This window comes from Trichomycterus rosablanca, chromosome 1, assembly GCF_030014385.1.
Source record: "Trichomycterus rosablanca isolate fTriRos1 chromosome 1, fTriRos1.hap1, whole genome shotgun sequence".
Taxonomy (NCBI): domain Eukaryota; kingdom Metazoa; phylum Chordata; class Actinopteri; order Siluriformes; family Trichomycteridae; genus Trichomycterus; species Trichomycterus rosablanca.
Window position 1 is genome coordinate 40,961,487 of NC_085988.1, and position 144,179 is coordinate 41,105,665.

General features: G+C 40.3%; 1 protein-coding gene across 1 annotated transcript; it reads right to left on the reverse strand.

Annotated features, from left to right (window-relative positions):
- Positions 1-6,533: 6,533 nt before the first annotated feature.
- pdzrn4 (PDZ domain containing ring finger 4) lies at positions 6,534-97,632 on the reverse strand. The gene is made up of 8 exons (XM_063002937.1): positions 97,493-97,632; positions 40,534-40,787; positions 34,963-35,065; positions 24,159-24,257; positions 19,114-19,176; positions 14,331-14,432; positions 13,354-13,479; positions 6,534-8,080 (listed from the first exon to the last, which is right to left on the reverse strand). The coding sequence occupies exons 1-8, from the start codon at positions 97,559-97,561 to the stop codon at positions 6,668-6,670; spliced, it is 2,229 nt and encodes a 742-aa protein (XP_062859007.1). The 5' UTR covers positions 97,562-97,632; the 3' UTR covers positions 6,534-6,667.
- Positions 97,633-144,179: the final 46,547 nt, after the last annotated feature.

A 144,179-nucleotide genomic window follows, 5' to 3' on the forward strand; every position in this document is an offset into this window, starting at 1 on the left:
ATCCAGCAAAATAAGGTCAAGCATTCAAAACAAGTCAAGAGGTCTACTCACAGAAAAGATCTGAAGACTGATACAATCTCAAAGTCACCAGGTATGCAAACAAGTGTATTTATTAGAATGTTACTGTAAGCCTATCACTTGACTACATTGTAATAGTCAATGTTCATGGATCAATCACATCCACAATGTCATAAAATTAGTTGCAAAAAAAAAGCAAAAATGCCTGTGGTCTGCTGAGACTAATGAAAGTCTTTTCTTTTTTCAATTCTAAGCAATATGTGTGGTACATCAGCCAGGTAACAACATTACGATTGTAAAATGGGGTGGTGGTAGCATTGTTATTAAGATGCTTTTCAACAGCAAGGACAAGCAAACACTGATTGACAGCTGCCAGAAAGCTTAAGTAAAAAGGATGTTTGTGTTTTACTTTAACATTTTGTTTACTCTAAGCATTGTACGCACTGGTCCTAACTCCAGCACACATCTGCGGCAGTATCTCAGCAACTGCTGGCAAAACTTAAATTTGTAAAAAAGGGACAAAATAGGACTACTAAAAGAAAAACCAAGCTTTTCTTCCTGTCTTTACAGACCTTGTTTTCTGCACAGATGAAACAGGAAAGGGCCTCCCCTAAAATAATGCTGCAAAGTTGGTAGAATATAATTTCCTTTATTAAATTTCTTATTCAAACTGGTGTGAAGAAAGGCTTAGGGGCTGAATACTGTTTAAAGGCACTGTAAATCTGTGGTCAATAGAAAATTATGTAAATTGTGTAGAAAGGGTTTTTACCAAACCATTCCTTTAACATTACAAATGAAACCATTATAACCTTGCAGTTCTCCTTTAAGTCCCCAATTAATAATATCTGAACATATTGTCTGTTATTAACATTAATGATTTGCTTTTGAAATTCTCTTTGCTTAGTGATACCAGTACAGAATCAGTTCTCATTCAAATGTTTTTCATAAGAAATATCTTGGCAAATTTCATCAGTAGCCTTTTGGCATAGTTTAGTTTTAAATATAATCTTTAATTTCAGAAAAGTTGGGAAAGTATGATTATAAAAAGCTTTTGCCTTGTATTGAATTCAAACAGTACACAACACCACATATTAGTTTTATCTCATTAACTTTATTTAGATTTTTTGGGGTAAATATACAATTTTGTTACCTGCAACATGTTCCAGAAAGGTTGGGACAGGTGTATGGGTAGCAATGTTACATTCCTATTCCTGTTAACAACAATTTATTGATTGTGGACTAAATATTCCAGCTTAACAATTTTTACACACAAGCCTGATGTATAATGTTCCACATTTCAATGTAAGTCTGATGTATAATGTTCCAAATAGTTTTAATAAGAAATAGTTCTTAACTGCAAGCAGGGCTGTCTAGCACCCTCTTACATGTTATTTGCTTGTGATCATGTAAGTCTGATGTATAATGTTCCAAATAGTTTTAATAAGAAATAGTTCTTAACTGCAAGCAGGGCTGTCTAGCACCCTCTTACATGTTATTTGCTTGTGATCATGTTAGTTTTTCCTGTGACCCAGTTAGACAGTGGACCACAATGACTAATGTTGAGAAACCTTATAAAATTGATTTGAACAGGAAAAGCATTCATTTACTAGCTTGAGAAAAATCGCTACTGCTTCCAATCAGAGGCTAAAAAAAATTCTGGTTGCACTGAAAATTTTGTCCTCAGCCAATCAAGAATTTAATGGCAATTTCTGTAGTTATGTTTACAAATACAGTAGGAACATGGGTGGACATACATTTCCCTGTAGGTGTGTATGGTTGTATAGACACACTATGTTTGCATAAAAGTAACACTGACTAAAAAATAAACCTAGATCTAGTCTTGTTTTGTGTTTCTATCATTTTGTTTTGCTGTCTTAACCAAACCCAGTCAGTGTGAATTATGTATTTAATTGTAAATACTTGGTGTGATTCTTAATCCAGTCTGCACAGTCCTTACCCTCTTCTATTCTTCTATTACCTAAAAACATATGCAAATCTTTCTCCTCCTAGACCCCAAGTGGGGAGCATAACTCACACTTTCTGATTATGCAGCCATGCTGTGGTGCAAACCATAGCTTGGCATTGGTATGTTACAAATGACATTGTCTGGAGTGCATATGTTGCTTCAATACATGTAAATATCTTTCAGTGCTAATGGTGGCCAGGAAAATGTGCAAGTTACCCATTCCATGGGCACTAATACCCCCATACCATGACAAACCCTGGTTTTTAAATGATAATGCTTGCATCAACATGGTTTGTCATTGGCCAACACATTGTCAATTTTTTTCCATGTATTATCTAAAAGGTCGACTAGTTTTAACTGTGCATTATCTGTATTAGATGATCTTCAGCCCAGCATTTTGGAAAACTAACTGACATGATATTAACAAACCATTGTTAATAGACCAGTGCATTTGTTGATGCTGCTGTTTAATAACAGTGGTTTGTGGAAGTATACCTGAGTCTATATAGAGATTAGTAGTGTTTTGGGGGCTTCACACATCCATGCTTATAAACAGACCTTTCTTGGATGATCCTTTATACCCAAGCATAATTAAATGATCTGTTTGAAACATTTTTGGAACATGTTGCAGGAGAAAACTTAATGAGGCAAAATATCTTGTCTTTCTATTGTTTTTATTTGTAAACAAAAGCCAGGGTAGATTTACAAATGTCAACTTGCTGTTTTATTTGCATATTACATACTGTCCCAACTTTAATGGAATGGAGGTTTGTATAAGAAAAAAAATACACATTCTTAAATGAGGTTGTCCAGGACAGCTACACATAGTTTGTCTGCTGGTATAGGTCTGTTGCTGGTGGTTGTGTTTGAACTTGTGTAATCGGACTATTAGTGTCTTACCATGTATTCACACCAGCAGTAACACAAAAGAGCTGCTGGAAACCATTAATAATACTTGAAGGCTGGAGATATAAAACAATAGGAGCCAACCTGAGTTCAACCTGATGCAGATAAGGAAATAACCAAATGCAGCTTCATTTCAGCTCTTTTCAGTTTCCATCAGGTGTTTGTTTGGAGGAGAAGCGGTTTACTTAAATTAAAAAATGCCTGAGAAATAAAATTGTATGTCAGGTAAGATTAATTACCACATGGACAGCCAGTAATGCTGTAGTTCTCTTAAATCACCATGGCTTTGCTGTGCACCACTAATGGTACATAAATATAGTACTGTATGTAATGTGGTTCTGCATGGTTTAATACAAGCTGTATTTATCATAGGGTTGTAAATAATAAATACATATTTGTCACATCTATTCATAAGACCCTGCATAAGCTGAACTTTACTTGTAAATGAGGTTGCCAGGTCTGCCGGTTTTAACCAGCTTAATCTGGGTTTATAATTGAGACGCCATGAAGATCAAATTTTAATTGTGCTGCTTCATTCATGTGAAACCATGACTATGATCCAGTGAGGACTGTATGTGACTAAAGTAAATGTGATCATTATTATCTAAAAATTCTGACAGTCGAAACTAAGGAAAGTAAAGGCATACTGTATGTATGACTCACTAGGATTATTAAAAGCGAACTCTTTTGTTTCTTACCTTCGCAGAATAACTGGTGTTGCTAGGGTTCTGCTTTGATATTTTAAGACTTACTAAACTTTTTCCCATATTAAAATGTATTATAATGTCTCACAGCCAACAGGGGTCCAGGAAGAGTCTAAACCAGGGGTGTCAAACTCATTTTCACTGAGGGCCACATCTGCATTATGGTGGCCCTCAAAGGGCCGATTAGAACGTATCCTGTTGTGATTGCAGTCTGCCTTTTTAGTCTTAGACAATTTGTTGTTTTTCTTGGAGGCTAAATTCTGTGTTGCCAAATGGCACATTTATACTGCATATTTATAATGTACAGTGGGGTCAAAAAGTATTTAGTCAGCCACTGATTGTGCAGGTTCTCCTACTTAGAAAGATGAGAGAGGTCTGTAATTTTCATCATAGGTACACTTCAACTATGAGAGACAAAATGAGAAAAAAAATCCAGAAAATCACATTGTAGGATTTTTAAAGAATTTATTTGTAAATTATGGTGGAAAATAAGTATTTGGTCAATAACAAAAGTTCAACTCAATACTTTGTAACATAACCTTTGTTGGCAATGACAGAGGTGAAACGTTTCCTGTAAGTCTTCACCAGGTTTGCACACACTGTAGCTGGTATTTTGGCCCATTCCTCCATGCAGATCTCCTCTAGAGCAGTGATGTTTTGGGGCTGTTGCTGGGCAACACGGACTCCACAAATTTTCTATGGGGTTGAGGTCTGGAGACTGGCTAGGCCACTCCAGGACCTTGAAATGCTTTTTACGGAGCCACTCTTTTGTTGCTCGAGCGGTGTGTTTGGGATCATTGTCATGCTGGAAGACCCAGCCACGTTCCATCTTCAATGCTCTCACTGATGGAAGGAGGTTTTTGCTTAAAATCTCACGATACATGGCCCCGTTTATTCTTCCCTCAACACGGATCAGTCGTCCTGTCCCCTTTGCAGAAAAACAGCCCCAAAGCATGATGTTTCCACCCCCATGCTTCACAGTAGTTATGGTGTGCAACTCAGCATTCTTCTTCCTCCAAACACGACGAGTTGAGTTTTTACCAAAAAGTTCCATTTTGGTTTCATCTGACCACATGATATTCTCCCAATCCTCTTCTGGATCATCCATATGCTCTCTGGCAAACTTCAGATGGGCCTGGACATGTACTGGCTTAAGCAGGGGGACACGCCTGGCACTGCAGGATTTGAGTCCCTCTCGGCGTAGTGTGTTACTGATGGTAGCCTTTGTTACTTTGGTCCCAGCTCTCTGCAGGTCATTCATCAGGTCCCTCCGTGTAGTTCTGGGATTTTTGCTCACCGTTCTCGTGATCATTTTGACCTTACGGGATCGAGGGAGATTATCAATGGTCTTGTATGTCTTCCATTTTCTTACAATTGCTCCCACAGTTGATTTATTCACACCAACCTGCTTGCCTATTGTAGATTCACTCTTCCAAGCCTGGTGCAGGTCGACAGTTTTCTTCCTGGTGTCCTTCAACAGCTCTTTGGTCTTGGCCATGGTTGACTGTTTGAGGCTGTGGACAGGTGTCTTTTATACAGATAACGAGGTCAAACAGGTGCCATTAATACAGGTAACGAGTGGAGGACAGAAGAGCTTCTTAAAGAAGAAGTTACAGGTCTGTGAGAGCCAGAAATCTTGCTTGTTTGTTATTGACCAAATACTTATTTTCCACCATAATTTACAAATAAATTCTTAAAAAATCCTAGAATGTGATTTCCTGGTTTTCTTTTTCTCATTTTGTCTCTCATAGTTGAAGTGTACCTATGATGAAAATTACAGACCTCTCTCATCTTTCTAAGTAGGAGAACCTGCACAATCAGTGGCTGACTAAATACTTTTTGGCCCCACTGTATATCTACATTTATATTGTACTCCTTTACCACAGACACAAGAGACGTACCGGTTTTTCTTCTTGTAACTTGTGCAACTTGTATTCACCTTCCCATCTTTCATTAAATTACCCCATCAGCATTATTCCTCAGCCCTGTGCAGGCGCCATCAGTAAGCCAGCAGGGGCCGCAGTTGCACCAGTTATGAGGACCTATGATCCGACTTTTTTACCCTCTATCCCTATGAACAACAGCCAATCGTTGTTCATGCAGCCCGCCCAGCCCAGTCGGAAGGCAGAGCTGAGATTCGATACAATGTATTCGAAACCCCAACTCTGGTGCACTAGCGTACTTTACCGCTGCGCCACCTGAGCGGCATCAGTTTTCTCTTCTTGTACATTTTGGGATTATTTGTAAATTTTTCTCAACATCACTTGTTGGAAAACACACCCCAGTTAAACGCTGATGTGGAAACACTGACATCTAGTGGCGGGATGTGGTCACTTTGCGGGTCACAAAATTGGCATGCATTGTGGGAGATTCAGTTTATACAATTTAACAGTGTATTTTAAGACAGTAATACGTCTTTTAATATGACGTGGCGGGTCGGATTTGGCCCGCAGGCCTTGAGTTTGACACGTGGTCTAAACACTTCACTAATTTGTATGTGTTTTCAAAAGACTTGAGAATTAATTGACCTCCAGTCAAGTCCCATTCTGCAACAGCTGAAATCTAGTAACCCCACACATGTAGCCAAGTAACTTCGGTCTGGGTGTGAACATAGGGTAAGACTGATGAAAGTTTTTTTTAAGAGAAATGCTGTAGTGAATCTTGACATAATATATAAAATTACATTTCCACAAGTCCCAACTGAAAAACTGAAGCAGATAATTGGATGGGTGTTTATATTTTACCTTAGAGAAATAAGAACATAAAGAAAATACATAACTGAGAAGCAGCAAAGAACCGAAACACTCAAGAAAGCAGCTTTTAACATAAATTAGCACTTAGGAATTTTTGCACCAAAGAGTTTCTCAATGCAGGTGTAATGAAAAACTGTAGGAAAAAAATCATTCCAGTAACATGTGATGAAACTGTTGATAAACTGCTTACAAAATGTTTCATATTAAACAAAGTGAGAAAAATACTCTTTTCTTTGTGTTCCTCTCATAAAAATTGCCACATTGAACGAGGCAAAAGTAGATTATACCACATGGGGTAGACTCTGAGTCCAAACGGCTCACTATACAGTTGTGACTGAAAGGAAGGCATTGTGAACTTTGGCCCCTTCGGGTTCTTTCGCTCCATGCGTCATTAGCTCCTGAATGGTCATCCAGTTGTCCAGTATCTTCTTGTTGCGCTTTTTCATCATCTTCCGCTGGCTGAGCTCGATGATGCTCAGCTCCTTACGGCCCTCCCCTCCGCTCTGCGGGCACTCTTTTAAACTTTCAAGCCGGCAGCGCTGCATGAATTCGCGTCTCCGCCGCTGCTCCTTGGCCCTCAAAAGCTGTTGCTTGCGCTCCTCCTTGCTCCAGTATCGTCCCATCTTCATCTCGCTCATTGCATCGTCGTCCGTGGTCATCCCACCACTGCGCTCCTCCTTGATCTTAAGCGCACGCTCGCGGAGCAGCCGGTCCCGGACTGGCCGCTTGGTAATGTAGCGAGTACCGTCGCTGCGAATCTTGACCTTCCACTCGAGTTTGGGCTCGGAGGGTTGTGCAGGAAGGCTAAGCTGACACTGTGCATACTCTACAGCTGACCGCTGCTGAATCAGCTGCATGTAGCTCTGGTAGTGTGTTGCATGGGCAGGAATGTCTGCCGGCTGGTGGCAGGGGGAGAGGTAGGGAATGCGTGAGGTAAGAGTCTTTGCTTTTTCCGGTGACATTTCTTCCTCTGCAGGGGGTGTCTGCTCTGATTCAGAGGAGTTGCTGTGGTCTGGGCTGCCGCTAGGAGCCCTCCTCACAGGAGGAAACTGAGAACCTCGTCCTGCAAGAATACTGGTCCTAAGGTTTTTCTGATTGGTCAGGGTGACCATTCTATGCACAGAATGTTCAGGTGAGCGGTCCATGGCTAGCGGCGTGCTTCTTGAGCTCTCTGCCGTGTTGTAAGCGCTCGAGCTGTCCTTGTCCGACTTCTCCGGTCGCTCATTGATATTGGCGAGCTTGCCTCGATGCGGACTTTGCTTCCCTAGTTCTTTGGAAGACAACACCTGCTGCTGCTCCCTTTTCCGGAGTTGCTGTGCCTGCATGATGCTCTGGCACTCCAGCTCGATGCTGCGCAGCTCCTCGTTGAGGAGGCGCAGCTCACGCTCCATGCCACTGCTTCCAGCCTCTTCGGTCAGGCTGCACTCGATAGTGCTGCTCCGGCTGTAGAAAAGGTCGTACTCGCCCTTGTTACGGATCTGGCACTTTAACTGTAGCAGCTGCTGGTAGTGTTCACCTTCAGAACGGTCATCCTCCAGGTCTTCCTTGGGTGAGTCTTGGCCTTCCTTTCGCTGCCTCAGACACCTGGACAGTCTTTTCTGGAGTTGGGCCAGGACACTTTGCTCAGAGCTCTCTGACCCATGACGTGTGGATCCGGCAGTGAAGCTCCTCTCCTGACTAAAGGAGCAGCCAGCACTGCTGCCCATCATGTCCTCCTGCTCTCCTGTTCTCACCTGAAGAGAAAGAGATATTTTGAATGTGAGAAAAATACTAATAAAAATGATTTGGGTTTGAAAGGCACAAAAATATTTGCAGCCTGCAAGTGAGAGTGGATATAACAGGGATAGCACAGAACTGAGAAATGGATGTCACAGTATGACAGGCTGCTCCGGCCATCTGGGAAGATAGGGAACCCTAAATACAAGCCGGGGGCTGAGAAACATGAGCGGTAAGCCCACACTATTAACTGGCACAGCCTTCGCTCAGTGTGGTTTCAGTATGTAGGGACCACTCCGGAAAAGGGGTCGTCACACCTCTCTAGGGTAGCTCATCCAGGACAGTTCCAAATGTTACACCAAACCTCTTAGTTCCTCGAAAACAAATAAAGGATACTGGCATCTCATTCGTTTGGGGAAAGACTTCCCAAGTTCTGGGTGTGTAGTTAGAGCTTGGCTTCATACTCAGGTCCTAGTCCTGAGCCTCAATCTTATTTCCTAATCCTGATCCAGTCTCTTTTTTTGGACCTAATAAATATCCTTCTGTGTCTCTGTTTGTTCCTATCACTTAGTCCCAGGCCCTCCTTCTTCTGACTTAGTTCCAGACTCTGACCTCAGTTACTGGCACTGATCCCAACTCTGTGTCTGGTCACATTTCAGTCCCTCTTGTGCCAGACTCTGCTCATATTTTAGTCCCTCTTGCGCCAGTCTCTCCTACTATCCCCTACCTCCTGCTCCTTGTTAGTCTTGGCACCTGTCCTTGTGTGTTTTTGCCCTGTATTAATCTAAAGGCCAATTCACACTGGCCATATTTCTCAACAATTTTATGGCTGTTTTCAAACTTGGCCTGAATACCTGAGTCAAAATGACATGTATATGAAGTATATATAGTCTCTGCAATTTATTCAGTGTCCAATTCCTTACTTTTATAGAACAGAATACAAGATAAAATGCAGCAACTTTAGCTAATCACATCAATCCATGTACTTATGCACTCATGGCCTTAGAAGAGAATAGGATTTTATATGTGGTATGATTTAACGAAACCCCAGATCCCCTGCGATTAAAGAAAGATCAAAGGCTGGTGCAGTAAATCGTACATGAATCTATGAAATGACATAAGTTTGGGGGGAAAAGACATGAAACTTTTACCACATCATAATTGTATATACACCGATCAGCCATAACATTAACACCACCTCCTTGTTTCTACACTTCTTTTCCATTTTATCAGCTCCACTTAGCATATAGAAGCACTTTGTAGTTCTACAATTACAGACTGTAGTCCACCTGATTCTCTGCATGCTTTGTTAGCTCTCTTTCATGCTGTTCTTTAATGTAGGACTCTCCCAGGACCACCACAGAGTAGGTATTATTTGGGTGGTGGATCATTCTCAGCACTGCAGTGATACTGACATGGTGGTGGTGTGTTAGTGTGTGTTGTGCTGGTATGAGTAGATAAGAAAAAGCAGCGCTGATGGAGTTTTTAAACACCTCACTGTCACTGCTGGACTGAGAATAGTCCACCAACCTAATATATCCAGCCAACAGCGCCCCGTGGGCAGTGTCCTGTGACCACTGATGAAGGTCTAGAAGATGACCAACTCAAACTGCAGCAATAGACGAGCAATCGTTTCTGACTTTACATCTAAAAGGTGAACCAATTAGATAGGAGTGTCTAATAGAGTGGTCAATGAGTGGACACGGTATTTAAAAACTCCAGCAGCGCTGCTGTGTCTGATCCACACATACCAGCACAACACACACTAACACACCACCACCATGTCAGTGTCATTGCAGTGCTGAGAATCATCCACCACCTAAACAATACCTGCTCTGTGGTGGTCCTGTGGGGGTCCTGACCATTGAAGAACAAGGTGAAAGCAGGCTAAAAAGGTATGTAGAGAAATAGATGGACTACAGTCAGTAATTGTAGAACTACAAAGTGCTTCTATATGGTAAGTGGAGCTGATAAACTGGACAGTGAGTGTAGAAACAAGAAGGTGGTTTTAATGTTATGGCTGATCAGTGTATATTTACTCATTATTCCATGTTCTCTGTGATCAAACTAGCAAAACTAGCAAACCACACATTCCAATCTTGTGTTGGTCATCGTAAGCATAACACTGATTCAAGTGATGCTATAACCAGCTAATCTCCAACTACCAAGCCAAAGAACGACAAGGACCAACAGCTAGAGCCAAAGATTCTCAGCACTCCTATTGATGCCTTTATTGGTGCTTTAGCTCAAAATGTTACCTTTGTGTAAACAGGTAGTATTAATCTAACTAGAGCTTTTAAAAACTAAGAAGAGTCCACCCTGAACTCCCGCACAATATGCTCAGTTCCCTTCCCTATCTCCATTCTTATAATCATTCAGTCCAATCATCATAGTTAAAGGTGTGGCCTGCACTCTTAAACCAGGCTTAAAACTTCTTTTACACACGTCTAAACAAATGCAACTCAGAGTCCAAACAAATGTGTGTCTGGAACAACAGCTGCAGCTGTGAAAACACCTTTAAATATGCATCTTACCTGCATTTTAATGAACACCTATGTTCATGTTTGCTTCAACATTAAAATCCACAAAAGCTCTATGAGTCAATATGCAACACTATCGATCCTGTTGCAGTTTTATGTGTTGTATAGTACAGATGGATAATCAAAATCATACAAACCTATTTAATACAATAAACATGTGCCAGTGTCCAGATGTTCTGTGTGAATTTTAATGGCACCAACTGATTTAGCTCCAGTTTATACTGTGTTAGTCATCAAACCCAATCATGTCTGTCTTTATATACTAGTTCCATCAACTCATACTCATTATAACAGAACCATGAAACTGTTTATTAAGTTGCAGTACCACTGCCTGTGCTCCTCTGTGTTCCAATCTGCCCTCTAGTCACCCCCCTGCTAGGCTAGCCATTAAGCAAGCAGTTTGTCATAGAAACCTCCTGCTGTTTAGTCTGTCCTGATCATTGTTCGCACCTGTTCCTAGTTGTTAGTTTTATTATGCATCATTACCCTGTATTCCACTACCTGTGTTCTTATCTTGCTGATGTAAGAGCAAATCTTGTTCTTTGAGTAGTAGAGACTGCTTCATTTTGTCTACCTGCACAGAGGCTTTCAAACATGTGCCAAGTGAAAACTGTTTTAGAGGCCAAGTGTAAGGCTAACTGATCACTGGTCTATGATCTAAATGAAAACATTAAAATTTTCGGCATTTAGCAGACACCTTTATCCAAAGCAACCTACATTACAGTTACAGTATGGGCAATTGAGGATTAAGGGCCTTGCTCAAGGGCCCGACGGCAACAACCTGGCAGTGGTGGGGCTTGAACCAGCGACCTTCTAAATACTAGTGCAGAAGTCTAGTTGTAATGTAATAAATGCATTTTTCACATCTGCTCTTTAGTTCAACAAGGTCGTAGAAAACTTCCATCCCTCGGTTAAGAAATGTTTGTGTTGCAAAATTTTGCTCAACTCTACAACAAAGTAGTGGAACAGCAAGTAGTGCAGATGCAATCCCTCTGGAATACCTCTGGTCAAGTCGGTAAGGAGTCATGTTCTCCATGTGCAACAATGTGTTTTTTGTGTTCTGCTTAAACAGTGGTAGCTTAGTGGTTAAGGTACTGTATTAGAATTTGAAAGGTTGCTGGTTCTAGCCCCACCACTGTGATGTTGCTACTGTTGTGCTCTTGAGCAAGGCCCTTAACCCTCAATTGCTTGAATTGTTACAACTGTAAGTTGCTTTGAACAACAGCGTCTGCTAAAAGCCGCAAATAGATAAATTTATTAAATAAATTTATTTTATTATACATATACAGGTGTACAGTACAGCAAAATTCTTTCTTTGCATATCCCAGCTCGTTTAAAAGTTGAGGTCAGATCGCAGGGTCAGCCATCGTATGGCACCTCTGGAGCAGACAGGGTTAAGGGCTTTGCTCAAGGGCCCAACAGTGGCTGCATGGCAGAGCTGAGATTTGAACTTTCAACCTTTTAATTGATAGATCAAAGCTCTGCCCTCTATTCTACCACTGTTCCAAATAAAATCAGGTGGACATGCTTCTCTAAATTGCCTCTACTCTAAATAGTTGATACAGTAATGGACCAGTAGCCTGTCCAGGGCGTATTCCTGCCTTCAATGTATTACAAGATAAATAATTAAGTGACTGGAATAATGGTGCATAAAGAAATAAGGACAATAAAACATGACCGATTACAACCCTTATAAATGCATTACAAATTCTTTATGATATAAAAGCCAACAACATTTACTCAGATTTACCACAGCCATTAAGATGTCTTCAGTAAAAGCAAATAAAATACATGAAGTGAGGGACTGCTTTTCTCTAACAAGGCTTAGACTATAACTCCCTCTCACCAATGAGTCCAAACTGGATCTTGGGTATGGACCCAGTATTTAGGTCAAGTGTCACAATTCTCCTAATCCTGGAATTTAAGCTGGGCTAGTCTGTTTTGAATACAGTGGTACCTTGTAACTCAGCGTCACCTAAACTCAAAATCTTTGAAACTCAACGCCCTTCGCCCAGAAATTTGTACCCTCAAACTCAAGGTTTCCCTTAAACTCAACGTGTTCTGTTAATTTCAAATTGTGGTAATTTCAATGGTGCAGTAAAACGTCATCAAAGTGCGAATACGAGACGAATGTGCATTTGTGTGCAATAATCGTCAAATTCACCTTGAAAGCTCCACATGTATCTGTGTTTAGCTGGATTTTTCAACTGTTTCACTTTTAAACTTGTGTTATAGCTTGGGGTTCTAAGAAATTGTAAGAATTGATTTTTTGTCTTTAAAACGCTTATCGTTAAAAAGCAGCGCAAAAGTGATTGTGCCGCTACTCATGTGAATGCTTTACTGAATGAAATGTGGTATTCCAAGATCAAGCATCTCCACGATTAAGAAGTAAAGGTAAAGAGCAGGTTTTATTGTACTGTATTTTTTATTGATTTTAACTGTTTTTATTTTAGTGTTTTTATATTATATTTGTGTTATTTTCAGTGTATAAGTGTCAAAAACAACCCCATCATTTTACATTAGCCTAAAATATATGCAGTTCCACGGGACCATGGAACACATTAATAGGTTTCCCATACATCCTTATGGGGAAAAAATACCTTGAAACTCAATGCCACTCCCAGAACCAATTGACATCGAGTTTCAAGGTACCGCTGTATAAATATAAATCCTCTCTGACACTGTCAGAGTAATCTATACAATGTACAGTTATTCCAAGCTTTGTGCTCCAGTATTACTCTACCACCAACCTGTTCTTCATCTTCTCTGGCTGCTCTGTCCATCTCCTCCTCCTCTCTCCTTTGTTCCTCCAGCATCTCCATTTTAAGTTCTTCCAAGAACTCTGTGTGCTCGTCATCCAGCCAGGCCTCCTCCAGCTTCAGAAAAGAGAGCGAAACATTTACTAGACTGCAGAAACGGTGTACAAACAGCAATAAAAACAAAGCCAAACAAGCAAACACATTTGAACTCTGAGAAAGATTGGGAATTGTTTTTAGTGCTCTATTGGATTGTAATGAACAGATCAAGGGCATGTACTTAATTACAAGCCTGCTCAAGTTATCAAATATTGCAATGCCTATATCAGATGGACCCTCAGCAGGATAATAAACGTTTGCATGGCATTTAATGAACCTGGCTTTTATATGAGACAGTCAATATGCAGCATGCTAGTCTTCTGACCCTCTTAGTTAATTTCTAACATCAGCTCTCTGCCTGGTGCTCGCCATAAAGTATAATCCATATTTATGGATTCAAATTTATTATCCGAGATGTATTTAATTACAGAGAGAGAGAAGGTGGTCCATTAATGGTGAGACAAGCTCAGCTGCCTTGGCCTCTTACGGCCATTCAGCCCGGTTTGAGATTTGAACTCATCCAGTATTAGCATGCTATTAGTTTTTTTATGGGTGATGGCTGGAAGTCAATTACACCAAGAAAAAAAAAACATAAAACACAACCGGTGTATGTGTTGGTCCTCAGCATGAGAAGAGAATAGGGCACATCCTCGTCTCCTGGCATGTTTACGGGGAGAAATTAAAATGAAATGCCATGTCTTTTTATGTTCTGTTAAGTGCTGGAGGGAAACACCTTTATAAGTCCTAAAGTGCTTCAAGGGTTGCCATTATAGAATCAAATTCTGTGTAATTTGAAGGTTGACCAGTAATAATGTCCTACTGGTGTGGAGAGATTTAAATGTGTGTGTGCGTGTGTTTATTAATTTTCTCACCTGCATTTCTGGTCTCGCTACCAGCAGTACAATGTTCCTGATGTCTTCACAGGAGAGCAGAGCCACTGCTTCCTCGCGGTCCTGCACATCCTGACCATTTATCTATGAAAAACACAGTCAGAAAATGTTAGTCTGACCTGACACTAGAGTAAACTGATGTCAGACTCATAAATATATCTTTAATAAAGACTTAAAAAACATGCCATTAAAAATACAGCCTTTTAATTTTTCTAGCTATGATTGGTTGAGCTTGCTCAAATTTGTAATAGCTCTACTATCTTTAAAAATTAGCTTTCAACCAAATTCATTTAGTCTATCACAGGACAAACACACACACACACACACACACACTTAACAAGTTTTAGCAGCTTTAATCAGCTTGCCTGCATGTTTTTGTACAGTGCCTTGCAAAAGTATTCAGCCCCCTTTAACTTTTCAACCTTTTGCCACATTTCAGGCTTCAAACATAACGATATGAAATTGTAATTTTTTGTGAAGAATCAACAACAAGTGGGACACAATCGTGAAGTGGAACGAAATTTATTGGATATTTTAAACTTTTTTTAGAAATAAAAAACTAAAAAGTGGGGCGTGCAATATTATTCAGCCCCTTTACTTTCAGTGCAGCAAACTCACTCCAGAAGTTCAGTGAGGATCTCTGAATGATCCAATGTTGACCTAAATGACTGATGGTGATAAATAGAATCCACCTGTGTGTAATCAAGTCTCCGTATAAATGCACCTGCTCTGTGACAGTCTCAGAGTTCTGTTTAAAGCGCAGAGAGCATCATGAAGACCAAGGAACACACCAGGCAGGTCCGAGATACTGTAGTGGAGAAGTTTAAAGCCGGATTTGGATACAAAAAGATTTCCCAAGCTTTAAACATCTCAAGGAGCACTGTGCAAGCGATCATATTGAAATGGAAGGAGTATCAGACCACTGCAAATCTACCAAGACCCGGCCGTCCCTCTAAACTTTCAGCTCAAACAAGGAGAAGACTGATCAGAGATGCAGCCAAGAGGCCCATGATCACTCTGAATGAACTGCAGAGATCTACAGCTGAGGTGGGAGACTCTGTCCATAGGACACAATCAGTCGTACACTGCACAAATCTGGCCTTTATAGAAGAGTGGCAAGAAGAAAGCCATTTCTCAAAGATATCTATAAAAAGTCACCTGGGAGACACACCAAACATGTGGAAGAAGGTGCTCTGGTCAGATGAAACCAAAATCGAACTTTTTGGCCACAATGCAAAACGTTATGTTTGGCGTAAAAGCAACACAGCTCATCACCCTGAACACACCATCCCCACTGTCAAACATGGTGGTGGCAGCATCATGGTTTGGGCCTGCTTTTCTTCAGCAGGGACAGGGAAGATGGTTAAAATTGATGGGAAGATGGATGGAGCCAAATACAGGACCATTCTGGAAGAAAACCTGTTGCAGTCTGCAAAAGACCTGAGACTGGGACGGAGATTTATCTTCCAACAAGACAATGATCCAAAACATAAAGCAAAATCTACAATGGAATGGTTCACAAATAAACGTATCCAGGTGTTAGAATGGCCAAGTCAAAGTCCAGACCTGAATCCCATCGAGAATCTGTGGAAAGAGCTGAAAACTGCTGTTCACAAACGCTCTCCATCCAACCTCACTGAGCTCGAGCTGTTTTGCAAGGAAGAATGGGCAAAAATTTCTGTCTCTCGATGTGCAAAACTGATAGAGACATACCCCAAGCGACTTGCAGCTATAATCGCAGCAAAAGGTGGCACTACAAAGTATTAACGCAAGGGGGCTGAATAATATTGCACGCCCCACTTTTCAGTTTTTTATTTCTAAAAAAAGTTTAAAATATCCAATAAATTTCGTTCCACTTCACGATTGTGTCCCACTTGTTGTTGATTCTTCACAAAAAATTACAATTTCATATCGTTATGTTTGAAGCCTGAAATGTGGCAAAAGGTTGAAAACTTCAAGGGGGCTGAATACTTTTGCAAGGCACTGTACATGGGAGAAAACCAGAGCACCCATAGGAACCCCACACAGTTACAGGAATAACACACAAACTCTACACAGAAAATACCCTGGCTTATCAAACCCAGGCTCTTCTTGCTGTGAGGTGAAAGTGTTATCCACTGAGCCACTGTGGAGTCTCCGAGAGAGCCGTTTGGCCTGTGGAGAGCACTAAGCATTCAGCAAACTGTTCACCACTGGTGTTGGTGCCTGGACCAGAAAGCAGTGGACTCAACCGCACAGCAGCAGTGAAATCCTTTTTTAACCTCCCCTCCACAGACACAGCCACATTAGACTATTGTGCCACCTAAGCTTCTGTGAAGCATAGAGATAATTATGTATTGTTGGGGTCATTTTGGAGATGTAATTTGGGAACTTTTCTGTAAAGTACAGTATGTGTATTTCCCTGTGAGTGAACTTCCATCTTTCTCTTCGATTATGCTGTATATATGTTTTGAAAGTGTTCAGTTTTTGGGACTGATGAACTAGCAGTTTAGACACTCACTTGACCTGATTCGTGTCTGACATTTTAAATGAACAATATAACAAAGTAACTTAAAGTTAATCGTTGAAGCTCTTATAACAAATGAAGTTACAATCGTTGAAGCTCTTTTATAGCTAACACGATGCTTATTGTCAGTCGGTTTAATAAAATTTATGTGTAGCTGTGTTGGTAATTGCAATTTAGTTACATTAATTACATTTCTTTTTTTCTGTTATTTTGTCCAACCACTATTTTTCCCCTGCCATCAGCCCCAGAATATTCACTTCATGCTCTTCCCTTTGGCTGTGGACATATTATATTTAATAATTTAACTGTAATTCAGCATACCAATTTGTATTAACAGAATGTTTGTCATCCACTTGATAGTCTTGACCTGAGAATAATTTAATTTAAAATTTAAGAGGGTTAAGAGGGATATGCATGAATAATGACACCCAGTTCTTGATGTATTAATGCTTTGCTCCCTGATTTGTTTTCATGAATAGAGAAGAAGAAATAATGATCTGTTGAGTACTACTTTACTACAGTAAGAAGCCCTATGTATAAAGAGGCTGGAGCAGAGGCTGCTACATGTCCTAATAACCTACGCAGGATGTTCCCTTAGCATAAATAAAGTAGCAAGCTCATGTAAAAGAGATTTGGTGTTTGTAAGTGCTTCCTGCTCTATCCACCCCACCACACAATTAAGCAGCCTGTGACAGCAGGGTGAATCTATTCAGAGATGAATGATGAGCGCAGTAATGGCAGGAATAACAGTTTCGACCCTGCAAACCTGCACCACACTCACAAAAAACAAAACCTGATAGGAATTCACAGAACCTTTAGAAGTATGTGCATCCACACACACACACACACACACACACACTTGCACACACAGCTGCAGTTAAAAGCCTACCTACACTTATAAGTTACATCCACCATATACAGCTGCAGTTTTAAGTACATGATATTATGTAATGTCAACTATAATTGACTTATGCACCTAGTTAAAAAGATTGCTTGACTGCGAACAAGGTTACCCATGCTCCAGCAGCATAGAATTCATGACAGACCTGTTTTTGGCAGTTCCTGGGGTACATCTTACAAATGAAGTTAAATGTATTCTCACATAAGGTGACAGCTTGGGTTCCTTACCAACCTTGGCACAAATTCGCTGTTCCATATACTGGGTGGGTTTACATCCAGCATTCAAATTCAAAACAAAAGTCCAAGATTTATACTTTTCGAAAATCATAAGTACATTTATGCAAAAGATAAATTAATTCAGTAATACCCATGTACATTCTTTCAAAACGAGTAGTGGAATGGCAGAGCAGTGGTTTGAGTATATGCAATTTTATACACCTGTGTAAAATGCTCCAAACATATTTTTACTCTCATTTTACCATGTATTTGTTTTGATGTCTACTGGTTCCCCTTCCCAAACACACTTGCCAATAACACAGATGAATACGATGACTTTCTAAAATTTCGTTTACATGTATTGTGAATTTAATACTTTTTGTGTATCGCAACAGACAATGTATTTAGAATTGAATACACGAAAGAAATGCATGTAATTATTATACAAACTTTACTTCATCCAGTTCTACACAATGTAATGGCACATAACAGTTAAAATACTGTTTATCATCACTTAGTTTAAATGAAACAGGTGCATCTTAAATAGCCAATAACCACCCACAGTTCCCTGTATCAGCAAAAACATGATTAAAGAACAGCTTTACGAAAGGTGTGGTGTGTGAAAACGGCTGAGTGCGAAATACAATTCCTCCTGAGAGCCTGTAATAACCCACTCCAAAATGCTCCACAGGGATAGATTCGCACTTCATGTGACCAGCACAGCAACACTGCCCCTGGCTAATGATGTCAAGAAAACCCCATCCTGGCCATGTACATCCCAACACCACACACACACATACACACAGATGCACCATGTATAACCCCAGCTTGGAGCCCAGGTAATGATTCTGTAGAGATTCTATAGTTTCCTTTGGAGATCCATCAGAGGCTAAATTACACTCCCTTACTGTCTCTCTCTTCCCGCCTCATAGTCTTCCTTGCAAGCCTCACTAAAGTAGGATGTAAAAACGTGTGCTCCCCCAGTGAGTTGCCTCTGCTGACTCCTACACTGAGGGGGTTACACACAAGCTTAATGTGCAGCCATTAAAAATAGAAGAGCCTTCTAACAGTGAGACAGTGGCTGCGCTACTGGCATAAAGTGCTCCTCATGGGTGTATAATAAGGATTGAGAAGCAACGTTACCTGTAAAATGCGGTCCCCTTCCCGGATACGACCGTCTCGGGCTGCAATGCTATTTGGTCCAATCTAAGGAGAAAGGGAAAAACACATAATTGAGATTTCTGGACTGTGACTGGACAGTTTGTAAAGTTTTGGCCTGTATTTAAATGCATTATCTGCTGCTTTTTAAGACAAACATCACATATATTTGTATTTAATAGTATGTACAGATCACTGATAGTCCATCATGTTAGAATATGAATGTGTCGGTTTCTTCCATGGTATAAGGTGAGAGTTTGTTCCATGTAGTTTGCAATGGTTGCAGTCAAACTTGCACTATGTATATGGCCACCAGCTGATATCATGGGTACATTTAAAGATTGAGTCAGAATGTAAAGACTGTGTTAAAAATCATGTTGGTGATGATATGTATGGCTGCAACTTGTCTTTATTGATAAACTGTCTGCATGTGTCAGCAACAAAATTAATTCTAAAATTAAATTATAGCAGATCAATGGCTGGAGAAATATTATAACTACAGTTTTTTGTACTTAAAAAAATGAAAAATTATCACCTTATCAAAAACCTCACTAAGCATGCATTTCATTAACTGAAAGCAGCTTTACAGGGATCCAGCTAAAAACTCCCTAAGAGATTATAATGGCAAGAAATACTACAAGAGAAAAAAACACTTGTTAAGAACCAGCCTCAATAATCCAACCATTCACCTCTGGTCAACAGATAATAAAGCTCAATAAAGCTCAACTTACAGCAACAACAGGCCTGAACATGGCTCTATTGCAGAATCAGAATCACAAAAAGGATACTTAGTGTTGGTGAAGGGCTGCTGACTTCAGGTAGTACAGCCCATTAATACCAATTTAAACTTCAATGAAAAGGCTTGGTTGGTTCCCCAGATTAGCCATCCCATAGATCCTCCATGACTAATGATACTAAGTGAAGGGGCAGGCCCATCCTTCAATAGCTAATCAATTCCTGCCTCAGGTCATTTGTTTCACTCCAATCCTTGCACATCTCCAGAAATGACTGTCAGTTAGGGTGTTCCATCTTCATAAAACTCCAGACCTTCTCAGAGTACCTGTACTTTAGAATGATGACTTGCCCATGTTCATCCTGACAGAACAAGTTCACCTTTAAGAGGTAGACCTGATATGTTGTGTTGATCTGTAACAGCAGTGTCTCAATCAGAATACTCAATTGAGTGCAGGGCATACCTTCAACCATACTGAATAAAGAGTGATTTTGAGACTGTAAGTATGTGTGTGACTGGAAAAGGGAATGAAAGCAATTAATCTGAATGTGGGAGTGTGATGTGTCTTTTCCCCCAAATTTAAATGATTTCATAACTCCATTATGTACACTGACCTTAAATTGTCCGGCCAATCTTGTTTAAAATTTTTAACATATTTCAGTAGCCTATTTTCTGTGTGTTATTTTGCTAAATGGATGACCATTTAAATAGCATAATCAGGAGTAAGAGGCAAGTTTTTGGAGCAGAGATTTTCAGATTCTGCATTCTATCTTGCATGGCAGCCTCTAAGCCTATGGTAAAAATAAAGCCTGCTTGACAGTGTGCAGTGTCAGCTGTGCTTTAACAGCTTGCAATTTAGTTTAGAGCTGTTCTTGTGGTTCTTGGATTTGACCATCTGGACAAATTTGCTCCTAGCAAAAGGCAATAGTATGGGCTTTATTTCCCAATCTAGGTGAAAATCCAGTGTTCCATGTAGTTTGTACTAATGCTTCGACCTTGAGTGCTTGTGAAAATCTATAATCTGCAGTCTGAGATCTGTGCAGAGCCCCACAGACTTACCTACTGCGGTACTAGCCATATTAATAGGGTCACAGAACTGTGAATCTGACTGCATAGTCAATCATAAGCACTAATCTGCAATTAGGATTTAATTTACTTACAAAAAACAACAACTGGAGAGATCAGATTGAAATCCCAGGTGTTCCATGTCATACATGTTCCTTACAAGTGTATAATCTCAAAAATTATTAGATAGGATCCATGTAATTATGCATGTTTACTCAAAGTACTTGAATTGTATTACTTGTATTACTATAGACACTTGTTACTGGTCTGCTGTTACAATATTTCCTGTGTGTTCTAATCATCATTGCTTTTTTGTTATTACTTTTACAATCATTAATTTTGTTACTTCTGCTTTTGCTACTTACAACACAAGTAGCCTTTCCTCATAAAATGTATAAAATGCAGTTACTATGAAACTGCTTTTTAATTTTACAACCTTGAGAGCAAAAGCATTACATCAAGAGCTACAGATAATACGGCACAGGCCACGGATCTGTAGTCTTCAATTATATGGAGTGAAGATTTTAATAAGCCTATAACCACCACCGGTGAAGCTTTATTTATATTCAGGAGCAGTCTCTGCTGTGAACACCTTGTGGCTTCAAGGCAACTTAAACAAATCAAATAGCAAAAATAGAGTGCCTTTGGTTACTACAAGTGGAAGACAAAAATCAACCTCAAACAATTCCAGCATAAACACACCATAAGCTCCCAACCCATTTTTTTTACAGATATGACAGTAAATCGATATGTGTATGTCTAAAAACCTTTTAATGTTTGCTCACTCAGAAGCCATCTTTGCTAGTTTACTGGACAGCCCTACAAACAAGCTTCATATTATGTTGAATAAAAAGAAAAATATGTTTAACACCAAAACTGTAAGCCAAACAACAGGTTTATAATAACTGTTACAAAAATGTAATGCAACTTAAATACACTGTTGTTGTTTTGGCTGCTATATGGAACAGGTTTATGGTTATTATTATGGTAGTGACTGCTTTAGTAGACCCAATCTTAAAGGCTTATTATTGTCAACATTCATTTACCAGTACAACCTTCTTTAAACTGTTGCTACAACATTGGTACTGGTCTAGTGCTACTTGGTACTGGGCTAGCCCCTACTTTATACTGGCAATAAAAGGTTTTATTTTTCAGACCCTAAATAAAAACATTGAATTCCATTTAATCATCTGGACAAATTTGCTCTTAGCAAAAGGCAATGGTATGGGCTTTATTTCCCAATCTAGGCAAAGTTGGTGGCACAGCGGTAATTTACACTAGCCCACTAATGCCTGGATTCAGGGTTTGAATCCCCAGCAGTCCTATCAGCCGGTTAGGCATCTACATACAGATGTGATTTGCTATGTCTGAAGGGTGGCCAATTGGCATCCTCTCTAGTGTTTGTTACTGCATTGCTGGACTTTCTCCAAATAAAAAAAATGTTCTTGGGTGTTCACTTTAAAGATAATTAATAATTAGAAAATATAATTAAATTGCAGTTCTATTTGTTATCTGTGTAGTTTATGTTGTCCTACTGATTATTTTATTGTGACACATTGCTGACAGTCAGATTGATTGTTGCCTCTTCTTTAGATATGACCACTAGTCAATTCTACACTGTTTGTTATATCTAAGAACAACTACACAGCTGTCTTACTGAATTGCTTTTCTAAAACAGCTATTTTATTATTAAAAAGGACTAAAATACCTACATGGTTTCCAAAACAGAAGTGTCAACATTCTTGTATTGAGCTGTTATTCTATGGAAAGCTTTTAATTGGACTAACACACAGAGCTAAAAAAACTAAATCTATTTCACTGTCCCATTATGTACTGTATGGTCAGGACTGCACCATCTCATCAAACATTTGTCTGCTGTTTTTACACAGTGTGCCCTTACTAATAAAGCAGCCACTTAATCAAAGTTAGACACTTTTATCATAGTTCATTCATATTATTCTGCTACTGCGCTGAAAATTATACTGCATATTTAGAATACACCATTAAACCACACTTATTAGTCTAAGCACACAGTGGAGGATTCACAAGAGAATCAAATTCAAATACATTTCTGATGAAGTCATGTTTGCACTAGAATCTTTTCCCTCATTTACATTCTACACAAATAAGTGTTTTTTTTCTTACAGATCATGCCTTTCTCTAAGAATAGCAAACATAATCATTGATTTAATATTCTTTATCAACATCTTTGAAGTCTTCAAAGAGCAGGAAAACATGGTCTCTGGAAAGACGTGATATGCATCAGATTTCATGCATTTTTCATGAACTGCATTATTATTGAAATTTAAAAAGCAACAATGTTGTTTTGAGCTTTGTTGCTGAGGATATGCTATCAATCACAGCTCAATGCTGGTAAAGTACAGTAAACTGGTATGGAACTCCAAAAAAAGTTGACTGATCTTGAATTGTATAACCTGATCAGTAAGCAAACTGTGCCGCATTAAGTTCTATAAGCAGGATTTTAGTGTAGTTCAAATATTCTAATACATAATATTTTTTTAAAATAATGTGGCAATTGAGGGTGACATTTCATGTGGCAATTCAGGGTGTCAATTCAGGGTGACACGGTGGCTCGGTGGGTAGCACTGTCGCCTCACAGCAAGAAGGTCCTGGGTCCGGTTTCCTCCCACAGTCCAAAGCAGTAAGGTTAATTGGAGACACTGAATTGTCCTATAGGTGAATTGATGTGTGTGTATGTCTCTGCCCTGCGATGGCACCCCTTCCAGGGTGTTACTGTGTGCCTTGCGCCTATTGAAAAGCTGGGACAGGCTCCAGCACACCCCCCCCCCCCCCCCCCGACCCTAATTGGATAAGCGGTTAAGAAAGTGAGTGAGTGAGACATTTCATGCACTGAGACGTTTGTTTGTTTGTTTGTTTATTAGGATTTTAACGTCATGTTTTACACTTTGGTTACATTCATGACAGAAACAGTAGTTACTCATTACACAAGATTCATCAGTTCACAAGGTTATATCAAAAACAGTCCTGGACAATGTTGTATCTCCAATTCACCTCACTTGCATGTCTTTGGACTGTTGGAGGAAACCGGAGCTCCAGGGCAGACACGGGGAAAACATGCAAACTCCACACAGAAAGGACCCGGACCGCCCACCTGGGGATCGAACCCAGGACCTTCTTGCTGTGATGTGACAGTGCTACCTACTGAGCCACCGTGCCGCCCACTAAGACGTTAGTAGATAAAGACACTTACTTCTGACACATAGATGGCTAAGTCATCCTCATCATCGGTCCTGTAGCACAGAGTCAAGCCAAGCTTCTCCTGACTGTTCAGACGACACAGCTCCACCTCCTGAAAGATCAAAACAATTATAGAACTATTAACCATGAGTATTTTTATAGGTCCTGTCTGCTTTAGGGGATAAGACAAGGATTAAGATTTGTACAGTTATAAATGGGATTTTTTCTATATAATAATGTAAAAATACACAAAGTTCCCTAAAATACAGGCTGTTTGATAAGTGCCACGTTTTACTAACAATAAAAGCTATTGTACAAGATTACCAAACATTAAACATTGTATCTCATACTTATTCATATTTGAAGCCTACAAGACATAGACCATATGTTATGACTTTAGTAACTCAAAATCAAATTATTCCATTTAAATTTTGGCCAGCTTATAGTAAACATCCCACTCCCAGTGCACTGCACATCTTCCTACTTCTAATCACATTTTAAGCAACATACTAAAATGTCTGGGGAAATTTTTTTTGTGCTTAATAGTGTTTACTGGACCTTTAAAAAAAGTGACACATTAAGTATGCAGTTTCACATCCAATATTAATGTTTATTTTGTAAACAGGCTACAGTTATACTAATGAGCATTAATTTATTCGGTTGGTGATGGCTGCGCCGATGAAAAATTCATCAGCCGCTGTACTGTGGTGGTAGTGTGAGAGCTACAATTAAGGCCTTGCAAACAAGTATCTAACTATAACTTTGGTTTTTAATAAACAAAATGTCAAACATTCAGATTAGACAATGTTTACCTGCAACAAACCATACAACCACAAGTATGCAGCCACTTCTTTATTTAGTGATTGGCTACTACTGCTACACATGTTGCTAACAGTTTCCTAATATTGAGCATGACACCATGTAGCCAATTAGTGACTTGTAATATGGAATTCCACCTTGCCTCCAAGTCCCGTTGTCAAAGATAACATGGAAACATCCAAGAATAACAACAACTTTTTTGGAGTTCCATGGCTGGGAGGTCATGCATGAGTATACACTGATCAGCCATAACATTAAAACCACCTCCTTGTTTCTACACTCACTGTCCATTTTATCAGCTCCACTTACCATATAGAAGCACTTTGTAGTTCTAGAATTACTGACTGTAGTCCATCTGTTTCTCTACATACTTTTTTTTTAACCTGCTTTCACCCTGTTCTTCAATGGTCAGGACCCCCACATGACCACTACAAAGTAGGTATTATTTAGGTGGTGAATGATTCTCAGCACTGCAGTGACACTGACATGGTGGTGGTGTGTTAGTGTGTGTTGTGCTTGTATGAGTGGATCAGACACAGCAGTGCTGCTGGAGTTTTTAAATACTGTGTCTACTCACTATCCATTCTATTAGACACTCCTATCTAGTTGGTCCACCTTGTAGATGTAAAGTCAGAGACGATTGCTCATCTATTGCTGCTGTTTGAGTTGGTCATCTTCTAGACCTTCATCGGTGGACACAGGACGCTGTCCACGGGGCGCTGTTGGCTGGATGTTTTTGGTTGGTGGACTATTCTCAGTCCAGCAGTGACAGTGAGGTGTTTAAAAACTTCAGCAGCGCTGCTGTGTCCACTCAGCACCGCACACACTAACACACAACTACCATGTCAGTGTCACTGCAGTGCTGAGAATGACCCACCACCCAAATAATACCTACTCTGTGGTGGTCCTGGGAGAGTCCTGACTATTGAAGAACAGCATGAAAGGGGGCTAACAAAGCATGCAGAGAAACAGATGGACTACAGTCAGTAATTGTAGAACTACAAAGACAGTGGACAGTGAGTGTAGAAACAAGGAGGTGGTTTTAATATTATGGCTGATCGGTGTATGATGCCTATCATGCCTGCCTTTGGACTCTGGAGTAGCAGAAAAACAATCTCTGGAGTAATAAATCACTCTATAGGCAGTCTAATACTCAGTTCTAGGTTGGTGGATGCCATCAAGAATGCTGCTGTTGGCTGTCACTGTGCTTACTTTAAAGAAGAGAGAAGAGAGTAATGATCTTCAGATATTCATGGTTTTCTTTCTGTAAAGAAAAATCCTACCTTGTGGCAAGTTTAGGGAAGGTCCTTGCACAAATTAAGGTCCTAAGTTTACTTCAGTCCCATATGCCCAAGGTTTTCCACAAACTATATTGAAATAGCTGAGCTTTATGTGGCATTTGGTCTACTAGACTATATACAATATACAGTATTTACATACACTGTATGAACAAAAGTATTGGGACACCCTTCTAATTTTTGAATCAATATGTTTTAGCTACAACAATTACTAACAGGTGTAACAAATCATTGTATAAAGGACATTATATTCTTCCAACATTGCAGCAACAGTTTAAGAAAGGCCATTTTCAGTTCCAACATGACAATAAAAACATGAAGAAAATCTAAGTTTAAAGAAACTCCAGTGGTCTGCACAGAGCCCTGACCTCAGCCCACTGAACAGCTTTGAAATGAACTGGAACATAAATTGGGGCTTTCTTGACCAGCATACGTGCCCAGACATAAAAATGCTCTTTTGACTAAATGGGCTCAAATTCCAACAGACACAATTCAAAGTTTTGTGAGAAGCCTTCTCATAGAAGTGGTGGTTGTTATAACTGGAAAGATCACATAGAGGTCACTCTGTTTTAATATTGTTTGTTTTTAAAATAGGATGTTTAAAAAGGTCATGGTCAGGTGTCCAAATACTTTTGGTCATATAGTGTATAAACACTGTTGAGCTTTATAGTGCAGTAATGATTTATTTAGGTAAATGGAAGTTAAAACAAAATGTGTCAACGCAAAAAACAAATCTGTGAAAACCCAGCTGCCTTGACAATTACAGTGTCAGTTATCCTGCTATAGATTACACACTTGTTTATCATTTATTATTCTGCATTATGCAACCTATGATTAACACTTTTAATACTGTCTGTGCTGTGATGAATACTAAACAGATCTACGCTCAGGTATCCCAGTGGCAACTTAATTGTCGCAGTTCAGGTATCTCAGTGGCAACTTAATTGTCACAGTTGTGAAAAAATGTACATTTTGCATGGACAACTGATGTTTATTTTCATTTTAAACAAATAAAGACAAGAACATTAACTACTTTGTTGCCCTAACATTTTTGACCTGGACATTTGTATTTTTTTGTATTAGCCCATATCACTAATGTAAATTGGCTTCTTACGATTGCTGATCAAGGGACACTAACTCCATTGAGCAATATTTGTACTGGTATAGCTCCATATGGAAAATGTACCTATATCCCAAAAGAAACAAAGGGGATAAATGAAGCTAGTAGGGTAAGCCATCTGCTGCATGTACTGCCAGAGGTCACATAGACTTCCTGTTTTCATCAGACAGTGGTAGTCCATCATAAGTCCACTAGTCCAGGGGCCTGCACAGTTAATTACTCCCCAAAGCAGTAAGAGAGCCGGGAGGAGAACAGGACTGAAGAGAAGAGCACAAAGGGAAGGACAACTATATTGTCAGTTTTTTGGGGGCTAATTTTTCTGACACACACCAGCAGACACACTCTCAGATCTTTAATTGGAAGCTTCACAGAGTACCAGATTACTGAAGAAAATGAGGCGCAGCAAATGATCCTATGAAAGCCAACGAGAGAAAAATGCCATGGGGGTTGTGCAGCAAGACTGCTGACAGATCAGATAATACAGGAAAACTTTTAAATGTGCATAAAAACTTGATGGTAAAGCCAAAACTCTGAAAACACCCTCACTCACTCACTTAACCGCTTACTCCAATCTAGGGTCGCAGGGGGCTACTGGAGCCTATCTCAGCTTCTCAATGGGTGCAAGGCATACAGCAACACCCTGGATGGGGCGCCAGTCCATCGCAGGGCAGACACACATACACACACACACCCATTCACCTATAGGACAATTCAGTGTCTCCAATTAACCTGACTGTATGTTTTTGGACTGTGGGAGGAAACCGGAGCTCCCGGAGGAAACCCACGCAGACATGGGGAGAACATGCAAACTCCACACAGAAAGGACCCGGACCGCCCCACCTGGGGATCAAACCCAGAACCTGCTTGCTGTGAGGCGACCCACTTGAAAACACCCAAATATTTAAAAGAATGACTCAATATTAATTCAGAAATCCAAAACCCAAATTATTTTTAGTAGCTGATAGCACCACTGTTACCTAAATTTGACTTTTACCACTCGCATGTACACACAACATGTACATAATGGTGCTACACTACACTACTCAACCACTAGCTTATATAATGGCACCATACTGTACTTATCAACACCGGCCTGCACCATGAGATATCCAGTTATTGACACCCTTGTTAAAGGTGATGGATGATGGTGATGGAAAATAATTATATTATAATAATTCTGCCCCACATAGGGCAGTGGTAGCTCAGTGGTTAAAGTACAGAAGGGCTGTTAAGCCCTTAACCCTCAATTGCTTGCAATGTATACAGTTTCAATTGTAAGTTGCTCTGGATAAAGATGTCTGCTAAATGCTGAAAATGTAAATGTAAAATGTAAACACCTAGAGAATCATATAGATAAATAAACCTAAATAAATGTAACCAAGGTTATTTAAGTTCATAAGAACTTACAAATGTGTGTCATTTATTACAGAGGAAAGACTGGAAAATGCCCAAATAATTTAACATTTATAAATTAAGCAATGGCTATAAATAGACTCTCAAAACTGCCCATCATCAACAACTCAAGCTATAATAAACCATCCTGGCACAAGTGTAGAGAGGATGGTAAAAAGGTAAAACACAGGGAAGTGGTAGCTCATCGGTTATAGTACAGGACTAGCAACTGGAAGGTCACTGGTTAAAGCCCCACATATGCCAGGTTGCCACTGTTGGGCCATTGAGGTCTTAATTGTAAGTCGCTTTGGATAAAGGCATCTGCTAAATGCTGAAATTTTAAATGTAAAAAAAATCTCAAGATAGTACAAATTTGGTGTTGGCAAGTCTTTAAATCTACAGACACCACCTTCATGGCAACAAATTACTTGCAATGTGTACCAAATGTATGATGCTCTGTGTTCCTTTATCAAACCCTAATCATGAGAGCCATATGTTTGCTGAATAAGAGACTGAAACAGAGTTCTGTTGTCAGGTGTGACAAAAAATAGTGCTCTTTGGCAACAAACATTTCAAGTGGGGTTGGTATAAAAATAAGACAGGTTAAACAAAAAGTGATCCACAAAATGGTTCAGACTTTTCTTTAGGTATAATGAGGTAGAGGAATGCATAGAGCATGGCATGTTCCTCTTTGTAAAAAAGATGGCTGGTGAAAAGATGTGACACCACACTTTTGAAGTAGTCGTGTTCTAGCCTGCAGTCCTCTTCAGTCAGCATCAAGGGTTACCAGTTGGAAACATTTTCAAGTTGGAACAAGGAAGTCACCAGTAATTTTGAAGCTGAGCGCATTTAGTATCAAACCTTTATTATTACATGAGATCAACCTGAGCAGTATTTTTAGACTAAATACCCTACCTAATTAGTGTCCCATAGAAACAAATATTTTCTACCACATGATTTTGTTGTTGAAATGAAAAGCATCTCTGTGTATTTCAGGTCATAAGAGAAAGCTCTTAAAACCTTAAAGCGTTAAACAGCCATGACAGCCATTCTATCAGCCCCAAACACCTGCTGTTAAGCCCTCAAATGAAATTCCTCCTACTGCGTGTTTCCTTTTTCAGATGTTACAACACCAAGACGAATTGTATTCAGTAACTGAAATCTAAAAGCACCGTCTGATCTTCCTTACAATTTTCATTTTTAAGAATGCACCTGTGCTCCTTTCACCTTCCTCTCCCCATCTCTTTCTGATTCTGTTTTTCAGATGAGCTCTGAGGCTTAGAAAGATAAGAACATTGAGGAACGGCAGTGAATTAATGTGTTTGATGGAGTGATTAGACATGATGACTGCCCACCGCCAGACTGTGCAGGATGCTGTCAAAATAATGGCATTTGAGCAGACGGAGAAAAAAGAAGAGAGGAATTTTTGCTTGTCATTATATAACAATCTCTTAAAGCTGCACAGATAAATGACAAAATAAAGATTCACCATGAACAAATGAAATGAAGTTGAGCAGATAAAACATGAAATATCTCAGGTTCAAACTGTATGAAATCAAATAAAAGTCAAAGTAAATGTAAGGAACGCTGCATTTTTATTTTACCTGCATTTTCCATACTGTCCCAACTTTATCTGATTTGGGGTTGTACGTATTAGTCATGTATTCCTTTATATGTGTGTGTTTTTTGAATGATAAATATAGGGGTATTTACATTTACATTTTTGGCATTTACAGTTCTGTGAGAGTATATTGTCTAAGAAATTTAGGGCTAGGGGCCTTGCTCAAGGGCCCACCAGTGGCAGAAGTGGGGCTTGAACCAGCAACCTTTTGATTGCTCGTCCAGTACCTTAACCACTAGGCTACAACTGCCCTTAAGCATTGGGTATTTGCAATTGGGTAAACTGGGTATTTCCAATTTAAACACACAAAAACCCACCTTCAACATCCATGTTAGTACAATTGGTTTAACACCCACGTGAAATTATAAACTGTCCCTAAACAAGTGCACAAGATTTTATCATGCACTGAAGAGCCTACAGTCACTCATAAAGAACTGCAAAAACACCAGTTACACAACAAACAATAAGCAATAAGCAATGAACTGTACCACAATTGTCTTTACTCCTCCAGGCCAAGCAAAACACTGCTAAAAGAAGCAGAGTGCTGCATTTCTCAAGTCTGCTAATGAAAGAAAAATGGGCCATTAAAGAGAAGACTTTAATCTTATCAGCCAAGAAACTGAAGAAGAAATCTGGATGTTTTGAGACAGAAACAAGACACATGCTTTCATGGCCAAGCCAATTTGGTAACATTAGTTTCACTGAAAATTCATGGAGATTCTGATTGTGATTTGTCAAGAGAATATATGCACTACAAGTATAATGAATAACTAAAAAAAATGTGAAATACTTGTTTTCCTCACTGTATGCCAGTTATGAATCAACTGGTTGAGCAACAAGTATAACATCAGTATCCATAATTGTAGCTTCTGGGTATACAGAACACTTATCAAGCTCTACTATGGCAACCCCTGAACATGGGAGCAGCCAAAAGAAGGAAAAATATAAATAAAATATTACTGGATGCATGGAGTATGCTTTAATGCAGTTCAAAGGTTTAAAGCTTGGTTTCTTCATTCCTTTAATTGTTTTTGTCTTTTCAGTCTGCACAAAATGATTCCACTCCAGCCTAAGTAGGCAACTCTCAGTGCAGAGATATTCCTTTTCACATGTGGTTAATGGAAAAACATTAGAATACAATTTACCTGTTAAAGCATGAAATAAAGGGCACACACAATGTAATAAAATTAGTTAACAGAGCTGTGTAGATCAGTGCTTAATGTATTTATGCTGCTGTAATGTAAGCAGTGGGAGACACAGGTGGATACATAAATCTTTAAAGAGAAGTAAGAGCTCATGCTTGATGGGTTAAAGCTCTCCAACTAATTAAAATGAAATAACACAGCTAAGATTATCATATACCACTTAAAGCTCTGGAGCATGACATCTTCTCTAAAATGGCATGGAAATAGAATAGCTCTTGAAATAAAGAGGTCTTTATGGTATTTGGATCAAACAAGCATGTTAAAAAACACAGTGAGGCCGCTCAGGTGCCGCAGCAATAAAAACACACGCTGGAACCAGAGCTGGGATCTCGAATACATCGTATCGAGTCTCGGCTCTGCCTGCCAACTAGGCTGAGTGGCCACATGAACAACGATTGGCCTGTTGTTCAGATATGGGTGGGACTAAGCCGGATGGGGTCTCTCTCTCATGACTGGTCTGATTGATGGCGCCTGCACAGAGATATGAAAAGAGTGCTCTCAGGGTGTGTCTCTCCGTACACAACGCTGAGCTGCACTGCACTCGTCAAAGTGTAGGTGATAAGATGCATACGGCTTTCTGCCCATGTGTCGGAGGAGGCGTGGGTTAGCTTTGTTCTCCTCAATCAGAGCAGGGATCGGCATTGGTGGAGAGGAAGCATGATGCAATCGGGCAATTGGTCACGCTAAAAAGGAAGAAAAAGGGGAGAAAATGCATAAACTTATTAAAAAAAGAGACTGGCAGGGCGGGCACCTATAATAATTGGCTCATCCGTTGGGTTGGATGAAGGAGAGGATTTGTCATAAGTGATGCAATTTTGGCCTTTGCTGGCTGATTGATGGCACCTGTACATTGAGACAAGGGATAATGGAGAGCGGTGCGTGACTCTCCGTACGCTATACTGAGCGACATATGAACCCGCCTCGTTTATGTAAAAAGATGTAATCGGCTACTGAACACGTGTCAGGAGGGGGTGTGTGTTAGTCTCGGCTCTCCTCAGTCAGGACTGGTAAAGAGGAAGCGTAATGCAATCAGATAATTGGATACAACTAGATTGGGGAAAAATGGGGGAATTGCAAAATGCACATCTAAATAAGCATGTTAAAAATACAGAGAGACCAGCAGAACAGGACCAATTGCCAGATGGAATTGAATGTTGCAATTACATACTCTGCAAGTTGATCAGGGGTGTCTGCACAATGAAACAGGGTAATGGAATGTGACTCTCCGTATACAATACAGATCCCCATATGAACCTTCCTCACATGGGTGAAAGGAGGCGGTCGGGCCCGCACACATGTTGAAGGGTGAGTGCGGTGGTTGTGGCTCTCCTAAGATTAGAAGTAGGGAATTGCAGCAGAGGCCAAAATATGAATCAGGGTGACCGGATACGACTAGATTGGGAGAAAATTGGAAAGCACCAGATAGATTTACGTTTGGGGGAAGCCTAAGGACACTTTCAACCAACAATTTCTCCCACAATTTGTTAAGTACAGTCATTGGCCATATTTCAGGGAAATATTTCCTCGTACACTCTGTACAAATGATTTATTTTCCATGGCTTGCCAAAACCATCATTAAACCTTTAGAGAAGGTTCTGGATTATATCTTCATCACCGTCATCGCTGTTTCTTATGAATACTCCAGCTTTACAGCTTCAGCACTACAAATCATTCTGAACTTGTATGAGAGCAGTCCATAAAAAATTAAACTGTTCCTGTGGCCTGTTAATACTACCATGAGTGAGGGATTTTCATTATTTTCATTAAATTGTGTCCAACTGGACAATGGGCATCTTGCTGTGTAGCCTGCAGCCATCCTGCTGGGCAAAATTCTCTTTGCCGTATTTAAGCAGTCCAGTTTTGCACACTTTAACTATTTGGCCAAAAAACTATATAGGTAAGTTTGTGGCCACCAATTACTTTACATTACACATTTTAGCTGCTATTACAGCCTCCGTTATTTTGAAATATTATTATTCCACTCGATTTTTAACACAACTTTGTGAATTACTTTTCATTCAGCCACCGAAGCTTTAAATAGATATGGTTCTGGTGTGGGCGGCACGGTGGCTAAGTCGCCTCACAGCAAGAAGGTCCTGGGTTCGATCCCCAGGCGGGGCGGTCCGGGTCCTTTCTGTGTGGAGTTTGCATGCTCCTCCGGGAGCTCCGGTTTCCTCCCACAGTCCAAAAACAGTCAGACACTGAATTGGCCTATAGGTGAATGGGTGTGTGTCTGCCCTGCGATGGACTGGCGCCCCGTCAGTCTGGACACCCTGGATGCCTTGCGCCCACTGAAAATAGCTGGGATAGGCTTCAGCACCCCCCCATGACCCTGATTGGATAAGCGGTTAAGAAAGTGAGTGAGTGGTTCTGATGATAGATCAGACCTATTTGCAACTAGTATTCCAATTCATTGCAAAGATGGTGGTTGAGTTTGAGGTCAGGGGTCTGGGCAAGTTCTTCCACACTAAATATAGCAAACCATTCTACTTTGGGCCAAGTTTGGGGTTGTCTTCTTCCTTTTTAAGACAATACCTCTCTGCACAAAGTTGATATCACACAATTTTATACTGTACAATCACATTGTAAGCTGTAACATTTGACTATACTGAAACAAAAACCATCAGAAATGCCCCCAGATTTCTATTCCTAGCAAGTGTAGAGTTCCCTGGCAAACATTACTTATCCCTTCAGAGAATTCATTTAGACTGCTCCAGAGTTCAAATTATGTGTGCTTTACACCACGTAAACTGATTCTTCAAACTGCACATTGTGGCAATGACAACCCCATCCCAAACAGTTCATTTGATTAATTTCTTAAAACTGGTAGCAATGGTTCAAATGTCTAATATCACTAGTAAGAATGAATGTTAACATACCTTTATGGTCCTGTGTAGATTTCTATGTATAATTGGGTCAACATGCTTAGCAACAATCAATGGGCTTTTGAAATTTGTCCCATATGCATGTGCTATTTCATCATAATATTCGCAAACCAATTTAAACCGAATTTAAAAATGACCACAAGATCTGCGTATCTTCAAAACCGGGCTGGTGGTCACAGGACAGCTATAATTGTGCTGATATGGCAAATGAATCTATTCAAAATGCAACAATGGTTTAAGCTGCCAAGGGCAACAATAAGCTACCACCCCCTCCATTTATATACCACGCTGTGATCATGGGTCCTAGGTCATGACTTTGTCCTATCATCTGTCAGTGCAGACCCACAGGGACAACCTTGGGCAGTCTATTACCAGCAGGGCTTCTTATGATCTGGAAAGGTCGATCATAGAGACTCATGCTGAGTGGATATCAGATGTTATTAATAAAAGTGACAGGTTAAAAAAAAGCCATCTTACCTCGTACTCTAACTCATCAGTCCTCTCGGCCTCAGCCGGCATGTTGGAAAGGTACTCGTTCCCCTCGTAGAACTCCTGGCCCACGGTGTGAAGCGAGTGGCAGCTTGGGGCAAAACAGACAGTGACAAGACTGGGTAAGGCAAGGAGGTAAAAAGACAAGATGAAGCAAATGCTGAAATGAAAGTGAGAGTGAGTGATGGACAATAGAGGTTTGAAGTAGGGAAGCGGACTTCTCAACAGGGTGTTTAGGGTACAGAGGGAGTCCAAATGAAAGAGTGAATAAAACCTGCAGGGGAAAGCTAAGGTAAAGAGAGGAGGCTGAGGCAGATGGAGTGAGACAAAGCAGGTAGAACAGAGAGGAAGCCAGAGGGTACGTGTAGATTGAATATGACGACTAGGTGTCAGTGGATAAAGAAAAGCTCTTAATCACACGCTTTTACTCACTCACAGTGGCTTTGTCCTCTCCTCTCTGACAGCAATGACAGGTGAATATAAAGAATCTGTCATACATTCTCAGTGATGATGTCATGAAAGGGGGGTTAAGGAGACGTGGTGAGACATTCTCTCTAATTAATCACTATAAACCCTGCAGTCTATAATGATACCTTCAATTTCCAGACCCCTTGTCCTTGGGGAAAACTGGCACAGTCTCAGATTTCATAACACAGTGTATTTCAGACATCAAAAGGAAAATATGCTTTTCCATATGCTCTTCCATGTGGAAACATGCAAATCATTGTTCACAATGTGTACAGAAATAGCAATGTATTAAGTGTTAAATGTATAGATAATAGAGGTAAATATCACGTAGGGCAATGCTGCATGTTACGACCAACTGCTGCACAAAATTACAAAATGATCAGCAAACACAAATGCTAAACAAGCTAGAGAAATGACATTAAAAACGTTCTTTGATGGTAAATTCATTTGAAAGAAGCTTAGGAATTGTTGTTAGAGTCAAGAAACAGAGAAAAGCAAGAGGCTGCTGTAAGGCCGGGTTTAATCCCAAATTATAATGGCTGGAATAATTTAATCTATATTAATCTAATCTAAATTTAAAAAATGAATAGCAGCACAATGTACCTCACAGCAAGAAGGGTCTGGGTTCTATGCCCCGGCCTGGCGACCAGGGTTCTGTGTGGAGTCTGCATATAGCTGCATAAGCTATAAAAAACTGTGGTAAGTGTGAGTCTGTGATTGTGTGTGTGTGTGTGTGTGCGCACTATGAAAGAATGAAGTATACAAAACCGATTTTCTAAAAAGTTGGGACATTTTATGAAACACAATGACAAGAAGAATCTGTGATTTGTTCCCCCCCCCAAAAAAAGCTGAACTGTGGACTAATTTTCATTTTAGGCTTTGGGCCATCTGAGATGAGCTTAATGAACTTTGAGGTGTTTATGCATAGACTCAACATATGGCTTTCTCTTTGTGTAAAAATGTTTCAGGTTGCATTTCCTGATGCAGTGGTTGACTGTTTTAAGTGATAATGGTAATCTGAAGTACTCCTGAGACCATATGGCTATATTTATCACAGGAGAATGACGGTTTTTCATGCAATGCCAGCTGAGAGCTCTCATTCAGAAGTGGTTTCTGGCTTTTTCCCTACACGGTTTAAGATCGCTGAATCTTTTCACAATATTAAAACAGTATATGGTGAATTATTTACACTCTTGAACTGAGAAAAGTTCTTTTTTGAATCACTTTGTGTGATTCTCTTACAATGTCTAGCAAAGTTGTGATTACAGACTCATTGTAAAGACTGATCTTTTGGTGGATCCTCCTTTAATACCCATCATGATTCCCTCACCTGTTTATCTGCTTATTGTGGAACACTATAACTTAAATATTCTATGAACTGTTCACTTTTATTTAGCCTCTGTCCCAATTCTAAATGTGTTTATTTACAAAGTCTGTTGATCAGTAAAAACATTGAAAATCTTCTCCTTCTACTGTTATCAGTTAAATAAAGATTCAAGAGAATGAACAAAACATAAGTTCTTCTTTTTATTAAATGGGGTGTGTAGTAAAGATTTTAATGTTTAATTGACAATACAAACTTAAAAAGAATAAAATAAAAAACTTAGACAACTGGTAATCCAAACCAAAGGTTAAAACATGTATTGGCTAATTTCTTTTTTTGAGTTGTTACATCATTTTTTGTGTTAGACCTTGTTTCTGGTTGTGGGGTTTTGTTTGTTTGTTGTATAGCTTGCTGTGTATTTAAAATGTCACAATGGTTTATCTTTTCGTATCTGCCATGTGGTATGTTGCATTGAGCATGTGGATAAGGCACAATTACCAATTTTTATGATCTCTTGCTGTGTGATACAGTGGGGAACAAACACATTTGTTGGATCTATAAAATCTCTACTCAGTCTGGGGCACCTTATGGTAGATGAGAAACCAACAGGAGTGTTAGTTTTATAGGTTGGGTTGATTATATTGGGACGCTGCTGCAGGCTTTGGGTAAGGATTTTAGCTTAATGTTGGATACCGTGGTCGTTCGTTTTATGGACCCATTAACTGTTAATTACCTTGTGAACTCTGTGCTATTCAAGAGTAATATACCAATAATTTATGCTAATGCAAGGCAATTATCATTAATAATGTCTGCACTTCTGTAAAAACTGAACTGTTTATGTAACTGCAAACTCGGACATCTTAAATAAAAGTACGTTTGTTGGTTGATTTAGTTTTAAGAAACCAAGTTATGCTAATCTTAGCCCAGTTATTAGATTATTCAATGCATGCATATCCTTAATTACAATCTGTGCATGTGCAGATAAAGTCAGGCTTTATCTTACACTAACGTTAACATACTAGTTAGTGCAGTAGTATTTGATTTGAGATGCAGCCTCAGTTTTTGAAGACAGGCATCATTAAAGTCAGTATTAAATCTTAAAAACAATTATTTAAACAGCTTATACACTCTAAATGATTGTGCTCATACATTAAGGCTTGGAATATATTTAATATACATTACAAAAATGAACGCTGATTTTATTAATGAAGACACTTTGCTGTTTTTAATGTTCAATGACTCAGTTAAACATTCACTATATGGACAAAAGTATTGGGACACCTACACATTAAACCTACAGGAGCTTTTAGGACATCCTATTCTAAATGTATAGGTGTTAAAATGAGACGGCCCCCCTTTGCAGCTTTAACAGAGTAATATTTGCCCATTTATCCAGAAGGGCATTTGGACATTTCATCCCATGGTCACCGAACCATGCCTTTATGGACCTAGCTCTGTGCTTCCCACAAAGTTGAAGGCATACAATTTCCCAAAATGTCTTGATATGCGGAAGCATTAAGATTCTCCTTAACTAGAACTAAGTGCCAACCCCTAAAAGACAACTCCATAGCATTATTCCTTCTTCACCAAACTTTACAGCTGGCACAATGCCGTTCGGGCAGGTAACATTGTCCTGGTATTTGCCAGACCCATACAATTGCCAGATATAGAAGTGTGATTCATCACTCCACAGAACACATTTTCCCTTCTCCAGAGTCCAGTGGCAGTGTGCTTTACACTACGCCATCTGGCAATGTAAGGCTAGCATGCAGCTGCTTGGCCAATAAAACCCAAGCCATAAAGATCCTGGCACGCAGTCTTTATGCTGATGTTAATGCCAGAGAATTCTGGTATTATTGAAAAGTGGGACCCAAAGCACCAAAGGTACACAGTGCATAGAAGTCGCCTATGCTCTCCTGACTCAATAACTCACAGTTGAACGTGGAATATCTAGGAGGGAATAAATTTAATGAACTGATGTGTTGCAATTGTGACATCCTATTATAGTACCATGCCCAAATTCAGTAAGCTCTTTAGAATGACTCATTCTTTCACAAATGTTCATAAAGACAGGCAGCATGGCTAGGTGCTTATTACTGCTTTAAAGAAATTAGATTAGCTGACATAAAGGTTTGCTAGACATATGAATGCTCAATTTGTTAGGGTGTGATATGCCTGTTAAAAATTTGCCATCACATTCTTCAGCCATTGTCAGAAATTAATTTCAAATCAAAATACTCAAAAGCCCAAATGGGATTTCAAAATAAAACATGACACCTGGGCAGCTGACGAATTCAAGACAATTAATTAGAAAAGGTCCTTTGTGTAAAAATAATTACCTACCTCACACACAGTCTTTGTGTGTGTGCGTGTGTAGGTGTATGTGTGTGTGTCAGTTAACTTCACAACACTGTGAAAAAAACGCCTCCACACACACTTTGCGTGCCATGCTCGTCTCTGGGGAGGAAACCCAGATATTTTTTATGCTAAACTTTATCTTGTTCACACTTCACAACCCATTTGAGAGCAACTTGAATATGAGCACCAACAGATTAGCTCCAGCTTTCTTTGTAGTTTGGGAAGAAACCCCATGGTGCTTTTTAAAATTCATTACGATTCTAGGATATTTACCATACACAACAAAGAGAGCTGCTAAATTCCACCCTCAAGGACTCAAGTTATAAACTCTGAAGATACTGTAGTGAACTGATAAAGGCCACGCTGGGTATAGATTAATATACAGGTTTGTAAAACACTGCTTTGTCAGCATGTACCCGACGAGTAAAAAATTCACCATTACACATTTAATACCCTGTGTTTAAAGCCTGGTGCAGTGTACACAACTTTGATAAACACAGTCTATAGCAATTGCGTGACCATATGGAAGTGCACACCAAGGCTGCATTCACATGATAAGCGCTTTGCGTTTCGCTCGCTGCGAGGCTTGGCGCATATTGCCGCTTACCAGAGCGTTTAAGTTTTTCATATGATGTGTGGCAAAACGGTTTCTGCTGGCGGTCCTACTAAGCGCCAAGCTTGGAAACAACACGCAATACTGAGAGACAGTATTGGCAGTTGAGTTACATGCAGTTTTGTATGGAAAATAGTTTAGTTTAAAACAAAACACTCTGCAAGAGTCATCATTTGTAGACAATGACAAGATAAAAAAAAGAAAAAGATGGGGGTTAATGAAACTTTATTGCTTCAATCAAAGGGTGCTTTAAATATTATTAAAGCACTATGAAGCAACAAGGACCAATTGCATGATCTAAAAAGCAAACCCATTGTCATTGCTCCACAGTTTACTAGTTGCATTGTTGTATATTTTCCTGCAAAATTATGCCGAATACAAGAATTCAGGCTTTTTGTAAAACACTAGGAATTGGTTTCCATCGACCAGGTCTGAGGTCAGTTCTGTTTATGTCATGTAAACAATTTGTCTCATTGGCAGCACTTTGAAAAGATCAAAATCCTATGAGATCAAATGTATGCATATGTGCACAAAGCAAGGTCTATAAAGGTCTATAAAGACATGAAGTAAAGCTTGTATTAAAGAAACTCCACTTAACAGCTTTGGAATGAATTGGACTTGACCAACGTCATTGTCCAGTCATACAAATGCTCTATGGACAACCTGAGAAGGACACTGAGATTGAGATCTCTTGCACAATACTCAAAATAAATAAATAAGGCACCATTAGCCAATCAGTGATTGTACTGCTATAAAAAAAACACTCTGGATCTTTTAATGCATGAATGGTTCCTACCTGTCTGAGAGCAGGAAAGGACAAATGTCTGGCACGGGTGGGCTGCTGGGCCGAAGCTTGGCGAGAGCCATAATATGCTCAAAGGTGATGTCAGTCTGCGTGCACACATCCACCACCTGGACATCCTGAGACGATCCTTGACCCCGAGGAAGAGGTGGCCGCCGGAGCACCTGGACCACAATGGGGTCCTTGGCAGTGCGGAAGGCCTCCACTGCCTCTTCATGACTGGCTCTCGATAAGTCCTTTCCATTTACCTGGAAGAGAAGAAACACAATATAAAATGTAATTCTGGAGATATTTGAAAATGAATTTCTTTACTGACAGACAATAACAGACATGTCTATTTATGCTTACTGAGATAAAAGCTTAATTCCACTTTGGGTCAGGAAGACTCTTTAAGACAGAGATAATACTTGCTCAACAGTTTCAGCTTTAATAAGCTCACTAGAAGCAATGCCTATTTTAAAATAGGTAAAGTTCATATGGGGAACACTAAAAAAGCTTACAACCACAACTTAAGCAACATGATTCAACATATAAAATCATTTATAGAGAATGTTCATGTAATTTATTACTTTCTCATAGATGGATGGATGGATGCCAACGATTATTTAGAAAAGCTAATCAAATATCTAACATAACAAAATGTCTTTTTACATTTTTACATAAAGACTTAAATATCTCATAGCTTCTACACTGACTAATGAACCCATGTCTGAACTGAATGAGGTGTGATTGTCACTGAGGGGCAGTGGTCATGTATCTTCCATAGCAGGCTGCTTTATGATCTGTTCCCCTGAGGCCAGTTTTGCTTTGTTTAAAATGAGGGGTTCAGTGGATCCTGCTCCCACTTGAGATTACTGATAAGAAATGAAAACTATCAATCTTTCCATCAAGTCAATAAAAAAATGAAAAGATTTATCGATTCACACCAGCTATTTTGATAAAGCTAAGTCAATATCATTTTGAGTTTTAATGAAAAACAATCTCTTGTAAAATATCCATGAGCACTATTATTCAACCTCCAGCCTCAGGACTTGGTGGAACATCCATTTGCTTTGATAACCTCTGAAAAACAATTTTGGTAAGTACTAACAAGCTTCTGAAATCTCTCTTGTAGAATCTTCTTCCATTCTTCTAATGCAAAAATTTATTTATTGAGGTTTGATGCAACTACTTACTTGCTGCAACTGCTTTCTTTAAGTCCCACCAAAGATTTTCTATAGGAATAAAATCTGGCCACTCCAGGATATTCCACCACTATTGTTGGTGCTTTCGGGCATTGGACATGGGTCAGCATGGGCACCCTGACTGGTCTGTGGCTATGCAGCCCCATACACAACTTCTTCAGCAATTTGAGCTTCAGTAGCTTATCTGTTGGATCTGACCACACGGGCCAGCCTTCGCTCCCCACGTGCATCAGTGAGCATTGGCCACCCATGACCCTGTTGCCGGTTTACCACTGTTCCTTCCTTGGACCACTTTTGATAGATACTGACCACTGCAGACTGGGAACACCCCACAAGAGCTGCAGTTTTGGAGATGCTCTGACCCAGTCGTCTAGCCATCACAATTTGGCCCTTGTCAAACTCGCTCAAATCCTCACGCTTGCTCATTTTTCCTGCTTCTAACACATCAACTTTGAGAATAAAATGTTCACTTGCTGCCTAATATATCCCACCCACTAACAGGTGCTGTGATTAAGAGATAATCAGTGTTATTCACTTCACCTGTCAGTGGTAATAATGTAATGCTGGTGTATATACTGTAGGGAAAACCTAAATATAATAAACTAAACTGTGACAAATTCTTCAAAATGCTTAAAAGAGCTGATTCCATTACTTAGCTGCACCACAAAACTGTGTGATTAGAGTAGCCCGACCACCCACTGGCTTGTTCTTGTTTGATGGGCGGAAACCAGAAAACCATCAAACCACTTAACACACAGTAAGTACCAGAGGTAATTCAGGTGCCTGAGGAGTAGAGCAAAACCCACCAAAAATAGATTGAAAGGCAAACGGAGGAGAAACCAGATATTCAGCAAATGTAGTTTTAATGGTTTATCACTCTTTGTTGAATTCATTGACATGTAGGCAGTTGTAGCCTAGTGGTTAAGGTCCTGGACTAGTAATCGAAAGGTCGCTGGTTCAAGCCCAACCACTGCCAGGTTGCCACCGTTTTGGTCTTTGAGCAAGGCCCTTAACCCTCAGTTGCTTAGACAATATACTATAACTGTAATGTAAGTTGCTTTGGATAAAAAGCGTCTGCTAAACGCCGTAAATGTAAAACTTCAGTTATTTTAAAAGCACATTTGCTTTCCCTTTTACCATGTGCCTTAGACCATTGCACAGCTCTGTTTAAAGCATCAAACAAGGCATACTGCTTGCGCTGAGTGTTGAGACTACAGGCAGTAATCTGACCCACTTAATATTTCCGAGTTGTATTTCTTTAAAAGAGTTTGTCTCTGTGCATAATTCACATGTAAGACTGATTAGGTATTGAAACATTCATCCCCACAGCTAAATGAATAATAAAATAATTACATGCTTTTCCCATCAAGCTAGAAATGACTAATTAATCAAAACAGAACAAATGTTGCCAAGCCTAGAAAGTGTTTAAGAGGCAACAAGCACAATCTCTTCACTTAGTTAAAAAATCTGAAGCGTGATCTTATTGAGTGGCCTACCTTGGCCAGAGAGGGTTTGGTGGGCTCCTCTACCTGCTTCCTTAATTAAATTACTTTGCTTTGTACGTTGCATATATAGGAAATTAGGGAGTACTTTATTTAGATAAGTAATTGGAACCCAAAGAGAAACAGATTTACTTCTGATAACAGGCTTCAAAGCACAAGCTTTAATGTGTTACTGAAATATGGTAAAACTAGCTCAATTTTCCTTTTCGCTTTTAAAATATCTCATTTTTCTCCATTATAGTTGTTTGAAAGAGCCACAAATAAGAGAGAGAGAGAGTAAGAGAGAAATGAACTGTGGGATTAAGATAATTCAATTAGCTGTTGGCCAGCATATACTTGCATTCCCTTTTGGCCCAAAAAAACATGCCAAACACCTCCTACAGACAGTGACCACAGGCAAGAATACAACAAAGGTCCCATGTTGCAGGCATCACCCACTCTACCAGATGTGCCTTATCACATAAAATTGCTCATCAAAATCTTTGATCAGAGCGTGACATGACATTTTTGGAGCTTTACTACTGCTCACTCTGTGCACAAGATTTGTAGCCATTTCTAAAAGGTCTACAGTAGATTTTGATGTAAGCCATATTACTTTATCAAGTCTTATGGTTTGTGCCCAATAGGTGTATGTACCATAGTGAACGTGTAGAGTTGTAAGCATACACCAATCAGCCATAACATTAAAACAACCTTCTTGTTTCTACACACATTGTCCATTTTATAAGCTTCACTTACCATATAGAAGCATTTTGTAGTTCTACAATTACTGACTGTAGTCCATCTGTTTCTCTGCATGCTTTGTTAGCCCCCTTTCATGCTGTTCTTCAAAGGTCAGGACTCTCCCAGGACCACTACAGAGTGGATCATTCTCAGCACTGCAATGACACTGACATGGTGGTGGAGTGGATAAGACACAGCAATGCTGATGGAGTTTTTAAACAACTCACTGTCACTGCTGGACTGAGAATAGTCCACCAACCAAAAATATATCCAGCCAACAGCGCTCCATGGGCAGCGTCCTATGACCACTGATGAAGATCTCAAAGATGACCAACTCAAACAGCAGCAATAGATGAGCGATCGTCTCTGACTTTACATCTACAAGGTGGACCAACTAGGTAGGAGTGTCTAATAGAGTGGACAGTGAGTGGACACAGTATTTAAAAACTCCAGCAGCGCTGCTGTGTCTGATCCACTCATACCAGCACAACACACACTAACACACCACCAATATGTCAGTGTCACTGCAGTGCTGAGAACAATCCACCTCCTAAATAATATCTGCTCTGTGGGGGTCCTGACCATTGAAGAACAGGGTAAAAGCAGGCTCAAAAAGTATGTAGAGAAACAATATTTGAATGGTTTGTTATCCAAGCTCTCTAATATCAATAATGTTGATCACTTCATGGTTTTTTAAATTATGTATGATGTGTGTAGTGACCCCTAAATAGAATAAAGACTCTCTTTAGTTACCTCTACCAGTTCCCCAGTGCCACAAAGAAGGGTCTACACTACAATTCCAAACCCACTGTGTTATCCCCTAAACCCAAGCATGTTAAGATGTCAAGACAAGACATCTTGAGTCCCCTCAAGAGATATATTGCTTACGTTTCTGCCAGCCATAAACACTCCGACAGAAACAGTATCTTCAAAGAGACTGACCTTTGTGAAAAGCAATGCTGCATTCATCAGCCAGACGATAAAGTAGGGCAACTGTCCTAGAGGACACTCATTACAAACATAGCGAGAGAAAAAACTGTATTAAAGAAATACAGAGATGGCAGCTATCTCATCATGCTGAATTTATTTTTTCACACAGCTCTGCAATTTGAACAATATTCACATGGTTTTTTGTTTGTTTGTCTAGTCAGCATTCATGGCTCATTGTTGTAGTTTTGTGTGAATGGCCTGTTATGGGCTGCCACACAATTCCTGAAGCAGCGAGATTCGAGACAAAGGAGTCACACTAGACAAATGAGCATGCCTATGGTTTATGACAGGCTGGGAGAAAATGAGCAAATTGTAAGTGCTAGCAGTGCTTTTCTCTGCTCATAGTCTGATAGCAGATGTTGCCTTGCTAAGGGGGAAGAGCTTTTAAAACAGGAAAATGAAAGGATGATTTCTTGATTATTGTTTATGTGAGTGCCAGATGGACTGATTATTTTCAGCTAAAAGATAATATTAAAGATTTAAGGCATTGTGGGCATCTAGCATTCTGCTTCCTGTCAATGGTCTAGCCTGGCACCTAGATTATAAGAGTAATGCAGATGTTTAATGACAAGGGAGGGAATTCACAAGGGCAATTTGCAGTATGAGACTTACTGTGAATTACTGTAGAATAAAACAGAATAGAATGCCTTTATGTGTCATTTATACATATACAGATGTACAGTACAATGAAATTCTTTTCCACGTATCCCAGCTGGTTTGGAAGCTGGGGTCAGAGACTTTCAGTTGATAGCCCAAAGCTCTACCCACTAGGCTACCACTAAACTAAATACACTTACTCTAATCACAGCAATCAGTGTTTTATTAACAGCAGAAACATGGTGCTTGAGACAGATTTGATCTGAAGTATGGTTAGTGTACATTTACATTTTCAGCATTTAGCAGACGCTTTTATCCAAAGTGACTTACACAATGAGCTGAACACAATGAGCAATTGAGGGTTAAGGACCTTGCTCAGGGACCTTCTGTTTACTAGTCCAGTACCTTAACCACTGAGCTATCACTGGCCCCTGGTTAGTTGATTTAGTTAGGGTGTTCAGTGGTCTAATGTGCTAGCCTATATTGAAACCAGGGTTCGAATCTATGTGGTGCCACCCGCCTGGTCTGGCACAGTATGAGCAAATAAAGGCCAGATAGAGAGTCAGCTCCCTCCCACTGTTTCTATATGGTTTTAGCACTGGACATACAAAGAGCAAAGCGTGTACAGTACTACTATACATGTAAAAACTCAATCTAGTGTAATGTATGTATTATCAAAATTTGGCGGATTATGAGTAAGGCCCTATACCTAAAGGGCAGTCATAGCCTAGCAGGTTAGGTACTGGACTAGTAATTGAAATCTGTGATTTTTGGAAAATGAGGTCTTTGAAATCAAATTTTTCTGTGAATTTAGTAGGGCCCTAATTATGAGACATAAGTTTGTGTGTTTGGCTAAATACATTGCTGTTTGGACTTTAACCATGGAAATCAATCAATCCTCTGACCAATATACAGTGTATCACAAAAGTGAGTACACCCCTCACATTTCTGCAAATATTTTATTATATCTTTTCATGGGACAACACTATAGAAATAAAACTTGGATATAACTTAGAGTAGTCAGTGTACAACTTGTATAGCAGTGTAGATTTACTGTCTTCTGAAAATAACTCAACACACAGCCATTAATGTCTAAATGGCTGGCAACATAAGTGAGTACACCCCACAGTGAACATGTCCAAATTGTGCCCAAAGTGTCAATATTTTGTGTGACCACCATTATTATCCAGCACTGCCTTAACCCTCCTGGGCATGGAATTCACCAGAGCTGCACAGGTTGCTACTGGAATCCTCTTCCACTCCTCCATGATGACATCACGGAGCTGGTGGATGTTAGACATCTTGAACTCCTCCACCTTCCACTTGAGGATGCGCCACAGGTGCTCAATTGGGTTTAGTCCATCACCTTTACCTTCAGCTTCCTCAGCAAGGCAGTTGTCATCTTGGAGGTTGTGTTTGGGGTCGTTATCCTGTTGGAAAACTGCCATGAGGCCCAGTTTTCGAAGGGAGGGGATCATGCTCTGTTTCAGAATGTCACAGTACATGTTGGAATTCATGTTTCCCTCAATGAACTGCAGCTCCCCAATGCCAGCAACACTCATGCAGCCCAAGACCATGATGCTACCACCACCATGCTTGACTGTAGGCAAGATACAGTTGTCTTGGTACTTCTCACCAGGGCGCCGCCACACATGCTGGACACCATCTGAGCCAAACAAGTTTATCTTGGTCTCGTCAGACCGCAGGGCATTCCAGTTATCCATGTTCCTGGACTGCTTGTCTTCAGCAAACTGTTTGCGGGCTTTCTTGTGCGTCAGCTTCCTTCTGGGATGACGACCATGCAGACCGAGTTGATGCAGTGTGCGGCGTGTGGTCTGAGCACTGACAGGCTGACCTCCCACGTCTTCAACCTCTGCAGCAATGCTGGCAGCACTCATGTGTCTATTTTTTAAAGCCAACCTCTGGATATGACGCCGAACACGTGGACTCAACTTCTTTGGTCGACCCTGGCGAAGCCTGTTCCGAGTGGAACCTGTCCTGGAAAACCGCTGTATGACCTTGGCCACCATGCTGTAGCTCAGTTTCAGGGTGTTAGCAATCTTCTTATAGCCCAGGCCATCTTTGTGGAGAGCAACAATTCTATTTCTCACATCCTCAGAGAGTTCTTTGCCATGAGGTGCCATGTTGAATATCCAGTGGCCAGTATGAGAGAATTGTACCCAAAACACCAAATTTAACAGCCCTGCTCCCCATTTACACCTGGGACCTTGACACATGACACCAGGGAGGGACAACGACACATTTGGGCACAATTTGGACATGTTCACTGTGGGGTGTACTCACTTATGTTGCCAGCTATTTAGACATTAATGGCTGTGTGTTGAGTTATTTTCAGAAGACAGTAAATCTACACTGCTATACAAGCTGTACACTGACTACTCTAAGTTATATCCAAGTTTCATGTCTATAGTGTTGTCCCATGAAAATATATAATGAAATATTTGCAGAAATGTGAGGGGTGTACTCACTTTTGTGATACACTGTATATACAGGTAATTTACTTGGCAAGTACTAGAACTTAACATACTGCCACTGATGCATCCCAAATGAAATAGAACATTACTACTGGTAGTGAATTAGATTATCTTAGACTATTTTGTTTCATGTGGTTTGTGATACATCAAAAATAAATGTCTTATATTTTATAAATGGTACATTTATACGTATAACACAACATGAAATATGGAAGTGGCTTTGACTGTGAAAGTTTAGCAATTTTACCATGGCATTTTAGAAATAGCTCAATTTTAATTTAGAAATTCCATTGCTCATTGCAATAGTTTTGGCAATAATTCAGGGGACACAATCAAGTTTTGCACATGTAGAAGTTGTTGGCAGTTACCAGTCTACAGTTTACAATCAGTTATTGGCAAGCAAAGCTAAACTAGCACCTTTCACCAATGAAAAGCACACACATAAAACATTTACATCAGCACACAACCTTCTGCACTGCAAATCTTGATGCTATATTTTTGTTATAATGAATTAGCCTGACAAAAGTGGCTTAATTAGGAACTAAGAGAGTATGATAAATGACAAAATTTTTGGTACTTTGACATATTTTCAACTATTAAAAGTACATGGGGTCTAGCTATTACATAGAGGTCTGCTATGTCTTTGTTTGGCTTACAAAACACTTTTAAAGATACTCTACCTCATTCATGGATACAATATTAAAATGCAGGTTAAAATACAGACTTAAAATACACTTGTGTCTACCTGTGAAATATAAGCTTACACAATATACAATCAGTAAGAAAGCCAGCCTACTATAAAGACATGGTCAGAACAGTGGTGGCTCAGTGTTTAAGGTTATAGACTAGTAATCAGAAGGTTGCTGATTTAAGTCCCACCACCAGTATGCCATTCAATTAACCCTTAATTGACTGCATTAGATTCGGTCACAACTGTAGATTGCTTTGGAAAACAACATAATAATGAATTCATGTGTTTCAGCCACAGCAATTGCTAACAGATGTAATAATATAAAAGAAGTTCTAAACTTCCAACTTTGCAGCAACAGTTTAGGAAAGGTCATCTGCTGTTCCAGCATGACTGTGCAAAGTCTATAAAGACATGAATTTAAAGAAACTCCAGATTTAAAGAAACTTGATTTAAAGAAACTCCAGAGCCCTGACCTCAACTTCACTAAACTTTGTTTGTTTGTTTATTAGGATTTTAAGGTCATGTTTTACACTTTGGTTACATTCATGACAGGAACGGTAGTTACTCATTACGCAAGGTTCATCAGTTCACAAGGATATATCAAACACAGTCATGGACAATTTAGTATCTCCAGTTCACTTCACTTGCATGTCTTTGGACTGTGGGGCAGACACGGGGAGAACATGCAAACTCCTCACAGAAAGGACCCAGACCACCCCTCCTGGGGATCGAACCCAGGACTCACTTGAAAGGGTCTTCTCTAAACTGTTGCTACAAAGTTGGAGGTAAATAACCACCTTTAAATAATTGATCTATTATAGATGTTAACAGCTGTTGTGGCTGAAATGCATGAATTCAAAAACTAAAAGGTGTGTCCCAATACTTTTGTCCACACAGTGTCTCTGGAATAAAATCATTCTTAAACTGACTCATTGCTGGAATGCTACTTAATCTGTGCACAATGCAGAATAACAAAGTGACATGGAAAAGCTGTAAGAGGTAGGAGGCGAAACTATGATGCAGCTGGTAATGTTGGCACACAGACACAGCAGATGTGGAGAAGACAGTGCAGTTGTTTTTATACCTAATCTTACAGAACATTCTTTTTACACTAAGAAAGTTTTACATCTCGTAAATTTTTAGTATCCCAGCAGCTTTCTCTACTGCTTCTTCTTACTTTATTCTTGTGGTCATTTCATGTTATTTTTATACTGGGTGCAAAGTGATACGGCCTGGAAAGGGCACCAGTTCAGCGCTGTTTGAAATTCATAAGCCAATTGTAGCCTGCTAAGGGGGAAGCTCAAAGCAAAGATGGCAGTTAAAGCTGGCTGTATCCCAAATTGTGCACTACTGTCGTAAACAGTATCTAATAAGTGTAGAACAAATGGTATAGTTACACACTATGCAGCAAACAGCTTGGAATGCAACTAAAACAACTCACTCCGCCAGTCATAAGTATGATGCCATGTGATGTTGCATCCAAATTCAAATCACAGAACAAATGTTCTAAGTCAGGATTTGAGAGTTAAAGAGACCAAGGCATACAAATATTTTCTATTAAAAGACATAAATGGGACGGTGGTAGCCTAGTAGCTCAATCGAAAGGCTGAGAGTTTGAATCCCAGCTCTGCCATGCAGCCACTGTTGGGTCATTGAGCAATGCTCAATGCCTTAACCCTCTCCACTCCAGGAGCATTGTACAATGGTTGACCCTATCCCCTGACCCCAGCTTCCAAACAAGCTGGGACATGCAGAAAAAGAATTTAATTGTACTTTACATCTGTATATGTATATATGACAATTGAAGACATTCTACTCTACATTGTATAGTTACCACAGACTGCACTGCTGCATTTGAAATCTCTGTACAGGAGGTAAAAACCTGTGCTGTCGTCCGTTACAAAAGAAGGCAAAAAGTACATTAGTAGCATTAAAACACCTGAAGTACATTCAAATACATGGACAAAGTCTATTTCTAACACATTCGTTTTTAGGGCTGTTTATAGACGTGAAGTAACTTCTTTAGAAATGACAAACGGCCTTGTAAGACTAGCTGTTAATCATTAACACAAACATATACTATCAGCCCTTGAGCTAAACATAGCCAAACAGTCAAACGCAAGCCCTAGCTGCAGTGAGGACAAATGTAGGTCAGTAGTAGCTCAGAATGCTAAAACAGCTGTACTGCATGTCCTCCAATACGTGCCCTATATACCCCAAACTGCAGGAGAGAGGATGAGTTTGACCACCACTGTGCTCAGCTCTAACACAGTACTGTTACAGTATCAGAGTCAGTTGCTAAATCTATGAAAATAAGGTTCTGAGATGCATAAAGATGCCTTATTCATAGTGTACACGGTTGGACTGTGCATCACAACATTGTGGACATTAACATTCTTGTAACTATGTGCAACCTTTTGGATGAACAAAGCAATTCCTTTACAATGTGGTGCAACTTGATGCACAAGACATGGCTTCTATCCGCTATTGTTTGTGCATTACATGATGCAAAAAGTATAAAGCAGCTGAAAGTAACTAAAAACAAAGATTTAAATGGTATGTTTGGTACTACAGAAGCTCTCTGAGCAATTAGGAGCAAGTAGGTATGATAAATCACCTATTATCTTTGTACCCCCTTCCCTTTCCAGTCTCATAAAGAGAGGAACAATAGATCCTGGATGTTAGGGGGAGGTGTGATAGCAGCCGTTTTCAGTAAACCTGGCACTGGGCTCGAGATGCCCGCTCTCATTCACACAGACATTATTTGCTTCTTAATGCGACTGAATGACTGAACACCTCTCAAGTCACCAGCAATGCTCCACTGACTTTTCTTTGTGCTCTGCGATTCAATTTTGATTTTTATATAAAGACAAAAAAAATTGGATACAGGTGAGAAGCACAAAGCAGCATGGGCATGAACTGGCATTAAATCCCCAGTGACTGAGTGCAGCAGACCCTCCAACCAGCCGCTGGTGGGCTTTCATTCAAGCGGGTTAAATGTCTCATTTTAATAATAAGTGTCAGACTAAAATACAATGAGTGGTGTGGTACAGTAAAGATGTTATGAGTACATAAATCACACGTGGCGAGACAGAGGGGGCTGCTTTAGCAAGTCACAGAGCATGCTGTGCCGCTCCGGTGAAATGAAACTGCAGAATAAAAAGAGTGCGAGAGTCGCGAGGGAAATCTGAGTGTCCCCTTAGATCACAACATCAAGCAGCCGAACAACTTGCCTTTCACCCCGCACCAACATAAAACACAAGCAGAGCAAGGCCGCCTGTTATTTTAGACATTAATGGAGCCTATTCTGCTTCACGCCCAGGTACATTAAACACATTTGAGCAATTTTCTGCTCTTAGCAGCTCGTTCATTTCACTTGTGTTCTAAAAGGATGTGGGTTGAAATTTTGGCTACAGAGGCCTGAACAGGATACTATCAAGCAAACAGAACCATGCTCCAAGGCTTAGATAGACTTGAAACCTCATCCTTTAATAGTTAAGTACCCTAATCACTAAGCTACTACTACTTAAAAGTGTTAGTATATACTAGTTGATTAAATTATGTTGCCATCCTTCAAAATGTTTAAGTTTGTTGTAAAAGCTATATTCTATTGCCATACTCCATGCTTGGGTAACAGTTGTGAAGTCTATAAATACATAATCTGAAGAATAATCTGAGATCCCTACCGGTGATAGATGGTGTAGTGTGTTACCCCCTGTCACCGATCAGTCGTGTAGTGTGAAAACCACAATGACTTAAAAGACTCCCGACTGCAAGAGATCCAATTGTGTAGTGTCAACTGTACAGCGATCTGAACAACCTGAAAGTCGTGTAGTGTGAACTTGGCATTAAACGAGCTTTAGGGTGTAAAACACCTGTACTTTTTAGTTTGGTTAAATCAGAGGAGGGTTTTTTTTTTTCCTTTGGTGCAATCTGTTTGGGTAGGTACAAACATGATAATCACATTTTGTTGCAGACCAAAAAGTGGGAAATGTGGGGAGGGTCAACCTCATATTCATGCACTGGTTCTGGAATGAAATGTCCATCAGCTCACAGTTAGGTGTCCACATACTTTTGGTTATATAGAGTATCTTCATCAGTCGACCTGGATAAAGCAAAAACTAAAAGATATAATTATAATGAAAGCATACTTATATAATTAAGGTTATAATAATAATAATATGACTTTCGGATAACAATAGTGTGCTTGCCTACTGCAATCACACTAATTATACTTTCTTAGCTTGCTTATTAAAGGAAAGGTGATTTTGGGTGAAATATGGGTGAAGCTCGCTACCTTATGATTAGGGCTGTACTAAATTCATGGAAAAATGTGCTTAATTTCACGAACCTCGTTTTTCAAAAATCACAGATTTCATGGATTTTTACAGAAAAGTGCCACATTTCACAGCAGTCATTCAAATACCTTCATAAATTAAATGATGGAATAAATGGAAGCTTTCATACACAGCACAGCCTACCTTAACGGCTAGCTGTAAATCCAGCGACGCCCTCAGAAATACTGGTTTGAAGTTACCTGAGTAGTGTTTTTAGCTGCATAACGTTGACATCTTGGACATTTTGACTGATTGCTAACTGAATTGCCGTAGGAATGCTAGGACCACCTAAACGTGTAACCAGTAAACGTGAAGCACTTGAACGCTACGCAAATGAAAAATGTTAAATTGCTAAACATAAACCGTACATTTAGAATTTCACAGCAAATTTCATATTACATGGGAAAAGGCTTGTTTAATGGGCGTGAATTAGGTAGGGTCTTACCTATGATGACACCTTTATAGCACCATATGCAGTTCAGTACTCTGTGGTCCCATAGTATGGGCCTAATGGTCTACTGTTTTGAGGCAGCACTGCTTTCATGTTACCATAACAGTACTTAGAGTTGACAGGGAAGATCTAACAGATCAGAAGTGCATGTGCTCAGGTTATTGGTGATCCATTCAGCCTACAGATGTTGATCCCACCCATTGTATTATTTGAATAAGTGTGTTGTTTACTTACATGTCTGCATCACAGGTATAAACCTCAATTCTTCAAGTAAACAAATACTTTGGAAAAAAAATCTTCCATTCTAGGCACAAACTGCACAGTTTGTAACTTCTTCTAAGGCCCCATTTTCAATTTCAACAAACGAAAATATTTTATTCCCTAAGAGATTTCCCGGCATGATAAATTCTTGTCAGTTAAATAAAAGAAATAATTGAAATGCCTGTGATTTTCTACACAGTTTTCTTGTATTTGTGTGTCTCCGACCGCAAAGTGCACAGAACCGGAGGCAGTTAGCATCATGGGAGAGGTATTTACATAGCCGCAGACACTGTCACTCGGCGGGCCGCACCTCATTACAGCATAAGCAAGGGTCAGAGGGCAGCGTAGAGCTCAGTAATGAGCACATGAAACACCAAGCCTCAGTCAGGACCTCTGCTGGTGGGCTTTTATCTGTTTGGTAGAAAATAATTGGGAGTTCTGGAAGGTGTGGGGAGGTAAGAGGAGTGGACATTGGGCAAATTCTCTGAGGGAAAGGGGAGAGACAAAAGCAAAGATGACAGGAGATTAGGAAAGTGTTTTTAACCACTGCTAGCAACAGGACATAGTGGATAGACTCTGCGTGTGTCCACCACATTCTGTTACACATGCAATTATCGTAGTTTACTGCCAAAAGGATCAAACACTTGTGGAAATCAAGCTTTTGATTGATGTAGGCATGTGTCTCAGAACATTAAGGACCATTCTACTTATTTTTTTTTTTAACATCCATCCAAATATCAGGATCTATGGTTGCTTTCTGTTGTACTCGGACATCAAATATTTCCTACCATCCCACCACAACTTTTTGGATATAACCAATTCCTCATTGTACTCTTGTGTCTGAGAATCTGTGTGTTAGCCTTTGACCTTCTTCAGCACAGCACACTTATTACAAAATGCCATGTAGAATCCAGTAATGCTCTCTGACTTGACCAGCCAGTAGGAATTGCCGACATCCAATCTAAGAGCTTTTCGGAGCCCTCATCTGATAATCATGGCCGCTCAGGTGGCGCAGCGGTAAAATACGCTAGCACACCAGAGCTGGGATTTCAAATTACCGTATCGAATCTCAGCTCTGCCATCCGGCTGGGCTGGGCGGCTAGATGAACAACGATTGGCTGAGCCAGACCAGGGTTCCTCATAACTGGTGCAATTACGACCTCTGCTGCCTGAGTTGAGGAATAACGCTGATCAGGGTGTGGCTCTCTGTGCACAAGGCTGATCCACATATGAACTCGCCTCATGCAGGTGAAAAGATGCAGTCGGTACTGCACATGTGTCAGTTGCGAAGCTCCTCAGTCAGCAGTGGAAGGTTGTATCGGTAGAGGTGAAGCGTAACGCAATCAGAGTAATTGGATACAACTAGATTAGGGGAGAAAATTAGGGGGAAAATCAGAAAAAATTAATTGTATTTTACAACAATATAATGGGTGAATTAGTAGTGGGGCTAGTAGTGTGGGTGCTGCATGGCAACATGGATCTTGTGGAGTTAGGTTCAAACCTCGCCTTTGTTCCCTGTCTGTGAGGAGCTTTGTGTTTTCTCCCTGTGTCCACATGGATTTCTTCTTGTGTTCCAGATTGTTTTCCCTTCACCTCTTGAAAACCTGCTGGTGGACTGGTTACTCTAAATTGCCCCTGGGGTAAGAGCGTGCACCAGACTCAGTGTGAGTCTGACAATGATAAATTATTTTTAAAAATACATTTTTATTATTTATTTATACAACTAGAACACCTTAATTGGCTGTATTATATTTTTATGATACATTTTTAATGGCCAAGCAGACAGGCAGGCTAGTAAACAGCTAATTAACAAGCTGGGTCAAGCCACATATAGATGCAAGTATGATATTGGTATTAAATAATATCTAAATACCTATATTTTAATAGATTTTTAACACTAACCAAACATGTAAGAAAGTGGGCCATATGAAATTTGAAGTCTGTTTAAAAAAATGGAAGTTTTGCACCTTGATAACAAACTTGACCCAGATGGTATAATCAGAATATGCCACCCACCCAAAGTGAGGTAATAAAAGCATTAAAATATTTAAGTTCTTTTTATTTTGGAATAATAGAGTAATTAAAAAGCCCCATTGAATACTATATGCCTCTAGCCTTTCTCACACTAATTTATCCAGCAGTCTGAATTCATTGCAAATGCTTTGCATCCTCTTTCTCAATCCACACCTTTACTGTCAATTAACAGCTATAGTAGCATAAATTTGGTGTTTAATGGCGATCAAGCATGCAGGCGATGTATGTAAACAGCCTCTCTATATGCTGCCCTAAAGCAATGTCTGCTCGGAAAGCAAAGTGGGCTTTGTGCATTCATCAAGCATTATTCTTCAGTCTTTGTCTCTCTCTCTCTCTCATAATTCTAACCTCCTTCTAGGATGTTAATGTTGGGTTTGGAGACAGCTGGCATGTGCTGCAGTTAGACAGGAGTCTGACAGGAAAATAGTTCATTCTTCATCTTTGTCTCTCGTCATTTGGGTAAATTAGAGGTTATGGCTTAAAGGTTAACAAAGCCTGATGCGAGGGAGTCTGTGTGATTCTGCCACTAACATAATGTACTGTACATTGTCTGACTTTAATTTTCTTAGTGTGTGGATAAATATGAGGTCTATTGTTATCTCTCTCTTGGCTGCTTCCACATACCTGATCTGACCCAACCTTCTTTCTATTATCCAGGGATTGGGACCAGCACTGAGAGCACACTGACACTGTCTGTGTAGATGCCCAGCTGGCTGATAGCACCAGGGCTAGCGTGTTTTAGTGCAGCACCATCCAAGCTCACTGAATAAATATTAGGGCTTTGAGACTGATAATCTTAAGGTGACAGTTTAAGATATTGTGCAAGAATAAATGCAAAACACTAGGCAACTGCTGTTTTTTTCTGTTTATTTTAAATTGCCACCAATTCAGGGTGTAAAGTAAAATGCTAACCTTGGAGTAAGTGTATTTTTTTAATTGGTAATGGTTGTTAAATTAAAATGTGATCTATACGCTATGTCTCTTTTTTCCATGTGTACTGGTTAAACTAAATAAGTTTGCTTTTAGTAACATGTTAAAAAAAGAAAACAGACAAAAAGTGGTGGGATTCTTGCCTTGGTCCACTGCTTGTATTCTTAATGCAAAATGTGATATTTGTATTTAGTTCCTCGAACTTGAACCATAATGCTGCAAAAAGCTATTTTTTATGCTTACTGCACTCTTACTAAGTACTAAAGTTAATTACCTGTTATGCTTCTAAACTTTTTTCAGTTTATATTTATAACTGCAAGATCAAAAGTAATTACTTGTGTAAATTTAAAGAAACTATATTTATTTAAAGTATATTACATAACAAAAGTGGCAGGATACTTGTCGTTCCTGCTCCATTTCCAATTCTTGCAGGTGCAGGGGTTTACCTGCCGCCTCAAGTGTCGTTACAACTCCAAGGACAACCACTCAGTTATAGAAAAGAGTAAAAATGCCGATATGAATGTCAAGGTGTATGCACCAGCTCTGTGTACTCACACATGCAGAGTTTCTAATCTGAACTGTTTTATGCATTTATAATACACATATATCGTTTGAATGATGAATTATGAAGCATGTTAATCTCTACACACAGGGATCTTTGTGTAATTTTGTTTAATAATTGATTGCATTGTGTTACAGTATAAAGGTAAAACTCTGCTTATTATCTTACAATAACTACACTAATTTAATTATGAATAGTTTATTATACAGGCGGCATCTGCATGTTTAGTTGGTGCATGTTATGAAACACTTTCTTGGTTAAGCATCCATAACGTTATAATAACATTTTGCATAAAATCTACATTCTGACTGCTAAACTGGTTCTGCTCACTGTGTTTATGATCATCTTACTGTTCTACTGTACATTACTGTCATGTTCACTATATTACACTGTTTTTATTCAATAGAGCATTAAGCTGAAGTTGACATTGAAGTCGATATATGTCTTTTTATGTAAAGCTCTACCATGGATTGGCTCCCTGTCCAAGATAAAGCAGTTGATGAAAATAAAATGAAGTTTAACACATCAAATCTAGCCAGTCAATGTTTATTAATAGTGTATCTATGTAGTAAGTGTTTCATCTTGGGGTTGCAGATAGTGGTGGTAAATTCGGTTCATTTTATGGACTCGGGTTAATCTGAGTCACTCAGTAATGTGATCCGGTTCACTTGGGTCAGTTGAGTCACTTGTACTGACATTCTGATTGTGATTGATTTACTGCCTGAAAATGCATCCAAATATCACTTGTCTTAGATTCATGGAGTGAAGTCGGTTCAGCCAAATCATCTGAGTCTGCGGTGTTTCGGTAAGCCTGCTCACTCGCCTTGTGTACTTAGCAGCAGCTCAGAGGACTCATAGGATCCGGGTTAACTGAGATTTCGGACTCGTGATTCCTGATTCAGTACAAAGATTCGATTCATTAACCCGGGTGATTCAGGACCGCCCAGCTCTAGTTGCAGAGCCTACATAAGAACTCTTATGCACTTATTCATTTTAATAAACCCTTTACCTAGTGGCAATTTAGAGGAAGTCTTTACAGACATCAACCATGGGCCCTGGTACTGTGAACCCACACTGCATGCTAGGTCACCATGTTGCGCAATCAAAAAATAGTGTACTTATTGGGGAAAATATACAAATGAACTCAAATTTGATGTGCATGGCATTGTAATACTTTTTTGTAAATTTGCTTAATAATAGCTGGAGACTTCTTTGTGTCCATGTAAGCCTAGTTGACTTCTCTGTGCAAGTAGGGCAAGCTAACTGCACTAAGAAGTAGAAGTATTTTTATGTATTGTTTTATGTTTTAAAAAGGCACTATAAGCTCATCAGTTATTGGTTAAACATCCTCTAATGAAGGTCGGTTATTGGTTAAAAGAAATTGACACAATAGGAGAAATCGAAAAAGCACCTGAGTGGGCTCTATAGACAGAAATGGCAAAATCTTCCTGATGTAGTAGAGAAGAAATCTGTGTGACGGGTTCAGGCAAGCAACAAATGGGCAGAGGATGAAGCTTTGGTTGTCCAGAACTACTTCCTTGCTCTTCATGCTGTCATATGGTAAAATAACAGTTCTTCAGGGAGACGTCAAGATCACAATATGAGAAAATCTCTCCAGGAATATGCAACAGCTCAGTCTTGCTGTATTGAAGCTTTGCTTTTAAACTGTTCACCAAACTGTAACAGTGTAGTGACAAATGCTCAAGCTAGATTCTACAGTTGTTTTTGTAGAACAAAGGAAAGCAAAAATAAGACCACTAATGTATTATTAGACCAGGGGTAATTAGTGGACAGGCTCAGCTTAGAAGTTTAGGGTTTATGTTGTGACTGGAAGCTTCTGAGAACAGATTCAATGACTGTCAAATGAATCCTTTGGGGTCTTTGAGCATGGACTTACCCATCAACTCATCAACCACAGGACTGATTTTAGCTTCACTTGTGCATTTTGGGTAAGTGCATCTGCCACATAAATACTCTAATGCATCAGATATCTAACTCACCTATCATAACCTAACATGCTTCATATTTCTTCAGGTGCAGTATTAAATGTAGCTCATAGTATCTTAAAGATTAATCTTCAGTATATGGACTGTTCAGAAGCTCCCCAGATTTTTTTTCCCAGTTAAGGGTCATTTTTACAAGGCAAATTAGTCATGTCTTTGGGCAAAGATGTGAGATTCTCAGTCTGTTAATAACCTGTAGTCCCGAAGCTGTGGGTTACCCCAGTATTATGTATCTGGCTCTTTGCCAGAGCCAATAAACATTTGCTCCGCTGGGTGAGGCAGGCTGTGGAAACCCTGATCTTCACCTCCATCTCCCTGTCTTTCACTGATTGGTGCCAGGTATCGCCTTTAACCGTCCCAAAGCAGCCTTTAAGCAAAGCTTGCATTGTTTCCAGCTCGGCAGCTTCAGTGCCCTGAGGTAGGATTTCTTTTTTCTTCCCCACAGAGCACACAGCAGACAATAGAGGCAAAGGCATTTTATGCATGTAGAAGTCTTTCTGATATATTCAACTACAAGACAAGTCACAGTCTCAACTGTATGTGTTGGAAAAGCTTTTCACAATGCATTTACAAATCTAGCATCTGACTGAATGGTTTAAAATAATACATTGCTTAACAAGGTGCTTCACTAATTTGCCCCAAGTCTTTTTTTTTTTATCAATATTTTTGAAATAATACATTACGGGTTGGTTTCCCTGACAGGGATTAAGGCTAGTCCAGGACTACATTTTGCTTTAAATGGAGAATCTCCATTAAAAATGCTGCGTAGTCTAGGACTAGGCTTAATCCCTGTCTGTGAAACCAACCCAAAGAGTTTAAAGCATAAGCACTCATTGCTATTACACTAGCCCATGACTGAGATCTGGGTTTAAATCTCAGTGGTGATATCTGCCGGCCAGGAGTCTACACAGACATGACTGGCTCTGTCTGAGGGCGGTGATGGCCAAAGCCCTGCCATAGATTGGCTCCCTGTCCAGGGTGTTCCTGCCTTGTGCCCAGTGTTTCTGGGTAAAACCAAATCCACCGCAACCCTGGCCAGGATAAAGCAGTTGATGTAAATGCAATGAACTTTCAAAAAGCATCAAACCTAGCCAGTCAATGTTTATTTATAATTTACCAATACAGTAAGCACTTCATCCTGGGGTAGCAGTGGGTTCAGAGCCTACATAGGAACTCTCATGCACTTATTCACTTTAATAAACCCTTTACCTAGGGGCAATTTAGAGCAACTCTTTACAGACATCAACCCAGGACCCTGGAACTGTGAACCCACACTGCATGTTATGTCGCCATGTTGCGCAATCAGAAAACATTGTACTTATTAAGGTAAAAATACATATGTAACTTGGTGACATGCTCTTCTAATACTAATTTGTAATTTTTATTAATATTAGCTAGACACTTCTCTGTGTACATGCACGTAGGGCTGGTTAACTCCACCAAAAAGTGGAACATTGTACAATAGTCTCTTTTTACCGTCAGCATATGCTGAAAGAACATTTGCAAACAGGTCAGCCATGTATATTGTATATACATCATACATCACATATATGTTTTTATATACTGCACATATACTCACCAGAAACACAATAGTGAGAAAAAGCATCTAGTGAGCAGAAGTTTTTTAAGTAAAAAGTGAATAGTGATGCTAGTTCTAGCTAAAAAGAAGACAACGGTAACTTAACCACTCATTACAAAACATGGTGAGCAAAAAAAAAAGCACAACAATGGGCACAGACTCACCTACAATGGACAGTTAAAACAAAAAAAGCTTTGCCTGGTCTGAAGAATATTGATTTCTGCTTCAAGCAAAAGGTGTAGTCAGAATTTGGCATAAACAGCACAATTCCCTAAACCCAACCTGCTTTATATCAACAGTTCAGAATGGTCGTGTAATGGTGTGGAAAATGAATTCTGCCACATATTGGGTTTTGCTGCCAACCATGTGCATTGCTTAATGGCTTTAATTTTCTAACTGTTTAATTATGGCTACTTTAGGGTCTGATAATCCACCATATCAAAGCTCAGGTCATCAAAATGGTTTACTTTAAAGGTCCCACCAGTCACCAGCTCTGAATCCACTAGAGCACCTTTTGTGCAAAGATGGTAATAGGTGTAATTTACATACTATAAAAAGGTTAAACGCACCCTTATCTGCCATACAGCTGCTGCTTTTTTATAGTCAATATAAGCTATACTGTATGGTCAAAAGTATGTGGACACCTTACTACTAGCTTGTTGGACATCCCATTCTAGAAACAATGGGCATAAATATGGCCATTGCTACCTTGCAGCCTTGTGTGACTGTGGGAATATGTGCCCATTTCTGTAGAGCATTTATGAGGTCAGGCTTTAAGAACTGGCTTGCAATTATCATTGCAATTTATCACAAAGGTGTTCAATGGAGTTCGGTCCATGTGCAGATCATGCCTCAATAGACCTCACTTTGTGCACAGAAAGGAGTCTTCTTCAAACTGTTGTTGCACAGCTGAAATTGATTTATGTAATTGATATTAAAGGTGCTCTGATGGAACACTACCACTGGGATACAGGGTTCTAATCCCCAGTGGTTGTCTGGCATCTACATACGGACATGATTAGCTATGTCTGGGGAAGGGGGGTGTTGGATGGCTGAGGTTCCACAATGGATAGGCATCCTGTCCAGGATGTGTTAGTGCATTGCACTCAGTGATTCTTTAATAACCAGACAGACAGACAGACAGACAGACAGACACACACACATATATATGTATATATATATATATACACACCTGTGGCTGTAGCAGCTCAGCTGTTAAGGCAATGTGCTAGTAGCAAAGTCACTGGTTCAAGGCCCAACATGCCAGGTTGCCCTTAACCCTCACTTGGTTAAACTGTATCACAATTGGAAGTCACTTTGGATAAAAGTAAATGAAAATGATTTACTTGAGAAAACCCAAACGGAGACAAGAGATCAAACTTTTGCCATGGTAAGGACTGAACCCAGGACCCAAGTATTAAGGCAAATAATTACTGGTCAGCAGGTATGGAGAAAGATGCTAAAACACTATAATACAATGTTTACACTTTATTAAAAGCAACTTACAGTACTGTGACACTATATTGTCTAAGCAATTCTTGCTCAAGGGCCCAACAGTGACTGCCTGGCAGTGGTGGGGCTTGAACCAGCAACCTTTTGATTACTACCAGTACCTTAACTGCTAGGCCACAGCTGTATTTTTGGACTGGGTGTTAAATTTTATTGATATTTTATCAGAAACAGAAAAAAGTACAATCCACATGTGTCAATACAGTGTGATTACAGGACTGGGTAAGCACAAATGTAAAAATAGTGTCAAATCGTTTCATGTTTTTGCTTGTATTTGGGCACAAGTGTAAAGCTGCTTTGAATTAAAGCATCTGCTAAGTGCTGTAAATGTAAAAAGAATTAAGATGTGTGTCCACGTACTTTCTGACATAGTGTTATCTATGTCAAAGGTACAATAAGGTTCTGTAAATGTTGAATGTGGCAAGTGTTATGACCAAACAAGATTAATATCTAATACTTACATTACAGATAGGCATGATTCTAATTTAGTAGTGAGGTAATCCTAGATTAAAGCTGTTACTGAAGATGATGATACATCTAGTATGTACTTAAAGACTGTTAAACATGCTATGCATATCAATGCATGTTCTGACTGATGCCAAAAAGGTCCTTGTGAAGGTACAGTAGCTTCATCCAGATATCCCACTGAGATTTTAAGCCTCCACCACCCAACTTAAAAGAACGCTGGAAAACCACTGCAGTGCCAAGTTTTGCAATTTGCCCATTCGCTGCACTTAAATGTATTTTCCGGAAAAATTTCCTCATAAAAAAGATCATAAAGAGCTGATTTTATAAAGCGTAACGAAAGAGTTGAGCGGCTTTCCTGATCTGTCAGCGACAAAGATGACCCTTAAGTCAAATCGGCATTTGCATAGAGCTCGGCGCAAAAAGATTTGCCGTTTGCAGACATGCTTCGCCGAGCTTTCCCGCCACGAAGACAATTCTCTCCGCCAGTTAATTAAATCAATTACACGACTCATCAGAAAAAAATGGAACTCATTCTATATGCTGGCGCCGATGCCATTTTAAGCTTAATGAAATGCGCGCCGTCCGCGGTTTCCTCAGATCACGGCACAAGTGGCTGTTTAGCGAGGAAATAAACACTTGTTCCCTGGAAATACTCTTCCTGCATACAGAAGCCCGGCAGCTAAGACTTCAGTCAGACACGACAAGTGATTACACAGTCCAATAGAATGTGCATGCTGATGGATGGTGTTGATAGTTATAAATATGACTAGATGATGACTAAATTGAAATACTGTACAACTATGATAAAAACAGCCATAGCCAAACTTGGCAGCATGAATGAATGCAAAGACTGAATGAACGGAGCGGCCAAGCAGCCTGGTCAGTATGTGAGTGTGTGTGTACCAGTGGTGATTTCTCTAAGACTGCAAGGGAAGCTCAGCTTCCCAAAAAATGTAAAAAATTAAATGGTCAAATATGTACAGTTCTGTTAACATTTCATTGAGTACAAATGCGTTAGAACACGTTCATCTCGAAGACGAGTTCGTTCAGAATCAGCTACTTGATTTTGTTAACTTCTCATACACTCCCGTAGCGTCAATGCATTTGCCCGCAGAAGCTGAGCGTCTATTCACTTCAATGGGGCTGCATGGAACGGTTTTTTTCATTGCTTCGAAATGCGCCGGTCATTGGATGAATGCCACTATGCACGGTTTTTGTATCTGTTGGTCCTGGATTTTGTAAAGTTGCTTTGAGACAATGTATATTGTAAAAAGCGCTATATAAATAAAGTTGACTTGACTTGACTGACCATTTTGTCCCGCCCCCGGACGCTGAGCGTCTCTGGGGGTGAATGGAGCTGTGGGCGGGTCTGGACGCTGAGCTTCTGCAAGATGATTGGAGGATCAGTGGAAAGGCTGAATCCCATTTTGATTGACAGCTATTTTGAGATCTACACCGTCACTTAATCACTGGGAGCTTCAGTCCTATCGCGGATTTTGCGAGTGAAGTCGAAAGACAAACTGCAACCCATTTCAGGCCATTTTCTTGAAAAGAAACGGAGGGCAGAATTTATGTATAAATAAATTGACAAATTTTATGATGTAAGCCGACAATGAGCTTCCCCTCTTTGAAAGACCAGCAGCCGCCACTGGTGTGTACACACTAATAGCCCTAATAAAGGATTGTTTCTCAGAGGATTCATTGCTTCATCCACATCCTCCAGAAAGCCAGCAGAGTGCCGGCCTTCAATCAGCCAATACTCCCAGCTTTAATTTACTCCTCACATTCGCATGGCCGACTGACTAATGAATGCATCTCTCAATAATGCACACTCGCACACACTTCTCACGGAATTGTTATGATCAAATGTATCTTTAAGCAGCAATTTAACAATCAGGACATTTAGCACTCTTACTGGTGTTGGATGGCTTAAACGTGAACAAGAAGACACTTCACGATAACTCGAGCGTGGGCTCAGGCACGTGTCGAGAATTAATTTCAAACTGGCTGGTACACAGCGAACACTCTCAAAATTAGGGATGCACAAGGGACAGGCCACCAATCCATGATAAGGCATCAAACCCTCACATATTTACATTTGCGGCATTTAGCAGATGCTTTTATCCTAAGCGACTTACAATTATGACAATACAATTTAAGCAATTGAGGCTTAAGGGCCTTGCTCAAAGGCCCAAAAGTGGGTCAGAAGGTTTTAAAATAACCCAGACAAATATCTAAAGAACTGCCCCAGGCAAGGTCAATATTCACTTATGTTGCTTTGCTTCCGCTAGACCCGGATGATTTGTCATAATTGATGGAACCATGATTTCTGTTCTCTATCAGAAAATCCTGAAGGAGAATGTCACCCAGTCAGTTCTTGACCTAAGGCTCAAGCACAGTTGGGTTATGCAGCAGGACAATGATCCGAAGCACACAAGCAAGTCCACCTCTGAATGGATCAAAGGAGACAATGTTTAGGTTTTGGAGTGGTCAAGTCAAAGTCTGACTTGAATCCCATTGAGATGCAGGGGCAAGACACTAACCAGGCAGTTCACGTCTGAAAATCCTCAAATGTAGCTGAATTAAAACAATTCTGCAAAGAAGAGTGAGCAAAAATTCTTCCACAGTGATGTAAAAGTCATCGCAAGTTAACATAAATGTGTGACTGGCAAGAGTGGCACAACCAGTTATTAGGTTTAGGGGGCAATTATTTGGGTCAAATAGGTAATACAGAGCTGTTATATTCATTACATGGAATGTTTATTTAAACGCTGCATTTTGTGTTTATTTGTATTGTCTTTATCTTATATAAACTATATATGCTGGACAGTGGTGGCCTAGCGAGTAGGGCTTTGGGCTATCAACTGAATGGTTGAGAGTTCGACTCCAGGCTCTGCTATGCAGCCACTGTTGGGCCCTTGAGCAAGGCCCTTAACCCTCTCTGCTCCAGGGATGCCATACAATGGCTGACCCTGCACTCCAAACAAGCTGGGATATGCAAAAAAGGAATTTCATTGTACTGTACACACCTGTATATGTACACGATCAGCCATAACATTAAAACCACCTCCTTGTTTCTACACACACTGTCCATTTTATCAGCTCCACTTACCATATAGAAGCACTTTGTAGTTCTACAATTACTGACTGTAGTCCATCTGTTTCTCTGCATGCTTTGTTAGCCCCCTTTCATGCTGTTCTTCAATGGTCAGGACTGTTCCAGGACCACCACAGAGCAGGTATTATTTAGGTGAAGGATGATTTTCAGCACTGCAGTGACACTGGCATGGTGGTGGTGTGTTAGTGTGTGTTGTGCTGGTGGTATGAGTGGATCAGACACAGCAATGCTGATGGAGTTTTTAAACACCTCACTGTCACTGCTGGATTGAGAATAGTCCACCAACCAAATATATCCAGCCAACAGCGCCCTGTGGGCAGCGTCCTGTGACCACTAATGAAGGTCTAGAAGATGACCAACTCAAACAGCAGCAATAGATGAGCGATCGTCTCTGACTTCACATCTACAAGGTGGACCAACTAGGTAGGAGTGTCTAATAGAGTGGACAGTGAGTGGACACAGTATTTAAAAACTCCAGCAGCGCTGCTGTGTCTGATCCACTCATACCAGCACAACACACTAACACACCACCACCATGTCATTGTCACTGCAGTGCTGAGAATCATCCACCACCTAAATAATACCTGCTCTGTAGTGGTCCTGTGGGGGTCCTGACCATTGAAGAACAGCATGAAAGGGGGCTAACAAAGCATGCAGAGAAACAGATGGACTACAGTCAGTAATTGTGGAACTACAAAGTGCTTCTATATGGTAAGTGGAGCTGATAAAATGGACAGTGAGTGTAGAAACAAGGAGGTGGTTTTAATGTTATGGCTGATCAGTGTATATATGACAAATAAAGGATTTTTTTTCCCTTTCTTATATTGAAATTAGTTGGAAGATCTGAAACATTTAAATGTGACAAATTAGCAAAAAATAGAAGAAATGGGGTGGCTGCACATGTGTCAGACCTGACACCTAGACTGCTCTTTTATGTGAAGATCTAAATGTATCCCATTGAGCTGGTTAAATGGATAACAAACCAAAGTACAGATTTTCTATGTACAAGCAGTGAGAGTTAGAAGCATTCATCTGAGGCTGCACTGTCTGTGTTGACCTGCTGACCTTGCCCCAGCTCACTCAGCACCACTTGCAGGTGCTTAATTGGTGGACGGTTGTGCCAAACGTAGGAGGAAAAGCTCGCCATTAAAGCTGTACACTATAAACTTAGTAAGATTATCTCTGACTTATCTGTATTTTGTATATGACACAAGAAGATTCTGGAAAAAGAAGTAAGCACCCATTTCTTTGTTCCTAACACCCCTAAACAGAAGAGTGAGTGATTATATTCAGTTCTAGCACAGCACCACTTGGCCAGGATGAAGACTCCATGCAGAGCCACAGTAGGACCAAATGGCTTCCACAATTGGAAAGCTGAAGGAGGGAAAAAAAGTGGGGGACAGAGGGGGTGAATGGAAGGGAGGAGGAAGGGCTGAGGTGCATCTGTTCCGAATTCATCTAGTGCTTCATAATGATATAAGCCCGATTGGTTTGGAGCAAAGCGTCTGTTCGAGTGTGATTTATCCAACAACAACCCTGCAGAACGGAGCTTGGCTCGACAAAAGTGGTAAAGACCATTAGCGAACTGAGAAAAAATATTACCCATATTGCACTGAGGAAGAAAGCTGTGTTTAAACATGAACAAATTCAATACACAAATTGACAGCTGCAATACGGAGACAGATGGGGCCGAGTCTGCGTTTTGCTCCAAACAACATGCTCGGAGCTTCTGCTCTAGCAATATAATGACCAACGCAAGCATAACGCTCCAAATGCCATGCTCTCTTGTGTTCGTAGAATCTAAATAATTTGTCTCTTGTAATATAGAGGGTTTTAAGACTTGAGACTGTACCAACCTCGGAGACTGATGCACTCAATGTGGTCTACTAGGAATCTGTGAATACCAGATGCTAGGAAGTGGACCAGTTCAATTGATTTCATGCATGGTCAGCCCATAATGTGTGATTTCTCCCTTCACCCCAGAAGAACAGAACAGACAATATGGATGATGGTACTTTATGCATGTAGAACACTGGCTTCAGGTGAAAACAAAACTAAACCAGACAAAAATAGCTGTTCAGCTGTTAAAAACATTATCATTCACAGTTAGTACCCCAAGGTCTGATTTATGAAGATCTCTTTTCAATGTGTATTGAAATTACAAGTGGAAATAACCTCTTGAAGATGAGCACAGTGGAGCCCAGGATGCTTTGGGATGTTTACTTAAGTCTACTGTATTAAACAGTGTGTTAAATTGGTTTCCTAGTAGAAAATCCTGGTAAACTGCTCTTCTACCACCAGAAAACACTGGGCTCAAGCCAGGCCAACATACACTCACACCTAGGGTCAGTTAAAAGCAGCCAGTCTGCCTTGTGCATGTTTAATAGATGGAAAGAAACCATAGGAAACCCATGCTGATACTGAAACCTCTGAAACCCTTCAGCATATTTTATCAGCTTCTTCACCAAATAAGGATTAAAGCTGGTTTATTGGGTCAGTGTATAACACACATTTACCTACATAGATTTTCAGGTCAGCATTCTTTAACCTACACTCCAGCTTTTAACCTATAGTCTGGATTTTGGTTTAGTTGTTCAAGGTCCTGAGCACACCACTGCTATGAAGGTGCACGATTTTACAATGACAGGTCCTGTTATGATAGAATTCAATATAATAACAAAGAACACACAGTCATATTAGGTGTTCAAGACTCTTTCTTACTGGTTGCTGCTTTTCGGCCTTGGCAAAACCTGGTTAACAACCAGCATGTAGTGATAAGCACAAAAAAATGCCAGTATGCACATGGAGTTAGTTTGCACTAACGGGTGTTGTGGTAAATAATGGCTAAAATACTATTCATGTTGGAAAAGATTTGACTTTTTTGTCCATAGCAGTTCTCATCCAATCGAAAAACATTCTTAAACACACTCATTGCACCCAGAACTTGGGGAAGACACTTCTCTGTACTGGCACCCAAGTGGTGGAACGTCCAAACGTCCAAGTCCCTCACTGTCTTCATAAGATAATTAAAAACCCACCTCTTTACTAAGCACTGAGAACCAACATTCCTATTTATTTCTATTAAAAAAAGCCTTTGTTCTATCAGGGTTTCAGGAGATACTAGAGTGGGGAAATGTTTACTGTGAAAGCACTTCTGTAAGTTGCTCTGGATTAGAGCGTTTGCTAAATGCCGAAAAGGTCTCTGCAATACAGCCACTGTATGGTCGTTGAGCAAGGCCCTTAAACCTCTTGTCTACAGGGGCGCCGTACAACAGCTGACCCTGCACTCTGACCCCAGCTTCCAAATAATAGCTGGGACATGCTAAAAAATTAATTTAAATCTTATTGTACATGTATATTTGTATATATGACAAATTATTATTATTATCAACAATCTTGTGGAAGGCTATTATAGCTCAAAAAGCAAGGAGGGAAACTCTGTATAAATGCCCATGTTATTGAAATGACGTCCAACAAGATCATGGTCAGTTTTAATAGTATATACAGTTATCAAGTTATACAATTACATTTATTTCTCTTCATCAGGAAACAATGGAGCTCCAACTGAACATATGGTAGTAAGAGTCTTTACATACTATCAGAAGTTGTTTTTTTTACATTCTGTAACTTAATTTCGATGCTATAAAATATTTATAGGTATCGGCACATCATAAAAAGGTATTTTTATATGACAGGTTATAATGTATCACAATCACATTTTAAATTGTTATGGTATTTATCACCCACTTATTGGGTTTTATGGGTGAACGGAGACAGCCCTGAGCCGGATTCTGGCACGCTATCACATCATCGTAGCTATGAGTGATGGCTTCTCATTATGTTCCCTTTCACTGAGTGGCATCATAATGCCAGGAAGCCCTTCCTCCACAACACACACACTTCCAAAGGTGAGTGACAGATGTGTTCGTCAAAGAAGAAACTGGCCTAATTCATGATTCCATGAGCCCATTAAACAGGATAGAAATCAACTGTAATTATGTTGGCAGGACTTCATTACCAGTAAGAATTCTAATTAAGTCCAGCATGGTGCTGTGTAGTGTAGTGTTCAAGTGTTGCACAGCACCAGGTTCAGTTTTTTTGTGGAGGTCTGTATGAATCCTTTAGGCACTTTAGTGTTCGCCCTATGGTTGAAATTGGATTGGATTGGATTCAACTCTTGTAGCTAGAAGTTAGAGTGAGAATAATTGGCCCTGCTGTTTAAATGTAAAGACTAGCATCCACCTTGTGATTGTGATTGAGATTGGACTGGACTGGATTTAAATCTTGTAGTGGTAGAGGTTTGAGTGAGAATAATTGGCCCTTCTGTCTAAATGGCAGTTGTAGCCTAGTGGGTAAGGTTCTGGACTAGTAATCGAAAGGTCACTGGTTCAAGCCCCACCACTTCCAGGTTGCCACTGTTGTGTCTTGAGCAAGGCCCTTAACCCTCAATTGCTTAGACAATATACACTGATCAGCCATAACATTAAAACCACCTTCTTGTTTCTACACTCACTGTCCATGTTATCAGCTCCCTTTATCATATAGAAGCACTTTGTAGTTCTACAATTACTGACTATTCCATCTGTTTCTCGGCATACTTTTTAGCCCCCTTTCAAACTGTTCTTCAATGGTCAGGACCCCCACAGAGTAGGTATTATTTAGGTGGTGGATTATTCTTAGCACTGCAGTGACACTGACATGGTGGTGGTGTGTTAGTGTGTGTTGTGCTGGTATGAGTGGATCAGACACAGCAGCGCTGCTGGAGTTTTTAAACACCGTGTCCACTCACTGTCCACTCTATTAGACACTTCTACCTAGTTGGTCCACCTTGTAGATGTAAAGTCAGAGACGATCACTCATCTATTGCTGCTGTTTGAGTTGGTCATCTTTTAGACCTTCATCAGTGGTCACAGGACGCTGCCCAAGGGGAGCTGTTGGCTGGGTATATTTTTGGTTGGTGGACTATTCTCAGTCCAGCAGTGACAGTGAGGTGTTTAAAACTTCAGCAGCATTGCTGTGTCTTATCCACTCATACCAGCACAACACACACTAACACACCACCACCATGTCAGTGTCACTGCAGTGCTGAGAATGATCCACCACCCAAATAATACCTATACCAATAGGGCTAACAAAGCATGCAGAGAATCAGGTGGACTACAGTCAGTAATTGTAGAACTACAAAGTGCTTCTATATGGTAAGTGGAGCTGATAAAATGAGTGTAGAAAATGGGGATGGTTTTAATGTTATGGCTGATCGGTGTATATCGTGTGCTTCATGTGGCATACACCAAGAACAGTACAGGATTAAATGCCAAACCCCTATGCAGTTGGAACATTCAGTTGGCACACACTGGATTTACTTGTCCTCCAAATTGGAATGTCAATGCAAATCAATAGTCTTTTCCGGTATCCCAATGCCCTTATTCACAAGCACGAGGGGTCATTTAACAGTTTTATGAGTTAGAGAATTATGCAAATCATACACTACGGCTTTTTGGAATGACAAGATTGAAGCCTATAGGTACAGCGCTCTTAATCACCATCACCGAAACACCAATTAAGGGAATTCCTCTTGCATCCCTCCAGTAAAGCTCCACAGACTTGTGCAATCTATGCCAGATATTCCAGCTGTTTCAATAGTGTTTATTTCATTACTGTGCCATTCATCTATACACACATCAGCACCACCTCTTCATTGTTGGTTGTGGCTAATAAAAGCTTTCATGTCCACGCTCCTTTGTGTAACAAAGCTCTTCAAGCTGTGGATGCAAATAAATGTCACACTATAGTCCTGCTTCTTATCATCTACTTTCCTAGCTCAAGCAAGATGAGTAATCTCAGAGGTGCACGAGTCTGCCCGTTGGTCTCCGTGCTTTCCCATCAGCCCTTTTCAGGTAGTCTGCAGAGAGTAGCCACTGACCTGCAGTCTGACATGCAGAATGAGTCTCATCAGGGTTTGTCTCCTGAGCCCCAAAACAAAGCATTTCTGTTATTGCTCTTTTTCACAGAGGAACATAAGAGCAAAGGGACTGGTGCAATCCACCTTAGATCAAATGTGCACCTCTACTTTGACATCTCGCACATTTTTCTAAATGTCACAGTGGATATTAAAGTGGAGATAGGACTGAAAATACCAAAGGATTTTTAGTTATTGATGAACAGAGGGGGGTGAGAGAGAAAGAAAGTCATATTTTTTGAAAGGCATCTTCACAAACACACAAGCCACAAACATAATAAAGACTATCAATCAAAATTAGCTCATTCCAGTGGCTGAATGTAAAGGAATTAATTATATGCACACTTAATCTAGCATCTAATAAAAATAACCATTTACTGTCATTTAGATGTAGGATTGCCGCTGTGTAGTTTTATAGGCGCATTCATAATTATCTACAAGATGACATTTGGGAAACGTCTATAAACAGTGCTGAAATTGAGCACAAGCTATATCCACAGCCTTTCCAGAAACCCACCCCATAAAAGCAGAACATTAAAACACAAGCAAAATAGCATGGTCATGTAGGCAAACAACCCTAATCATTAAAACCTGAATAGATTTAGGGTAAGAGTTATTGTTAAGAAATTGTCTTTTGCATCCTTACTCAATGGTAACAGGGCACCACTTAGCTGCAAATCCTTATGTTCATATTTCAAGCACAAAACCAGCCAATATCTTAAGTCCATATTTTCTTTAACTACAGTATATGGCATCTGGGGCATTTAGCCATGAGAGCTTAATTAAAAGAATTCCACAGTTAGTGAATAACGCTTACAACCGAGGTTGTCAACCTGCAGCCTGGGGCCACTTGCAGCATGCCACATGTGGCGGTGCGGGCTGCACTTCCATACATACCCTATATTGCCAAAAGTATTCACTCACCCATGCAAATAATTGAATTCAGGTGTTCCAATCACTTCCATGGCCACCAGTGTATAAAACCAAGCACCTAGGCATGCAGACTGCTTTTACAAACATTAGTGAAAGAATGGGTCACTCTCAGGAGCTCAGTGAATTCCAGCATGGTACCGTGATAGGATGCCACCTGTGCAACAAGCCCGGTCGTGAAATTTCCTCGCTACTACATATTCCACAGTCAACTGTCAGTGCTATTATCACAAAGTGAAAGCGATTGGGAACGACAGCAACTCAGCCACGAAGTGGTAGGCCACGTAAAATGACAAGGCGGGGTCAGCGGATCCTGAGGCGCATAGTGCGCAGATGTCGCCAACTTTCTGCAGAGTCAATCACTACAGACCTCCAAACTTCATGTGGCCTTCAGATTAGCTCAAGAACATGGAACATTAGCTTTATGGAATGGGTTTCCATGGCCGAGCAGCTGCATCCAAGCCTTACATCACCAAAAGCGTTGGATGCAGTGGTGTAAAGCACGCCGCCACTGGATTCTAGAGCAGTGAAGACGTGTTCTCTGGAGTGACGAATCACGCTTCTCCGTCTGGCAATCCAATGGATGAGTCTGGGTTTAGCGGCCAGGAGAACGGTACTTGTCTGACTGCATTGTGCGGAGTGTAAAGTTTGGTGGAGGGGGGATTATGGTGTGGGGTTGCTTTTCAGGAGTTGGGCTCGGCCCCTTAGTTCCAGTGAAAGGAACTCTTAATGCTTCAGCATACCAAGAGATTTTGAACAATTTCATGCTCCCAACTTTGTGGAAACAGTTTGGGGATGGCCCCTTCCTGTTCTAACACGACTGCGCACCAGTGCACAAAACAAGGTCCATAAAGACATGGATGAGCGAGTTTGGTGTGGAAGAACTTGACTGGCCTGCACAGAGTCCTGATCTCAACCCGATAGAACACATTTGGGATGAATTAGAGTGGAGACTGCGATCCAGGCCTTCTCGTCCAACATCAGTGCCTGACCTCACAAATGCACTTCTGGAAGAATTAAACCCTATGGATTAAGAATGGGATGTCACTCAAGTTCATATGTGTGTGAAGGCAGACGAGCGAATACTTTTGGCAATATAGTGTACCTGTTGTTACTGTACATTATTATATGTGTGCGGTCTCTGTTTTCCTGGCTGTATACCGAACCACATCGTATGTTCTGTAGTGTTTAGTACAGTCTGTAATAATTTGTGACTTTTTTTTTTTTTTTTTTTGTTTTTTTTTTTTTTTTTGAAGAAGCAAAGATGTAATTATCAATTTGAAATTGCAGTTTGTTACCCCAACACCAAGGGTATTTTTTTAACCCATGCTTAGGTCATGCTCCCTAAGGCCTTGCAGTCACCAGGATGTGATGCAGTTAGGGTATTTACTGTAACAATATGTTGTTAGTACAGACTAAGTGAGAGAAACAACAGCAAGTGGTATATCGTCTCAAAAAGAAGCTTTGAAAACAGATGAAAAGGAGAAAACAGCATAAATGGTGTATTTGTGTGTTGTTAGAGTTTTAAAAGTAGACCTAGTGGTACGATGGAACAATAGGAAATTAGGCTTCTGTAGCAGCAATACTTACTAATACACATCAAAACAACCTGTGTGCTTAGAGCCCTCGAAAGGCTAGCATCAGTGCCATTACCAAGGTAAAGAGGAGAGAAAAAAACTCTTTCATTTCCATGGTAATGAGTAGCTAAATGTAATGTTTACAGTTTGTTAAAAACTGGATGTTCTTTCATTTTAAGCACTAACACCTGCTTCTCCAGTCCTGCACCCTCTACAATGCTACAGCAGATATCACATTTAGATCATATGGTCTCATTTGCCATGACCAGTAAAGGTCTGCTGTATGGAACAGATGAAAAAGTTGTGGACACTTGATTACATTGATTTCATTCTAACCTTGCTTACCCGGCTAATACCATGTTAATGTTAATTAATGTTAATTATACTGCCACTTCATTTGCCAGTCTGCTCACAACATACATTCACACACTATATCCCCTCCATGCACTCTCTCATGGTGTTCCTCAGGGCTCTGTACTTGGCCCACTTCTATTCTCTATCCACACCCGCTCTCTGAGTAAGGTCATAGCCTCCCATGGCTTCTCTTACCACTCCTATGCAGATGACACTCAGCTCGTTCTGTCATTTCCTCCTTCAGACACACAAGTCTCAGCTCGCATCTCAGCATGTCTGCGAGATATCTCACAATGTATGTCAGCTCATCATCTAAAACTCAATCCCAGCAAGACAGAGCTGTTACTCATTCCTGGAGATCAATCTCCAACCCAGGACCTAGTTATCTCTCTTGATGACTTCCAGATCAGACCATCTGATAATGTAAGATGCCTTGGTGTTGTCCTGGATAACCAACTGACCTTCTCTCCTCATGTAGCCAGCATGTGCCAGTTCCTCCTCTATAACATCAGGAAGATTCGGCCATTTCTCTTCATGGAAGTCACTCAGATTCTTGTGCAGTCACTTGTAATCTCACGGTTGGACTACTGCAACTCCCTCCTGGCAGGTGCTCCTATGTCAGCTATTAAACCATTGCAGCTCATTAAAAATTTTGGTTTTTAACCAACCTAAACACTGCCACATCACCCCACTGCTGCGTTCTCTTCACTGGCTTCCTGTAAGGCTCGTATTCAGTTTAAAACACTGATGCTCGCCTACAAAGCCAAAAATGGACCAGCCCCAAGTTACCTTCGGGGTCTAATCAAACCCCGCTCTGTACCACGCAACCTCCGAGCCACTAGTCTCGCTCGACTTGATCCTCCACCCAGGACTCGAGGAAGACAAGCATCAAAGCTCTTCTCTGTACTGGCACCCAAGCGGTGGAACGAACTTCCTCTGTCTGTCCAAACATCTGAGTCTCTCGCTGTCTTTAAAAATTATTAAAAACCCACCTCTTAACTAAACACTTAAACTGACTTGTACTTACTGACTAATGCTCTTATTCATTTCTTGAAGACAAAAATACAAACAAAAAAAAACTTTGGTTCTAACAGAGTTTTAGCAGATTTGTGTTCTTGGATTGTTGTCTACTAAAACTAGAGTAAGGTAATGTTTACTATGGAAGCACTTCTGTAAGTCGCTCTGGATAAGAGCGTCTGCTAAATGCCGAAAATGTAAATGTAAATGTCTTTCTGCAAAAAAAGCAATAAAATTATCTATTTGTATCCATAATTTAAATGTAAAAGAATTTTAATTCGTAGTAAAAGAGATCTGATGCTAGGTCTGCCTGCAGTTTAGACATGTATTCCAGTCAAACTGTATGGCGTATGGCTGCTCGGTTGCTTTGGCAGTCTAATATGCAAGATCTCATTGTTGTGTAGCTGAAGTGTTATATCATGCAAGAATGACAGAAGATTTACACCAACACCTATAACTATGAGTCTGTTTCATTCCCAAATGATGACATGAGGTTGGTAAAAGGAAACCTGTAGTGTCTTAGATACAAACTAAGAAGCTGTTAAGTCTAAGTTAGTAGAACAGCACTGATGACTAAAATTAAAATAATCCTACCAAGGGGTTCTTTATTTTACAATGTGGCTAACAAAAATAAGCATAAGCTTACCAGACCAATCAGAAAGTAGAAAATGCACTATTCTTTGGACTAAATGAAAAAGCTATAAACCCTGCTTACTCTTGCTAAACAACAACTCAGCCAAATTAGTGCTCACAGACAACAAAGCTATATGTGGTCAACATCTGTCCAACTCCAATCTGATTAGTCTCAAACAGTAGCTGGAAACAAAGCATGAAAGGCTTTATAAACACACAAACATGATAAATCATGTGCAAAAAAACCTCCCAAAATCCTATCAAATGCTCTGATGATTTCATATAAAGCAATTAAACAGCTCCTAATAATCACCTCGACTCATGGGCATAATATGTTTTAAATGAGGATGACCAGCCAGTGCAATATGTGTTTTCATTGGGCTACAGTGTATGATTTCAGTTTTATACACTGTTCAAAGCCTTGAGCCAAAGCTGTAGAAGATGTGTTGTTACCTCAACACACACACAGTGAGTTGGGCATTTCATTATGCCACACACAATCCCTTCAGTACGATTTTCTCCTAGCCATAAAGGAGCTAGATAGCTGCTTTGAAATGCATAGTGTCAGTTATGGGAATGGGTTGCTCCAGCTTTCAACCACTGAATTAAATTATGTGTCTGAGCCGGTGAAAGAGAAAATATGGTACAACGTTTCATTTACGGGCCTCTGAAGGGAAGGAAAACAATACAGCAACATTGTAATGTCATGACGTCTGATTTGCCCTTTGACCATCACGTCCGACAGGCAGTATAAAACACAACACTAGTACAGCTGTCACTTAGCACTTGTTTTGTCTTGACTGACAACTGTATGCGAATATCCAATCAATAGCCTACAAAGGTTGACGAAGCTGCCAATATTGACCTTCACACAGAAGAACTTGACTAACATGTTACACCCGTCAGCTGATACAACACATCAAGTTTTCCTGCTCGCTCAACCTCTGCGATCCGGCTGGGTGTTTTGCCTACGTCTATAATAAGCTAAACCTGACAATCATTGAAGAATATTCCGACAAGCACCTGTTCCATAATGCAAGGTCAGAGGGATGTGTCGTGGATTTGGTACACGGCTGCAAAGGTCACGTGCTCTTACATGGATTAAGAAAGGTGCTATAGCTAAAGGTCAACGCATCACCTCTCTCTCTCTTAAATCCTCATCACTTCTTCCTGAATGAGATTTTCGAGGACTGACTGATAAAGCACCCTGAGTTCATATGTGGTTGCAGTACGCACACAGACTACAAATGCGCCGAGATGAACAAGAGTCGAACAGCAAAAGTACTCAGATATTTCCAATATAGTCAGAAGAATAACCACTAAAACTCACTATAGTCTATAGCAAATTGTTAATATGCATAGGGATGCACATGTTACTAATATTACCACATCCTGACATTAAGCAAAACATCACAAGTGTGATAGTGTCACGTTTTAAAATTGGGTTCTATGTACATGATCCAAGGTATTTAAACTTAACCTAACATTAAAACCACCTCCTTGTTTCTACACTGTCCATTTTATCATCTCCACTTACCATACAGAAGCACTTTGTAGTTCTACAATTACTGACTGTAGTCTATCTATTTCTCTGCATGCTTTGTTAGCCCCCTTTCATGCTGTTCTTCAATGGTCAGGACTGTTCCAGGACCATTTTATTATACCATAGGTATTATCTGTGTGGAGGATGATTCTCAGCCCTGCAGTGACGCTTACATGGTGGTGGTGTGTTAGTGTGTGTTGTGCTGGTATGAGTGGATCAGACACAGCAGCGCTGCTGGAGTTTTTAAACACCTCACTGTCACTGCTGGACTGAGAATAGTCCACAAACCAAGGATATATCCAGCCAACAGTGCACCGTGAGCAGTGTCCTGTGACCACTGATGAAGGTCTAAAAAATGACCAACTCAAACAGCAGCAATAGACGAGAGATCGTCTCTGACTTTACATCTACAAGGTGGACCAACTAGGTTGGAGTGTCTAATAGAGTGGACAGTGAGTGTACACAGTATTTATAAACTCCAACAGCACTGCTGTGTCTGATCCACTCATACCAGGACAACACACACTAACACACCACCACCATGTCAGTGTTGAGAATGACCCACCCAAATAATACCTACTCTGTGGTGGTCATGTGGGGGTCCTGACCATTGAAGAACAGCATGAAAGGGGGCTAACAAAGCATGCAGAGAAACAGATGGACTACAGTCAGTAATTGTAGAACTACAAAGTGCTTCTATATGGAAAGTGGAGCTGATAAAATGGACAGTGTGTGTAGAAACAAGGAGGTGGTTTTAATGTTATGGCTGATCAATGTATAACAACAAAAAACATAGTTTATCTTCTAAGAGAGCATTTTGAAATGTTTGAAACTTTGAACTTTGAAATTGGACCCCTTCTTCAACCCACACATTTCCACCCATCAACTCTCTAGGGCACAACAAAACTCACAGCCATTCATACCAAAAACTGAAAGATGAGCTTGAATAGCAAATTAGATCACTAGCAATAATAGTATTAGAAGCTAATCAAATGAAAAAGCATGTAGACATGTCCAAACCAATAGTGTAAATAACTGCAAGAACAGGGACAACAAACAAAGAATGGATCATAAATAGTGTTCTGTGGACAAACACTAATGGATGAAGATTAGATTTTCCTCCTTCCTACATCTGATCCATCTCATATCTCACTGAGAGTTTGACATTTAGCTTATGAGTTAAATCAAGTCAGCTAGAAAAGTATTGTGGTCTGGAGGCAAGACTGAGCCAGGGCTGTAGAGCTTTGATGAATCATATAGGCTACTGCAAACAGACTTCAGTGGAAGGCAGACTAAATATCACACTGACTATATTAAAAGTGAAATCATGATTACATAACCTCACAGCAGAAGATGAGCTGTATGGTGTGAGGGGAGAACGTTTGGGGAGGAAGGGGGGGTTAGGCAAACACCCGTGTCTTTCATCATTTTATGCATTGCTTTTTTAGGGTAGAAAAGATTGAATAATGATGGAGTCAGATTTTTCCAGTGAATGCAGAAGTAGGGCTGTCACTTTTTATGAAGGATGGACCGGGCGGCACACTTGGCAACCAAATTACACTTTGAAAGACGAATAAGTTATACTGTTGAATGTAGCCATTACTCAAGTTATGGTTAAACTGCTGGCTAAAGCTGAGAAGCCTGTTAGCATTACTTAGCAACTGGTGGTCAGTGGAGTAATACAGGTATAGTAAAAAAAGACTAGTATTTGAAAGATAACTATTTAGAGTGTGTGGTCATCAGTACCACCTGTTTTACCACTGCTTTATCCTGGTCAGGGTTACATTGGTTCTGAGCCAAGACCTTGCGATAAATTGGCGTCCTGCCCATGGTGTGTTACTGCATTGTGCCCTGTAAATCTGAGGGCTCAGAACCAATGTAACCCTGACCAGGATAAAGCAGTGGTAAAACTCCCTCTCAGACACAGACAATCTTGTCTGTATACAGCACCACTGAGGATTCAAACCCTGGATCCTTGAGGTAGTGGGCTAGCATAATTTACCGCTGTGCCACCTGAGAGCCTTGTATAATAATATAATACTATTATACTCATAATTATATCACTTTTTCTGTACCTTGCTTTTAACCTGACTACCAGTTGAGAAAGGTCAACGAAATCTCTAGAACTGGGTAGTTGCCTGCCACTGTTGGGCTCCTGAGCAGATCTGTAATTGAAGAAGCTAGACTAGACATTGATTTAAATAAAAGCAGCTATCATTTACTATGGTATATATTTATTTTTTACCATTACTTTATCCTGGTCAGGGTCACGGTGGGTCTGCTTATTCCGTTAACACTGGATAACACATCACAGACATGGCGCCAATCCATTGTGGGGCTTTCCGCCATCCCCCATCAGACACAGCTAATCATGTCTTCTGTGTATGCGCCCAACCAGTGCACACACACACACACACATTCATTAGCAGGTAGCGGCATCTCAAGTCACACAATCTGCCTAGCCAACTAGTGTTGCTCATAGCTTTAAAAAATGCCCAACTGTTCAGTAATTAGGTTGCAGTGTTTATGATGCTGAAATGATGTTTCTAAATAATATCCATTATTTGTATGCGAGTAACAGGAGTTCCTGTGTAATAAAAGTACCATTTATATATTTTATTAAGCAATGTGTGATTATGGAGCTGTGTGTGGAGCCGGTGAGTCAGGTGGACATAAAATGTGGGCTATCCTGAAAACACACTCCTCCTCAAACTACCTGTCGACTAATCAGTTATGCCCTTTTGACCATCCTTAACCTTGCCTTTAACTGGATGAAAGAAAATAGGGTTGGAGAAAATCCACTCTGTATTTAATACTCTCTCTCTCTCTCTCTCTCAACATTATATATAATATTTCACTGTAATCTCCAAGCTGTGGACATGAGATCAATCAAGTCAGACATGCTTCATGTTTCTCCTCCTTTGTTCTCTCCTATCAATTTTAATGGCTGAGGACCATCACTCACAAAAAAAATGTAATAGGACAAGAAGATGGATGGGAACATTTGTAGCATAGAAGCAGGAGATAGCACTAGGGCATGTTATGAAGGGTGACCAGAGCTGAGAAGGGTGCAGAGGCCTCAGGCATATACAGTGTATCACAAAAGTGAGTACACCCCTCACATTTCTGCAAATATTTCATTATATCTTTTCATGGGACAACACTATAGAAATAAAACTTGGATATAACTTAGAGTAGTCAGTGTACAACTTGTATAGCAGTGTAGATTTACTGTCTTCTGAAAATAACTCAACACACAGCCATTAATGTCTAAATGGCTGGCAACATAAGTGAGTACACCCCACAGTGAACATGTCCAAATTGTGCCCAAATGTGTCGTTGTCCCTCCCTGGTGTCATGTGTCAAGGTCCCAGGTGTAAATGGGGAGCAGGGCTGTTAAATTTGGTGTTTTGGGTACAATTCTCTCATACTGGCCACTGGATATTCAACATGGCACCTCATGGCAAATAACTCTCTGAGGATGTGAGAAATAGAATTGTTGCTCTCCACAAAGATGGCCTGGGCTATAAGAAGATTGCTAACACCCTGAAACTGAGCTACAGCATGGTGGCCAAGGTCATACAGTGGTTTTCCAGGACAGGTTCCACTCGGAACAGGCTTCGCCAGGGTCGACCAAAGAAGTTGAGTCCACGTGTTCGGCGTCATATCCAGAGGTTGGCTTTAAAAAATAGACACATGAGTGCTGCCAGCATTGCTGCAGAGGTTGAAGACGTGGGAGGTCAGCCTGTCAGTGCTCAGACCATACGCCACACACTGCATCAACTCGGTCTGCATGGTCGTCATCCCAGAAGGAAGCTGACACACAAGAAAGCCCGCAAACAGTTTGCTGAAGACAAGCAGTCCAAGAACATGGATTACTGGAATGCCCTGTGGTCTGACGAGACCAAGATAAACTTGTTTGGCTCAGATGGTGTCCAGCATGTGTGGCGGCGCCCTGGTGAGAAGTACCAAGACAACTGTATCTTGCCTACAGCCAAGCATGGTGGTGGTAGCATCATGGTCTTGGGCTGCATGAGTGTTGCTGGCACTGGGGAGCTGCAGTTCATTGAGGGAAACATAAATTCCAACATGTACTGTGACATTCTGAAACAGAGCATGATCCCCTCCCTTCGAAAACTGGGCCTCATGGCAGTTTTCCAACAGGATAACGACCCCAAACACAACCTCCAAGATGACAACTGCCTTGCTGAGGAAGCTGAAGGTAAAGGTGATGGACTAAACCCAATTGAGCACCTGTGGCGCATCCTCAAGTGGAAGGTGGAGGAGTTCAAGGTGTCTAACATCCACCAGCTCCGTGATGTCATCATGGAGAAGTGGAAGAGGATTCCAGTAGCGACCTGTGCAGCTCTGGTGAATTCCATGCCCAGGAGGGTTAAGGCAGTGCTGGATAATAATGGTGGTCACACAAAATATTGACACTTTGGACATGTTCACTGTGGGGTGTACTCACTTATGTTGCCAGCCATTTAGACATTAATGGCTGTGTTTTGAGTTATTTTCAGAAGACAGTAAATCTACACTGCTATACAAGTTGTACACTGACTACTCTAAGTTATATCCAAGTTTCATGTCTATAGTGTTTTTCCATGAAAAGATATAATGAAATATTTGCAGAAATGTGAGGGGTGTACTCACTTTTGTGATACACTGTATATATATATATATGTGGAGACACACCTGTCTCTTTACACGTGATAGCAAAGTCAAACACACAACAAAACAAACTACAGTGACACCCTTAAACTCGACGCTTCCTTTAGACTGGACGTGTGTGCGAATATGAGATGAATCTGAATGTGTGTGGAATAACCATCAAATTCACTCTAAAAGTGTCCACATGTATCTGTGTTCAGCTGGATTTTCCTCCTGTTTCACTTTTAAACTTGTGTTATAGTTCGGGGTGCTGAGTAATCGTAAGAATCAGCTTTTCCAAGAGAGTTTTAACGCTTATTGTTATAAAAAAATTGTTATATAATGTGTTAAAGAATGACATAGGAACACTAAACCTCTCTTAATTTTTACTGCTCATAAGTTCTCTCCACTAATGAAATTCCTCACTCATTGTTTTAGTTACAATAAGTCACATTAAGCTTTGCGCGGCACCACACATATGAAATAACACAGCCAGCGCAAAAGCTACTGTATATGGTATTCTAAGATCAAGCATCTCCACGATTGAGAAGCATAAGGAAACAATAAATAGGTAAAAGTAAAGTGCAGGTTTTATTGTATTTAACTGTTTTTTAATTGTATTTCTGTGTGTTTATATTATATTTGTGTTATTTTCAGTAAGTGTAAAAAAAAAAAACCATTATTTTACATTAGCCTAAAATATATGCAGTTCCACTGGAACAGGTTTCCCATACATCCTTATGAGAAAAAATACCTTCAAACTCAACACCACTCCCAGAACCAATTGATGTTGAGTATCAAGGTACCATAGTCTTTACATGAACACACACCCGTGACCTCTTCTCTCTCTCTTCCTTTCCTCACACACACACACACAACACACACACACACAAGAATCTCAGCATATTATAAGGGTGTAATCCTAGAGGGCAGCAACACATTTTCTTCTTTTCTAGGTTACTGAATAAAAAAATTTAAAGACTCCCCCACAATCCAGTTGAGCACAAACCACACACACACACACACACACCACTGAAATAATAAGTAAATGTGCAAATTGCACAAACAACTCAGAAGCCCATCATACTATGCTCAGCAGCGTGTGTCAGTTTCTCATCGCTAGTCTCTCTAATTAGGCTAAAGAAGATACACACCAGTGAGCTGAACTTTTTCCAGATGCTGAGTGACACTCATGTGCAGTCCACAGGCACATTTTAAATACATGACAAGCCTAACCGATAGAGAGAGAGAGAAAATGAGAGAGAGAAAGGGATGGTGTCTGTAATAACCACTGTACCAGCTGGCAATATGTTGACAATTCTACCATGGCCATAGAAAATGAATGTTTCTGATTGGCTGGCAGGACTGATCTAAAGTACCTAAAAGCACACCAGATAACCAGATAGTGGAACCCAGCCAACAAACAGCAGCAACAAACACAAGAAGCTGCCCAGCCACCCACAGACAATACTCAAAAACAGGAAAAAAGCCAACGGCAGCTACAACACAGGAACGCCACCACTGTTTACCGGTTGGCATACCAGATACCAGAAACAAATCCAGCAGCTGTGCTTGGCTGGTGCTTTGGCCTAACGCAAGACCTAAGTTCGAATCTCAGCTGTGCCACCGATGTGACCAAGCGTCTAACAGACTCAATAGGCAGTGTCAGTGGGTGGAGGATTGAAGAGGAATTCCCGTTTGCCGCTGCGTAAAGCCATTAATGTGACTGGCTGAAGAGATGTAAATGAGCATGACTCTCAGTGAAAAGGCTACACTGCTGCCTGGTGTATGAGAAGAGACAAATTTCCGCCTACTCGTCCTTGTAGAACTGCTTTCAATTAACAACGCTGCTACATTTCGATATACAAACTCCTTGTTTCAAGTCTCATCACAACAACTACTTTAGCCATTCAGATGTGGTGTAATCCAAATAGAATCCCTCATATCCCTGAATAGAATCCCTCATAACTGCACACATTTGTAAATCAGGTGTTGTCTCAAGCACATCTGATGCAACTAATCAAGAGCTCCATTAGTTGCATCAGGTGTGTTTGAGATAAAACACATCAAATAACTGAACTGGCTAGGAGTTTGTTGACTGTGATGTTTGACTGCATGTTAGAAATATGTCTAAGTCAGGAGAGTTGTTCAGTTGGTTGGTTGGTTGAGTTTTATCACCATTATAAGCTCTGTATTTAGAGCCATCTCTATGGCGTGCCATTTGTATGTTTTAAAACATTCTTATTAAAAAGGATGTTAAAACCATGAAAGAGGTTTTAGGATACAGAAATATATATGTTGTTTACATGTGCATCAAAACTGTAGAGGTTAAAATGACAACAAATGTTTCAATTTTACGCTTTTCTAGAAATTTTTAAATCGTAAAATGAGCAGTTTTCCTAAAAATGTAATTTATGTCCGATCCCATCAGGTACAGATTTCTGTCCTGGGTAAAAACTTTACATTCACATGGAATATGTTTCATTGTTAGGGTAGTTGAGCAATGAAGGCACTTTGGGGCCTGTTCTCCTTTTAGTAGATGTCCGTGTGTGAGTCTTGAATGTCCTATCTTTCATCGTGTGAGGGCTACTTGGTCCCCCCTCTTCTGGGTATAGTTCATTTTGTATGTTTGTACGCTTTGTTGAATTTTCCTGAGTTTGATATTGTCTTGTAAGGAGAGTTGTTCAGAGAAGAGGTAATTGCCTTGCACAAACAAGGACATTGATACAAAAAGTTTGGAAAGACACTTAATATTTCTAGAGATACAGTTGGAAGCATAGTTCACAAGCTCGAAGTTAAAGGAACACTGGCTACACTAGCTGGACGTAGCAGAAAGAGGAAGCTGTCACCACCTGCCACCAGATTTCTGTAGAGGCAGGTGGTCAAAAACTTTCAAGTGACTGCAAAAGACCTGCAGCAAGATTTGGTGGCACCAGTCGCTCCAGTATGCTTAAAACCATATAAATAAGCCACAGACGTTTTGGGATTCTGTTCTGTGGAGCGATGATACAACAGTGGAAGTTTTCAGGGCTATGTATCAGCAATATGTCTGGAGGAGGAAGAATGAAGCATACACTGATCAGAACACCCTGCATACATTGAAGCATGGCTATGACTCTGTGATGCTCTGGGCTGGGTTTGATTTTTTTCTGGGAATCAAACTTAAGACCTTTTTGTTGTGAGACAACAGCACTAACCACCGAGCCACCCTCTGGGTGAATGAACCATTGTTTCATGTTTCCTCCATTAGAAGATAATGGCTCTCACTGTGGTTCGGTGAAAACATAGAGCAAGGGTGGCAGACTGCAGTGCAGGAGAGCCACAGTACAACATCATTCAGCATTCCCTGTCATTTACCACACTAATCAGGTAGTTATTTTTATACAGTGATTTTAGTAACGAATCTTTGTAGGCTCATCCCTGTCCTAAAACCTTAGAAAAGGCTTTGTAACCTAAATCCATGTGTTAGGCATTTCTTCCTATCCAGGACAGAAACCAAGAAAATGAGTGAAAAACACGACAACTCGAAGTGATAAAAAAAAAAACAAGTGAGAAGGAGACAAAGAGAGAGAGTGTGGGAGGAAAAACTGGTCCAAAGCATGAAGATGACCAGCCAAGGAGCTGATCTCAGACTGACCCCTTACACTCGTATCTAAACTGCTGATCTATGTGGCCAGTTGCAGGAAGGAAAAAAAGAACAATAGGTTGAATTCTGAAAGAAGGATGTACAGCAGAACAGGAGGTAAGAAAAAGCAGCACTGTTATTCTCCAAGCCAACATCAGCCTTTATCACACTAGCATTGATTAAGCTGAGTGCTTTTGTGCTCTATAATTGCCAACCAATAATTCACCGCCTTGACATTGTGGTCGTCAACTCTGAAAAACCATTGTATTACAGAGGTCCCAGATCCACTCCTGGTGCAAGTGCAATATCTGAGGTCTAAATCTAAATTGTAGATTCGCCATGTGTCTAGTTGCAAGAAGGCTAAAATAACAAAAGGTTGGTTTCTGAAAGAGAGGAATACAATAGGACAGAGAGGTAGAGAGAAGCTCTGCTACCCTCTATGCTAATGTCAGACCTTATCACAATAACCCAGTTTCAGCTTGGAGCGCTTTTTTCCCCCAAAAAATGCAAAACAATTTTACACTACCCTTACAATTCTGCTCAGCTAGTCATAAAAACACTGTATTGGCATGTGTGGATTCTATTTTTTTTTCTTCATTCCCACTAAAACACCAATAAAGTGTACACCCAGACCCCGGAAATACATTGTATTAAGGCCAAATTTGCCTCTCGACTCTCAAAAAGACATGTCTGTGGACTGGTGATTTCAAACTGCCCTAAGCTGTGAGTAAAAGTGTGAGTATGTGAGCGCCCTGTTCAGAGTATATGTACACCTTGCACCCAGTGTAACTCAGAGTATATGTAGACTCCGGACACACCACATCATCAACATCAGGTGCATTAAAAAAATGATATCCAGTTCACATATAAATTACTTACCAATCCTGTGCCCAATTAAAAAAAGCAAAACAGCAAACAAAGGGCTGGTTTCTAAAGAAGGACAATAAAGTACAAGAAACTATGCCAACACCAGTCCTTATCACACTTACACAGATTTAACAAGGAGTCTTTGTGCTCCTCAAATGCTACACAATTACTCACCACCTTCATGTGCTCACTCAGTTTAACTAACAATAATCTAATAATCTACAAAAAAATACTAAAATTATACTTTTAGGTCTCTTTATTATGATACAAATAGAAAATACATACACAAATAAAAAGTACTTGACATCCCTTGGCACTAAGCACATCTTGAACTCCTCCCAGAGTTCCTTGTTAGATTTAGGTACAGTAGACCCTTGAGTTACGAACGGTTTACCATACGAACATTTCGGGTTACGAACAATCTTTTTCAACTTAACATACGAACAAATTTCGGATTACGAACCGAAATTCGCAAAACACATGACGTCATGAACAAGTTGACTCAGAGCATCTCTCTCTCTCTCTTTCTTTCTCTCTCTCTCTCTATATATATATATATATATATATATATATACAGTATATACAGTGTATCACAAAAGTGAGTACACCCCTCACATTTCTGCAGATATTTAAGTATATCTTTTCATGGGACAACACTGACAAAATGACACTTTGACACAATGAAAAGTAGTCTGTGTGCAGCTTATATAACAGTGTAAATTTATTCTTCCCTCAAAATAACTCAATATACAGCCATTAATGTCTAAACCACCGGCAACAAAAGTGAGTACACCCCTAAGAGACTACACCCCTAAATGTCCAAATTGAGCACTGCTTGTCATTTTCCCTCCAAAATGTCATGTGATTTGTTAGTGTTACTAGGTCTCAGGTGTTCATAGGGAGCAGGTGTGTTCAATTTAGTAGTACAGCTCTCACACTCTCTCATACTGGTCACTGAAAGTTCCAACATGGCACCTCATGGCAAAGAACTCTCTGAGGATCTTAAAAGACTAATTGTTGCGCTACATGAAGATGGCCAAGTCTACAAGAAGATTGCCAACACCCTGAAACTGAGCTGCAGCACAGTGGCCAAGATCATCCAGCGTTTTAAAAGAGCAGGGTCCACTCAGAACAGACCTCGCGTTGGTCGTCCAAAGAAGCTGAGTGCACGTGCTCAGCGTCACATCCAACTGCTGTCTTTGAAAGATAGGCGCAGGAGTGCTGTCAGCATTGCTGCAGAGATTGAAAAGGCGGGGGGTCAGCCTGTCAGTGCTCAGACCATACGCCGCACACTACATCAAATTGGTCTGCATGGCTGTCACCCCAGAAGGAAGCCTCTTCTGAAGTCTCTACACAAGAAAGCCCGCAAACAGTTTGCTGAAGACATGTCAACAAAGGACATGGATTACTGGAACCATGTCCTATGGTCTGATGAGACCAAGATTAATTTGTTTGGTTCAGATGGTCTCAAGCATGTGTGGCGGCAATCAGGTGAGGAGTACAAAGATAAGTGTGTCATGCCTACAGTCAAGCATGGTGGTGGGAATGCCATGGTCTGGGGCTTCATGAGTGCAGCAGGTGTTGGGGAGTTACATTTCATTGAGGGACACATGAACTCCAATATGTTCTGTGAAATACTGAAGCAGAGCATGATCCCCTCCCTCCGGAAACTGGGTCGCAGGGCAGTGTTCCAGCATGATAATGACCCCAAACACACCTCTAACACGACCACTGCTTTATTGAAGAGGCTGAGGGTAAAGGTGATGGACTGGCCAAGCATGTCTCCAGACCTAAACCCAATAGAACATCTTTGGGGCATCCTCAAGCGGAAGGTGGAGGAGTGCAAAGTCTCGAATATCCGCCAGCTCCGTGATGTCGTCATGGAGGAGTGGAAAAGCATTCCAGTGGCAACCTGTGAAGCTCTGGTAAACTCCATGCCCAGGAGAGTTAAGGCAGTTCTGGGAAATAATGGTGGCCACACAAAATATTGACACTTCAGGAACTTTCACTAAGGGGTGTATTCACTTTTGTTGCCGGTGGTTTAGACATTAATGGCTGTATATTGAGTTATTTTGAGGGAAGAATAAATTTACACTGTTATTTAAGCTGCACACAGACTACTTTTCATTGTGTCAAAGTGTCATTTTGTCAGTGTTGTCCCATGAAAAGATATACTTAAATATCTGCAGAAATGTGAGGGGTGTACTCACTTCTGTGATACACTGTATATATATATATACAGTGTATCACAAAAGTGAGTACACCCCTCACATTTCTGCAGATATTTAAGTATATCTTTTCATGGGACAACACTGACAAAATGACACTTTGACACAATGAAAAGTAGTCTGTGTGCAGCTTATATAACAGTGTAAATTTATTCTTCCCTCAAAAAAACTCAATATACAGCCATTAATGTCTAAACCACCGGCAACAAAAGTGAGTACACCCCTTAGTGAAAGTTCCTGAAGTGTCAATATTTTGTGTGGCCACCATTATTTCCCAGAACTGCCTTAACTCTCCTGGGCATGGAGTTTACCAGAGCTTCACAGGTTGCCACTGGAATGCTTTTCCACTCCTCCATGACGACATCACGGAGCTGGCGGATATTCGAGACTTTGCGCTTTTCTGCTGGTCGCTTGAGGATGCCCCAAAGATGTTCTATTGGGTTTAGGTCTGGAGACATGCTTGGCCAGTCCATCACCTTTACCCTCAGCCTCTTCAATAAAGCAGTGGTCGTCTTAGAGGTGTGTTTGGGGTCATTATCATGCTGGAACACTGCCCTGCGACCCAGTTTCCGGAGGGAGGGGATCATGCTCTGCTTCAGTATTTCACAGTACATATTGGAGTTCATGTGTCCCTCAATGAAATGTAACTCCCCAACACCTGCTGCACTCATGCAGCCCCAGACCATGGCATTCCCACCACCATGCTTGACTGTAGGCATGACACACTTATCTTTGTACTCCTCACCTGATTGCCGCCACACATGCTTGAGACCATCTGAACCAAACAAATTAATCTTGGTCTCATCAGACCATAGGACATGGTTCCAGTAATCCATGTCCTTTGTTGACATGTCTTCAGCAAACTGTTTGCGGGATTTCTTGTGTAGAGACTTCAGAAGAGGCTTCCTTCTGGGGTGACAGCCATGCAGACCAATTTGATGTAGTGTGCGGCGTATGGTCTGAGCACTGACAGGCTGACCCCCCACCTTTTCAATCTCTGCAGCAATGCTGACAGCACTCCTGTGCCTATCTGTCAAAGACAGCAGTTGGATGTGACGCTGAGCACGTGCACTCAGCTTCTTTGGACGACCAACGCGAGGTCTGTTCTGAGTGGACCCTGCTCTTTTAAAACGCTGGATGATCTTGGCCACTGTGCTGCAGCTCACTTTCAGGGTGTTGGCAATCTTCTTGTAGCCTTGGCCATCTTCATGTAGCGCAACAATTCGTCTTTTAAGATCCTCAGAGAGTTCTTTGCCATGAGGTGCCATGTTGGAACTTTCAGTGACCAGTATGAGAGAGTGTGAGAGCTGTACTACTAAATTGAACACACCTGCTCCCTATGCACACCTGAGACCTAGTAACACTAACAAATCACATGACATTTTGGAGGGAAAATGACAAGCAGTGCTCAATTTGGACATTTAGGGGTGTAGTCTCTTAGGGGTGTACTCACTTTTGTTGCCAGTGGTTTAGACATTAATGGCTGTATATTGAGTTATTTTGAGGGAAGAATAAATTTACACTGTTATATAAGCTGCACACAGACTACTTTTCATTGTGTCAAAGTGTCATTTTGTCAGTGTTGTCCCATGAAAAGATATACTTAAATATCTGCAGAAATGTGAGGGGTGTACTCACTTTTGTGATACACTGTATATATATATATATATACAGTGGGGGAAATAAGTATTTGATCCCCTGCTGATTTTGTAAGTTTACCCCCTTACAAAGACTTGAACAGTCTATAATTTTTCTTGGTTTTCTTGGTGACTGTGCTCCCAGCTCCCTTGAGATCATTGACAAGCTCCTCCCGTGTAATTCTGGACTGACCTCACCTTTCTCAGAATCATTCTTACCCCACCAGGTGAGATCTTGCATGGAGCTCCAGAGTGAGGGTGATTGACTGTAATCTTGTATTTCTTCCATTTTCGAATGATCGCACCAACAGTGGTCTCTTTCTCACCAAGCTTCTTGCTGATGGTCTTGTAGCCCATTCCAGCCTTGTGCAGGTCTACAATCTTGTCCCTGACGTCCTTTGATAGCTCTTTGGTCTTGCCCATGGTGGTCGAGAGATTTGAACGGAAGAAACTGATTCTGTGACAGGAGTCTTTTATACAGGGACAGGACTAATTTGTGTGCCTCATGGGCACATAACCGGTCTGTGGGTGTCAGAATTCTTGCTGGTTGGTAGGGGATCAAATACTTATTTCCCTTAATTAAATACAAATTAATTTATAACTTTTATTTAATGTTTTTTTTTCTGGATTTTTTGTTGATATTCTGTCTCTCTCTGTTAAAATAAACCTTCCATAAAATTATAGACTGTTCAAGTCTTTGTAAGGGGGTAAACTTACAAAATCAGCAGGGGATCAAATACTTATTTTCCCCACTGTATATACAGTGAGCGAACACTCGGACAGTGGATGATGTTTTTCCGGTGTTTTCTTTATATTTTGTAAAATTCAATATTAAAATGTCCCCAAAGAATGTGCAGAGAGAGCGCAGTGTTGAGAAAATGAACAAATCTATTACATTTGTTGTTGTATAATTACTCCTGCCAGTAGCTGTCACTGTGTATCAGGCAGAGGGGACAGTGAGTAAGAGAGAAGAAGGAATTCGGCTCAGTAAACTATTATTGTTTATTACAGTAATGTCTATTCTATTATTAAGATTTATTGAAAAATATACTTGTATTTATAACAAAAAAAACAAAAAAACATTTAAGACATTAGAAAGGTTAGGTGGGGGGGTTGGGAGGTCTAAAACAGATTAATTCTATTTACATGATTTCTTATGGGAAAAATAGGTTTAACTAACGAACATTTTGATTTAAGAACAGCCCTTTGGAACCGATTAAATTCGTAAGTCAAGGGTCTACTGTATTTTATTTCTTTCTCTGTCCCGGTGATCCCATACTGTCTCTATAATATTCAGGTCTGGACTTTGTGGAGTCTGGTCTATTACGGTCAGTGTTTTTCTCTCCAAATATGCTTGGGGCCGCCATCATGTTGAAAAATAAAACCATTCCCAATCAGGTGCCGTCCAAAAGAATGAATTAAATGAATGAATGAATTAAAGCATTCATGGTCCCATTAATTCTGACACTATCGCCAAAACCACTGTCCAAAATGTGCTGTACTACTCCTTTTCACAGATTCTCATTTCAATCTTTGTAAGCGTTAGCATGTCCTAACCTTCTTACTCTGTTCCCCTTTCATAAAAGTGGTTTCTTGGCTGCTTCTATAAAGACCATTCCTGATTAAGCTTCTTTAGACTGTAGATGGGTCAACTTGGCATCCCGATGAAGCTGCCAGATGCTGAGCCAGGACCTTGCTAAACCTCTTCCAGTCAAAATAGAAACTCTGAAAGGCCAAGAAAACTTTCCAATCTGATGAGAAATTTCTCAGTCCTTTTTTGTCCTTGAACTCTCCTGATTCTTTAACTTTCTTTAAAACTATCTTCAGTATCCAGTTTGTTTGCTTCTTTCCCTTTTGAATTTTTGATCTTTGGCATTTTGAATGAAACAATGTGGTTAAAACCAGATTTTATACATACTGTATTATCAAGCTTCCAATGAATTAAACTCATACAACATGTGTATGCAAAGCTTATTCATGTTAACAGAAACATGGTGTAAAAAACCTTTTCACAGCAGTTGTTTTGACATGAAATAGTGGCATAAATACAGGTGTTAGCAATGACATTAATTAGGGTTCCATTCCATTTAGGTTTAAAAGAGCCAGGTTTCTGCTATTGCTCAAGTGTGGGGAGGACAGGGCACACTATACACACATAATATACACTGATCAGCCATAAGATTAAAACCTCCACCTTGTTTCTACACTCACTGTCCATTTTTCAGCTCCACTTACCACACAGAAGCACTTTGTACTTCTACAATTACTGACTGTAGTCCATCTATTTCTCTGCAAACCTTTTTAGCCTGCTTTCACCCTGTTCTTCAATGGTCAGGACCCTTACAGGACCACCACAGAGCAGGTATTATTTAGGTGGTGGATCATTCTCAGCACTGCAGTGACACTGACATGGTGGTGGTGTGTTAGTGTGTGTTGTGCTGGTATGAATGGATCAGACACAGCAGCGCTGCTGGAGTTTTTAAATACTGTGTCCACTCACTGTCCACTCTATTAGACACTCCTATCTAGTTGGTCCACCTTGTAGATGTAAAGTCAGAGACGATCGCTCATCTATTGCTGCTGTTTGAGTTGGTCATCTTCTAGACCTTCATCAGTGGTCACAGGATGCTGCCCACGGGGCACTGTTGGCTGGATATATTTTTGGTTGGTGGACTATTTTCAGTCCACCAGTGACAATGAGGTGTTTAAAAACTCCATCAGCGCTGCTGTGTCTGATCCACTCATACCAGCACAACACACACTAACACACCACCACCATGTCAGTGTCACTGCAGTGCTGAGAATCATCCACCATCCAAATAATACCTACTCTGTAGTGGTCCTGTGGGGGTCCTGACCATTAAAGAACAGCTTGAAAGGGGGGCTAACAAAGCATGCAGAGAAACAGATGGACTACAGTCAGTAATTGTAGAACTACAAAGTGCTCCTATATGGTAAGTGGAGATGATAAAATAGACAGTGAGTGTATATACTGTATAGGCATGTTACCCCACCCTATTTAATATAAACCCTGATGCATATTACTGACAGGCTGATGGTCAAATGGATTAGTAATTACACTGCATATTTGTATGAACATAAAGGAATTGAAATGCATCCCCCACACACGAGTCATTTTTCATTCAGTATTTAGTCCTGTTACCTTTACCACCAGTTCCATAATGCAGTGAAGGCACTAGAATGGTTTTCATTGTATACATTTGGTTCTGTTAATGTTCTCATTCACCACCTGACTGCTCACTGAAACACACTCTCACTCTCCTCCACTCTTTCTCTCGCTTGCTGATAATACGCTGGGCGCTCTAGCTGCACACGCCTGCAGAGGATGAAAGTTGACAGCGCGTTCTTATCTAACAACACTGGCACTCCAGCTGGGTGGAAGGTAGGAAGACAAAAACTGTACTGTCTGAGCTTAGGTTTGGACTTTGTAGAACACAAGCCCCTCACAGCTCCTGAGAATATATGCCCAAACAAGACAAGACTACACATAGAGTGGAGGCTTATTTATCTCTTCACTTTCCCATCCACCAGGAAGGCATGTCAAGATCTAAACAAAATGCTGGAGACACAAACACTGGTCGCATCAAGTCTGTGAAACTTTGCATAGCTGAAATGTGAGCTGCAAAAGTTTACATGATCTCCTCGAAGGGATCAGGGGTTTCCACCTCTGAAACAATGCTCAGCACTGCTGCAGCTCTTTAATGAAAGCCAAAGTCACTGAAGTATGGGGTCAATTAACTAAACTGATATGCATGAAGCTGATATGCATGGGTGTGAAGCGAGACATTTCACATCCAATTAAAGCTTAGGGTGCTTTTAAAGAAGCACTAATGAGAGTGTGATTACACTGGTAGAAAAGCTGTTGTGGCAGGAGCGTTTTGCATGTGACTCTGTGTATACACATATTTGAGAGGTTTAGACACCAACAGCTTTAAACAGAACTCGGCTACACTGATTAAAGGCATTAGCAGAACCAAGGTTTCAATCAACCCAGTGACCAGGTTCAATCTCTACCTCCAGCACTGTCTGGATGGAGTCTTCCATGAGGGTTGCCTTTAGTTTTCCTTAACCTCCCAAATACATAACAATATGTGGACTGGCTACTCAAATTTACCTCCAGGTGGAAATATGAGTGTGTGATGGATTTGCACCCTGTGCAGACTAGCTATCCAAGGTAAGGCTCCAGACATACAGGGGCTATGACAAATGGTTTCTGAAAACGAATTAATACAAATGACCCAAACTTTTAAACAAGTATCATTGTTATCAGGGTCAATATTTGCTTTCCTTGGGAATAACTTGTGTCAAAGTATATGTTTGTCTGTGATGCTTCACATAACTTACAGAGATTAATCACATCATTTTCATGTTTTACCACTGCTTTATCTTTGTCAGAGTAGCAAAATCATTGAGCACAGTGCAGTAACACACCCCAGACAGGATGCCAATCCATTGCGGGGCATCGATCACACGCTTTCATACAGACACCTGACTGGCCGATAGCAATGGGTGCTCAGGTGGCACATGGATAACAAAAAAAAACCCCACTATACTCCACTACTGGGATAGAATATCAGCAATGCTATTGGCCAGCATTTAAACAGATATGAAGTGTGAAGAAGGATGTGGCCGAACAGCCTAACCATCGTACTACTCTCAGTGCCGGTCCCAAGCCTGGATAAAAATATTAAGCCTTGTGTTAGAAACTGTGCCAAATCAGATATGAAGAGAATAAGACCACTGGAACAGAATCAGCCAAAGAGAATATTACACCCAATGTGTGTGTGTGTAAACTTTAGTGCCTATTTATACAAAATTAAATGGAGATGCAAATAGTACGGTAAACTTCTTCATGGACCTTACTGAATGAAATGTGAGTAATTTGTGACATTAAAATGCATCAAATATAACTATACTTAACATAGCTTAACTAAAGAAGCTTATTTACCTTCTCATTACTATCAACTTTACATTGGTTCTTTATTATTTATTTATTAGGATTTTACCGTCATGTTTTACACACTTTGGTTACATTCATGACAGAAACGGTAGTTACTTGTTACACAAGATTCATCAGTTCACAAGTTCTAATGTCAAACACAGTCATGGACAATTTTATATCTCCAATTCACCTCACTTGCATGTCTTTGGACTGTGGGAGGAAATCCACGCAGACACGGGGAGAACACAAACTCCACACAGAAAGGACCCGGACCGCACCACCTGGGAATTGAACCCAGGACCTTCTTGCTGTGAGGTGACAGTGCTACACACTGAGCCATCGTGCCACCCTACAGGGATTCTAAATAGCTAAATAATTATGCTAAGTAATCGGATCACTGCTGTGGTCACTCATTGTTTAAGCTTTTATTGTAACAGTATTTTATTGTAAGTGATAGAATGGAATGGATTAATCCCAAAATAAAGTAAAACAGCTCAGATTAGTACAATGTAATTTACTATAGAACTACAGTGCAATTCTGTGGTAAGCACTTGGTTCAAATTTAAAAGTTCTGACTTCATATATGAGTGTGCATTTAAATCAAGCTGTCTTCACAGTTAATATATCTTGAGATATACAGTGGAAACCAGGTCTGAGCACAATAATAAAACCTCACATTTTCTATATTACAAATGTATAACAAATAAGAAAACCTAAAGCCTTACAACAACTACTTGATGACTGAAGAAAATCAAGGAGCTGACCGTCATGGACTTTGTTCCATTCACCTGACCTAAACCTCATTAGGCATTGATGGAAGCAATGGAATTAAGAGAAAGCCAAGAATTCAGTAACATTACAAAGATGCTCTTTGGAGTATTGTGGAACCATACTGGGATAATCATGGATCATCAGATTTTGCACAAACCTGTGGTGTATATGCTGTCCTTAAGACAAAAGGCGACCATACTAACATACTAAGAAATATATGACGTGTCATGATAAACATTAAATGAAATGAATAGAATCATTTTCACTAGGGTTGGTTTTGTGGTCTTCTTTGGTCCCTGCTGTACAATATGTAAACCCAGACTATATAGTGTGATTCAAAAGATTTACAAGATTCTACAATTTTTTTAATAAAATCACAGAGCGATTTTGAATCCAGACCAACATTCTTCCAAATATTACTCACATTTTTGTGAACCCGCTAACCCCAAACTGTTGGAATAATTGGGTCTCTTCCATTCTGTCGGTTCAGCACAGGTGTTTGGATACGATCTCTACAATCTCACCAGGGACCTTTCTCTTGGCAAGAACGAATTATCACACTTCCTCTCTAATGCTAGAGGCACTCACAGACTCTCTCACAGATTTTCCTATTTTAGGTCTACTATATCCCTCTGTATTTGTTCCTTGAATTGTATTCCATCTCTGTGTGTCTTATTTGTGCCAGTAAGAATGAAGCTTCTCGCAAGCTTATACATACACACACACAAATGCAGTCAGGTGTAGTGGTGCTCTCTCTCCTACCTGTGAAATTTCGTAGAGCAGTTTGTAATGCTCCTCTCTCTTCTGCAGCGAGCACAGATTGCAGCCCATTCTCGGCGTCACGGGTGCCCAAGAGCCTTCTCTCTCCCCAGAATCAGTCGGGGGGTCACCCTCCAGCAACCCACACAGTCTCTCATCAGTCTGCCCTGAGCACTTCTAAGCAAGCACAGGTCCGGTCAGAAGCGCATGGCACTGGCACACCAGCCTGGTGTGTACATGTGAATGGGATGATGCGATCACAGCCGGAGCAGTAGCAGCAGCAGCCGGAGCAGTCAGTCCTTTACTATCACCCCCCTTTACGATCACCTACAAACACATCCACTCTCACTCGCTCACTCTCTCTGTGTGCACGCCGTGGCTCACGGTCACAAACACAGACACTCCCCCTTCCCTCCTCAGCCTCGCAACATGCCTCCTCCGTGAATAATGATGAAGGACCGGACGCATATGTAGCAGCGGAGGTGTGGCCAGCAGAGTGGGAGGATTCAGCAACCCATCCAGAGCTAGGCTGCTCATTAAGGATCTGTCATAGTAAAGACAATGAGTATCCGCTGTGCTACTATCAAGCAAGACCAGCACTGGTCTCAGAAATACTAAAAATAACCAGTGATGTCACATCAAAATGGATCAAAAGCATACAGGGTTTCTAGTGGTGTTATATGCTAATATAATGTATCATGTACATGTACATGCACATTGATAGCCAAAGATGCATTGATGTGTGGTGCTTTCTTTTCTTCAGGTAATGAAACTGAAAAAAAAACAGGAATTTCATTTCATATTCATGTTTTATCACCACTTTATCCTGCTCATGGTCACGATAGGTCTAGTTTCCCCAGAACCACTGGGAACAATGCAGTAACGCACCCTAAACATGATGCCAATCCATTTCAGGACCTTGTCATACATAGCCAGTTATGCAGACTCTATGGCCAAAAGTATTTGGACACCTGACGATGAGCTTGTTAAATAACCCATCTCAAAAACAAAGGGTATTTTAAACAGGCTGTCATCTACGTAACATATACACCGATCAAGCATAACATTATGACCACCTTCCTAACTGACTGGTCTGCAGCTATGCAGCCCCATACTCAAAAAACGGTCATGCACTGTGTATTCTGACACCTCTCTATCAGAACCAGCATTAACTTCTTCAGCAATCTGAGCTACAGTAGCTCGTCTGTTGGATCGGACCACACGGGCCAGCCTTCGCTCCCCACGTGCAACCATGACCCTGTCGCTGGTTTACCACTGTTCCTTTCTTGGACCACTTTTGATACATACTGACTACTGCAGACTGGGAACACCCCACAAGAGCTGCAGTTTTGGAGATGCTCTGACCCAGTCGTCTAGCCATCACAATTTGGCCCTTGTCAAACTCAAATCCTTACGCTTGGCCATTTTTCCTGCTTCTAACACATCAACTTTGAGGATAAAATGTTCACTTGCTGCCTAATATATCCCACCCACTAACATGTGCCGTTATGAAGAGATAATCAGTGTTATTCACTTCACCTGTCAGTGGTCATAATGTTATGCCTACTCTGTGTATATGAAGGCTTCTCACAGTTCTTTAAGGCATGTCTTTAAGAATTTTGCATATTCAGTCAAAAGAACATGTATGTGTGACTGATGTAAGTCAAGAAAGTCACAATTGATGTTCTAGTTCATTCCAAAGCTGTTCAGTGAGCTGAGGTCAGGGCTCTGTTCAGACAACTAAGTTTCTTTAATCAAGATTTCTTCATGTCTTTTTAGACCTTGCTTTGCGCACAGAGGTACAGTCATGCAAGAACAGGAAGGAGCCTTACCTAAACTGTTGCTGCAAAATTGTAAGCAAATAATTTCCTTTATATAATTAATCACACTGAAATACATTAATTCAATAATTAGAATGAGAGTCCCAAACATTTCATAGTCCATGTAGTCTATGTATTGAGATGCCCAACCGGCCAATAGCACAGTTGGGTATTTGAACTCTGGATGCCAGTGGCAGTAGGCTAGCATAATTTATTGCTGCACCACCTGAGCCCAGTAATCGGACATACTTCAAATACCTGAACTAGGTCAACCAGCAGGAGACAAGTCTGGAGAACAAGATACTTACATATAGACGATGTGAGAATTTTTTATTTCTTTTTAATTTTGTCTTCAGTTTCAGGTCAGAATCACGACAGGTCTGCTTCCACTGGGCGCAAGGCAGGAATATCTTCCATTGCAAGGTTTTAATGAGGCAGAATGTGGGTGTGGGTGGATTTGTATTGTTTGATGTTAGAAATCGTTTAATGGTAATAGATGACAAACAATCCACATGAGAAAAGTAAATTTCCACCTTCATTAAACACACAACCTCCCACCACAAACTGTTCAGGACAGCATCCTTAGAGTCTGTCAACCTCCTGTATAATACACCATGAGTTATACTATCTGAATAAGTATAAATGAACATTTAAAAGATACAAATAAATATTTTAAATATTAAAAAACAATGTAATATTTAATTTGAGACAAAGCATTAAAAAAAACACAGAAGATTCCTTTGGAGTTTGTGTGTAATTCCCCCAATGCAACGGCAAAAAGACAAAAGAAAAAAAGACAGTATTAGAAACATTACTTCTACTTCTCCATTATTCTAAAATGAACATATACAATTATTTTAATAACACAATCTGAAGAAAAATCTGTGATTTGTTAATTAATTAATCGATAATTATAGAAAGAAAAGATTTCCAATGTTTTTACTAATGTACTTCATTTGTATTTTTGTACTAGTGATATGCCGATCCACAGTTTTTTAGATCCAAACTGATTCCGATACACAACTGCCGATACCGATACTTTAATATTATTATGATTGTTATTGTGAGGCTGAAACCACACAGGACATCACAATATAAGAGCAAAAAAACCCCATTACCTTTTGTCCCGTTAACATGAACTCCTGGTACTCTTTAATGTGAAACTTCTGCAGGTGCTTGATTAAATTAGTCTTGTTATACGACGAAACCTTACTTCCACCCCTTGACACGCTAGCTTTGCACACATTGCAAGTAGCTGTTTTGCTGTTCTGCATTTCAAGACTAAAATAGTTTCTATACAAAGGACATTTTAGTAAAATAAGCAGCTAATGTTATTTTTCACCGTTACTGACTGAAGATGTCACGGGTTCATGGTAAGATGTGTAATGGAACTTGGATCGGTGACGTGCCCCATGTTACATTGTGTTAAGTTACAGCGGGTTTATGGTCCAGCACAAGATGCAGACTGGAATTTGGATCGGTAAGTAGATCGGCCAGTCCGTCAGATATCCGATCTGTATGACGTCAATATCGGACCCGATACCGATCCGGGATCAGATCAGACCCATCTCTATTTTGTACATAGACACATTTAGAATATGATGCCTGCAACACAATCCGAAAAAAATATTGACAGAGATGTGTTTACCCCTGTGTTCCATAACCTTTCCTATTAATGTTGCAGCTTTGCAAGTGGAATTTCTGTTCATTCTAGCTTGAAACGAGATGTCAGCTGCTTAACAGGCCATGCTCACCGTCGTCTGATTTTCCTCTTCATGCCGCACCATATATTTTCAATTACAGACAAATCTGGACTACAGGCAGGCCAGTCGAGCACACACACTATGTATACAAAGCCACACTGTTGTAACTTTTGCAGAACAAGGTCTGGCATCGTCCTGCTGAAATAGACATGGAGACATGGAGCAGCCTGTCTCTGTAAAATACCAATATGAGCCTCTGCACCAATGGTACATTGACACATACGCAAGTCACCCATGTCATTGGTACTGATGCACCTCAATACCATGACAGATGTTGGACCTAGGTTTCTTCCCACAGGCAATCTCCCTCCTAAATAAATAAATAAATGACTGACAATACAGACTTGAGCGTGACAATATTCACCTGCTGCCAATTAACTAAATATTGTAGTACTCATCCTACATGTTGTGCACTTTACTGTTACTTTTGTAAATATTCCACACGCTGCTAGCTTACATTATCTGTATATCACTGTATATTGTCATTGGTATGTTACCATATATTGTGTACCTTATATTTACATACATACTGTAGGTCACTGAATACTGTACATACATACATGCACACGTCCATACATTTTCTATATATTGCTTGTATATAGTCTTATAGTTTGTATATTTTTGTGTTTAATGTTTAATGTATACATTGCTCGTATACTGTATTTATACTAGAGAGATACCATCAGCCGGAACCAAATTCCTTGTGTGTATTCACATACTTATAAATCCAATATAAAGCCAATAAATCTGATTCTGATTCACTAACATGGATGGACCTTTTCATCTTTGGCACAAATAACTTGACCATTTTCCCAAATCTAGCTGAACTGTGGACTCTTCTTTCAGACCATCTGAGATGATTTGGGGCCCAAATAACTCTGCACAGAACTGATGTATGGTCTACTCTTTGTGTATCAGCATTCCAGCTTGGATTTCCTGATGCAGCAGCAAACTCTGTTAAGAGACATTGGTCTTTTGAAGTACTACCTCAGCCCATTAGGCTATATTCATCACAGTAGCATGACAATTTCTCATGCAACTCCATCTTACAAGATGACCTGGTGAAGGCTGGGAAAAATGTGTCAACCATAAGATCACTTCACGGCCAGACCTGACAACGTATGGATCAGCGGTTTCTCTGGTGCAAGAAAGACAAGGATTATGACCAGAGGTTTACTGTGTGACTGACATCATGGACCAAGACACTTTAAGGAGGAATGTTCTGTATTCTATGGTGAAGATGAACCTTGGTGATAACTGTTTTTTCCAGCAAGACAATAATTCCGAGCACAATTCCAAGTTAACCAAAGCTTGCTCAAGGGACCAGAGGCCTCTAGATTTTATTCCCATATAAAACATAAAAGAACAAAATAAGAAAGCAGTTGCAGCACGGAAGTCATCAAACCTCAATAAGCTAGAAGCTTTTGCATGAGAAGAATGGGTTAAGATTTCAGAACAGATGTCTTAGAAGCTTGTAAGTACTTACCGAAATCACTTATTGGGGGTTATCAGGGCAAAAGGACGTTCCACAGCTGAGGCTGGGGTTAAATAATGCTGCACATGGACATGTCAAGAGAACTAGAGTTTTTTTTTATTAAAATGATGTCGACTTATAATATCAAAATGGCATTTATGTATCAATAAATACAATTTCTTATAAATGAGAAATAAATAAATGAGATTTCTTGAATATTTTCATTCAAATACCTTTTAATGTGAGGGGGTTGAATATTTCTGATTGCAACTGTACATCTGTTAGCAATGGGCATGGTTAAAGCACATAAACACAGTAAATAGGAGGGAGGTGCACATAATTTTATCCATGTTGGGTATTTATCCATATTTATTGTATTAGTCACCCTTAGCCAGGCACTATTCCAGACACCAGATACCCATAATCATGAGCATAAAATCTGCTTGGTTTGTATGCAGCACTTTTTCACAATATAATAGCAGCTGCTTGAAAACCTGCTGAGGCAAACGAAACCAAGCCAAGAATACCTAACTGAAATATTATTAAAAATCTCAAAATCAGCAATGCACGTCCACAATGAAGCCTTCAAATCATCCGTCAAACGTGTCTTGGGTATCAGAAAACATTTCAGTTCCAGCTCTTTAATAGAGCATGTCTGTGATCGACAAAAAGCTAGAAGAGAAGCAACAGAATTTCTAACAGCACCCAGACGCTACTGTGATTGCAGGTGTCATCATCATAACATCTTCAGAAACAAGTCAGCAATCAGAGACAAGGAGCTTCATAGTGGGCTGATAATAGCCGGCGTGTCTCTCAGCCTGGGATAATTACAACACAATAGACCCACAGTGGGGTACAAATGCAGCGGTCCCCTCGGAGAAAGGGGGGAATCATAACGAGCTGTGATTGTTAACAAATTGGCCCTGGAGTTGGAATTCACACACACACACACACACACACACACACACACACACACACACACACACACACAACATACAGTATGTATACACACAACCAGAGTTAAGGATAGATGAGCTCCAACCAGTTGGCTATCAGGTTCCTCCCTTTGGGAGAAAATAATCCGATTTAGTAAGCTTTAATTTCCCTCCACAGCCTAAGGCCAGGCCATGAGAGCCCCCCCCCCCCCCCCCCCCCCCCAACCTGGTACATCAGTGCTAGCACAAGAGCAATAACGGATCTTCATTGCTTCAAACACTGCTGCTACTTTTACAACAGCTGGTATAAAACACATAAAATAATGATCATTTATCAATTATAATGTGTAATAATAGTGTTCTGAGATTTATACCAGTAAGGTAATGACTGAAGTGAAAGTATAAAGAAAGATAGTCTTTTGTATAAATACCTAGGTAAGAGTGAGAAAGCATCATAAAATGATGCGAGTAGCACGTTACTCGTTACAAATCAGATTAAGAAAAGAACAAGCAGTGCTGTTAAAACAATGTAATGCAATAAGACAAAATGTATTTATGGATTAAATCCAGAAAAACACATCCTTTCTTATTTGTTTACTTTAATTATTTCTATATTTCTTTTCATTCCCACTGAAATTTGGATTTCCTAAGATAGACCCAAATAGGAGTGTTCATCAAGTAGAATACTGAAGACTACATAAGCTTTTGTAGCACAATAGAATCAGAGTAGAACGACACTTGAGATTTAGGGAAAATAAACATAAGCAAATATACTGAAACTTTTTTTTTCTATTTTATTTATGCATTTTCTCCCAATTTAGCATCATCAATTTGTCTTCCGCTGCTGGGGAATTTCAGAGGAGTTCAGAGACTTGGCGCTGGTGTGCTAGCGCAACATCCTGCTGCACCACCTGGGTGCCTAAAGTTTTCATTTTTTTTTAATTTTCCATCAACTGCTTTATCCTTGTAGGATTGAGGCCGGTCTGGTTCCACCAGGAAAATCTGGGCATAAGGCAGAAATATAATAATACAGAGCACAGGGCACTTTATTAGATACACCTACCTAGTAAAAACATCATTGATCATTTTACAACACATTTTAATACCTCAGTGTCAATGCTAAGAGGAGAACAGTGCTCCAACCAAAAAACTACAGTAAACAGTATCCTGTAATCTGAAAGTATCTATTTGTTTATTAAGATTTTAACATCATGTTTTACACACTTTGGTTACATTCATGACATAAATGGTAGTTACTCGTTACACAAGGTTCATCAGTTCACAAGTTTAATGTCAAACACAGTCAGGGACAATCTGGTATCTCCAATTTACCTCACTTCTCACAGAAAGGACCCAGACCACCCCACCTGGGGATCGAACCCAGGACCTTCTTGCTGTGAGGCGACAGTGCTGCCCACTGAGCCACCATGCCGCTCTCCATCTATAACAAGTGCTAAAAGGCTAGTGTTTCTAATAAAGAGGAACACTAGCCAGCATTTTAACAGTATTTTAAAATCCCAACAACACAGCAGCACCTGATACGCTTATACCAAGAACAACACACACTACCATGTTATTGTCATCGCAGTTCTGAGAATGGTCCACCACCCATTAAACATAATCTGGTCAGTAGGGCTCATTTGGGAGTGACTTTCAATTGTTAAATGATTAAGGAAAATGTACAAACAACAGATGTGCTAAGTTAATTTACATGTCAGGTGTAGATTATTAAATATAGATACAGTGCTCAGTAAGTATATTGTACAATGCTGTGAAAACGTACCCCTCACCAGATTTGTGACATTTAAACAGTTTCATATTTTTTAATTGATTTTAATAAAACATAAGGTAAACAAAATGCAGCTTGGTTATGATCACTCCGTTTATTGAAGATTTATTCAAACCCTTTATCACCCATGTGAAAAAGTAATTCCCCACCCTAAAAAATACATGACAGCATTGGTCTCTCTAAAATTCCAACCTAAGCTTCTGCAACAATGTTACCTTCATACATATACTGTACAAGTCACCCATGCCATGGGCACTGATGAACCCCATACTATGACAGATAGTACCATGTGCCAATGTGGCTATTTTTAGGTCTCATTTTAGGGCTCAAAGGTGACATCCATTGTTTTAGTCCTTGATCACACAGACTGAGAGTTCTCTGAATTCCCTAAATGTTGTCCCAGTATTATGTATGGTGGATAAATAAATATCAAAATGATCTGCAATTCTGCATTGATAAATATTCTTTTGGAACTGATTGACAATTCTTTCACAAAGTTTGACACAAAGTGTTAAGCCACAAACTATTTTTGCCTGCAAAGACTGGTCCTTTGGTGGATCCTACATTTATACCTTAATACCCTGATATACACTGATATCGATACATTACATCAAGTTCTAACTGTGTTTATATTAACATAATACAATAAGGTTAGATAGCTAAAACATTAAAAGTCATTTCTTTGTACATCTGCCAGTTAAATAAAGGTGCAAGAGAACAGATCCTTGTTTTTATCGCATTTTACAGTTCATTTTTAGAAATGGGGTTTGCATAATACCTAACTAATGATGTCTGTACAAGCTCTTAGTTATCAAGTGCATCTGCATTTTTTAATAACACATACAGTTAATCTTAAACTGTTCTCTGCTGACTCGGTGAAAACATCTATATTTAGAATGTTGGATTGGTTTATCTTCATCAGTTACAGCCTAATTCTCTAAATTTCACTGTTCTAAATAAAATTAAAAAAATGTGTGATGCATTTTATATGGTATAGGATGCTGTAAGATTGCGGGTTGATGCTTAACTGTTGACGATCAGTTATTGATAAAAAAAGAAAAAGAAAAAAAAGAGAAAATGAAAATCTAATATCCAGTTGACTGTACTATTTCCAATCAACTTATAGCACATCCACAATCCTACAGATGATTTGCCCCTAAGAAGCAAAGATACGAGAGAATTTTGTCCTAGTTGCCAGGCAATACCAGATCCCTGAAGTGCTATTCACTAAAGTGTCAATTTTACATCAAAGAGTCTTGTTGTGTGAGTAGAGACTATAGGCAGAAGGGGAATGATATTGCATTTCAAGGGCACACCGCAGGTCCATGAACTGGGATTCAATTTCAGACTTTAGGAGCTACGCCAGACGTCTCGAAGCATCAGCACACACACACCAACATGGCTGCTTATGCTCCTCTTACTAGTCATATCATAATCCAGAGTATCCAAGCGATCTGGACAGATTGTGATGGTGGCAGTTCCAAGCCATATCAATAGAATTTTACTCCCAAGTGGCACAATGGTAAAGTGTTCAGTCTATTCTTGGGAGATTGTAAATTCAAGTATGAACAATGCCATAGCCATCTGTTTCTAGGAGTCCTAGAGAGTGAAACTGGTCATGTTTGGGAGGAAGGGTACTTAACCTATAGATGCCAAGCCTTTAATACGTACCAGGATTAAACAGCATTATAACTGTATACATACTTTTATATGATAAAAAAAATACATTTTGTAGATGTTTGGTGTCTTTTGTTATGCAAACTTAATTACAGGAAAAGATATTTTATCATTTGTACCTCTCTTAAAACTTTAACTGATTTAAGATTTAAAGATTTCCAATGTTTTTACTGATCACCCACTGTATTTAAGAAATATAAACACAGAATTTAATGTTTGTAACACACTCCAAAAGTTGCACCAGAGGAATGTTTACCACTGTGTTACATCACCTTTCCTGTTAATTACACTTCTTAAGTTTGGATAACTGAGGATACTAATTGTAGCAGTTTTGTAAACATAATTTTTGCCCATTGTTGCTTAACATAAGACTTTATATACAAATGAAGTTGTTTGGTTAAAACATTGGAAATCTTATAGTGGGTAATGCACTGGACTTGTGAGCAGAAGGTTGCTGGTTTAACTACCACTTCTACCAAGTTGCCACCGTTGGGTTCCTGAGCAAATTGCTTTTTTTTGTCTATAGTCACAGTTGTAAGTTGCATTAGATAAAAGCATCTGCTAAATGCCGTAAATGTAAACATAGGCACAAGAGAATTATCAAATCACATATTGTCTTTAAATGTGATGTACACAGTGTCCCAACTTTTGTAAAAATTGGGTTTGTATTTTTATTACTGTGTCTAAAGTGGCAAATCGTGCCTTGCTACTAAAGGTTAAGATAAAGCTCCGCACCTGCAATAATAAAAATGAACCCAAGTGAATGATTCTTGACCAGGGTGGGAAAAATTATATAACAGAGAAAACCCAGTGCCAGTCAGGGGCAACAATAATGGTCGGCATACCAACACCATCACCTGGTGCAGCCCACACCCAGCTTAAGTCCATACATGGGGTCAGCTTCAGAAAAAGACACATCATGCCACCACTTGAGTGCCAGCATCTACAGCTAGCAAAAAACTGGACCAGAACAAGACGGGTGTCACAATATCAGAAAACAGCAAGTTCACTGAGAAGAAAATCATTACTAAATGGGAAACCTCCCACATGGAGTGAATTAATGCTCAAGTGATCATCAGCTTTCTTGCCCTCTTAGATGATATTATTTTTGGGGAAAACAAAAAGTCGACGCCCAGGTAGTGCAGCAGGATATTCCGCTAGCACACCAGCGCCGAGATTCTGAACACCCCCGGTTTGAATCTAAGCTCTGCTACTGGTAGGCCGGGCGCCATCTACCTGGAACAACTGGCAGTGCCTGCAGCAGACACAAATTGGCCACCGTGTCTGCTGGGTGGGGAAATGATTGGACCAAGTGGGTGGGGTCTTCAAACGCTGTGCAAGGACCCTGGTTAGCAGACTGAGGTGCCTGTGCAGAAGCACGGCATAAAGAAGATGTCCGACAGGACTGTGCATGCGTTGGAGGGCACATAAGCAGCAATATACCCTCCTCGAACGCAATCAGGAATCCACAGCAGCGGAAAACAAATTGACTACGGTAAATCAGGAGAAAAAGGGAGAAAATGCATAAATACATAGAAAAAAAGGCAAATGTTTATGTGTGTGTGTGTAACATGCAGCCTAGTAAACAGTAAACAAATTTTAATTACTTATTTTGAAATTTACAGTGCATCCCTGATTTTAAACATGGTATCATGTCTTGTTATATTCTTTTCCAACTTGTCTTAGCAAAAAGCATAATACTGGCTACTGGTTTATCTTTTTCTCTCTCTTTATCTATCCAGTCTAGTCATTTCCAGTTCCCTGTTGCGTATTGCAATCCTCGGTCAATTGCACCATCCGCTTACTGCCACAGAATGACCGCACACTGTCACATGCCCCCTCTGACACACACGGTAGTATCCGGCCGCTTCTTATACACCGGCCAGCGGTGAGGTCTCACACAGAGCTTTATCAGGCAATGAGAGTCACAATAATCTCAGCGTGAATCTTTTCACTGTTCAAACCGGTGCCTCAGCCAGTCACAGAGAATGCAGCATCAGAGAGAGAAAAAAAACCCACATCCAACCTTCTTATCTTTAGTTAATGGATGTTGGATGTTGTCTGTTGGATGCCCGACCAGTTCGGTGACACTGTTGCGAATCAAACTTCAGACCTTGGCTGTAGTGTGATAGCCAATTGAACTGCTGCGCCACCAAAGCATGGTTAAGACTATTTTGACAGTGTTGAGGTGTTCAAAGATTGTATAGCATTACACAATATTGTGAAGTAGGGCTGAAACGATTCCTCGAGATACTCGAGTAATTCGATTACTAAAAATCATTGATTAAAATTTTTCGCATCGAGGCATCGTTTAATCCATACAACTATATACAGCTCACGGTGTTTCGCACTTTTGCACAACACGTTCACGCTGTGGGCAGGTCACGTGAAGAAGCCTAGGGCTGCATCCGAAATCTCATACTTAAACAGTACTTAACAGGATTTAAAACGGGGACTTTTTGCATACAGTTCATTGAATACTACGTTTTTGGACACGCTCGCCGCTCCTGCGTACTGTTCATTATGAAAGTATGCGATTTGAAACACAGCCGAGATTTGATTGCGCGGACTGCAAAATTGAGAAAGAGAGAGAAAATAACGAGGGGCAAAAGAGAAAACGACAGGAAGTTTGAGATCATTTTAAGCTGGAAAAAACGAAAACTCAGAACAACATCCACACCATCAGAGCATCTTGTTGATACGTTTACTTTTCTTCGTTGTAACCACCACATGCTTTTTTTGAAGGCTTAGGCAAACACACATGTACACCAAACGCCAAATCTACCTCATCTAGGAGATACAATCCTGACAGAACTTATTTGCCTCCTACAAATGCCACAAAGCCTCCCAACAAAACATTAAAGCTTTATGTTCTGCCTGAGCTGTAGCTGAAACTTTTAGTTCTAAAAGTTGCACAAATTAGGGGTGATGTTTATGTGTTATTGTTTATTATTATTTATGCCTTAGTTTTAGGTTGCCTGTTTACATTTTAAAAGTAATTTCATTTATTTTTGATGTGTTTGTTTTTGCATTTCAAAAATGTTCTCTTTAAACTGTCCTGTATGCAAGGAATAAAAATGTACAGTTTGTTTTAAGAGACGCGTCTTATTTAATCTTATATGTATTTATTTTGCTCTTTATTAAAGCAAAAGTATTTCTTGTCCGATTACTCGATTAATCACTGGAATAATTTATAGAATACTCGATGACAAAATTAATCGATAGTTGCAGCCCTAGTGTAAAGTATATTGTTACTGTAGTGTCATTGGTTATTTTATTTATTTATGTATTTTCATTTTTATTCTCATAAAAAACGCTTTGTCCTTCCCCCGGCTGGTACACCAGTTTAATACTTGGTTGTTCCCCTATGGGAGTGTAGGGACACAAAAATACGATGGGGCATTGATTCCACAAGCTTGCAGAAATTTTCTAAAGCAATAAACCACACTTCATGCAGAACAGTCCATAATTCTGTTGTATTCTGGGGCGAGGATTTCTGTGTTCCACAGCTCATTGCATGGCATCCCAGATCTGTCAATAATGTTGAGATCTGGTGACTTAGGAGGGAATGGCAAAACCCCAAACTCAGATGACTGCTCCTCTAACCATAATTTGGTGCCTCTAGATGTGTGTGGTGGCACATTCTCATGTTGGAAGAGACCAAACCCATCAGAATAAATGCAGGACATAAATGGGTGTAACTCGCCAGAAAGAAGGCACACAAAGCACTCACTAGTTACTCAGCCAGCTAAAAAAAACCCATACCATCATGGAGCCACCAGCAGCCACTACAGTGCCCTGTTGTACCAGTTTTTCTGGCACTTCATATTCCCAGTTTTTTTAGAAGCTAGGGTCCGAGCACAAGGTCAGCCACTGTACAGCGCCCCCGGAGCCAAGAGGCTACCACTGTCCCAGACCATATGTCATCTTTTACAGGAAACAACTCTCACTTTTCTTTTACTATCGATATTTCTATATTTGGTTTCTTCAGCTCTCATCTCTGCCTCTGATGCATCCTTCATATGTTAGTTCTGAACACGCCTGAACAGAAAAGAAGCTTCCCTGCGCTCTGTTCATTGATGTCCCACAGAGCTGGCATGAAGAAGCCATCCATCCTCACACTAGGGGTTATATTACTTTATTTCCTCCACTGTGTCTGATAAAGCTAGAGATCATGTGTACACCAGGGACGACTGTAATTTTGTGTGAAACCCAAATAAAGTGATCACTGACCCTGTCGTATTACCCACCAGAAAAAGTAGTGTTGGGTATGACTGGAAAAAAACTGAAAATGTATTTGGTCACTCGTGCCTGCAGTGAGGGGGAATAAATGAGTCTTCGACATACCATCAGCTGAAGCAGCTCCAGTGACGTTGCCATGAATGATAAAGTAAGTGATAAGGGAATTAAAGGACAATGCTCTACAGTAAAACACAAACAATAATCCATCTACCATTACTACTACAGAGCAATCTGTCTTTGAGCAAAAACCAAACAGTGGTTCAGTAATTTTTTTTTTTTTTTTTTTTAATACAGTGGAACCTTGATTTAACTGACCTCTATTTAACAGGTGCATGTCTCTGTGTTTAAATGAGTGATAGGTTTTATTTGGTTGGAAGGCTCGCTTTGTTCTCGCCTTTTTCTCTGTGTTTTATGCTTAAGTTTTTCAAGTTCTAGTGCTTAATTATGCACCAGCACTGCTCAGAATAATAGATACTTTCCACTCCACTGTACTATTCGATCACGATTACATTACATATTTACATATCTATTTACGTTGTTGATTTTACTGTTTTACTGTTCATGTCCATGTAATATGGGCATGTTTAGCACTTTTGTGGAACTTAGTGCTGTGTTTTCGTTTATTTTCGCCTCACTGTTTTGGACAATCGCATCTATACGGATCAGTGCACCACCCCTTTAGTCTGTTAAATTGAGGTTCCACTATATTTTAGGTTTGCCATGTTTTCTTAATTATTAATGTTGGCAATATTTGTAAATTCAAAAACAACAAAAATATTAATAATTGCACGTCAGTTTGTTTGATAATGCAACAGCACAGTGGGCATTTCTCATATTATTTTGTGTCATGGAGTGGTGAGCGTCTTGTGACAGAGGCACCAGGTATTACCCTTCACCTGCAATACTGGACAGTAAGCCCACTTACAGGAAAGCTTTACATAACAATCCTGTGGCTAAAAAGCAACACAAACTAAAGAAATAAAACCTATAATTACTATTCAATAAACAAAATAATCAAACTTAAAAATTAATCAAACAAAACCAAAGCTGAAGCCAGAAGAGGAAAAGAAAAGACTGCATAACTGAAGCAGAAGCACTGTACACCACAATGTAAACAGAAAACACAGAAACAGACTCTAAAGAAAACAAAAAACCGCTTGGGTGCAACTCTGCCAGCTACTCAGTCCACCAGTGAGTACAATCCAAACACACTACAAAATCTGTCCAGACTAAAGAAACTACAGCTACAGAAACAGAATGCTGCTACCATTTACTAGCTGAGTACAACCTTAAAACTGATATCAAGCGTGCACTCTTCCCCTGTGTGTCAGGAAGTCACAGTAAAGGCCTCCGCATACTTCCTACCAAACTAAGTTCGCGAGCATTGCACGAAGCCGAACGCGCCTTCGCGAGCCTACAAGCTGGCATACGTTCAGCGGTTTAGTTTTGCCTGTCGTGTCTGCTCCACAGCTGCAGGTGACGCTGTGACAAGTTCCATGACTACCGAAAATCAGTACGTAATAGATTAGAGGCAGTGCGAGCTGCTCGGCCGGTACAGAAGTAAGCTCTTTCAGTACGCAAGTGTGCTGTGTTTGCATACACAAAAATGGCTGCCCAAGCAGTAGATTATCCAAGTACTTTTCACCTACTGTTTAATAAATACTATGCATTCGGACACACTACATACTGCATACTGTTCAGTATGGAAGTATGCGATTTCAGACGCAGCTGATGATCACAGTTGAGACGCTCCTCAAAATCGTCCATGTTTGTTTTCATGGCATGCCTTTGCCTTTTTTTTACCGACCAATCACAAGCATTGTCACTGAGTGGTGTCTTCTGCTGAGTTCGCCCAGCTTCCATGTGTGCGACAAGGCAAACAATCTGTGGTTGTTCTCTTTCCTTCGCAATTACGTCACACTGGTCACCGAAGCCAGGAGAACGTCGTCTCCACATGAAGTATGCTGAGGCCTTAAGAGTATGCTTTTAAAGCATTGCCCCCATGAGAAGTGACTAACATTTGATAAGATGCAAGAAATGCTCTGAAGTGTGGTTCAGAGAGAAGTACCCTTCCCATTCAACTGTGCCTTCACTACCTGCCAGGTTAAGCTGAACATTCATTCATTTATTGCCTGTTTTCCAACCACTGTATCCTATTTAGGGTCGCGGTGGGTCAGATTCACTGGGTGAAAGTCCATCACATGGCAAACACACATTGACTGGGGGACTTTAGTATCTCCAATTAAACTGACTGCATGTTTTTGGACTGTGGAAGGAAACCAGAGCTCTCAGATAAAACCCACACAGACACGGGGAGAACATGCAAACTCCATACAGAAAGGACCTGGACACACCCCATCAGGGGATCGAACCCAGGACCTTCTTGCTGTGAGGAGACGCTGATATGTGCATGATTACTCCATCGTTTTATTATTAAGGTTAAAATATAAACTCAATAATTTGTATGATGGTTAATCATAATCCAATATTTTATAATCACAGGCCTGTATGCTGTCCAACCAGCATTTGCAGCTGCAAAGACACATTGCTAACAACTACATTTTTAACCCAGTTTTTACACTTAAGTTATTCAAAACAGACTGTGTCGAACACCAAATCAGGTCAAGCCATTTCTCATGTTCATGCAAAACCAAGTTCTGAAACCTCTTTGTACTCAAAACAGTAAAACACTGCAGCTGTAAATCTTTGGCACTGAGGTTGTTTATATTTACCCTAAGCTGCAGGCCTTCCACTAACACAACTCAAAATCTGTGAATACTGTAATAATATATGCTTTTATCACAAAAGCATGTTTGCTTAATAAAATCTAAATGTGAAACCATCCATAAACTTCTTACAGGCTTACAAGGTATAAACATGTTGAACAATGAACAATGTTTGGATAAAAACGAATGCTGATATCAGACAAAACTTTGTGCAATTTGTTTTTTTTTTCCCTTCCTTTCCAGACGGCTGGGTTCTATTTGTTTTACAACTTGGGCCACCTGCCCAATGTTTGTGTTTTGCAAATTAAAAAGATGCATCCAAAAAAATTACATTTTTGCTCTTCATAATACACTGTACTATACTGTTTTAGTGAGAGACATGACTAGACTACAGGCAGGCCAGTCTAGCACCTGCACGTTCGATGAGTCGAGTAATGAGTCTTTAGGCTAGAGTCCAAGTCAAGTCACGAGTCAATATAATACACACAAAACATATATTGGAAATGTAGCGTAGAAATAAACAAATAACGTAAGATTATTTATTCATTTATTTATTAGGATTTTAACGTCATGTTTTACACTTTGGTTACATTCATGAGAGGAACGGTAGTTACTCATTACACAAGGTTCATCAGTTCACACTAGGTTATATCAAACACAGTCATGGGCAATTTAGCATGTATAGTTCACCTCATTTGCATGTCTTTGGACTGTGGGAGGAAATCGGAGCTCCCGGAGGACACCGTAAGTTCAGATAAAAAACAACAACAGATTAGCAACTGTATTTTCCCGTTTTACTTAGTGCCTTTACTTTCCTAGGTACCAGTTAAAAGTTTAAACTGACGTTTTGTTTTCATTGCAAATTACGGCACAGCGGCCAAAATCCCAAACACAGCAAAAAATCCATAATACTGCTTACCTTAGTTTATGTTGTTCCAGATGCTATTAAATTTATAAGCGTGTCCCCCATTAGGAATATAATTCGTTATATTGTAAATGTGCTTATAATTAAAAACCTCCAAACCTTTCCTGGTTGTGAAGTAAAACACAAACTCGTTGGAAAGCCAATCAAGCGCTTCATTGACAATCATCTGTGTGATGCTGGAAACTGAATAAATGCAGATAACGGCTTTTCTTACTAACAATTACAATCAGAAGGTCTTCTGTGCGCCAATTCTGTAGGAGCGTTCCATTTACAGTATCTGTTACTGTGAAGTGCACTAAGTAGGGTATTCCACCATTTTAAGTGAGGGAGTAGGGAGTGACACTTCATCACTACGCCGGAAGCTGGCTGGAACATTTACCCACTGCGCGCGTTGCAGGTTAAGATGGCTGGAGCGTTATTAGAGAGCAGAAAATGACACGATCAAAATGATGTCGGATCATATATATATTGTCACACGTAATTAACGTTGCTGACTTTTGTTGTCCACAAGTCATTTTTTGCGAGTCATGAGTCGAGTCCGAGTCATTTGAAACGAGTCAGAGTTGAGTCTGAAGTCGCTGTGTGTGCGACTTACGTGCGACGAATTAAATCAAGGTATTAAAGTATTTTTCTGACATATAATTTGGAGCTCTATGTTCTAATCTGTTTCAGACAGTTTATTGTCGTACTAAACAATAAACAAACCTTTGAGGTTCTGTTTGGAGATCTGAATACTGCTAGTATTAAAATGTATAAATCAAAAGACACAAATGAAAAGTACACATACCCATTTCCTGGAAGCATTGCATAGCTGCATAGCAGTAGAGACAAACAGCATAGTTAACAAGTCTAGCTCTTAAATAAAGCAGCAAACATCCCTTAGCATCATAAAACACACACATATGCTCCCACTGGTTTATCGCTGTGAGTGCTAATGGCTAATAGCTAGCATTGCTTAATTAATCAAGCTCTGACTGGGTTCTATCAAGCAGCATAAATGACACAGCAAGACTGTTCTTGAATTTTTAAGATTAAGAAAGAAATTAAACAAAAAGAAAGTAAACAAATGCTTTTGTTTAGTCCCATTAGATAACAAACTTGGTCCCACAAATATATTACATATTATACAGAAAAATGCTTATGTAGTAGTGCAGGAAGAGAACAGAAATACATATGCTTCCTAAAAGTCTGCTTGTAACCTATGTCACTTCCCACCAAGTCAAATACAGACTTTCTATTTCAGTTTCTATTTCTGTTCAGCTTGTACCAACACTGAATACTGCTATTGTGTTCTTCACTGTATTGATTTACACGACTCCTACAAAGCAGCATGGCCTGTAAAGATGTTCTGTGCTAAATTTAACAGCTGCAAAGCTTCTACATTTACAAAAGTGGGAACACTGTGTGAGTACCTTATAACTTAGATGCTCACTTCGGACTGAAACCCAAATCTTAGGTCTAAATGTCAAGTTAACAGTTTAAAAATGTCTGAACTAAACTAAATTAAACAGTATTGACTGAACTATCAGAAAGCTCAGATGACCTGACCTGTTTCTATACATAGCTGACTCAACGTCCTGTGATCAAGGTGTTTTGCAGAGCAACTAAAATTATAGACATACGCAACAAATGTAATTTTTAGTTAGTAGTGTTCTGTTTTTCCAGTTGTATTTCAGTGGGACACTGCTCCTGCTTAGGGCTGAAACGATTTCTCGAGAAACTCAAATTACAATTTTTCGCAGAGACATTGTTTAATCCATACAACTATATACAGCTCACAATGTTTCGCACGGACGACAATGCGTTCACGCTGTGGGCAGGTGACGTGAAGAAGCCGAGGGCTGCATCCGAAATCTCATACTCAAACTGTACTTAACAGGACTTAAAGCGGGTAATTTTTGCATACAGTTCAATGAATACCATGTATTTGTACACGCTCGCTGCTCCTGCGTACTGTTCAGTGTGAACGCAGCAATTTAGGACGCAGCCGATTTGATAGCGCGGACAGCTAAATGGAGAGAGAGAAAATAGAGGAGGACAGGACAGAGAAAACCACAGAAGGTTTGAGATCTTTTTAAGCTAAAAAAAAACACAAAAACTCTGGTTTTCCACACCATCAGAGCGTCTTGTTGATACCTTTACTTTTCTTCATTGCAACCACCACATGCTTTTTTGAAGGCTTAGACAAACACACATGTACATGCACACAAACGCCAAATCTACCTCATCTAGGAGATACAATCCTGACAGATTTGTTTTGCCTCCTACAAATGCCACAAAGCCTCCCAACAAAATATTAAAGCTTTATGTTCTGCCTGAGCTGTAGCTGAAAATTTTAGTTCTGAAAGTTGCACAAATTAGAGGCAATGTTTATGTGATTTGATTTATTTTTGATGTATTTGCATTTCAAAAGTGTTCTCTTTAAACTGTCCTGTATGCAAGGAATAAAAATGTACAGTTTGTTTAAGAAACGCGTCTTATTTAATCTTATATGTATTTATTTTTGCTCTTTATTAAAGCAAAAGTATTTCTTATCCGATTACTCGATTAATCACTGGAATAATCGATAGAATACTCGATTACAAAAATAATCGATAGCTGCAGCCCTACTCCTGCTAAACAGCATTCCAATCAAATTTTAAAAAAGCATCATAAAAAGGTCGATCAAAGCTACTCATCAGACCATCTCTCACACTGTGAGATCATCACCATTGTATACAATCCATACAAAGAGAAAGTTGTACATCAAATCTATGTAGAAATGGGCCCGAGTTCTCTGGGTCCGAGCTCATCTCAGATGGTACAAAAGACAGTAGAAACGTGTGCTGATCAGTCCATAGTTCAGCTATGTTCGTAAAACCGGACATCAAGTTCTGACTCAAAGATAAAGATGATCGTCCAGAATGTTATCAGTGAATGATGCAAAAGCCAACATCTGGCATGGTATGGAGGTGCATCAGTGCTCATGACATGCGTGTGGGTATTAATGAAGAAGTGTGTGTTGGGATTTTAGAGAGACACATGCTACCATCAAAACAACATCTTTCCCATGAATATTTTAGCAGGATAATGTCAGGCCAAATTCAGGCTGTGTTTTATAGGAACGGTACCACATTTACAGAATTAAGCTATAAACCATGAACAATCAGGACGTCAGATGATTAACTTCTTTTATAGCGTTTGAATATCATAAAGATCATGAATTAATACTGTCTGCCACTTCTACATACACTGATCAGCCATAACATTAACTTACCATATAGAAGCACTTTGCAGTTCTACAATTACTAACTGTAGTCATCTGTTTATCTACATACTTTTTTAACCTGCTTTCACCCTGTTCTTCAATGGTCAGGACCCTCACAGGACCACTACAGAGTAAGTATTATTTAGGTGGTGGATCATTCTCAGCACTGCAGTGACACTGACATGGTGGTGGTGTGTTAGTGCGTGTTGTGCTGGAATGAGTGGATCAGACACAGCAGTGCTGCTGGACTTTTTAAATACCGTGTCCACTCATTGTCCACTCTATTAGACACTCCTACCTAGTTGGTCCACCTTGTAGATGTAAAGCCAGAGACGATCACTCATCTATTGCTGCTGTTTGAGCTGGTCATCTTCTAGACCTTTAGTAATTGACCAGACAGTCAGTAATTGTAGAACTACAAAGTGCTTCTATATGGTAAGTGGAGCTGATAAAATGGACAGTGAGTGTACAAACAAGGAGGTGGTTTTAATGTTATGGCTGATCAGTGCATGTTGGTTCCAGCTGCTTTTTTTACTACATTTACATTTACATTTTCAGCATTTAGCAGACGCTCTTATCCAGAGCGACTTACAGAAGTGCTTCCATAGTGAACATTTCATTCCTTAAGTTTAGATAGACAACAGTCGAAGAACACAACTCTAAAACCTGCTAAAACCTGTTAGAACCAAAGTGCCTTTTTTTTATGGAAAAGATTGGAATAAAGTGTTAGTAAATAAGTACAAGTCAGCCTAAGTGTTTAGTGTTTTACTACATTGTGTACCCAAAAACAAACCCACTGTTCAGATAAAAAAACAGAAAACAATTGTGGCAAATAACTTTTCAAATAAGTTGATGTTGGGCAGTTCATAGCTGGGAGATTTGCTGTGTCCAGCAACGGGATTATTGTTCATGCCGATAATTTCCAGAAGGTCTTAATTACTTTCTTTAACATTAAAAAAAAAAAAAAAAACCTTCCCAGTCTACTGGACATACTTATTAATGATATCATTTTAATTTATTAACCGCTTTATCCTTGTGGGTCCGGTTTCATTTGGAATCATAAAGTGCAAGGCATGAACACACCATGAACAGGGTGCCAGTCCATCGCTGGACTGTTGCCACCCACCCCATCAGGCATGCCCTTTAGTCAGTCATGTCTGTGTAGATGCCCAGCTGGCTAATAGCACTGCTGAGATTGGAACCAGGGTTTCAGCTGTGGTGGGCTAGCATAATAGACCGCTGCATCAGTGTGTCCAAATCTTTAAACTATATAAACTATATGTAAATTCATTTAAACAAACCGCAACAGCCTGATAGATTTTAATTGCAAGATTTAGCTTCAGACCACACATTTTCCCAACCCAAACATTACAACCCATTTATGTGCTCATTTTGCAAAATAATGATGCTTTTAAAATGTTTTAAACAGGAATTATGGTTCCTTTGTGGCATCAGCTATAATGAAATCCTAAAGTCTATAGAAGCTGTGAAATACCGTAAGTGCAATACACTGAAGAGCAGAAAATGAACTGCAAGAACATTCTAAATGTGACATTATTCATTTAAAGCAAAAACTGAACATCTTACTATTATAAAGTAGCAACTGAAAAAAACAGGAGAAAAGAAAGTACGGAACATCACGCTTTTCAAGAAATCAGCCCCTTTTCTTTCAACAGCCCTGCATTCCGTCTGAAATGACATTTCCCAGCCTTTTTCTCTTATCATTCAGCTCGTAGACATGCAATACATTCCCCCCATGCATTATTCAACAAAACAAGCATTATCCAAAGCCCAGGGATCTGTGGGACTGGAATTCTTTTAAAGTCTACCATTCAACAAGAGTTTTGGGACAGTGGTAGCCTAGTGGCTAGAGCATTGGGCTATTAATTGAAAGGTTGAGAGTTCGAATCCCAGCTCTGCCATGCCACCACTGTTGTCCTCTTGAGCAAGACCCTTAATCCTCTCAGCTTCAGGGGTGCTGTACAATGGCTGACCCTGCACTCTGGCCCCAGCCTTCAAATGAGCTGGGATATGTAAAGAAAATAATTTTGTTGTACTCTAAACATGTACATGTACACCAATAAGACATTATGACCTTCCTAAAATTGTGTTGGTCCCCCTTTTGCTGCCAAAACAGCCCTGACCCGTTGAGGCATGGACTCCACTAGACCCCTGAAAGTGTGCTGTGGTGTCTGGCACCAATATGTTAGCAGCAGATCCTTTAACTCCTGTAAGTTGCGAGGTGGAGCCTCCATGGATCAGACATGTTTGTTCAGCACATCCCACAGATGCTTGATTGGATTGAGATCTGGGGAATTTGGAGGCCAAGTCAACAGGGCTCAGCATGAGCACCCCCAGTGGTCTGAGGCTATGCAGCCCCATACAACAAACTGTGATGCACGGTGTATTCTGACACCTTTCTATCAGAACCAGCATTAACTTCTTCAGCAATTTGAGCTACAGTAGCTCGTCTGTTGGATCGGACCACACGGGCCAGCCTTCACTCTCTACGTGCCTCAATGAGCCTTGGCCGCCCATGACTCTGTTGCCGGTTTACCACTGTTCCTTTTTTGGACCACTTTTGATAGATTCTGACCACTGCAGACCGGGAACACCCCACAAGAGCTGCAGTTTTGGAGATGCTCTGACCCAGTCGTCACAATTTGACCCTTGTCAAACTCGCTCAAATCCTTACGCTTGCCCATTTTTCCTGCTTCTAACACATCAACTTTGAGGATAAAATGTTCACTTGCTGCCTAATATATCCCACCCACTAACAGGTGTCGTGATGAAGAGATAATCAGTGTTATTCACTTCTCTTGTCAGTGGTCATAAAGTTATGCCTGGTCAGTGTATATATGACGAAAAAAGGCATTCTTCTTCAATAAAAGTCAGGAAAAGTCAGAGGAACCCCACAAAACTACACAGTAGGTAAATTGGTTTTTTTTTTTTTTGCCACAAGGGTTAAATATACAAATGTTTGAAGCAAGCCAAGACTCTGACTAGGACAAAGTGGCTACTAAAAATGAATAAATGCTCTAAATGATAATTACTTATTCATGCAATTGCTTTCTCTCATGGATTCATTGTACGCTGCTAAAAAATTATTTTCACACACAAGCGCAGATGAACTTTAAAAACAGAGAAGAACAAACAGAACATCCTTACTGACAACAAGGGACATACAAACCTTGTGAGAAATAGGTAAGCCAATGATTTCATGCCCTTAAACCTCCTGCTGTTAAAGTAACAGTCAATACAGTCAATAAAGTTCTTACAGTAAAAGAGTGAGTCTCTCATAAAGACTGATGACCGATCTATAGGACAATCTGTAGAGAGGGCTGGATTGGAGAACGCATCTACAGCAGTCCAGTGAGAGTTATGCTGATCGTAGCAATACACTAATAGACTCATAAACCTTCCCTGTCCTACACAAGGCCTTTTAGCCAATGTCATTTATTGGTATAGGGTGAGACGGATATGATGCTTTTTAAGCAATGACCCTGTTACGTTCTGGAAATGTATCAGTGTGCTTGGTGATATTCAATCAAACTGCTGGAAAGCGCACTTTACACACTGCATTTCTACCCAATTCCAGTAACCCACTCACAGCTACAGCTCTTTTAAATACATCCTCTTATGCACTGATTCATTGTGATGTTTCTTCAATTAAGGCACTGTGTAGTACCAATACAACCTTAAAAAATCTATGACACACTTTGCCTGTTTTTCTCCCCAAGACACTACTTTTTAGAAGTGAAAGAAAGAATGTCTTATTTAAAAGTAGACATAAAATTACATTGTAAATAATAAATATATATACACAGATCATAAAACCACCTCCTTGATTTTACACTCACTGTCCATTTTATCGGCTTTACTTACCATATAGAAGCACTTTGTAGTTCTACAATTACTGACTGTAGTCCATCTGTTTCTCTGCATGCTTTGTTAGCCCCCTTTCGTGCTGTTCTTCAATGGTCAGGACCACTACAGAGCAGGTATTATTTAGGTGGTGAATGATTCTCAGCACTGCAGTGACACTGACATGGTGGTGGTGTGTTAGTGTGTGTTGTGCTGGTATAAGTGGATCAGACACAGCAGCGCTGATGGAGTTTTTAAACACCTCATTGTCACTGCTGGACTGAGAATAGTCCACCAACCAAAAATATATCCAGCCAAAAGCGCCCCGTGGGCAGCGTCCTGTGACCACTGATGAAGGTCTAGAAGATGACCAACTCAAACAGCAGCAATAGATGAGCGATCGTTTCTGACTTTACATCTACAAGGTGGACCAACTAGGTAGGAGTGTCTAATAGAGTGGACAGTGAGTGGACACTCCAGCAGTGCTGTTGTGTCTTATCCACTCATACCAGCACAACACACACTAACACACCACCACCATGTCAGTGTCACTGCAGTGCTGAGAATGATCCACCACCTAAATAATACCTGCTCTGTAGTGGTCCTGTGGTGGTCTATTGAAGAACAGCATGAAAGGGGGCTAACAAAGCATGCAGAGAAATAGATGGACTACAGTCAGTAAATGTAGACCTTTAAAGTCCTTCTATATGGTAAGTGGAGCTGATAAAATGGACAGTGAGTGTAGAAACAAGGAGGTGGTTTTAATGTTATGGTTGATCGGTGTATAACTGGATTGATTACCTGTGATACTATTGCCCCTAGGTGTAAGTAAGAGGATAAATGAGTGTGTGTGGTACCACACCCACTGTGACTGATCAGGCTGTATTGGTTCCTGAAGATAAATGAATACAACCATGGCAAACGGTACAGACCCTACACAGTATTTAAAAAAAAGGTTTAGTTTTTCAGAAGAAGCAAATAGAACCATGTCCATCGGCTCAACAGAGCTTCAGTTTCAACACTAGGTGCATTTCTTATGACCTCCAGGGTGAAACAATCCTGCAGGACTAATACAGGCGGGAGGGGCAGAGCAGACTTATAAGTTTTATTAGTGAGTTCTGTCTGGCTGGCTGCACATATTACTTTTATATGTCCATGCAGGCAATTCCATAAAAGCCTGACAGATACATTTGTTTTTCAAACGATGCATTTACAGTGAGCTGCTCCAATCAATGGCTGGTCTATCTGCTTTCACATCTAAACACTGACTGCTCATTTGTGATGGAAAAACACCCAGAAAAATCAACCAAACCAGAGCACCGAGTCAAAACTAACCTGGCACTGGCAATCTGTGTTACCGTCAGCCATGCAGTGTGGCTTCTCTCCTCCAGGTTCCTGTTTGTGTAATCAATAATTTGAGCTGTGATTGAGCTGTGATGGAATTTCATTACGCTCCTCATCACACACATGTGCGATTCATTTTCTCTGCCCTTGTTTGCTGCACCCTGGTCTAATAGGTAGGTATCAGTCCTGCCATGCCATGCCTCTGGACATACCTGCTACCTTTAAAATCCTTATTAAAATCCAGAGCATTCTCTAATAACACCACCAAGCAGCTTCTGGTTTATGAATTATCTTTTGAAGACGGATTAAATAAGCATTCGGTCCAGGCCTGGTAGGCAGAATTCTTATTTTCTACTTTCCTGATAAGGAAGAAAAACAATTTATTTTCCCCCTGCAGTGTTACTGCCAACGAGAGAAGTCTCACATTTCCATCTAAAAGATACACACACAGTACATTAATAGCTGCATTTATCAATTATGGCAAGTCTAGTCCAATGTTAAAACATGCAGCATGTGGCCAAAAGTATGTGGACATCTAACTGTTAGCTTGCAAAACTAAATGACCAACTCAATCAGCAGCAATAGATGAGCGACCATCTCTGACTTTACATCTACAAGGTGAACCAACTAGGTAGGAGTGTCTAAGAGTGGACAGTGAGTGGACACGGTATTTAAAAACTCCAGCAGCGCTGCTGTGTCTGATCCACTCATACCAGCACAACACACACTAACACACCACCACCATGTCAGTGTCACTGCAGTACTGAGAATCATCCACCACCTAAATAATACCTACTCTCTAGTGGTCCTGGGAGAGTCCTGACCATTAAAGAACAGCATGAAAGGGGGCGAACAAAGCATGCAGAGTAACAGACGGACTACAGTCAGTAATTGTAGAACTACAAAGTGCTTCTATATGGTAAGTGGAGCTGATAAAACGGACTGTGTGTGTAGAAACAAGGAGGTGGTTTTAATGTTATGGCTTATCAGTGTATATTTACATTTACATTTTCAGCATTTAGCAGACGCCTTCATCCAAAGCGACTTACATTATAGTTACAGTATACAGTCTGAACAATTAAGGGTTAAGAGCCTTGCTCAAGAGCCCAACAGCAGCAACCTGGCAGTGGTGGGGCTTGAACCGCGACCTTCTGATTACTATTCCAGTACCTTTACCACTAGGCTAAGGCTTGTGGCCTACATGTATTAATATGAACTCCACCTTAGCGGCTGTAGCTCTCAGGCGACTCCACTCAACTCTACTCTTCTAAAAAGAGTGTGCTGATTTAATAAAAAGACAAAATAGACATAAAATAGACATAGACAGCTGCGACACCTGAGTGTATGATGCAAAGTATCCACATCATTCTATAACAAGACAGATCCAAATGAGCAAATAAAAAAAACAGCTACTCTTTATATTATAATAGCAATATGATTGGTGTTGCTTCCTTTTTATTTTCGTTAAGTGTTAATTTGCTCCAGGTGGAAGTGTTTCTTTTTACCACAGTGAAGTTTCATCTCCTCTGTAAATGGGCAAGTCATGCCTCACCCCTGAGGCACCAGGTCCATGCAAGAACTGAAAAATTAACTCAATGTGCAGGATGCTTAACCAGGGTTTAATAATACTCTGTTTAAAGGCCACAAACAATGAGGGAAAAGGGAGAAAACTGAGGTTGCTAAAATAACAGAAATAAGCAAAGTAAACACAAAACAAAGCAAATGAGACAAAAAAAAAAAAAAAAAAAAAAAAAAAAAAAATATGCAGCCCACAGAGGAAAAAGTGGATAGAAAAGGCATAGCACAGAAATGATAACTGATTATGGGTATGGTAAAGGATGAGCGGCACCCCACTCCACTAACTGGTGCAGTACCCATGGGTCCAAACATGGTGCTCGTTTCAGAAGAGGGCCCCAACACTAGATGAGTTCCCAAGAAAAATAAAGAGTGGCGTATCTGCCTTAAAAAAAAAAAAACAGAACAGATTGAGCCATTGAGTCATGTTTGCAAGAGAAAGCTGCTTGTCAAGAGAGGAGATAGCAATTCTGTGAGGAAGAAACCATAACATCTGCTGGTCATAAAGCAATGCAGAAGGGTATCATTCTGTAATGCAAAATATCCACATCATTTTATAACAAAAAATTCCTTTTGCACACAGATTCAAAAAAGCAAAATTAAAACAAACAGCTTCTCCGTTTGTAATTTAAATGCGTAATAGTTCTGTCTACCAGGATAATAAAATCTATACTATTCGTAAATAATATCAATGCATACAAAGAGTTTTCTGTTCAGGTTAAAACTGCTCTCTCTCTCTCTAAATGACTATGTAAAAAGTCATCTGGGGCATGCACACTGAGGGTGGGTGAGGGTCAGAGTCAAAATAATAGTCTGAACTTTTGTGTCGTAGATTTGTAGCCCCGCTCTCAGTTTAAATCAAGCGTTAACAGTTGATAGCAGTTGTTAACAGATTACTAGCTACACACAAGTTTAAAGCTTAGCTTAGGTCATGCCATTTATGGTAATTGTAAGGCTAATAATAACTACACTACATTTAGTCTATTTCTTCTGTGTTCGGCTCAGATTATTTTTATTTAATACAGCATGAAGCCTTGTTTGATAACCCTAACAAATTATTGATTATATAAATTTAGCCAATTGTGTCCTAAAAAGTATATTTTATACAGCTGAAATGAGTATGTCATGTAGCTGTGTTGTGTGTGTGTTTGCTTTATCAAACTAGCTAAATGCAGTGGCAGCACTGTGTGATTACCCCAAGCAAAGTTTACACATGTAAAACAAAGTTACAATAAATTTCAAGTCATTAACCAAGCCAATGATTTAATGAAAGTACCTGGAGCAGTGAGAATTTACGCTAAAGTTCAAATCCCCAGCGGTGCTATTAGTCGTGTACATACAAACATGATTAGCTTTGTCTGGTGGTGTTTTCTAAAGCCATGTGATGGATTGCAGTTCTTCAATTGTGTTATTCAATTGTGCCCAGTAATTATGGAAAACCTGGACAACTTGCAGCCCTGACCCTGATAAAGCAAAGTAGGGAATGTACGGAAATGCAAAATCTGGTGTTAATTACAAGTACTGTATGAGTATACTGTATGAGTACTGTAATATCCAGTAATTTTATGTGGCTAGCAATCACATGTACCTTTACAGATTTACAGTTACTGGCTATTTTACACCATAGATGTATGCACTTTGGTAATACTTAAGGTTCTTAACCAGATATTCCATTACAGCACTTTTTTAACTGTAATAGATTTGCACTGTGTAGCATATTGGAATCTTTATATTGACTTGATTAATTATCAATATGCATATAGTTACACTTTACATTACATACACCATTGGTCTACATATAATTCTGCAAATATAACCTCAGTCACAATAGTGTAGGCATAAAAGAGTCTGCTTTCATGTGTACTACCTAAAAACAAAGAACCAGTTCCACCCAATGCATGTGCCCTTAGCTACAATCCAAATGTCCTCTTCTACAGTCTCTAGAGAAATCTATTGATTTCCCAGTTATTAGAGACACAAAACTATTGAACGCCGGATGATAGTGTGGAGGTCCACGACTACCTTTCCCAAAAGGATTTTCTAGGCTTTGTTGCTATAAAAGCCACTGTTTGTTAAAAGTCTTTGACAAAGAGCCATCCTCTGAAAAATCACATCTGCAAAGTAAAAATTAAAAGAAAGGAAAATGATTGCATAGAGCTTTCCCATGCCAACAGCACTAAAAGGTAAATCTGACGGCCAGAAGGAAATTGAGAAAGCGCCCGTCGTACAAACTCAGCCAGAAGTTATTGTGCTCATAACTGCACAACATAATAACTAGGCAGTGTGTATCGTTATAAAAAGGACACAGGAAATTAGATGTTCTATTATTTAGCCATACAAGATAAAACATAGCGACAGCAGCACAAAGAAAAATCTAATGATGTGCGGTTATAATAACGTGCACCGATCACACATTGTTAAGCTGTTTCCAAAGAGGACTTAAGCTTGGATCCTTTCAGAAAAGATTAATATATAAAAAAGCTGAAGTCCTTTTGTAGCCAGTTCACCCACCATGGAGGGGGCACAGTTATGAAATTATGCACATCTGCATTGGCAGAGAAGACACAGAGATGCAAATGATCGGTTCTTCTTTAACTTGTAGTCACCTGCACCATGCTAAGCATGAATTAACTCCAGGTGGAGGGTTGTGTATTCATAATGGCACCTGTTCTGCCTCTCTAAAACCATGGCGCCCCACCAACAATGCTGTTCCTGCTGAATATGACAAGAATCTGCAGTGACTGCACTCACAATGTCTAGAACTCACCAACAGATCATTTTGTACCACAGACTGAACTGAAAGATGACCAATTCTTTAAACTTTTCACTTTATGCTTCACTACTTCTGTTAGAAATAATTTTACTTATAACATTAATCATCCTCTAGGTCACCCAAGCAGAATGAAGGTCCTGTGGAGTCTGGTTCCTCAGAGGTTTGCCACTGTTGCCTTTGGTTTGCTCATCAAAGGTCCTTTTGATTTTGGAATCTGTAAAGTCGCTTTGAGACAGTGTCCATGGTGAAAAGTGCTATACAAATACATTTGACTAGTGACTGGAAAGGCAAGTGAAGTATAATAAACGTATTAAGCCAATTTACACCAACCAGGCATAGCATTATGACGACTGACAGGTGAAGTGAATAACACTGATTATCTCTTCATCACGGCACCTGTTAGTGGGTGGGATATATTAGGCAGCAAGTGAACATTTTATTCTCAAAGTTGATGTGTTAGAAGCAGGAAAAATGAGCAAGCGTGAGGATTTGAGCGAGTTTGACAAGGGTCAAATTGTGACGGCTAGACGACTGGGTCAGAGCATCTCCAAAACTGCAGCTCTTGTGGGGTGTTCCCGGTCTGCAGTGGTCAGTATCTATCAAAAGCGGTCCAAGGAAGGAACAGTGGTAAACCAGCGTCAGGGTCATGGGCGGCCAAGACTCACTGATGCCCATGGCTGTTTTGGCAGCAAAACTGGGACCAAGACAATATTAGAAAGGTGGTCATAATGTTATGCCTCATCGGTGTAAATTAACATTAGCTTTGTAGCCAGCAAAATATGGGTACATTTTGTCCATAAATAAGTGCACATGTTTAGCAACAAAACTTAGATAGGCTGAAGCATTTACATTACAATGTCAATTGTTTGGTATTATGGGGCTCAGTGTGCCAAAGCAATTCTCACACCATTACACCTTCAGTGATTCAGTAATCATTACACCCACATGCAGTTAACAAATGTTAACCTTTAAGTTTTTTTCATTCATAACAATTTGAAATACCCAGGTGGCGCAGCGGGATATTCCGCTAGCACACTAGTGCCGAGATTGTGAACTCCTCAGTTCGAAACTCAGCGCTGCCGGCTGGGTGCCATCTACCGGGCAGAGCCTGCAGCAGACACATTTCTGCTAGGGCGGGATGACCGGACTTTGTGGGTGGGGTCTTCAAACGCTGTGCAAGGACCCTGATTAGCAGATGGAGAGGCGCCTGTGCAAAATGCACGGGTGAAAAGGGTTTCCGGTGGAGGCGTGAGCAGCAAAAAAGCCCAAATCGACTGCAATCAGGAATCCCACAGCAGCGGAAGACAAATTGACACCTGACCATGAACTTGTTGTAAATCCTATTCCTAAACCATTATTAGAGTCGCTTGAGAGTCGGTTAAGGACATACATGTGGCTAAAACACCAATACTCAATAATTAATTGTTACGTCCACCTAGCTTTGGCAATATAGAGCAATATAAGAATAATAAAAAAATTTAGGTACCAATATCCAGGCAATAGATTTGTCGATATGGTTATAGCTGACATGTACTACACCATGCATGCAGCTTGAACAGCTTAATGAATTGTGATTTTTGTTTTATTTCTGCACAGATGGTTACCTACCCACCCAAGATAAGAGGGCGACCTTCTTCTAAAGCTGTGTAGGATAATTACAGTTTCAAAAGCAGCCTGCTTTCAGTCATTTCCCATGTTGAGGAATAACACATACACACATACAGACACACAGAGGACTGGAGTCAGTACAGGTCACTGCATTTCTCACTGTATGACTATTATAGTCCTTCTCAGAATGGCTGTTTTGTTGCTCAGTGTTAATCCAGTGGATATAAATAAGGACCTCTTGGAGAAAGGCCCCCTGGGAATGGTTTCCAGCCCACAGAACAAGGAAGATCACACCAATGGAGGGCAATATTCACAAATCAGTTGAGTGTTATAAGTGCTGGCTGAACACCATCATTCAGCCACAGCTGGGTTACAATCCAAGACCTTAAGCATTTCTATTCGTATCGCAGAACAGTCATTGTTACCGACCACAAATGCTACACCCTTGTCAATAAAACAATCTAATTCGACTGTTCTTCCTTGTTCTTTAGATGGGCTGCACCAAGTCTAGACTTCAAAGACTTCTTTAAACTTTTTATACAAAATTATAAAACATTTAAAGATGCTGGTTGTCATTTTTTACTACAACAAATCTAAGATTGTGTGCACACCAAGAACCATACTGGAAAACAAATCACATACAGACAGGAACATGGTGACCACAGAGAAATAGTAGAGCTTTTTTTTCCCTTTGTAATTACACTCACATGAAAGAAAAATGATCACTAGTTCTTATTGATCAGTAATTCAGTTAAAATTTTACTGCTGTAGAATTGCATATGAATTTATGTCCCTTCCTTTATGTGTGTTGAGAGAGAGAGAGAGAGAGAGAGAGTATGTGTGTATAAGGGTACTGCAGTGTGGATACAGTTTGAATTAAAACAATAACCTTTCCTATTAATGAGACTTTTTAATGGTTTGGGAACTGTGGACACTAATTGCTGCAGTTTTGCAAGTGGAATTTACACACATTCTTGCTTGTTACTGCTTAACAGTTTGTGGCCACCGTTGACTGATTCTCACCTACATGATGCACCATGCATTTTCAATAGGAGACAGATCTGGTCTGCAGGCAGGTCAGTCAAGCGTATGCACTCTGTGTCTTTGACAACCATGCTCTTGTAGCCCATGCTGAATGAGGCCTGGCATTGTCTTGCAAAGAAATATCCATGAACTGTGAAACACAATTTTGTCTTTCCTTCACACATATGGAAGTCACCCATGCAGTGGGAACTAATGAACACCCATACCATGACAGATGTTGGCATATTTACTGTATCTGACCACAGCAGTTTTCCACTGTACTGTATATTAACCTTTTTTTAAATGGGTTTGGAACATAGCTCTGCATAGAACATGTACAACACAACAAAATGTGCAAAAAGGCAATAGGTCTAAACACTTTCTGAATCCACTGTATATTGTGTTTTGGGTATAAAAGCATATATTTCTGTTGATGTGCTTGGGTGGTATGCTAACCAATGAATGCTGAGATTCTGAGTTAAAATCTCAGACCAGCTGAGTGTCTACAGACATGATTGGCTATATCTGAGTGGGAGATGGCCAAAGTCCTATGATGGACTGGCAACCTGTCTAGGTTATTCCTGCCTTGCGCCCAGCGTTTTCCTGATGAAACCAGACCCTCCATTAAATAAAAAATGAAATGATTTATGCTTGTAGACAAGCTCTGCCAAATTGTGTCAAATGATTGTTGTAGGCATATTAGGCAGTTTACATGAAATACAATGGCACACTGTGTGAATCTTTGTTAATGAACAATAAACAGAAAAGTTTAAAGTGTGGCATTACTGTTCATATTGATTTAATTCAGTTGGGATGGTAACTGTCAGAGCTTCTACAAGGGATCTTCAAAAAGTTTCGGCACTTTTATATTTTGGTTGGAAACAGTGAGGGCAGGAGGAGTAGTAATCGGTCGTGTCTGAGAGACTGTGAGAGAGCCATCTGATTTCCACCTTTTTGAAGTGCTCAATGAAGCTTTAAGGGGAAGATGATTTTCATGTGATGATGATGATGATGTAAAAGCAGCGGTGCATCAGTGGCTACGCACTCAACCAAAAACATTTTTGCTGATAGCATTAAAGAATTTTGTACGACGCTGGGAACTTTTTTTGAAGAACCCTCGTATATGATTGGCAACAACTAAAAGCTTATGTTGTTTGTGATACAATTAGGGCTCAGGTGTTTTCCCTTACAATTCTGTTGATGACAAGCAGAGAGGGCAAAGGAAAAGCATAAATATTCATCCAATTAAACACTCTGCAGCATGGTGGCCCTGCCTTGTGCCTAGTGTTTTTGGGGTAGCCACTAATTAAAGTATTATATAAATTATTATCACACAAATATAAATAACCTATAAAAGTTAGAAAACGATGGAAAAGTGGCATTCCAAAAAGTTTTAAGCCATGTCATAAACAAATAAGAGAATTAAAGGTGTGACTGGGTTCATTCAGTCATTAAAGTTGCATTTGAGCTCTGACTTCACACTGGGCAGTTTCAATACCTGAATCACCGTGTGAGTTCACAGCTCTATTGTAAGTACATTTATATTTCATTAACTTAAACTTCTTGAAATAAAAGGTATTTATGCTTAACGTGTTGTTCCAATGTATGTTGTTGTTGTTGTTTGAGTGTTCTAACGTATACTGCTCAAAAAATAAGGGAAATCTTAATCACCACAGTCAAACTTTAGGGATATCAATCTGCCTACTTACAAAGCATAAGTAACTGTGTGAATCAATTTCACTTACGCTGCTGAATACTCTCTACTTATCTTATTTTCTCACTGATTCATCTCTAGTTTGCATTTTGCTAGTGTCCTTGTCACTACTGGTTGAATGAGCTGGTGACAAGAAGGTTTGCTGTGTCTCCCAACACAGTTTTAAGAACATCAAGGAAATACCAGTACATGAGCCATTACATGAGGAGAGCTGGACAGGGCCGCAGAAGGGCATCAGCTCAGCAGCAGGACCGGTATCTGCTCCTTTATACAAGGAGGAACAGGTGAAACACTGCCAAAGCCCTACAAAATGACCTCCAGCAGGCTACTGGTGTCCATGTTTCTGACCAAAATGTGCTGCTTGCAACATTGTCCAGCATAACCTCTTTTTGCCTACCTGACAGCACTAAGTACTAAGTGCAGGGGTGCTAGATGTGATTTGTTAAAGAGCTATTTGTTATACAGCATAGCCCACTGTTAAGTCTCGACCTCTCCTTCCAACACATTAAGTAGTGTCATAAAGTTGTAGTCTATCGCTTTCTGCTTTGTCCTTCAGGTTTCTCTGCCAAACCTTTGCCCTGAATGAGATTTACTGATGGTCATTTTGCCACCTAATTGCATCACTAGTATCCCAGGGGTCACGAGTGAGCGCGAGGAACAACAGGGTCCCAGAAAAGCGATTCTTATCACTCATAAAATGTGTCCGCATCCAGATATAGAACACGAGAGATAGAGTAAGGTCACCTCAGCGGAGAGAGGGTGTACAGGAGCTGGTCTGTATTGCAGGATATGTCATATTTATTGTATACTATCGGCTGCATCTTCATGACAAATGTACTGCACTTAGATAAGAAGGATGTCTGACTGACTGTAGATCATGTTCGATATAGAGAACAATTCCAAATCATTTATCATTTTATAGCACCTACAGCTGCTGTTGGAATGCACAGTACTCTGCAGTCTTTACTGGATAGGGATGTCTTACTTTATAAACAATTTATATTATTTAATATGAATCAGTGGGTTAAAACTATTATGAAAATATATAATAGAGTGACAGAAATCTAGTCCAACACTGATACAGCGTTCTGGTCAAAGGGCCAGCACAAGCAGAGAGAGAATAGCGTAGTCCTCAGTATGAGCTTAGACACTCTGTATGAATAGCTGATTAATTTATTAAGATTTTAACTTCATGTTTTACACACTTTGGTTACACTCATGACAAAACATGTAGTTACTCGTTACATAAGATTCATCAGCTCACAAGTTTAATGTCAAACACAGTCATGGACAAACCCATGTGGACATGGGGAGAACGTGCATTCTCCACACAGAAAGGACCCAGACCGCCCCACCTGGGGATCAAACCCAGGACCATCTTGCTGTGAGGCGACAGTGCTGCCCAGAATTGGGATATTAAACATATACAACAACAACAACATACAATATACGTAGAGCTGTTTTGCATTTTGGGCTTACTGTGCTTGGTCAGCCTTAAGAAATCCAAACCACTTTTTGTCAGCCTTTCTTTGGAACAAATGTCATTAAACCCAGGTGGCTCACCTTTGCCTTTTGGGCTTCTCTCTTTGAGCTTGCTACTGTTTAAGCACTATTCCTTACCTGTATAATTCGGCGTGCAGCCTGATTGTGCCAGGTTTACATCAACCCTACATGCTGCATGATGAGGCTGCTTCCTATGGCACTATCGAGGCAAAAAAATGAAAATGAAAATATGCTTATCATACAAAATAAGCTTATCATCGTAATTGGAAAAAAAAATAATCGCAATACAAATCAAGATCAGGCAGCACTAATATAATATAGTTCTGGAAAAAAAGTACAAGAAAATGTTACATTTTTCAGCATCAGCATCTCTACAACAATGGAAGCCATTTAATTCCATTGTTGTATTCCAACACAAGCTCACCTCATTTTACTTAATGAGATACTGATTAAATGATCAGTAGTCTTGGAGTCTTGGAACCAAGATGGCGGCGCGTTAACACGCAGCGGCCGCTCTGGGGTCGAAAAACGGTGTTTTTGTTGTTTTGCAGAAAAGTTTGTAAGTTTTGTTTAGGACAGTTTTGTTTATAAACGTATGGAAACCACTTTTGACTCAGTTTACAACCGACATACACTGCTACAATTGAGAAAACAATCAGAAACCAACCTCCAAGATGATCTGCGGCGTACTCTGCATGAACTCTGCCTACTTCGCGAACCAGGCCTGCAGTCCTCGGAGTTACCTGAAGCAGGTGACCGGGGGAGGGGGCGCCGCAAGCGGTGCTCGAGGAAGCAGAAGCGTGGAAAGCGAGCCGGGGTCCGTGCTAGGCTAAAAGCTAACCCAAGCCGGCCGGCTCTACCATCGTTATTCCTCGCAAATGCATGCTCTCTGGAGAATAAACTGGACTGTATCAGACTTCAGCGAACTACCCAATGTGAGTACAGAGACTGTTGTGTTTTAATTTTCACTGAAACATGGCTTAGCGACAACATTCCAGACAGTGCCATTCAGCTAGACGGGCTAGCATCGTATCGCGCCGATAGAAATGCAGCTCAGTCCGGTAAAACACGAGGAGGAGGCGTTTGTGTTTACATTAACACCGAATGGTGCAAGGACTCTGTGCTTGTTGTGGCGTACTGTTCTCCGATGGTGGAATTTGCTATTGTTAGATGCAGACCTTTTTATTTACCACGGGAATTCACCAGCGTGCTTGTTGTCGCGGTGTATCTCCCACCCAGCGCGAACGCGAAGGAAGCATTAAGCGAACTCTACAGAGCCATCAGCGAACTACAGACCATTCATCCAGACGGACTGTTTATTATCGCTGGGGATTTTAATCATGCAAATCTCAAGTCTGTTCTCCCTAAATTCCATCGGCATGTGGACTTTGCTACGAGAGGAGCGAACACGCTGGATAATGTTTACACGAACATTGCCGGTGCGTACCGGGCGGAGCCCCGCCCCCACCTCGGATACTCAGACCACATCTCTGTAATGCTAATTCCAGCATACAGAGCACTCATCAGGCGCTCCAGACCTGTACAGAAACAGGTGAAAACCTGGCCAGAAGGATCCATCTCTGCTCTTCAGGACTGTTTTGAGTGCACTGACTGGGACATGTTTAGGGAGGCTGCAACATACGGCGATTACACTGATCTAGAGGAGTACACGACTTCAGTGACCTGCTACATCAGCAAATGCATTGAGGACCTCACTACCACTAGAACCATCACTTCCAGACCCAACCAGAAGCCGTGGATGACTCCAGAGGTGCGTGCACTGCTGAGGGCCCGAGACTCCGCTTTTAAAGCAGGTGACCAGCCGGCTCTGAGAACAGCGAGAGCCAGACTGTCCCGGGCGATCCGAGAAGCAAAGCGCGCACACGGCCAGAACATCCACAGCCACTTCCAGAACAGCGGTGACACACGGCGCTTGTGGCAGGGCATCCAGGCCATCACCAACTACAGGACGACTCCACCCGTCTGTGACAGTGATGCCTCCCTTCCAGATGCGCTGAATGACTTCTACGCTCGGTTCGAGGCGCAGAACAACATGTTGGCGAGGAAGACGATCCCACCTTGTGACGACCAGGTGCTTCGTCTCACCACAGCGGACGTGAGGAGAACTCTGCACAGAGTCAACCCACGGAAGGCTTCTGGACCAGACAACATTCCTGGCCGAGTGCTCAAAGGATGTGCAGACCAGCTGGCAGATGTATTCACTGACATCTTCAACATCTCCCTGAGCAGCGCCATCGTTCCAACGTGCCTCAAGACGACCACCATCGTACCCGTGCCAAAGAAGTCATCTGTGTCATGCTTCAATGACTATCGTCCCGTAGCACTCACGCCTATCATCACGAAGTGCTTCGAGAAACTAGTCATGAGGCATATTAAGACACTACTGCCTCCCACCATGGACCCACTGCAGTTTGCGTACCGTCCTAACCGCTCAACGGACGACGCCATATCCACTACACTTCACCTGGCTTCTACACACCTGGACAGAAAGAACACTTACGTCAGGATGCTGTTCATAGACTTTAGCTCAGCATTCAACACCATCATTCCTCAGCATCTAATTGGAAAGCTGAGCACGCTGGGCCTGAACACCTCTCTCTGCAACTGGATCCTGGACTTCTTGACTGAGAGACCTCAGTCCGTCCGGATCGGTAAGACCACCTCCAGCACCACCACACTGAGCACCGGCGCTCCCCAAGGCTGTGTGCTCAGTCCACTGCTGTTTACTCTGCTTACGCACGACTGTACAGCGATGCACAGCACGAATTCCATCGTTAAGTTTGCAGACGACACAACTGTGGTGGGACTCATCAGCAACAACGATGAGTCAGCGTACAGAGAGGAGGTACAACATCTAACGGACTGGTGCCAAGTCAACAACCTGTCTCTGAATGTGGATAAAACCAAAGAGATGGTCATTGACTTTAGAAAGACACTAAGGGACCACTCCCCACTGCACATCGACGGCTCATCTGTTGAGATCGTCAAGAGCACCAAATTTCTCGGTGTTCATCTGGAGGAGAATCTCACCTGGACCCTTAACACCAGTTCCATCACCAAGAAAGCCCAGCAGCGTCTCTACTTTTTGAGAAGACTGAGGAAAGCTCATCTGCCACCCCCCATTCTCACCACGTTCTACAGAGGAACAATCGAGAGCATCCTGAGCGGCTGCATCACTGTCTGGTTCGGAAATTGTACTGCGTCGGACCGTAAGACTCTCCAGCGAGTAGTGAGGACAGCTGAAAAGATCATCGGGGTCGCTCTTCCATCTCTCACGGACATTTTTAACACCCGCTGCATCCGCAAAGCTCTCAGCATTGTGGACGATCCAACCCATCCATCACATGGACTTTTTACTCTGCTCCCGTCTGGGAGACGATACCGCAGCATCCGGACCAACACAACCAGACTGTGTAACAGTTTTATCCCTCAAGCAATCAGACTCCTAAACTCAGTACTGTAACAATTTCCTCCGGACATTTTCTGCTGCCACACACTGAACTGTATTGACTGTTACTTGCATTTTTGCACACCTCCTGGAAATGCACAATAATTTCTGCACCTTACTTGTATTTTGCACCATATTTACTTTTTAGGCACCTTATCTGCATTGCCAATTTTACGCTGCTAATGTACAACATGTCACTACCTCAGGAACCATTGTACCATCTATTCACCATCATGTACTAACACTTGTCTTTAGTCCTGTGTTCTAATTACTTGTTTAGATTAGGGATAATAAGGAATATCTTTTGTAGTTATTTATTATAGGATTTTTTGTATTATTGTTGTATTTGCACTGTTTTGTATTGTCTTGCACTTTTTGTACCGTGTTACACCGTGATCCTAGAGGAACGCTGTTTCGTTTCAATATGTACTTGTATGTAGCTGAAATGACAATAAAACCTCTCTGACTCTGACTCTCTGATTGCCTGAACCAAACCCTATTTAATCCTCTTGCAATAGTGACCAGCTGGCGAGGCAAAAACATTAATATGAACTTGCATTCTTTGCAAAATTCTGAAGTCTAAAAACTCAGCATTTTTTATATTTTGACATTGTAATTTTCTACAAATAAATGCTTTAATGTGCAATGCTTTTTATTTGAAATTCAAAGGAAATGTTGTCTGTAGTTCAGAAATGAATTTCAGAAAGCATTTAGACCCACTGACTTTTTGCACATGTGAAATCATCTGACCACAGCACAAATTTGAGAGCTTGGACCCACAGAACTCGGCTACATTTCACTATAGAATTAATGTTCCACTTTCCTTTTGCATAACAGAGTTTCAGCTTGCATTTTTGATGCAGTGGTGGACAGTGTTAACCGCCAATGAGCCCATATGACTATAGTTATCATGATGGTAACATGATGGTTTTTCATTAAGTCATCTAATGGATTGAGAGTTAGCACATTCCACAGTGGTTTTTGCTTTGTCTTAAATGGACTGAGATTTTCCAGATTCCCTAAAAATGTTTACAATATTATGTACAGTAGGTGGTGAAAGGTCAACATTGAGCACATAGTTGCTTTGCTTCCAAAGACTGAGCCTTTGGGGCATCTTCCCTTTTAAATCATGATTCTCTCACCTGTTACCGATTCACCTGCTTATAGTGGAATGTTTTAAACACACTTAGACTTTTGGCATTTAGCAGACACTTTTATCCAAAGCAATTTACAGTGCTCTGACAGTACACTGTTTAAGCAATTGAGGGTCAAACTATTTCAGTCTTTCAGTAGTTCAATACCACAAGGTTACAACTCGAATCTTAACTCTAAATGTGAATAGAAGAATATTTAATATTCTTTTTGCTTACTTCTTGCTCACTGTTTCACAAATCCCTTGCTGACTTTGATTTCTAATTATGTAAACCATCACACTTATAAAATCAATACACAATGAATTAAGGTCATATGGTGCTTGACCGCCACACAGCTCCAAGTACCTGGGAGCCTGAGTATAAAAGTCACTTTCTGGAGTCTGTCTTGTTCTCCTGGTTTCTTCAGAGTGTCTCCTTTTCTGCCATGGTCAAAAACCCTAGCACTAGATATACTGGCTACTCTAACTTGCTTATATGTGTAGGTCAGTAGACAGGATTCCTCTGTGTATTAGCACCTTTTTAATTAAGACATTACCAATTCCTTGTTGCTTTCACAACCCCAGCTGAATTAATGACACTCAGCAGCAGGCTAGCATTCTTCTCCACTGATGCGTGTCTTTTTTTTTTTTTTTGAAGAGCACCAGTGGTTTTGTACAGAGAACCTTGGTCTTGACCAGACAGTCGGGAGGCGATTCCTTATTTAGTCCACCATTAGACCCAGTCTATTGTGTCTGTACAATGTAAGAGCACAATTATTTTGTATGGTTTAAGTGGAATGTTCTCTTTACCATATATTTATAAAATAGTTTCTACTTGATTTCCAGTCTGAAATAAAAAGCTTTAGGAATTAATCTTTCTGCCTTAAACTGTTAATGCAGGGTGTGACAGGTCATCTTAAGTGATTCTGTAGTATCCAAAATAAAGTACTTTTAGATCTAGTAAAACAAAATGTTTGTTGCATCAGAATCTGTCTGTAACGTTGTTAAAAAGCGAAAAGGTACGAGTGAGAAGAGCAATATAAAAACCTGGCAGAGCATGAAAGACATTAGCAGTGGACTGTCAAGAAATACATTCAATCAAAACAGGCCATGTCAATCATCAGCTGAGCTTGAAATGCACTAACTAAAGACATGGCTGGAAATAAAGTATTTGAAACAGTAAAGCAACTGAAACCACCCACAATATTTCATTTTATTTTTATAAATTTTTATGCAGTTTGTCCTAATCAGAGTTGCAGTGGGTTCGCTTTCATCAGGAATACCCTGAACAGGGTAACAATCCATTGCATGGCCTCGGCCACCCTCCTAAAGACAGCCAATCTGGTCTGTGTACACGCCCGGCTGGTAAATAACAGTGCTAAGATTCAAACATGCATCTCAGTGGTGGTGGAATAATAGACTGCTGCATCAACTAAGCACCAACATATCCATCCACCTTATGTACTGCATATACACCGATCAGCCATAACATTAAAACCACCTCCTTGTCCATTTTATCAGCTCCACTTACCATATAGAAGCACTTTGTAGTTCTACAATTACTGACTGTAGTCCATCTGTTTCTCTACATCTGTTAGCCCCCTTTTATGCTGTTCTTCAATGGTCAGGACTCTTCCAGGACCACTACAGAGTAGGTATTATTTAGGTGGTGGGTCATTCTCAGCACTGCAGTGACACTGACATGGTGGTGGTGTGTTAGTGTGTGTTGTGCTGTTATGAGTGGATCAGACACAGCAGCGCTGATGGAGTTTTTAAACACATCACTGTCACTGCTGGACTGAGAATAGTCCACCAACCAAAAATATATCCAGCCAACAGCGCACCGTAGGCAGCGTTCTGTGACCACTGATGAAGGTCTAGAAGATGACCAACTCAAACAGCAGCAATAGATGAGCGATCGTCTCTGACTTTACATCTACAAGGTGGACCAACAGAGTGTCTAATAGAGTGGACAGTGAGTGGACACTCCATCCATTGCTAATGGAGTACCACCACCCCAAGTTTAACATTTACTTTTACACTCAATTATGCTCCAAGTTTGTTACAACAGTTTAGCGGAAGCCCTTGCCTGATCTAGCATGACTGTATGCACAAAACAAGGTCTGTAGTTAAAAAAGAAATAAGGTGCTTCTGCCACTCCCCTCCCTAAGTGATTGTATCCAAAAGTGTTATATTAATAATAACTAGATTAATACAACAAAGCCAGTGCAATCTGTATCTGATACACTCTGTTCTTCAAAAAGCATCTAGCATCTGTGGGATGTGCTGGACAAACAAGCCAAATCCATGGATGTACCACCTCACAGCTTACAGAACTTATGATCTCCTGCTGAAGTCTTGGTACCAGATACCAAAGACACCTTCCAAGGTTTTGTGGAGTCCTTTTATTGATAAGTCAATGTGAACTTGGTGGCATTAGGGGCACCTACACAATATTAGGCAGGTGGTTTTACTTTTATGGACTATGAGGTCATATTTTAATAACTATATGCATGACAATATAATACATTTTGTAGAAACGTGGTAGAAAGGGTTGATGGGTTATATTTCTTGTCAACGCCAATTGTTTCAAGCAAATGACAGGTATCAGCCTTTTATTTACAACTTCCATTTGTGTTGAGCTGGTGCCCTATAGAAATGACACCAAGCTTTCTCATTTCCCTCACATAGAAATGATTTTATCAGTTCTGCAGCAGAAATGTTTACAGCACACCTCTAATGATCTATCTATTCTCCAGTACAAACTTCAAAGACAATATCTCAACCAGTACACACTTTTGTGTGGGCAGTGTGTCATTACATTGTCAAGCCATAGCTTCTAGGATGCGGACAACACAGTCATTCACTCATTCTTTATCTGTAACCACTTCAGCCAGGGTCACGGTGGGTCCTACACTACCTGAAAACACTGGCTGCTAATTCATCATAGGGCAACCATTTATGTATTCACTAGCATAAAAAGATAATACACTGCCTGGCCAAAAAAAAGGTCACAAACTCTAATATTTGGTTGGACCGCCTTTAGCTTTGATTACGGCACGCATTCGCTGTGGCATCGTTTCCACAAGCTTCTGCAATATCACAACATTTATTTCTGTCCAGAGTTGTATTAATTTTTCCCCAAGATCTTGTATTGATGATGGGAGATTTGGACCAATGCGCAAAGTCTTCTCCAGCACATCCCAAAGATTCTCAATGGGGTTCAGGTCTGGAGTCTGTGGTGGCCGATCCATGGTGTGAAAATGATGTCTCATGCTCTCTGAACCACTCTTTCACAATTTGAGCCCAATGAATCATGGCATTGTCATCTTGGAATATGCCCGTGCCATCAGGAAAGAAAAAATCCATTGATGGAATAACCTGGTCGTTCAGTATATTCAGGTAGTCAGCTGACCTCATTCTTTGGGCTCATAATGTTGCTGAACCTAGACCTGACCAACTGCAGCAACCCTAGATCATAGCACTGCCCCCACAGGCTTGTACGGTAGGCACTAGGCATGATGGGTTCATCACTTCAACCGCCTCTCTTCTTACCCTGATGCGCCCATCACTCTGGAACAGGGTAAATCTGGACTCATCAGACCACATGACCTTCTTCCATTGCTCCAGAGTCCAATCTTTATGCTCCCTAGCAAATTGAAGTCGTTGTTGCCGTTAGTTAGAAGTCGTTAGCCTCACTGACAAGTGGTTTTCTTAAGGCTACACAGCTGTTTATTCCCAATCCCTTGAGTTCCCTTCGCATTGTGTGTGTGGAAATGCTCTTACTTTCACTATTAAACATATTCCCGGAGTTCTACTGTAGTTTTTCTACCATTTGATTTCACCAAACGTTTAAGTGATCGCCGATCACGATCATTCAAGATTTTTTTCCGACCACATTCCTTCCTCAAAGAGGTTTCCCCACTGTCCTTCCACTTTTTAATAATGCGTTGGACAGTTCTTAACCCGATTTTAGTAGTTTCAGTAATCTCCTTAGATGTTTTCTCTGCTTGATGCATGCTAATAATTTGACCCTTCTGAAACAGATGAACATCTTTTCCACGACCACAGGATGTGTCTTTCCACATGGTTGTTTAACAAATGAGAAGCTACTCACTGCATCAGTTAGGGTTAAATAACTTATTGCCAGCTGAAACATAATCACCCATGCAGTAATTATCCAATGGGAGGCTCTTACCTATTTGCTTAGTTAAATCCAGGTGGTGACCTTTTCTTTGGCCAGGCAGTGTATTAAGCAGCCTTTGCCATGTTTTTGGGAGATGGATCAAAAACGGGTTGCAAAAGTAGCAAGAAGCAGAACCAAAACTTCCAGTAGTGCCACCATGTAGGTTTATCTTGAATTTATTTAATACCAGCACTTTCAATTTCCAATAAAAACATGTAGAGATGACTTTCAGCACATTGGGATTGGAGATATCTAATCTTCTAAATGACCCACACGCTGATGCACTGAGCTGTGAGGGACCACTTTAACTTTCTGGCTGGTGAAATCCCATCAGCTGTGTGGCTGGAGTCAAAGGAAAAGAAGAGAAGGTAACTGATAAGGTTGGTGGTAATAGAACAAACATGCTCGGCTAGTCATGAGCGTCCATAAAAAAACCAAACCCTTTTGGTGCAAATGTGTTTGTGGGGTCACACAAGGGTTGCTCTGGTCATTTTTCAGTCACTGTCTAACAAATGGAGCAGAACTCTTCTAAACAGCTGGCCTCTTCTCATTGCTAATCCCAGGCTTCATTTCCTCTGCCAATCACTGCCGTCATACTGGCTGCATCTATGTGAGGTATTTATGCTCATCTAAGATCAACCAGCTTCCTAAACCAAATGCCAACGAGAAAAAACAAACAAACATTGCAGTCATTAATGTGGGGCACATAAGCACTAATGTGATCCATGTTTTACATCAACTCACTGCTTGTAGATGACCGGCCATTTCCATCTCGGTCATCAGTAGCATTTTATTCAATTATATTGAAGAGGACTGGTAATGAAATCCTAGAGAGAAAGAGAACATGTGTGTGTGCTCTGTGAATTAGAACGAAAGCTATTTTTTATGCTGTACCACTAAGTAAGCTGTTCTAGAATTAGAATAGATGATGTCTGACTGACACTAAAATGTGCATGTACCAGAGTTTCATATAGCATGAAGCATCAAGATGTCATCAGACAAGTCATCTGTTTACACTAATTAATACACATAAATATCCAGATGTGAAAGAAAAATATAATAAATATTAGGTATTTATTTTTGGTGGTAGGGTTGTGGTATGTCCAGAACCACCCGTACTATGAGGTTGAAATTCTTCTCAAAACAACTCAAAGTAGCCAACAAAAATGTATACAGACATAGTGAAACAATGCAAAGCTTCCCACACATTGACTATGGTCAAATTATTAGCATGCATCAAGCAGAGAAAACATCTAAGGAGATTGCTGAAACTACTAAAATCGGGTTAAGAACTGTCCAACGCATTAATAAAAAGTGGAAGGACAGTGGGGAAACATCTTCGAGGAAGGAATGTGGTCGGAAAAAAATCTTGAATGATCGTGATCGGCGATCACTTAAACGTTTGGTGAAATCAAATGATAGAAAAACTACAGTAGAACTCAGGGATATGTTTAATAGTGAAAGTAAGAGCATTTCCACACACACAAGGCGAAAGGAACTCAAGGGATTGGGATTAAACAGCTGTGTAGCCTTAAGAAAACCACTTGTCAGTGAGGCTAACCGGCAAAAACGGCTTCAATTTGCTAGGGAGCATAAAGATTGGACTCTGGAGCAATGGAAGAAGGTCATGTGGTCTGATGAGTCCAGATTTACCCTGTTCCAGAGTGATGGGTGCATCAGGGTAAGAAGAGAGGCGGCTGAAGTGATGCACCCATCATGCCTAGTGCCTACCGTACAAGCCTGTGGGGGCGGTGCTATGATCTGGGGTTGCTGCAGTTGGCCCAAATAATGAGGTCAGCATGAGGACTACCTGAATATACTGAACGACCAGGTTATTCCATCAATGGATTTTTTTCTTCCCTGATGGCACGGGCATATTCCAAGAGTACAATGCCAGGATT

What these genes read in the sequence shown, in the direction of transcription:
- pdzrn4 (XM_063002937.1), bottom strand. Translation starts at nt 97,561, where the DNA reads ATGGGCTGCAATCTGTGCTCGCTGCAGAAGAGAGAGGAGCATTACAAA. An exon ending in CCTTTCCTGCTCTCAGACAG is followed by an intron (nt 35,066 to 40,533) that starts GTAGGAACCATT and finishes TTTTGCCCCAAG; the next exon opens with CTGCCACTCGCTTCACACCG. An exon ending in CTGATGAGTTAGAGTACGAG is followed by an intron (nt 24,258 to 34,962) that starts GTAAGATGGCTT and finishes TTGATCTTTCAG; the next exon opens with GAGGTGGAGCTGTGTCGTCT.